The sequence below is a fragment of the Oncorhynchus mykiss genome, unplaced genomic scaffold (assembly GCF_057628025.1).
Source record: "Oncorhynchus mykiss isolate SJ-2025 unplaced genomic scaffold, ASM5762802v1 scaffold93, whole genome shotgun sequence".
NCBI classification, from domain to species: Eukaryota; Metazoa; Chordata; class Actinopteri; order Salmoniformes; family Salmonidae; genus Oncorhynchus; species Oncorhynchus mykiss.
Window position 1 is genome coordinate 489,631 of NW_028322092.1, and position 132,870 is coordinate 622,500.

The following is a 132,870-nucleotide window of genomic DNA, read 5'->3' on the forward strand; positions in this document are numbered from 1 at the left end:
TGTGACTGTAGACGGGCAGGGTGTGACTGTAGACGGGCAGGGTGTGACTGTAGACGGGCAGGGTGTGACTGTAGACGGGCAGGGTGTGACTGTAGACGGGCAGGGTGTGACTGTAGACGGGCAGGGTGTGACTGTAGACGGGCAGGGTGTGACTGTAGACGGGCAGGGTGTGACTGTAGACGGGCAGGGTGTGACTGTAGACGGGCAGGGTGTGACTGTAGACGGGCAGGGTGTGACTGTAGACGGGCAGGGTGTGACTGTAGACGGGCAGGGTGTGACTGTAGACGGGCAGGGTGTGACTGTAGACGGGCAGGGTGTGACTGTAGACGGGCAGGGTGTGACTGTAGACGGGCAGGGTGTGACTGTAGACGGGCAGGGTGTGACTGTAGACGGGCAGGGTGTGACTGTAGACGGGCAGGGTGTGACTGTAGACGGGCAGGGTGTGACTGTAGACGGGCAGGGTGTGACTGTAGACGGGCAGGGTGTGACTGTAGACGGGCAGGGTGTGACTGTAGACGGGCAGGGTGTGACTGTAGACGGGCAGGGTGTGACTGTAGACGGGCAGGGTGTGACTGTAGACGGGCAGGGTGTGACTGTAGACGGGCAGGGTGTGACTGTAGACGGGCAGGGTGTGACTGTAGACGGGCAGGGTGTGACTGTAGACGGGCAGGGTGTGACTGTAGACGGGCAGGGTGTGACTGTAGACGGGCAGGGTGTGACTGTAGACGGGCAGGGTGTGACTGTAGACGGGCAGGGTGTGACTGTAGACGGGCAGGGTGTGACTGTAGACGGGCAGGGTGTGACTGTAGACGGGCAGGGTGTGACTGTAGACGGGCAGGGTGTGACTGTAGACGGGCAGGGTGTGACTGTAGACGGGCAGGGTGTGACTGTAGACGGGCAGGGTGTGACTGTAGACGGGCAGGGTGTGACTGTAGACGGGCAGGGTGTGACTGTAGACGGGCAGGGTGTGACTGTAGACGGGCAGGGTGTGACTGTAGACGGGCAGGGTGTGACTGTAGACGGGCAGGGTGTGACTGTAGACGGGCAGGGTGTGACTGTAGACGGGCAGGGTGTGACTGTAGACGGGCAGGGTGTGACTGTAGACGGGCAGGGTGTGACTGTAGACGGGCAGGGTGTGACTGTAGACGGGCAGGGTGTGACTGTAGACGGGCAGGGTGTGACTGTAGACGGGCAGGGTGTGACTGTAGACGGGCAGGGTGTGACTGTAGACGGGCAGGGTGTGACTGTAGACGGGCAGGGTGTGACTGTAGACGGGCAGGATGTGACTGTAGACGGGCAGGATGTGACTGTAGACGGGCAGGATGTGACTGTAGACGGGCAGGATGTGACTGTAGACGGGCAGGATGTGACTGTAGACGGGCAGGATGTGACTGTAGACGGGCAGGATGTGACTGTAGACGGGCAGGATGTGACTGTAGACGGGCAGGATGTGACTGTAGACGGGCAGGATGTGACTGTAGACGGGCAGGATGTGACTGTAGACGGGCAGGATGTGACTGTAGACGGGCAGGATGTGACTGTAGACGGGCAGGATGTGACTGTAGACGGGCAGGATGTGACTGTAGACGGGCAGGATGTGACTGTAGACGGGCAGGATGTGACTGTAGACGGGCAGGATGTGACTGTAGACGGGCAGGATGTGACTGTAGACGGGCAGGATGTGACTGTAGACGGGCAGGATGTGACTGTAGACGGGCAGGATGTGACTGTAGACGGGCAGGATGTGACTGTAGACGGGCAGGATGTGACTGTAGACGGGCAGGATGTGACTGTAGACGGGCAGGATGTGACTGTAGACGGGCAGGATGTGACTGTAGACGGGCAGGATGTGACTGTAGACGGGCAGGATGTGACTGTAGACGGGCAGGATGTGACTGTAGACGGGCAGGATGTGACTGTAGACGGGCAGGATGTGACTGTAGACGGGCAGGATGTGACTGTAGACGGGCAGGATGTGACTGTAGACAGGCAGGATGTGACTGTAGACAGGCAGGATGTGACTGTAGACAGGCAGGATGTGACTGTAGACAGGCAGGATGTGACTGTAGACAGGCAGGATGTGACTGTAGACAGGCAGGATGTGACTGTAGACAGGATGTGACTGTAGACAGGATGTGACTGTAGACAGGATGTGACTGTAGACAGGATGTGACTGTAGACAGGCAGGATGTGACTGTAGACAGGATGTGACTGTAGACAGACAGGATGTGACTGAAGACAGGCAGGATGTGACTGTAGACAGGCAGGATGTGACTGTAGACAGGCAGGATGTGACTGTAGACAGGATGTGACTGTAGACAGGATGTGACTGTAGACAGGATGTGACTGTAGACAGGATGTGACTGTAGACAGGCAGGATGTGATTGTAGACAGGCAGGATGTGACTGTAGACAGGCAGGATGTGACTGTAGACAGGCAGGATGTGACTGTAGACAGGCAGGATGTGACTGTAGACAGGATGTGACTGTAGACAGGATGTGACTGTAGACAGGCAGGATGTGACTGTAGACAGGATGTGACTGTAGACAGGATGTGACTGTAGACAGGATGTGACTGTAGACAGGCAGGATGTGACTGTAGACAGGCAGGATGTGACTGTAGACAGGCAGGATGTGACTGTAGACAGGCAGGATGTGACTGTAGACAGGCAGGATGTGACTAGACAGGATGTGACTAGACAGGATGTGACTGTAGACAGGATGTGACTGTAGACAGGCAGGATGTGACTGTAGACAGGCAGGATGTGACTGTAGACAGGCAGGATGTGATTGTAGACAGGCAGGATGTGACTGTAGACAGGCAGGATGTGACTGTAGACAGGCAGGATGCGACTGTAGACGGGCAGGATGCGGCTGTAGACGGGCAGGATGCGACTGTAGACGGGCAGGATGTGACTGTAGACGGGCAGGATGTGACTGTAGACGGGCAGGATGTGACTGTAGACAGGCAGGATGTGACTGTAGACAGGCAGGATGTGATTGTAGACAGGCAGGATGTGACTGTAGACAGGCAGGATGTGACTGTAGACAGGCAGGATGTGACTGTAGACGGGCAGGATGCGACTGTAGACGGGCAGGATGCGACTGTAGACGGGCAGGATGTGACTGTAGACGGGCAGGATGTGACTGTAGACGGGCAGGATGTGACTGTAGACGGGCAGGATGTGACTGTAGACGGACAGGATGTGACTGTAGACGGGCAGGATGTGACTGTAGACGGGCAGGATGTGACTGTAGACGGACAGGATGTGACTGTAGACGGGCAGGATGTGACTGTAGACGCGCAGGATGTGACTGTAGACGGACAGGATGTGACTGTAGACGGGCAGGATGTGACTGTAGACGGGCAGGATGTGACTGTAGACAGGCAGGATGTGACTGTAGACAGGCAGGATGTGACTGTGGACAGGCAGGATGTGACTGTAGACGGGCAGGATGTGACTGTGGACAGACAGGATGTGACTGTAGACAGGCAGGATGTGACTGTAGACAGACAGGATGTGACTGTAGACAGACAGGATGTGACTGTAGACAGGCAGGATGTGACTGTAGACAGGCAGGATGTGACTGTAGACAGGCAGGATGTGACTGTAGACAGGCAGGATGTGATTGTAGACAGGCAGGATGTGATTGTAGACAGGCAGGATATGATTGTAGACAGACACACTGAATGGTTCTCAGACAGGCAGGATGTGACTGTGGACAGGCAGGATGTGATTGTAGACAGGCAGGATGTGACTGTAGACAGGCAGGATGTGACTGTAGACAGGCAGGATGTGACTGTAGACAGGCAGGATGTGACTGTAGACAGGCAGGATGTGACTGTAGACAGGCAGGATGTGACTGTGGACAGACAGGATGTGACTGTAGACAGGCAGGATGTGACTGTAGACAGACAGGATGTGACTGTAGACAGGCAGGATGTGACTGTAGACAGACAGGATGTGACTGTAGACAGACAGGATGTGACTGTAGACAGGCAGGCTGTGACTGTAGACGGGCAGGATGTGACTGTAGACGGGCAGGATGTGACTGTAGACGGGCAGGATGTGACTGTAGACGGGCAGGATGTGACTGTAGACAGGCAGGATGTGACTGTGGACAGGCAGGATGTGACTGTAGACAGGCAGGATGTGACTGTAGACAGGCAGGATGTGACTGTAGACAGGCAGGATGTGATTGTAGACAGGCAGGATGTGATTGTAGACAGGCAGGATATGATTGTAGACAGGCAGGATATGATTGTAGACAGGCAGGATATGATTGTAGACAGGCACACTGAATGGTTCTCAGACAGGCAGGATGTGACTGTGGACAGGCAGGATGTGATTGTAGACAGGCAGGATGTGACTGTAGACGGGCAGGATGTGACTGTGGACGGGCAGGATGTGACTGTGGACGGGCAGGATGTGACTGCGGACGGGCAGGATGTGACTGCGGACGGGCAGGATGCGACTGCGGACGGGCAGGATGCGACTGCGGACGGGCAGGATGCGACTGCGGACGGGCAGGATGCGACTGCGGACGGGCAGGATGCGACTGCGGACGGGCAGGATGCGACTGCGGACGGGCAGGATGCGACTGCGGACGGGCAGGATGCGACTGCGGACGGGCAGGATGCGACTGCGGACGGGCAGGATGCGACTGCGGACGGGCAGGATGCGACTGCGGACGGGCAGGATGCGACTGCAGACAGACTGCATCATTGTTCAATGTGAGGGAGACAGACCTTCCACCGGAGACTCACATTGAAGTGGAGAGTTTCACAGCCCCCGCCTCTCCTCCCACCCCACGGCTGTTTGTTCATTTCTGCCTAGCGTCTCCCATGGCGATGGTGGAGTGTGAGACTGGATGTCTGAGCTCACCTTCCAACCAATCAATGAGCAGAGCAGCAGGGTAACCGTCGTTGCCTGTCTAATACAGCTCCTGAGAGTGGGGGACACCTCACCAGCCTGAGACAGGACTCACTGCAGCTGCAGAGTGGAACAGTGTCCTGCTCCGACTCCGCATAACCAGCACAGGGCCAGCTGCAGAGTGGAACAGTGTCCTGCTCCGACTCCGCATAACCAGCACAGGGCCAGCTGCAGAGTGGAACAGTGTCCTGCTCCGACTCCACATAACCAGCACAGGGCCAGCTGCAGAGTGGAACAGTGTCCTGCTCCGACTCCGCATAACCAGCACAGGGCCAGCTGCAGAGTGGAACAGTGTCCTCCTCCGACTCTGCATAACCAGCACAGGGCCAGCTGCAGAGTGGAACAGTGTCCTGCTCCGACTCCACATAACCAGCACAGGGCCAGCTGCAGAGTGGAACAGTGTCCTGCTCCGACTCCGCCTAACCAGCACAGGGCCAGCTGCAGAGTGGAACAGTGTCCTGCTCCGACTCCGGATGTGGTCAGGGTGATGTGGTCAGGGTGATGTGACATGTGGTCAGGGTGACGTGACATGTGGTCAGGGTGACGTGACATGTGGTCAGGGTGACATGTGGTCAGGGTGACATGTGGTCGGGGTGACGTGGTCAGGGTGACGTGGTCAGGGTGATGTGACATGTGGTCAGGGTGATGTGGTCAGGGTGATGTGGCATGTGGTCAGGGTGATGTGGTCAGGGTGATGTGGCCAGGGTGATGTGGCATGTGGTCAGGGTGATGTGGTCAGGGTGATGTGGCATGTGGTCAGGGTGATGTGACATGTGGTCAGGATGATGTGGTCAGGGAGATGTGACATGTGGTCAGGGTGATGTGGCATGTGGTCAGGGTGATGTGACATGTGGTCAGGTTGATGTGGTCAGGGTGATGTGGCATGTGGTCAGGGTGATGTGGTCAGGGTGATGCGGTCAGGGTGATGCGGTCAGGGTGATGTGGTCAGGGTGATGTGGCATGTGGTCAGGTTGATGCGGTCAGGTTGATGTGGTCAGGATGATGTGGCATGTGGTCAGGTTGATGTGGTCAGGTTGATGTGGTCAGGGTGATGTGGCATGTGGTCAGGGTGATGTGGCATGTGGTCGGGGTGATGTGACATGTGGTCAGGGTGATGTGGTCGGGGTGATGTGACATGCGGTCAGGGTGATGTGGTCGGGGTGATGTGACATGTGGTCAGGTTGATGCGGTCAGGTTGATGTGGTCAGGATGATGTGGCATGTGGTCAGGGTGATGTGACATGTGGTCAGGGTGATGTGGTCAGGTTGATGTGGTCAGGTTGATGTGGTCAGGGTGATGTGGCATGTGGTCAGGGTGATGTGGCGTGGTCAGGGTGTGATGTAGTCAGGGTGATGTGGTCAGGGTGATGCGGTCAGGGTGATGCGGTCAGGGTGATGCGGTCAGGGTGATGCGGTCAGGGTGATGCGGTCAGGGTGATGTGGCATGTGGTCAGGTTGATGCGGTCAGGGTGATGTGGCATGTGGTCAGGGTGATGGGTGATGTGGTCAGGGTGATGTGACATGTGGTCAGGGTGATGTGGTCGGGGTGATGTGACATGTGGTCAGGGTGATGTGGTCGGGGTGATGTGACATGTGGTCAGGGTGATGTGGTCGGGGTGATGTGACATGTGGTCAGGTTGATGTGACATGTGGTCAGGGTGATGTGGTCAGGTTGATGTGACATGTGGCCAGGTTGATGTGGTCAGGGTGATGTGACATGTGGTCAGGGTGATGTGGTCAGGGTGATGTGTCATGTGGTCAGGGTGATGTGGTCAGGGTGATGTGGTCAGGGTGATGTGACATGTGGTCAGGTTGATGTGGTCAGGGTGATGTGGTCAGGTTGATGTGGTCAGGTTGATGTGGTCAGGTTGATGTGGTCAGGGTGATGTGACGTGGTCAGGGTGTGATGTGGTCAGGGTGTGATGTAGTCAGGGTGATGTGGCATGTGGTCAGGGTGATGTGGTCAGGGTGATGTGGTCAGGTTGATGTGGCATGTGGTCAGGGTGATGTGGTCAGGGTGATGTGGTCAGGTTGATGTGGTCAGGTTGATGTGGTCAGGGTGATGTGACATGTGGTCAGGTTGATGTGGTCAGGTTGATGTGGTCAGGGTGATGTGGCATGTGGTCAGGGTGATGTGGCATGTGGTCGGGGTGATGTGACATGTGGTCAGGGTGATGTGGTCGGGGTGATGTGACATGCGGTCAGGGTGATGTGGTCGGGGTGATGTGACATGTGGTCAGGTTGATGTGACATGTGGTCAGGGTGATGTGGTCAGGGTGATGTGACATGTGGTCAGGGTGATGTGGTCAGGGTGATGTGACATGTGGTCAGGGTGATGTGGTCAGTGTGATGTGACATGTGGTCAGGTTGATGTGGTCAGGGTGATGTGACATGTGGTCAGGGTGATGTGGTCAGGGTTATGTGGTCAGGGTTATGTGGTCAGGTTGATGTGGTCAGGTTGATGTGGTCAGGTTGATGTGACATGTGGTCAGGGTGATGTGATGCGATCGGGGTGATGCGGTCGGGGTGATGCGGTGATGCGGTCGGGGTGATGCGGTGGGGGTGATGCGGTCGGGGTGATGTGGTCGGGGTGATGTTACCGACCTTTAAACCCTCACAACGTGTTGACACCAGCTATAAAACAAGGCTTGTGATAGACAAGGAAGTCTCATGCAGATGAAGATGGCTGACTGTTGTGTTCAGTACAAGCTGAGTCCCGGTACGGGGGCCGGGGTGATGTAACAGCCCAGTCAGCCAAGCAGAGTCCTGGTACTGGGGGGGATGATGTAAAATCCAGGCAGAAGAGAGACTGTTCACACTACATTTCATCTGCCAAAGTAGAGAGAACAAAACAGCACTCAAAATGGTAATGAATGTGGAGCTGCTTACAAACAGGGGAACAAGGTAGTGTAGCAGACTGGGCTGAGGGGTAGTCTAGCAGACTGGGCTGTGGGGTAGTCTAGCAGACTGGGCTGTGGGGTAGTCTAGCAGACTGGGCTGTGGGGTAGTCTAGCAGACTGGGCTGTGGGGTAGTCTAGCAGACTGGGCTGTGGGGTAGTCTAGCAGACTGGGCTGAGGGGTAGTCTAGCAGACTGGGCTGAGGGGTAGTCTAGCAGACTGGGCTGAGGGGTAGTCTAGCAGACTGGGCTGTGGGGTAGTCTAGCAGACTGGGCTGTGGGGTAGTCTAGCAGACTGGGCTGTGGGGTAGTCTAGCAGACTGGGCTGTGGGGTAGTCTAGCAGACTGGGCTGTGGGGTAGTCTAGCAGACTGGGCTGTGGGGTAGTCTAGCAGACTGGGCTGTGGGGTAGTCTAGCAGACTGGGCTGTGGGGTAGTCTAGCAGACTGGGCTGAGGGGTAGTCTAGCAGACTGGGCTGAGGGGTAGTCTAGCAGACTGGGCTGTGGGGTAGTCTAGCAGACTGGGCTGTGGGGTAGTCTAGCAGACTGGGCTGTGGGGTAGTCTAGCAGACTGGGCTGAGGGGTAGTCTAGCAGACTGGGCTGAGGGGTAGTCTAGCAGACTGGGCTGAGGGGTAGTCTAGCAGACTGGGCTGAGGGGTAGTCTAGCAGACTGGGCTGAGGGGTAGTCTAGCAGACTGGGCTGAGGGGTATGTCTAGCAGACTGGGCTGAGGGGTAGTCTAGCAGACTGGGCTGAGGGGTAGTCTAGCAGACTGGGCTGAGGGGTAGTCTAGCAGACTGGGCTGTGGGGTGGTCTTGGCCCCAGAGCGGGGGCTGGTCTTGGCCCCAGCTAGCTACAGAGCAGGGGGCTGGCCGAGGCGTCAGCTAGCTACAGAGCAGGGGGCTGGTCGAGGCGTCAGCTAGCTACAGAGCAGGGGGCTGGTCGAGGCGTCAGCTAGCTACAGAGCAGGGGGCTGGTCGAGGCGTCAGCTAGCTACAGAGCAGGGGGCTGGTCGAGGCGTCAGCTAGCTACGGAGCGGGGCTGGTCGTGGCCCCCAGCTAGCTACGGAGCGGGGCTGGTCGTGGCCCCCAGCTAGCTACGGAGCGGGGCTGGTCGTGGCCCCCAGCTAGCTACGGAGCGGGGCTGGTCGTGGCCCCCAGCTAGCTACAGAGCAGGGGCTGGTCGTGGCCCCCAGCTAGCTACAGAGCGGGGGGCTGGTTGAGGCGTCAGCTAGCTACAGAGCGGGGGCTGGTCGTGGCCCCCAGCTAGCTACGGAGCGGGGCTGGTCGTGGCCCCCAGCTAGCTACGGAGCGGGGCTGGTCGTGGCCCCCAGCTAGCTACAGAGCGGGGTGGCTGGTCGAGGCGTCAGCTAGCTACAGAGCGGGGGGCTGGTCGAGGCATCAGCTAGCTACAGAGCGGGGCCAGGGAGAAGCAGTCTGAGGTGATCACGACAGCCAAAGGCTAGGAGCTCTGCCTGAACAGTGTTGGACTGAGTTCCCTGTCTGATATCTCATGGAAACAGCCCTATGGGCACAGGTCTAAAGTAGTGCACTATATAGGGAATAGGGTTCCATTTGGGCCTGGTCTAAACTAGTGCACTACATAGGGGATTGGGTGGGTTCTGGTCTATAGTAGTGCACTATATAGGGAATAGGGTGGGTCCTGGTCTAAAGTAGTGCACTATATAGGGAATAGGGTTCCATTGGGTCCTGGTATAAAGTAGTGCACTAAATTGGGAATAGGGTGAGTCCTGGTCTAAAGTAGTGCACTAAATTGGGAAGAGGGTTCTGGGTTCCATTTGGGACACTGCCTGTCCTCTCCCCGTAGAGAGCTCAGCGCTGGTCACGGTGCCGCCTGGCGTGGCAGTAAGTCTGGCTGTTGCATTAAATATCAGCAGCCGTCCAGCTGACTAGACTACAGGAGCAGACTGGTGATTAACTGTACTGTTCACAGCTATAGTCAGAGAGAAGACTGGCGGGATGATTGTTTGAGTCTATTGAACCAAATGTACCAATATGAATGATGTACCAATGACAGGGCTCCTGACTGTGATGGGTCCATAAAGAAAGGAACATTCCCACAACACAACCCTATTTAATAGCTGTGGGCCTCATGTGTGAAGGGAGGTGATGGACACAGCGCGACAAGTTCATGGTTGAATCAGACACGTCACGCAACATCCAGTGTAAGACGTCACATGACAGAGGTACTCAACTCACAAGGTCAATCAATAATAATAAATATTTAGGTTTCATAGAAATGGAATTTATATTTTCAAACTGACGCTACAGACATGGACAATGTGCATTATTATTATTCAATGGAGCGTTGCTATTTGCACGAGATCGCTGAGCTCGCTGGCTGTATATCATCACCCTCCATACTGGCCAATGGCCTGCTACAGTAGTTCCACACAATCCCACAGAGGCTATCCGGTGTATCTGGAACAGTTGTTCAAGTACTATGTGAATTTAACCAGGTTCATGTATTCATTTTTGTATTCGAAAATCATTTTGATGCACTGAGAGAGAAAGAGGCGACGATTCTCAGAACATATGTGGCTCTACAAATGTTTTATTTCCTTTTGGATGCAGAGTCAGTTCTGCTTGATTAAAACGACCTGATCTCCAAAGTCCACGTCTATAGTCTCTATCAACCACACACAACGCAGTTACAGCGGTGCAGTACAGCACCGGTTACAAATCAATCACATCGGGCTAGTAGCAGAATAAATTATTATAAACATATTTACAAACGTCGATTAAATCTGGCCAACCGATAGCGAGGAAGAGAAAAGGCGTCTCCTAATTGACCCTGCAGCTGATCAGATCTAGTGCGCTGATCAGATCTAGTGCATCAGATCTAGTGCACTAGTATCCTTGGAGACGCACTTTCCAACTTTCCAACAGTGGTAAGACCACCCCCATCTAGCTTGCTGGCTAGCTACAGTACATCATTATAAAGGGGCAACTGTTAAACCCTAACAGTAAAAACGGTAGCTACCCGTCCCCAAAGCAACGTAAACTACACATTTTACAGTAAAATACAGCCATCAGTCTCACCTGTAAATGCAGCCAAATAAGTACGCTCGTGCACGGCGACTGTACGCTGCTCTTCACCATCAGAGGAACACAACACACCAAGATGAGAAACTGGAGCTGTAGCGCCCCCTGCTGAGAAGTAGCGGTAGCTGCTCTGAGTACTTTTACATGCGCAGTAATAATTAGTAGTGATGGACCGGTATGACATTTTTGTCTGATACCATATCCAATATTTAGCTTGCCCCCCCAAAAAAACGATACTGAAAACCGATATTTAACATTTCTGCGGCCTTAAGCATTCTAGTACAGTTAAATAGTTAACATGGACGCAGCAGTCTAAGGCATCTCAATGCAAGAGTCGTCACTGCAGTCCCTGGTTCGAATCCAGGCTGTATCACATCTGGCCGTGATTGGGAGTCCCATAGGGCGGCGTACAATTGGCCCAGCGTCGTCCACGTTTGGCCGGGTTGCAGTCATTATAAATAATAATTTGTTCTTAACCGACTTGCCTTGTTAAATAAAGAATACACACAGACCAGAAAGTTATTTTGTTGCCATTTACGTCCCCAATACAAGTCAAAAATAATCAAAACCTATTTCTTTCAATTGCTAGACATCAGCCGATACCGATGTTGCCATTTTTAGCTAATATCGCCCGATACGTTGACCCATATATCGTACATCCCTAATAATTAGATCCTGAACTGATTATGGCAGGAGGCAGATGATGCAATAGTCATGCATATCTTAAAATCAGCCTAATGTCAAAATCTAAGTATGTTTCAAATACACTGATTAAAACACCTGGTTTTCTGAGTAAATCTGTGGAATTATAAGGACATTTAAAACTCATATGGGCATCCCAGCTGTGTATTTGACCTGCACATCTGCACCAGCCAGCCAAGTTATTTATTTACTTAACTAGGCAAGTCAGTTAAGAACAAATTCTTATTTACAATGACGGCCTAAACCTGGACGACGCTGGGTCAAATGTGTGCCGCCCTATGGGACTCCCAATCACAGTCAGTTGTGATACAGCCTCGAGTGAAGTGAGTGTATGTGGGTTTAATCACATCGTCCTCTTTAAAGTCTACTCTGGGATAAAAACAAAGTAAGCAAAATACCCGTTCTCTGTGTTCATACCGTCCTTGAATGAGGACTCAACTCTTGCCAGTTTACCTCACCTGTTGTGGTCCGAGTCCTCGTTGCGTTCACATTGCTATGTTTAGAAAGGAACCAAGATCCTTTTCCAACATTCACTCAATGCACTGTGGGTTTTCCCCCAAGTGCAGGACTAGCCATTCCATCAGACAGCTAGATATAATACCTACTTACATTTTATATACAAACTCAGCAAAAAAAGAAAACAGCCCTTTTTTCAGGACCCGGTCTTTAAAAGATAATCTGTAAAAATCCAAATAACCACAGATCTTCATTGTAAAGGGTTTAAACACTGTTTTCCATGCTTGTTCAATGAACCATAAACAATTAATGAACATGCACCTGTGGAACGGTCGTTAAGACACTAACAGCTTACAGACAGAAGGCAATTAAGGTCACAGTTACGAAAACTAAAGAGACCTTTCTACTGACTCTGAAAAACATCAAAAGAAAGATGCCCAGGGTCTCTGCTCACCTGCGTGAACGTGCCTTAGGCATGCTGCAAGGAGGCATGAGGACTGCAGATGTGGCCAGGGCAATGAATTGCAAGACGCCTAAGACAGCGCTTCAGGGAGACAGGACGGACATCTGATCGTCCTCTCAGTGGCAGACCACGTGTAACAACACCTGCACAGGATCGGTACATCCGAACATCACACCTGCGGGACAGGTGCTTCTACACCTGCATTGCTTGCTGTTTGGGGTTTCAGGCTGGGTTTCTGTACAGCACTTTGAGACATCAGCTGATGTAAAAAGGGCTTTATAAATACATTTGATATGAGGTACAGGATGGCAACAACAACTGCCCGAGTTACACCAGGAACACACAATCCCTCCATCAGTGCTCAGACTGTCTGCAATAGGCTGAGAGAGGCTGGACTAAGAGCTTGTAGGCCTGTTGTAAAGCAGGTCCTCACCAGACATCACCTGCAACAACGTTGCTCTTCACTGACGAGTCAAGGTTGTCTCAGCAGGGGTGATGGTCGGATTCGCATTTATCGTCAAAGGAATGAGCGTTACACCGAGGCCTGTACTCTGGAGCGGGATCGATTTGGAGGTGGAGGGTCCGTCATGGTCTGGGGCGGCGTGTCACAGCATCATCTGACTAGGCTTGTTGTCATTGCAGGCAATCTCAACGCTGTGCGTTACACGGAAGACATCCGCCTCCCTCATGTGGTACCCTTCCTGCAGGCTCATCCTGACATGACCCTCCATCCAGCATGACAATGCCCTCAGCCATACTGCTTGTTCTGTGTGTGATTTCCTGCAAGACAGGAATGTCAGTGTTCTGCCATGGACAGTGACGAGCCCGGATCTCAATCCCATTGAGCACGCCTGGGACCTGTTGGATCGGAGGGTGAGGGCTAGGGCCATTCCCACCAGAAATGTCTGGGAACTTGCAGGTGCCTTGGTGGAAGAGTGGGGTAACATCTCACAGCAAGACCTGGCAAATCTGGTGCAGTCCATGAGGAGGAGATGCACTGCAGTACTTAATGCAGCTGGTGGCCACACCAGATACTGACTGTTACTTTTGACCCCCCCCCCCCCCTTTGTTCAGGGACACATTATTCTATTTCTGTTAGTCACATGTCTGTGGAACTTGTTCAGTTTATGTCTCAGTTGTTGAATCCTGTTATGTTCATACTAATATTTACACATGTTAAGTTTGCTGAAAATAAACGCAGTTAACAGTTTCTTTTTTTTTGCTGAGTTTATAATACCTACTTACATTTTGGAAGCTAATAGAATGTCTCCTCTTTGAACTAAAAAAGCAATCACTAATCAGAAGATACTATTAACATGTAAATAATATTAACAGAATAAATAGCAGAATAATAAGTGTATATTTGTAAAGTGTCCACCCGATGTGGGCTACTGGCCCTTTAATAAGATCTGGGACCGATGCCGTACCTCCGTGGTGTGATTCTCACCAAATATGTCTTCTCACAATGGAGTAAACAGTGTACGAAGCTCTCTCTGCCTTTAGATCACAAATTACAAACATAATCTGAACCAAAAACTCCCCACATATTTGAATTTCTGTACATCCTTGACAACCGCTAATCAAAAAACACATTTTTATCTGCATATCTCTCTATCGCGGCCGTTGGTCTCCAGCGAGGGGTCGCGGCCGTTGGTCTCCAGCGAGGGGTCGCGGCCGTTGGTCTCCAGCGAGGGGTCGCGGCCGTTGGTCTCCAGCGAGGGGTCGCGGCCGTTGGTCTCCAGCGAGGGGTCGCGGCCGTTGGTCTCCAGCGAGGGGTCGCGGCCGTTGGTCTCCAGCGAGGGGTCGCGGCCGTTGGTCTCCAGCGAGGGGTCGCGGCCGTTGGTCTCCCGCGAGGGGTCGCGGCCGTTGGTCTCCAGCGAGGGGTCGCGGCCGTTGGTCTCCCGCGAGGGGTCGCGGCCGTTGGTCTCCCGCGAGGGGTCGCGGCCGTTGGTCTCCCGCGAGGGGTCGCGGCCGTTGGTCTCCAGCGAGGGGTCGCGGCCGTTGGTCTCCCGCGAGGGGTCGCGGCCGTTGGTCTCCCGCGAGGGGTCGCGGCCGTTGGTCTCCAGCGAGGGGTCGCGGCCGTTGGTCTCCAGCGAGGGGTCGCGGCCGTTGGTCTCCAGCGAGGGGTCGCGGCCGTTGGTCTCCAGCGAGGGGTCGCGGCCGTTGGTCTCCAGCGAGGGGTCGCGGCTGTAGTTTAATGTGCTGCAGTAGTGTGTGGTGGGGGAACCTGGGGAGCTTTGTGTTCACATTGTCCTAAAAAGGGAACCTGAACGCGGAATTCAAGCAAACCAAACTCGGACCCCCTCTTGAGATGGTCTCAGTTGGGTTCACTTTGGGCGTTCGAGGGGTCGGAGATCCTTCGGAGTGTTCAGACTGCACCAAAAAAACAAGCGAACCACAATGAGTTCACAGAAATAGTCTGAAAGGGACCAATCAGAAGCACTTGGTCCTGTAAAGGACCAATCAGAAGCACTTGGTCCTGTAAGTGGCTCTGAGTAAGAGTCTGCTAACTGCCAGACGTGTAGGGACCAATCAGAAGCACTTGGTCCTGTAAGGGACCAATCAGAAGCACTTGGTCCTGTAAGTGGCTCTGGATAAGAGTCTGCTAACTGCCAGACATGTAGGGACCAATCAGAAGCACTTGGTCCTGTAAGGGACCAATCAGAAGCACTTGGTCCTGTAAGTGGCTCTGGATAAGAGTTTGCTAACTGCCAGACATGTAGGGACCAATCAGAAGCACTTGGTCCTGTAAAGGACCAATCAGAAGCACTTGGTCCTGCAAGTGGCTCTGGATAAGAGTCTGCTAACTGACATGTAGGAGTCTCTGCATTTTGTTTGAAGTTTTAGCTAAAAGTCTCAGAATACATATAAAATAGAAATAGGCATCTCTGTCCAGAAATTTAACATTAACATTGCAAAAACATAAAAAGCGAGCAAACTGTTTGACAAATCTTTATTTTATCAAGTTCATTTAAAATCACAATAACATAAAATATAAACCATGTGCTTTTTTTTAAAGCGTGTGCAATTTCTAATAGAAAACCAAAGTAGGGAACAATGATTGAGTTGATGGTGGAAAACCTCCTCCTGGCCCAGCACTGAGGTTACTCTGAGTTCATCAGTAGGTCCACGGACCAAAACCCCATGTAAACCCTGTCACATGACATCAGCCATGCCAACTCTCTTCAAGTTGTACTGGGCATCAAATGTTTCTAGTCTGCTAGCTCTACGCAGACCCCCAGAGGATAGGATATAGAGCTGTAGTCTGCTCTATGCAGACCCCCAGAGGATAGGATAGAGAGCTGTAGTCTGCTAGCTCTATGCAGACCCCCAGAGGATAGGATATAGAGCTGTAGTCTGCTAGCTCCATGCAGACCCCCAGAGGATAGGCTATAGAGCTGTAGTCTGCTAGCTCCATGCAGACCCCCAGAGGATAGGCTATAGAGCTGTAGTCTGCTCTATGCAGACCCCCAGAGGATAGGATAGAGAGCTGTAGTCTGCTAACTCCATGCAGACCCCCAGAGGATAGGCTATAGAGCTGTAGTCTGCTAGCTCCATGCAGACCCCCAGAGGATAGGCTATAGAGCTGTAGTCTGCTAGCTCCATGCAGACCCCCAGAGGATAGGCTATAGAGCTGTAGTCTGCTAGCTCCATGCAGACCCCCAGAGAATAGGCTATAGAGCTGTAGTCTGCTCTACGCAGACCTCCAGAGGATAGGCTATAGAGCTGTAGTCTGCTAGCTCTATGCAGACCCCCAGAGGATAGGTTATAGAGCTGTAGTCTGCTAGCTCTATGCAGACCTCCAGAGGATAGGATATAGAGCTGTAGTCTGCTAGCTCTACGCAGACCCCAAGAGGATATGCTATAGAGCTGTAGTCTGCTCTACGCAGACCCCCAGAGGATAGGATATATGAATGAGACGTTGGGACGTTGCCAGGAGTGGAACCAATGAGACGTTGGGACGTTGCCAGGAGTGGAACCAATGAGACGTTGGGACGTTGCCAGGAGTGGAACCAATGAGACGTTGGGACGTTGCCAGGAGTGGAACCAATGAGACGTTGGGACGTTGCCAGGAGTGGAACCAATGAGACGTTGGGACGTTGCCAGGAGTGGAACCAATGAGACGTTGGGACGTTGCCAGGAGTGGAACCAATGAGACGTTGGGACGTTGCCAGGAGTGGAACCAATGAGACGTTGGGACGTTGCCAGGAGTGGAACCAATGAGACGTTGGGACGTTGCCAGGAGTGGAACCAATGAGACGTTGGGACGTTGCCAGGAGTGGAACCAATGAGACGTTGGGACGTTGCCAGGAGTGGAACCAATGAGACGTTGGGACGTTGCCAGGAGTGGAACCAATGAGACGTTGAGACGTTGCCAGGAGTGGAACCAATGAGACGTTGGGACGTTGCCAGGAGCGGAACCAATGAGACATTGGGACGTTGCCAGGAGTGGAACCAATGAGACGTTGGGACGTTGCCAGGAGTGGAACCAATGAGACGTTGGGACGTTGCCAGGAGTGGAACCAATGAGACGTTGGGACGTTGCCAGGAGTGGAACCAATGAGACGTTGGGACGTTGTCAGGAGTGGAACCAATGAGACGTTGGGACGTTGCCAGGAGTGGAACCAATGAGACGTTGGGACGTTGCCAGGAGTGGAACCAATGAGACGTTGGGACGTTGCCAGGAGTGGAACCAATGAGACGTTGAGACGTTGCCAGGAGTGGAACCAATGAGACGTTGGGACGTTGCCGGGCCTGAAGCTACCTGAAGCAGTGCACTATCTAGGGATTAGGGTGCCATATTGGACAAAGGCTTCATAGTTCATTCTTCCATATGACCTTCAGCAGTGCTCCAGTACGGGCCACACTACAGATGCAGTGCTCCAGTACGGGCCACACTACAGATGCAGTGCTCCAGTACGGGCCACACTACAGATGCAGTGACCCAGCAGTCCTCCCTGACCCAGACCAGCAGTCCTCCCTGACTCAGACCAGCAGTCTTCCCTGACCCAGACCAGCAGTCTTCGCTGACCCAGACCAGCAGTCCTCGCTGACCCAGACCAGCAGTCTTCGCTGACCCAGACCAGCAGTCTTCACTGACCCAGACCAGCAGTCCTCACTGACCCAGACCAGCAGTCCTCACTGACCCAGACCAGCAGTCCTCACTGACCCAGACCAGCAGTCCTCACTGACCCAGACCAGCAGTCCTCACTGACCCAGACCAGCAGTCCTCACTGACCCAGACCAGCAGTCCTCACTGACCCAGACCAGCAGTCCTCACTGACCCAGACCAGCAGTCCTCACTGACCCAGACCAGCAGTCCTCCCTGACCCAGACCAGCAGTCCTCCCTGACCCAGACCAGCAGTCCTCCCTGACCCAGACCAGCAGTCCTCACGCCAGTCAGGGCAGGGCCTCACCAGTCAGCTGGATAGCGATGTTTCCACTGGTATCCGTCTGAACCAACAGCAGGCTGGAGTGGTTGCCAGTTACAACCGGTTTGAACTGGACTGGCAGGTGGATGTAGCGTTGGGATCTGGAGGGCAGGGAGAAACGGGAAGAAATCAAAACATGGACTAAGTATGTACGAGTTCGCAGAAACACGGACAGAGAGGCAGACGACACGGACAGAGAAGCAGACGCAACGGACAGAGAAGCAGACGCAACGGACAGAGAAGCAGACGCAACGGACAGAGAAGCAGACGCAACGGACAGAGAAGCAGACGCAACGGACAGAGAAGCAGACGCAACGGACAGAGAGGCAGACGCAACGGACAGAGAGGCAGACGCAACGGACAGAGAGGCAGACGCAACGGACAGAGAGGCAGACGCAACGGACAGAGAGGCAGACGCAACGGACAGAGAGGCAGACGACACGGACAGAGAGGCAGACGACACGGACAGAGAGGCAGACGACACGGACAGAGAGGCAGACGACACGGACAGAGAGGCAGACGACACGGACAGAGAGGCAGACAACACGGACTGAGAGGCAGACAACACGGACTGAGAGGCAGACAACACGGACTGAGAGGCAGACAACACGGACTGAGAGGCAGACAACACGGACTGAGAGGCAGACAACACGGACTGAGAGGCAGACAACACGGGCTGAGAGGCAGACAACACGGGCTGAGAGGCAGACAACACGGACTGAGAGGCAGACAACACGGGCTGAGAGGCTGACAAGACGGACTGAGAGGCTGACAACACGGACTGAGAGGCAGACAACACGGGCTGAGAGGCTGACAAGACGGACTGAGAGGCTGACAACACGGACTGAGAGGCTGACAACACGGACTGAGAGGCAGACAAGACGGACTGAGAGGCAGACAAGACGGACTGAGAGGCAGACAAGACGGACTGAGAGGCAGACAAGACGGACTGAGAGGCAGACAAGACGGACTGAGAGGCAGACAAGACGGACTGAGAGGCAGACAACACGGACTGAGAGGCAGACAACACGGACTGAGAGGCAGACAACACGGACTGAGAGGCAGACAACACGAACTGAGAGGCAGACTTTGAGCTGTGATTGTTGTTAGAATAGAACAGTGTCACCTGACAGGTGCAGTACAGGAAGCACCAAATCTCACATTGAAGAAAATACTGTGATAGAAATGTAGTAACAAACGTTAATTCCACATGGCGATGACGTGTGAATGACAACGCTATGCACCATGGGAGGAGTCCGGACATGCAGCAAGGTGCCATTCGCCACACAGCACCTACCCCAGCACCACCACACCTACTTCAGTAGATAACACAATGACCTGCTGTCCAGACGCTCTCAGGCCCAGAGCCTGGCCAACACAGTGACCTGCTGTCCAGACGCTCTCAGACCCAGAGCCTGACCAACACAGTGACCTGCTGTCCAGACGCTCTCAGACCCAGAGCCTGACCAACACAGTGGCCTGCTGTCCAGACGCTCTCAGGCCCAGAGCCTGACCAACACAGTGACCTGCTGTCCAGACGCTCTCAGGCCCAGAGCCTGACCAACACAGTGACCTGCTGTCCAGACACTCTCAGGCCCAGAGCCTGACCAACACAGTGACCTGCTGTCCAGACGCTCTCAGGCCCAGAGCTTGACCAACACAGTGACCTGCTGTCCAGACGCTCTCAGACCCAGAGCCTGACCAACACAGTGGCCTGCTGTCCAGACGCTCTCAGACCCAGAGCCTGGCCAACACAGTGGCCTGCTGTCCAGACACTCACAGACCCAGAGCCTGACCAACACAGTGACCTGCTGTCCAGACGCTCTCAGAGCCTGACCAACACAGTGACCTGCTGTCCAGACGCTCTCAGGCCCATAGCCTGACCAACAGTGACCTGCTGTCCAGACGCTCTCGGGCCCAGAGCCTGACCAACACAGTGACCTGCTGTCCAGACGCTCTCAGGCCCAGAGCCTGACCAACACAGTGACCTGCTGTCCAGACGCTCTCAGGCCCATAGCCTGACCAACACAGTGACCTGCTGTCCAGACGCTCTCAGGCCCAGAGCCTGACCAACACAGTGACCTGCTGTCCAGACGCTCTCAGACCCAGAGCCTGACCAACACAGTGACCTGCTGTCCAGACGCTCTCAGGCCCAGAGCCTGACCAACACAGTGACCTGCTGTCCAGACGCTCTCAGGCCCAGAGCCTGGCCAACACAGTGACCTGCTGTCCAGACGCTCTCAGACCCAGAGCCTGACCAACACAGTGACCTGCTGTCCAGACGCTCTCAGACGAACCCCTCTGAGTTTCCACAGCATTAGGAGCAGGAAGTCACACTCAGGTTACACACACAGCATCAATCACAGCCTTTCAGTACATCATAGCCTGGTTGTGCCGTCTTGGTCAACTTCTATGGTCATGGTCTAGCTCTGTGGCCAGGCTAACCAGGACACTGATTACAGAAGAGGAATGACAGTCACCAAGCGGCGTGGACTCACCTTAGGGAATATTTGGAATGCTTGATGTGGAAGGGCTCTTTAGGGGTTAGGAACATCAGCTGCAACATCAGACAAGCTCAACATCAAATCCATGCAATGCAAAGCATTCTGGGTAGTTATCACATCCATCACAGTTCATGCAATTATTCTGTGTGTGTGTGTTGCTCACCGCATGCGTTTCCAAGGAGTTGTTTCTCATGTTGACCTTCAGTGTGCTGGTCTCCCCTACCCTGGTAGGGGGGAATGAGTAGTGGTCCTGGGGGGCGTATACCCCCCTACACAGAGCCTCCTCCTGACTGGAACACACAACATCATCCACACATTTAACATCGACCTGAACCTTCCTCCTCCCTGGGGCTCTGAGCTTCCTGACCATCTACCTGAACCTTCCTCCTCCATGGGGCTCTGAGCTTCCTGACCATCTACCTGAACCTTCCTCCTCCACGGGGCTGAGCTTCCTGAACATCTACCTCAACCTTCCTCCTCCACGGGGCTCTGAGCTTCCTGAACATCTACCTGAACATTCCTCCACCCTGGGGCTCTGAGCTTCCTGAACCTTCCTCCTCCATGGGGCTCTGAGCTTCCTGAACCTTCCTCCTCCATGGGGCTCTTAGCTTCCTGAACATCTACCTGAACCTTCCTCCTACATGGGGCTCTGAGCTTCCTGACCATCTACCTAAACCTTCCTCCTCCATGGGGCTCTGAGCTTCCTGACCATCTACCTGAACCTTCCTCCATGGGGCTCTGAGCTTCCTGAACGTCTACCTGAACCTTCCTCCTCCATGGGGCTCTGAGCTTCCTGACCATCTACCTAAACCTTCCTCCTCCATGGGGCTCTGAGCTTCCTGACCATCTACCTGAACCTTCCTCTATGGGGCTCTGAGCTTCCTGAACATCTACCTGAACCTTCCTCCTCCATGGGGCTCTGAGCTTCCTGAACATCGACCTGAACCTTCGTCCGCCATGGGGCTCTGAGCTTCCTGAACCTTCCTCCTCCATGGGGCTCTGAGCTTCCTGAACCTTCCTCCTCCATGGGGCTCTTAGCTTCCTGAACATCTACCTGAACCTTCCTCCTACATGGGGCTCTGAGCTTCCTGACCATCTACCTAAACCTTCCTCCTCCATGGGGCTCTGAGCTTCCTGACCATCTACCTGAACCTTCCTCCATGGGGCTCTGAGCTTCCTGAACATCTACCTGAACCTTCCTCCTCCATGGGGCTCTGAGCTTCCTGACCATCTACCTAAACCTTCCTCCTCCATGGGGCTCTGAGCTTCCTGACCATCTACCTGAACCTTCCTCTATGGGGCTCTGAGCTTCCTGAACATCTACCTGAACCTTCCTCCTCCATGGGGCTCTGAGCTTCCTGAACATCGACCTGAACCTTCGTCCGCCATGGGGCTCTGAGCTTCCTGACCATCTACCTGAACCTTCCTCCATGGGGCTCTGAGCTTCCTGAACATCTACCTGAACCTTCCTCCTCCATGGGGCTCTGAGCTTCCTGACCATCTACCTAAACCTTCCTCCTCCATGGGGCTCTGAGCTTCCTGACCATCTACCTGAACCTTCCTCCATGGGGCTCTGAGCTTCCTGAACATCTACCTGAACCTTCCTCCTCCATGGGGCTCTGAGCTTCCTGAACATCGACCTGAACCTTCGTCCGCCATGGGGCTCTGAGCTTCCTGAACATCTACCTGAACCTTCCTCCTCCATGGGGCTCTGAGCTTCCTGAACATCTACCTGAACCTTCCGCCATGGGGCTCGGAGCTTCGTGACCAGTTATCCTTCAGATCAAATCAAGAGCTATATCTGAACGTTAACCAGCTAGTTAGCCAGCAGACCAACTAACTAGCTGGTTAACTAGCTGACTAACTAGTGCTAGAGTCATCCTCCACTGTGCTCTGGACTGTGGAGGATCGACCTTGTTTTTCTAGTCATCACTAGTGAGAGATGACTACCAGTCCTTACCCAGTCATCACTAGTGAGACCTGACTGCCAGTCCTTACCCAGTCATCACTAGTGAGACCTGACTGCCAGTCCTTAACCCAGTCATCACTAGTGAGACCTGACTGCCAGTCCTTACCCAGTCATCACTAGTGAGACCTGACTGCCAGTCCTTACCCAGTCATCACTAGTGAGACCTGACTGCCAGTCCTTACCCAGTCATCACTAGTGAGACCTGACTGCCAGTCCTTACCCAGTCATCACTAGTGAGACCTGACTGCCAGTCCTTACCCAGTCATCACTAGTGAGACCTGACTGCCAGTCCTTACCCAGTCATCACTAGTGAGACCTGACTGCCAGTCCTTACCCAGTCATCACTAGTGAGACCTGACTGCCAGTCCTTACCCAGTCATCACTAGTGAGACCTGACTGCCAGTCCTTACCCAGTCATCACTAGTGAGACCTGACTGCCAGTCCTTACCCAGTCATCACTAGTGAGACCTGACTGCCAGTCCTTACCCAGTCATCACTAGTGAGACCTGACTGCCAGTCCTTACCCAGTCATCACTAGTGAGACCTGACTGCCAGTCCTTACCCAGTCATCACTAGTGAGACCTGACTGCCAGTCCTTACCCAGTCATCACTAGTGAGACCTGACTGCCAGTCCTTACCCAGTCATCACTAGTGAGACCTGACTGCCAGTCCTTACCCAGTCATCACTAGTGAGACCTGACTGCCAGTCCTTACCCAGTCATCACTAGTGAGACCTGACTGCCAGTCCTTACCCAGTCATCACTAGTGAGACCTGACTGCCAGTCCTTACCCAGTCATCACTAGTGAGACCTGACTGCCAGTCCTTACCCAGTCATCACTAGTGAGACCTGACTGCCAGTCCTTACCCAGTCATCACTAGTGAGACCTGACTGCCAGTCCTTACCCAGTCATCACTAGTGAGACCTGACTGCCAGTCCTTACCCAGTCATCACTAGTGAGACCTGACTGCCAGTCCTTACCCAGTCATCACTAGTGAGACCTGACTGCCAGTCCTTACCCAGTCATCACTAGTGAGACCTGACTGCCAGTCCTTACCCAGTCATCACTAGTGAGACCTGACTGCCAGTCCTTACCCAGTCATCACTAGTGAGACCTGACTGCCAGTCCTTACCCAGTCATCACTAGTGAGACCTGACTGCCAGTCCTTACCCAGTCATCACTAGTGAGACCTGACTGCCAGTCCTTACCCAGTCATCACTAGTGAGACCTGACTGCCAGTCCTTAACCCAGTCATCACTAGTGAGACCTGACTGCCAGTCCTTACCCAGTCATCACTAGTGAGACCTGACTGCCAGTCCTTACCCAGTCATCACTAGTGAGACCTGACTGCCAGTCCTTACCCAGTCATCACTAGTGAGACCTGACTGCCAGTCCTTAACCCAGTCATCACTAGTGAGACCTGACTGCCAGTCCTTACCCAGTCATCACTAGTGAGACCTGACTGCCAGTCCTTACCCAGTCATCACTAGTGAGACCTGACTGCCAGTCCTTACCCAGTCATCACTAGTGAGACCTGACTGCCAGTCCTTACCCAGTCATCACTAGTGAGACCTGACTGCCAGTCCTTACCCAGTCATCACTAGTGAGACCTGACTGCCAGTCCTTACCCAGTCATCACTAGTGAGACCTGACTGCCAGTCCTTACCCAGTCATCACTAGTGAGACCTGACTGCCAGTCCTTACCCAGTCATCACTAGTGAGACCTGACTGCCAGTCCTTACTAGTGAGACCTGACTGCCAGTCCTTACCCAGTCATGCCCCCATCAGCAACCGGGTCCGGTCTTCTCCTGGTCTTAAAGGCTTCAGTCTTCACCAGAGAACAGTCTGCTTCCTGAGGAGCCACCGCTGGACCAACCTTCACACCCTGAAACACATCATCATCATCATCATCATCATCATGGCCACCGTCACCCTCCACGCCACCGTCACCCTCCACGCCACCACAACCCTCCACGTTCCCCTCCACGCCATCGTCCCCCTCCACCGCCACCCTCCACCACCACCCTCCACCTCCACCCTCCACCTCCACCCGTAAAGCAGAAGGGTCGTATTCATTAGGGGACACCATCTCCAGAAGGGTAGTATAATGATGTCCTGTAACAGTCTCCTGGCGGTATAATGATGTCCTATAACAATCTCCTGGCAGTATAATGATGTCCTAAAACAATCTGCTGGCAGTATAATGATGTCCTATAACAGTCTCCTGGCAGTATAATGATGTCCTATAACAGTCTCCTGGCAGTATAATGGTGTCCTGTAACAGTCTCCTGGCAGTATAATGATGTCCTATAACAGTCTACCTTTACAGTCTCCTGGCAGTATAATGATGTCCTATATCAGTCTCCTGGCAGTATAATGATGTCCTGTAACAGTCTCCTGGCGGTATAATGATGTCCTATATCAGTCTCCTGGCAGTATAATGATGTCCTATAACAGTCTCCTGGCAGTATAATGATGTCCTGTAACAGTCTCCTGGCAGTATAATGGTGTCCTGTAACAGTCTCCTGGCAGTATAATGATGTCCTATAACAGTCTACCTTTACAGTCTCCTGGCAGTATAATGATGTCCTATATCAGTCTCCTGGCAGTATAATGATGTCCTATATCAGTCTCCTGGCGGTATAATGATGTCCTATAACAATCTCCTGGCAGTATAATGATGTCCTAAAACAATCTGCTGGCAGTATAATGATGTCCTATAACAGTCTCCTGGCAGTATAATGATGTCCTATAACAGTCTCCTGGCAGTATAATGATGTCCTATAACAGTCTCCTGGCAGTATAATGATGTCCTATAACAGTCTCCTGGCAGTATAATGATGTCCTATAACAGTCTCCTGGCAGTATAATGATGTCCTGTAACAGTCTCCTGGCAGTATAATGATGTCCTATATCAGTCTCCTGGCAGTATAATGATGTCCTGTAACAGTCTACCTTTATAGTCTCCTGGCAGTATAATGATGTCCTATAACAGTCTCCTGGCAGTATAATGATGTCCTATATCAGTCTCCTGGCAGTATAATGATGTCCTATATCAGTCTCCTGGCAGTATAATGATGTCCTATAACAGTCTACCCACAGTGCCACAGAGCTGGAAGCGTATCCTGGTCTTGTGCTGAGGCTCAGCCACAGGGTGACACTCCAGGTCCCAGAACTGAGCATAGTCCCCTCGGTCCCTCGGCAGGAAGGTGATGGGCACCTGGAGGAGAGGAGGAGACACCAACAGGAGGAGATCAACAACACCATCATGGTCAAAGCCCTACAGGACATCCTATTGACCAAAGACACATTGTTCTGGGACCAGGGGTGTGACTGGGTAAAGCTGGGTGGTCAGTAATCCCCCCCCTAATAAAGATATGTTCTGGGGACCAGGGGTGTGACTGGGTAAAGCTGGGTGGTCAGTAACCCCCCTAATAAAGATATGTTCTGGGGACCAGGGGTGTGACTGGGTAAAGCTGGGTGGTCAGTAACCCCCCTAATAAAGATATGTTCTGGGACCAGGGGTGTGACTGGGTAAAGCTGGGTGGTCAGTAACCCCCCCTAATAAAGATATGTTCTGGGACCAGGGGTGTGACTGGGTAAAGCTGGGTGGTCAGTAACCCCCCCCCCCCCCCCCCCCTAATAAAGATATGTTCTGGGGACCAGGGGTGTGACTGGGTAAAGCTGGGTGGTCAGTAACCCCCCTAATAAAGATATGTTCTGGGACCAGGGGTGTGACTGGGTAAAGCTGGGTGGTCAGTAACCCTAATAAAGATATGTTCTGGGACCAGGGGTGTGACTGGGTAAAGCTGGGTGGTCAGTAACCCCCCTAATAAAGATATGTTCTGGGACCAGGGGTGTGACTGGGTAAAGCTGGGTGGTCAGTAACCCCCCCTAATAAAGATATGTTCTGGGGACCAGGGGTGTGACTGGGTAAAGCTGGGTGGTCAGTAACCCCCCCTAATAAAGATATGTTCTGGGGACCAGGGGTGTGACTGGGTAAAGCTGGGTGGTCAGTAACCCTAATAAAGATATGTTCTGGGGACCAGGGGTGTGACTGGGTAAAGCTGGGTGGTCAGTAACCCCCCTAATAAAGATATGTTCTGGGACCAGGGGTGTGACTGGGTAAAGCTGGGTGGTCAGTAACCCCCCTAATAAAGATATGTTCTGGGGACCAGGGGTGTGACTGGGTAAAGCTGGGTGGTCAGTAACCCCCCTAATAAAGATATGTTCTGGGACCAGGGGTGTGACTGGGTAAAGCTGGGTGGTCAGTAACCCCCTCTAATAAAGATATGTTCTGGGGACCAGGGGTGTGACTGGGTAAAACTGGGTGGTCAGTAACCCCCCTAATAAAGATATGTTCTGGGACCAGGGGTGTGACTGGGTAAAGCTGGGTGGTCAGTAACCCCCCTAATAAAGATATGTTCTGGGACCAGGGGTGTGACTGGGTAAAGCTGGGTGGTCAGTAACCCCCCCTAATAAAGATATGTTCTGGGGACCAGGTGTGTGACTGGGTAAAGCTGGGTGGTCAGTAACCCCCCTAATAAAGATATGTTCTGGGACCAGGGGTGTGACTGGGTAAAGCTGGGTGGTCAGTAACCCCCCTAATAAAGATATGTTCTGGGGACCAGGGGTGTGACTGGGTAAAGCTGGGTGGTCAGTAACCCCCCTAATAAAGATATGTTCTGGGACCAGGGGTGTGACTGGGTAAAGCTGGGTGGTCAGTAACCCTAATAAAGATATGTTCTGGGGACCAGGGGTGTGACTGGGTAAAGCTGGGTGGTCAGTAACCCCCCTAATAAAGTTATGTTCTGGGACCAGGGGTGTGACTGGGTAAAGCTGGGTGGTCAGTAACCCTAATAAAGATATGTTCTGGGACCAGGTGTGTGACTGGGTAAAGCTGGGTGGTCAGTAACCCCCCTAATAAAGTTATGTTCTGGGACCAGGGGTGTGACTGGGTAAAGCTGGGTGGTCAGTAACCCACCCCCTAATAAAGATATGTTCTGGGACCAGGGGTGTGACTGGGTAAAGCTGGGTGGTCAGTAACCCCCCCCCCCCCCCTAATAAAGATATGTTCTGGGGACCAGGGGTGTGACTGGGTAAAGCTGGGTGGTCAGTAACCCCCCTAATAAAGTTATGTTCTGGGACCAGGGGTGTGACTGGGTAAAGCTGGGTGGTCAGTAACCCACCCCCTAATAAAGATATGTTCTGGGACCAGGGGTGTGACTGGGTAAAGCTGGGTGGTCAGTAACCCTAATAAAGATATGTTCTGGGGACCAGGGGTGTGACTGGGTAAAGCTGGGTGGTCAGTAGCCCACCCCCTAATAAAGATATGTTCTGGGGACCAGGGGTGTGACTGGGTAAAGCTGGGTGGTCAGTAACCCACCCCCTAATAAAGATATGTTCTGGGGACCAGGGGTGTGACTGGGTAAAGCTGGGTGGTCAGTAACCCCCCTAATAAAGATATGTTCTGGGGACCAGGGGTGTGACTGGGTAAAGCTGGGTGGTCAGTAACCCCCCTAATAAAGATATGTTCTGGGGACCAGGGGTGTGACTGGGTAAAGCTGGGTGGTCAGTAACCCCCCTAATAAAGATATGTTCTGGGGACCAGGGGTGTGACTGGGTAAAGCTGGGTGGTCAGTAACCCCCCTAATAAAGATATGTTCTGGGGACCAGGGGTGTGACTGGGTAAAGCTGGGTGGTCAGTAACCCCCCTAATAAAGATATGTTCTGGGGACCAGGGGTGTGACTGGGTAAAGCTGGGTGGTCAGTAACCCACCCCCTAATAAAGATATGTTCTGGGGACCAGGGGTGTGACTGGGTAAAGCTGGGTGGTCAGTAACCCCCCTAATAAAGATGTTTTGGGACCAGGGGTGTGACTGGGTAAAGCTGGGTGGTCAGTAACCCCCCTAATAAAGATATGTTCTGGGACCAGGGGTGTGACTGGGTAAAGCTGGGTGGTCAGTAACCCTAATAAAGATATGTTCTGGGACCAGGGGTGTGACTGGGTAAAGCTGGGTGGTCAGTAACCCCCCTAATAAAGATATGTTCTGGGGACCAGGGGTGTGACTGGGTAAAGCTGGGTGGTCAGTAACCCCCCTAATAAAGATATGTTCTGGGGACCAGGGGTGTGACTGGGTAAAGCTGGGTGGTCAGTAACCCCCCTAATAAAGATATGTTCTGGGGACCAGGGGTGTGACTGGGTAAAGCTGGGTGGTCAGTAACCCCCCTAATAAAGATATGTTCTGGGGACCAGGGGTGTGACTGGGTAAAGCTGGGTGGTCAGTAACCCCCCTAATAAAGATATGTTCTGGGACCAGGGGTGTGACTGGGTAAAGCTGGGTGGTCAGTAACCCCCCCCTTATAAAGAGATGTTCTGGGGACCAGGGGTGTGACTGGGTAAAGCTGGGTGGTCAGTAACCCCCCCTAATAAAGATATGTTCTAGGACCAGGGGTGTGACTGGGTAAAGCTGGGTGGTCAGTAACCCCCCTAATAAAGATATGTTCTGGGGACCAGGGGTGTGACTGGGTAAAGCTGGGTGGTCAGTAACCCTAATAAAGATATGTTCTGGGACCAGGGGTGTGACTGGGTAAAGCTGGGTGGTCAGTAACCCCCCTAATAAAGATATGTTCTGGGGACCAGGGGTGTGACTGGGTAAAGCTGGGTGGTCAGTAACCCCCCTAATAAAGATATGTTCTGGGACCAGGGGTGTGACTGGGTAAAGCTGGGTGGTCAGTAACCCTAATAAAGATATGTTCTGGGACCAGGGGTGTGACTGGGTAAAGCTGGGTGGTCAGTAACCCTAATAAAGATATGTTCTGGGACCAGGGGTGTGACTGGGTAAAGCTGGGTGGTCAGTAACCCCCCTAATAAAGATATGTTCTGGGGACCAGGGGTGTGACTGGGTAAAGCTGGGTGGTCAGTAACCCTAATAAAGATGTTTTGGGACCAGGGGTGTGACTGGGTAAAGCTGGGTGGTCAGTAACCCCCCTAATAAAGATATGTTCTGGGGACCAGGGGTGTGACTGGGTAAAGCTGGGTGGTCAGTAACCCCCCTAATAAAGATATGTTCTGGGGACCAGGGGTGTGACTGGGTAAAGCTGGGTGGTCAGTAACCCCCCTAATAAAGATATGTTCTGGGACCAGGGGTGTGACTGGGTAAAGCTGGGTGGTCAGTAACCCCCCCCTTATAAAGAGATGTTCTGGGGACCAGGGGTGTGACTGGGTAAAGCTGGGTGGTCAGTAACCCCCCCTAATAAAGATATGTTCTAGGACCAGGGGTGTGACTGGGTAAAGCTGGGTGGTCAGTAACCCCCCTAATAAAGATATGTTCTGGGGACCAGGGGTGTGACTGGGTAAAGCTGGGTGGTCAGTAACCCTAATAAAGATATGTTCTGGGACCAGGGGTGTGACTGGGTAAAGCTGGGTGGTCAGTAACCCCCCTAATAAAGATATGTTCTGGGGACCAGGGGTGTGACTGGGTAAAGCTGGGTGGTCAGTAACCCCCCTAATAAAGATATGTTCTGGGACCAGGGGTGTGACTGGGTAAAGCTGGGTGGTCAGTAACCCTAATAAAGATATGTTCTGGGACCAGGGGTGTGACTGGGTAAAGCTGGGTGGTCAGTAACCCTAATAAAGATATGTTCTGGGACCAGGGGTGTGACTGGGTAAAGCTGGGTGGTCAGTAACCCCCCTAATAAAGATATGTTCTGGGGACCAGGGGTGTGACTGGGTAAAGCTGGGTGGTCAGTAACCCTAATAAAGATGTTTTGGGACCAGGGGTGTGACTGGGTAAAGCTGGGTGGTCAGTAACCCCCCCTTATAAAGATATGTTCTGGGGACCAGGGGTGTGACTGGGTAAAGCTGGGTGGTCAGTAACCCCCCCTAATAAAGATATGTTCTAGGACCAGGGGTGTGACTGGGTAAAGCTGGGTGGTCAGTAACCCCCCTAATAAAGATATGTTCTGGGGACCAGGGGTGTGACTGGGTAAAGCTGGGTGGTCAGTAACCCCCCTAATAAAGTTATGTTCTGGGACCAGGGGTGTGACTGGGTAAAGCTGGGTGGTCAGTAACCCACCCCCTAATAAAGATATGTTCTGGGGACCAGGGGTGTGACTGGGTAAAGCTGGGTGGTCAGTAACCCTAATAAAGATATGTTCTGGGGACCAGGGGTGTGACTGGGTAAAGCTGGGTGGTCAGTAACCCTAATAAAGATATGTTCTGGGGACCAGGGGTGTGACTGGGTAAAGCTGGGTGGTCAGTAACCCCCCTAATAAAGATATGTTCTGGGACCAGGGGTGTGACTGGGTAAAGCTGGGTGGTCAGTAACCCCCCTAATAAAGATATGTTCTGGGGACCAGGGGTGTGACTGGGTAAAGCTGGGTGGTCAGTAACCCCCCTAATAAAGATATGTTCTGGGGACCAGGGGTGTGACTGGGTAAAGCTGGGTGGTCAGTAACCCCCCTAATAAAGATATGTTCTGGGGACCAGGGGTGTGACTGGGTAAAGCTGGGTGGTCAGTAACCCCCCCCCCCCCCCCCCCCCTAATAAAGATATGTTCTGGGACCAGGGGTGTGACTGGGTAAAGCTGGGTGGTCAGTAACCCTAATAAAGATATGTTCTGGGGACCAGGGGTGCGACTGGGTAAAGCTGGGTGGTCAGTAACCCTAATAAAGATATGTTCTGGGGACCAGGGGTGTGACTGGGTAAAGCTGGGTGGTCAGTAACCCTAATAAAGATATGTTCTGGGACCAGGGGTGTGACTGGGTAAAGCTGGGTGGTCAGTAACCCCCCTAATAAAGATATGTTCTGGGACCAGGGGTGTGACTGGGTAAAGCTGGGTGGTCAGTAACCCTAATAAAGATATGTTCTGGGACCAGGGGTGTGACTGGGTAAAGCTGGGTGGTCAGTAACCCCCCTAATAAAGATATGTTCTAGGACCAGGGGTGTGACTGGGTAAAGCTGGGTGGTCAGTAACCCCCCTAATAAAGATATGTTCTGGGACCAGGGGTGTGACTGGGTAAAGCTGGGTGGTCAGTAACCCCCCTAATAAAGATATGTTCTGGGGACCAGGGGTGTGACTGGGTAAAGCTGGGTGGTCAGTAACCCCCCTAATAAAGATATGTTCTGGGGACCAGGGGTGTGACTGCGTAAAGCTGGGTGGTCAGTAACCCCCCCCCCCCCCCCCTAATAAAGATATGTTCTGGGGACCAGGGGTGTGACTGGGTAAAGCTGGGTGGTCAGTAACCCCCCTAATAAAGATATGTTCTGGGGACCAGGGGTGTGACTGGGTAAAGCTGGGTGGTCAGTAACCCCCCTAATAAAGATATGTTCTAGGACCAGGGGTGTGACTGGGTAAAACTGGGTGGTCAGTAACCCCCCTAATAAAGATATGTTCTGGGGACCAGGGGTGTGACTGGGTAAAACTGGGTGGTCAGTAACCCCCCTAATAAAGATATGTTCTGGGGACCAGGGGTGTGACTGGGTAAAGCTGGGTGGTCAGTAACCCCCCTAATAAAGATATGTTCTGGGGACCAGGGGTGTGACTGGGTAAAGCTGGGTGGTCAGTAACCCCCCTAATAAAGATATGTTCTGGGGACCAGGGGTGTGACTGCGTAAAGCTGGGTGGTCAGTAACCCCCCTAATAAAGATATGTTCTGGGGACCAGGGGTGTGACTGGGTAAAGCTGGGTGGTCAGTAACCCCCCCCCCCCCTAATAAAGATATGTTCTGGGGACCAGGGGTGTGACTGGGTAAAGCTGGGTGGTCAGTAACCCCCCTAATAAAGATATGTTCTGGGGACCAGGGGTGTGACTGGGTAAAGCTGGGTGGTCAGTAACCCTAATAAAGATATGTTCTGGGACCAGGGGTGTGACTGGGTAAAGCTGGGTGGTCAGTAACCCCCCTAATAAAGATATGTTCTGGGACCAGGGGTGTGACTGGGTAAAGCTGGGTGGTCAGTAACCCCCTCTAATAAAGATATGTTCTGGGGACCAGGGGTGTGACTGGGTAAAGCTGGGTGGTCAGTAACCCCCCTAATAAAGATATGTTCTGGGGACCAGGGGTGTGACTGGGTAAAGCTGGGTGGTCAGTAACCCCCCTAATAAAGATATGTTCTGGGGACCAGGGGTGTGACTGGGTAAAGCTGGGTGGTCAGTAATCCCCCCCCCTAATAAAGATATGTTCTGGGACCAGGGGTGTGACTGGGTAAAGCTGGGTGGTCAGTAACCCCCCTAATAAAGATATGTTCTGGGGACCAGGGGTGTGACTGGGTAAAGCTGGGTGGTCAGTAACCCCCCTAATAAAGATATGTTCTGGGGACCAGGGGTGTGACTGGGTAAAGCTGGGTGGTCAGTAACCCCCCTAATAAAGATATGTTCTGGGACCAGGGGTGTGACTGGGTAAAGCTGGGTGGTCAGTAACCCCCCTAATAAAGATATGTTCTGGGACCAGGGGTGTGACTGGGTAAAGCTGGGTGGTCAGTAACCCCCCTAATAAAGATATGTTCTGGGGACCAGGTGTGTGACTGGGTAAAGCTGGGTGGTCAGTAACCCCCCTAATAAAGATATGTTCTGGGACCAGGGGTGTGACTGGGTAAAGCTGGGTGGTCAGTAACCCCCCTAATAAAGATATGTTCTGGGACCAGGGGTGTGACTGGGTAAAACTGGGTGGTCAGTAACCCCCCTAATAAAGATATGTTCTGGGACCAGGGGTGTGACTGGGTAAAGCTGGGTGGTCAGTAACCCCCCTAATAAAGATATGTTCTGGGACCAGGGGTGTGACTGGGTAAAGCTGGGTGGTCAGTAACCCCCTCTAATAAAGATATGTTCTGGGGACCAGGGGTGTGACTGGGTAAAGCTGGGTGGTCAGTAACCCCCCTAATAAAGATATGTTCTGGGGACCAGGGGTGTGACTGGGTAAAGCTGGGTGGTCAGTAACCCCCCTAATAAAGATATGTTCTGGGGACCAGGGGTGTGACTGGGTAAAGCTGGGTGGTCAGTAACCCCCCCTAATAAAGATATGTTCTGGGGACCAGGGGTGTGACTGGGTAAAGCTGGGTGGTCAGTAACCCCCCTAATAAAGATATGTTCTGGGACCAGGGGTGTGACTGGGTAAAACTGGGTGGTCAGTAACCCCCCTAATAAAGATATGTTCTGGGACCAGGGGTGTGACTGGGTAAAGCTGGGTGGTCAGTAACCCCCCTAATAAAGATATGTTCTGGGACCAGGGGTGTGACTGGGTAAAGCTGGGTGGTCAGTAACCCCCCTAATAAAGATATGTTCTGGGACCAGGGGTGTGACTGGGTAAAGCTGGGTGGTCAGTAACCCCCCTAATAAAGATATGTTCTGGGACCAGGGGTGTGACTGGGTAAAGCTGGGTGGTCAGTAACCCTAATAAAGATATGTTCTGGGGACCAGGGGTGTGACTGGGTAAAGCTGGGTGGTCAGTAACCCCCCTAATAAAGATATGTTCTGGGACCAGGGGTGTGACTGGGTAAAGCTGGGTGGTCAGTAACCCCCCTAATAAAGATATGTTCTGGGGACCAGGGGTGTGACTGGGTAAAGCTGGGTGGTCAGTAACCCTAATAAAGATATGTTCTGGGACCAGGGGTGTGACTGGGTAAAGCTGGGTGGTCAGTAACCCCCCTAATAAAGATGTTCTGGGTGCCAGGGGTGTGACTGGGTAAAGCTGGGTGGTCAGTAACCCTAATAAAGTCATAGGTAGGGGTAGAGATAGAGTAATCACCTGCATCTTGTGGTATGCTCCCAGGGTTCCAGAGACTCTGGGACATCTGAAGGCTGTGTAGGTGGCCCGGTACACGTCCCCACTGCTGTCCACCCCCTTTACATAGGGAGGGGCGAAGGAAGACAGGTACCACCTCACCTGTTCTCCTCTGTTCTCCACCTCCACAGAGGACTCTGACGAAGGAAGAGACGGCTTTAGATCAAAACACTGGAAACAGGAACATTCTTCAAGAACATACACAGCATTTCGTATTATCTAGAGGGGAAATAGGGCTATTGACTGGCAACTGCAAACTCCAGAGGTTATAGATATGTCCCAACACTGGGACTCAGATTATAGATATGTCCCAACGCTGAGTAACGCTGGGAGTCAGAGATTATAGACATGTCCCAACACTGGGTCAGAGATTATAGATATGTCCCAACGCTGAGATTATAGATGTGTCCCAACGCTGAGATTATAGATGTGTCCCAACGCTGAGTCAGAGATTATAGATGTGTCCCAATGCTGAGATTATAGATGTGTCCCAATGCTGAGATTATAGATATGTCCCAACGCTGAGTCAGAGATTATAGACGTGTCCCAATGCTGAGATTATAGATATGTCTCAACGCTGAGTAACGCTGGGAGACAGAGATTATAGATATGTCCCAATGCTGAGATTATAGATATGTCCCAATGCTGAAATTATAGATATGTCCCAATGCAGAGATTATAGATGTGTCCCAATGCTGAGATTATAGATATGTCCCAATGCAGAGATTATAGATATGTCCCAACGCTGAGTCAGAGATTATAGATGTGTCCCAATGCTGAGATTATAGATGTGTCCCAATGCTGAGATTATAGACGTGTCCCAATGCTGAGATTATAGATATGTCTCAACGCTGAGTAACGCTGGGAGACAGAGATTATAGATATGTCCCAATGCTGAGATTATAGATATGTCCCAACGCTGAGTCAGAGATTATAGACGTGTCCCAATGCTGAGATTATAGATATGTCTCAACGCTGAGTAACGCTGGGAGACAGAGATTATAGATGTAACGCTGGGAGTCAGAGATTATAGATATGTCCCAATGCTGAGATTATAGATATGTCCCAATGCTGAGATTATAGATATGTCCCAATGCTGAAATTATAGATATGTCCCAATGCAGAGATTATAGATATGTCCCAACACTGAGATTATAGATATGTCCCAACACTGAGATTATAGATATGTCCCAACGCTGAGATTATAGATATGTCCCAACGCTGAGTAAGGCTGGGAGTCAGAGTGTCTCCTACCTGAGGTTTCTCCTGAGGGCGTGGCAGGAAACACGATGGTACGGTTACTGATCTCTACCGTGGCTGGAGCTGTCCTGGTCAGGGGGGGTTGGCCTGCAGGGGGCAGCATGGCGGTGGGCATGGGGCTAGCAGTCTGAGGAGGAAGGGGGGCTAGGCTCCGGTCTGCTGGGGCCGTTGATACATCCAGAGCCAGGTCCTGACGGATCTGGACTTTGATGAACTGGACAGCAGGAGGAGAGAAAATAACATAATTAAGGGGGAGAGCCACCACATCAAGACATTGAGGGGGGGCACCACATCAAGACATTGAAGGGGGGCACCACATCAAGACATTGAGGGGGGGCACCACATCAAGGCATTGAGGGGGGGGCACCACATCAAGGCATTGGGGGGGTGCACCACATCAAGGCATTGAGGGGGGGGGCACCACATCAAGGCATTGAGGGAGGGGGGGCACCACATCAAGGCATTGGGGGGGTGCACCACATCAAGGCATTGAGGGGGGGGGGGCACATCAAGGCATTGGGGGGGTGCACCACATCAAGGCATTGGGGGGGTGCACCACATCAAGGCATTGAGGGGGGGGGGGGGCACATCAAGGCATGGGGGGGGGGACCACATCAAGGCATGGGGGGGGGGGGGGGACCACATCAAGGCATTGAGGGGGGGGGGCACATCAAGGCATGGGGGGGGGGACCACATCAAGGCATTGGGGGGGGGGACCACATCAAGGCATTGGGGGGGGGGGGACCACATCAAGGCATGGGGGGGGGGGGGACCACATCAAGGCATGGGGGGGGGGGGACCACATCAAGGCATGGGGGGGGGGGGGCCACATCAAGGCATGGGGGGGGGGGGGGGGGACCACATCAAGGCATGGGGGGGGGGGGGGGACCACATCAAGGCATTGAGGGGGGGGGGGCACATCAAGGCATGGGGGGGGGGACCACATCAAGGCATTGGGGGGGGGGGGGACCACATCAAGGCATTGGGGGGGGAAGCACCACATTAAGACATTGAGGGGGGGAGGGACCACATCAAGGCATTGAGGGGCCCCACCACATCAAGATAGAGGGGCCCCACCACATCATATCAAGATATTGAGGGGCCCACAACATCATCACTACCTTCTGTTGATCGTCACACTGGACATAGATTTGGCCACTCCATGGAAACATGGATGTCCTGGTTGCTAGGGACGGATTAGGACTGATGAGGATCTGGAGGTGGCACCTGGGAACAAAAAACTATGGTGAAACACCCCTAGTACTACAGTCACCTGGTAAATCACCCCTAGTAATACAGTCACCTGGTAAAACACCCCTAGTAATACAGTCACCTGGTAAAACACCCCTAGTAATACAGTCACCTGGTAAAACACCCCTAGTAATAGAGTCACCTGGTAAAACACCCCTAGTACTACAGTCACCTGGTAAATCACCCCTAGTAATACAGTCACCTGGTAAAACACCCCCAGTACTATAGTCACCTGGTAAAACACCCCTAGTAATACAGTCATCTGGTAAAACACCCCTAGTAATACAGTCACCTGGTAAAACACCCCTAGTAATAGAGTCACCTGGTAAAACACCCCTAGTAATAGAGTCACCTGGTAAAACACCCCTAGTACTACAGTCACCTGGTAAATCACCCCTAGTAATACAGTCACCTGGTAAAACACCCCCAGTACTATAGTCACCTGGTAAAACACCCCTAGTAGTATAGTCACCTGGTAAAACACCCCTAGTACTACAGTCACCTGGTAAAACACCCCTAGTAATACAGTCACCTGGTAAAACACCCCTAGTAATAGAGTCACCTGGTAAAACACCCCTAGTAATAGAGTCACCTGGTAAAACACCCCTAGTAATAGAGTCACCTGGTAAAACACCCCTAGTAATAGTCACCTGGTAAAACACCCCTAGTAATAGTCACCTGGTAAAACACCCCTAGTAATAGAGTCACCTGGTAAAACGCCCCTAGTAATAGAGTCACCTGGTAAAACTAACTAACTATGGTGAAAGAAGGCCATGTTGAGGTGTACTGGTTACCGTCCGAGGCTTCCTACTGCGGTTCTATCTAGAAGGCCATGTTGAGGTGTACTGGTTACCGTCCGAGGCTTCCTACTGCGGTTCTATCTAGAAGGCCATGTTGAGGTGTACTGGTTACCGTCCGAGGCTTCCTACTGCGGTTCTATCTAGAAGGCCATGTTGAGGTGTACTGGTTACCGTCCGAGGCTTCCTACTGCGGTTCTATCTAGAAGGCCATGTTGAGGTGTACTGGTTACTGTCCGAGGCTTCCTACTGCGGTTCTATCTAGAAGGCCATGTTGAGGTGTACTGGTTACTGTCCGAGGCTTCCTACTGCGGTTCTATCTAGAAGGCCATGTTGAGGTGTACTGGTTACCGTCCGAGGCTTCCTACTGCGGTTCTATCTAGAAGGCCATGTTGAGGTGTACTGGTTACCGTCCGAGGCTTCCTACTGCGGTTCTATCTAGAAGGCCATGTTGAGGTGTACTGGTTACCGTCCGAGGTCTCCTACTGTGGTTCTATCTAGAGGGCCATGTTGAGGTGTACTGGTTACCGTCCGAGGCTTCCTACTGCGGTTCTATCTAGAGGGCCATGTTGAGGTGTACTGGTTACCGTCCGAGGCTTCCTACTGCGGTTCTATCTAGAAGGCCATGTTGAGGTGTACTGGTTACCGTCCGAGGTCTCCTACTGTGGTTCTATCTATAGGGCCATGTTGAGGTGTACTGGTTACCGTCCGAGGCTTCCTACTGCGGTTCTATCTAGAAGGCCATGTTGAGGTGTACTGGTTACTGTCCGAGGATTCCTACTGCGGTTCTATCTAGAAGGCCATGTTGAGGTGTACTGGTTGGCTGGCCAGGACAACACAAAGCTGTGTGTGTGTGTGTGTGTGTGTACATACTGTGGTTCTATAACTCCATGTTGAGGGGTAACAGTGAGACAGTGGGCTGGCCAGGACAACTCAAAGCTGTGTGTGTGTGTGTGTGTGTGTGTGTGTGTGTGTGTGTGTGTACATACTGTGGTTCTATAACTCAATGTTGAGGGGTAACAGTGAGACAGTGGGCTGGCCAGGACAACTCAAAGCTGTGTGTGTGTGTGTGTGTGTGTGTGTGTGTGTGTGTGTACATACTGTGGTTCTATAACTCAATGTTGAGGGGTAACAGTGAGACAGTGGGCTGGCCAGGACAACTCAAAGCTGTGTGTGTGTGTGTGTGTGTGTGTGTGTGTGTGTGTGTGTGTGTGTGTGTGTGTACATACTGTGGTTCTATAACTCCATGTTGAGGGGTAACAGTGAGACAGTGGGCTGGCCAGGACAACTCAAAGCTGTGTGTGTGTGTGTGTGTGTGTACATACTGTGGTTCTAGAACTCCATGTTGAGGGGTAACAGTGAGACAGTGGGCTGGCCAGGACAACTCAAAGCTCAGCTCTCTGGATGATGAGTGGTTCTGGATCAGGACATGTCTGGTGTTGGAGGCTCCGTCTGGACAACACACATTATAAACCAAAGGAAAGGGTTTAATTATATTCTATTAAAAACTACAAAAAAAAAAAAAGTTTTATGAACAGAAAATCTGAGAGACCTTGCTCAGGCTTCAAAGAGCACAGAGTTAGTCTCAAAAAGTGAGATGATAATACTGACTGATAGTGGGAGAGGTGAGGACCAGCTGCTCAGGCTGGAGGCTCCAGGAGTCCCTGTGGTCCCCTGGTTCTGTCCCTGTCCCAGAGGCCTCTGTCCTGGGTAAGGCGGGGCCTTGAGGACCCTTCACAGGCAGTACATCCAGAGACACGTTGCTGATGTGACGGTCTGAGTTCCCAAAACCACTACAACATGATAAGACAACAACGTGAAAAATCCATTAACACCAAAATGTTAGTATAACACCCCTACTACAACATTACATAACCATTAACACCACTACAACTTTATATAACCATTAACACCACAACTACAACGTGATAATACAACAACGTTATATAACCATTAACACAACCACTACAACTTTCTATAACCATTAACACCACCACTACAACGTAATATAACCATTAACACCACCACTACAACGTAATATAACCATTAACACCCCTACTACAACGTTATATAACCTAACCATTAACACCACTACTACAACGTTATATAACCATTAACACCACCACTACAACGTTATATAACCATTAACACCACTACAACGTTATATAACCATTAACACCACCACTACAACGTAATATAACCATTAACACCACCACTACAACGTTATATAACCATTAACACCACTACAACGTTATATAACCATTAACACCACCACTACAACGTAATATAACCATTAACACCACCACTACAACGTTATATAACCATTAACACCACCACTACAACGTAATATAACCATTAACACCACCACTACAACGTTATATAACCATTAACACCACTACAACGTTATATAACCATTAACACCACTACATTATATAACCATTAACACCACCACTACAACGTAATATAACCATTAACACCACCACTACAACGTAATATAACCATTAACACCACTACTACAACGTTATACAACCATTAACACCACCACTACAACGTTATATAACTATTAACACCACCACCACTACAATGTTATATAACCATTAACACCACCACTACAACGTAATATAACCATTAACATCACTACAACGTTACATAACCATTAACACCACTACAACAACGTTATATAACCATTAACACCACGACTACAACGTTATATAACCATTAACACCACCACTACAACGTTACATAACCATTAACAGCATAATGTTAGTATAACACCACCACTACAACGTTATATAACCATTAACACCACCACTACAACGTTATATAACCATTAACACCACTACTACAACGTTATATAACCATTAACAGCATAATGTTAGTATAACACCACCACTACAACGTTATATAACCATTAACACCACCACTACAACGTTATATAACCATTAACACCACCACTACAACGTTATATAACCATTAACACCACCACTACAACGTTACATAACCATTAACAGCATAATGTTAGTATAACACCACTACTACAACGTTACATAACCATTAACACCACCACTACAACGTTATATAACCATTAACACCACCACTACAACGTTACATAACCATTAACAGCATAATGTTAGTATAACACCACTACTACAATGTTACATAACCATTAACACCACTACTACAACGTTATATAACCATTAACACCACCACTACAACGTTACATAACCATTAACACCACTACAACAACGTTACATAACCATTAACACCACCACTACAACGTTATATAACCATTAACAGCATAATGTTAGTATAACACCACCACTACAACGTTATATAACCATTAACACCACTACAACAACGTTACATAACCATTAACACCACCACTACAACGTTATATAACCATTAACACCACCACTACAACGTTACATAACCATTAACAGCATAATGTTAGTATAACACCACTACTACAACGTTACATAACCATTAACACCACCACTACAACGTTACATAACCATTAACACCACCACTACAACATTACATAACCATTAACACCACTACAACGTTATATAACCATTAACACCAGCACTACAACGTTATATAACCATTAACACCTCTACTACAACGTTATATAACCATTAACAGCACACCATTATATAACCATTAACACCACTACTACAACGTTATATAACCATTAACACCACCACTACAACGTTATATAACCATTAACACCACCACTACAACGTTACATAACCATTAACAGCATAATGTTAGTATAACACCACCACTACAACGTTATATAACCATTAACAGCCTGTATGTTCTAAGCAGAGAGAAACACTCTAGAAACCAAATGAGGTGTGAGATGAAAACATTCGTATGATTACGTTCTTTCCTAAAGGTATGATATTCAGTCCCAGTACCTGTCAGCCTCCGAGCCTCTCCTGGTGACAGCTAGGGGGGGCTGGACATGGGGGTCAGTCCTTCCAGAGTCCAAGGTCTCTGTGCTGCCCAGCACTGACAACACCACCTTACTCAGGTTCCCATAGAACAACTGGGCCTGGTTGGGGCTCTGGGGCAGGTCGTAGGCTGGAGACAACAGCATGGGAAATCATGAGCTAAACATAGTGGGTCAAGTCAACACATACATTAAGTGCCTTGCGAAAGTATTCGGCCCCCTTGAACTTTGCGACCTTTTGCCACATTTCAGGCTTCAAACATAAAGATATAAAACTGTATTTTTTTGTGAAGAATCAACAACAAGTGGGACACAAATCATGAAGTAGAACGACATTTATTGGATATTTCAAACTTTTTTAACAAATCAAAAACTGAAAAATTGGGAGTGCAAAATTATTCAGCCCCTTTCCTTTCAGTGCAGCATACTCTCTCCAGAAGTTCAATGAGGATCTCTGAATGATCCAATGTTGACCTAAATGACTAATGATGATAAATACAATCCACCTGTGTGTAATCAAGTCTCCGTATAAATGCACCTGCACTGTGATAGTCTCAGAGGTCCGTTAAAAGCGCAGAGAGCATCATGAAGAACAAGGAACACACCAGGCAGGTCCGAGATACTGTTGTGAAGAAGTTTAAAGCCGGATTTGGATACAAAAAGATTTCCCAAGCTTTAAACATCCCAAGGAGCACTGTGCAAGCGATAATATTGAAATGGAAGGAGTATCAGACCACTGCAAATCTACCAAGACCTGGCCGTCCCTCTAAACTTTCAGCTCATACAAGGAGAAGACTGATCAGAGATGCAGCCAAGAGGCCCATGATCACTCTGGATGAACTGCAGAGATCTACAGCTGAGGTGGGAGACTCTGTCCATAGGACAACAAACAGTCGTATATTGCACAAATCTGGCCTTTATGGAAGAGTGGCAAGAAGAAAGCCAATTCTTAAAGATATCCATAAAAAGTGTCGTTTAAAGTTTGCCACAAGCCACCTGGGAGACACACCAAACATGTGGAAGAAAGTGCTCTGGTCAGATGAAACCAAAATTGAACTTTTTGGCAACAATGCAAAACGTTATATGTTTGGCGTAAAAGCAACACAGCTCATCACCCTGAACCCACTGTCAAACATGGTGGTGGCAGCATCATGGTTTGGGCCTGCTTTTCTTCAGCAGGGACAGGGAAGATGGTTATAATTGATGGGAAGATGGATGGAGCCAAATACAGGACCATTCTGGAAGAAAACCTGATGGAGTCTGCAAAAGACCTGAGACTGGGACGGAGATTTGTCTTCCATCAAGACAATGATCCAAAACATAAAGCAAAATCTACAATGGAATGGTTCAAAAATAAACATATCCAGGTGTTAGAATGGCCAAGTCAAAGTCCAGACCTGAATCCAATCAAGAATCTGTGGAAAGAACTGAAAACTGCTGTTCACAAATGCTCTCCATCCAACCTCACAGAGCTCGAGCTGTTTTGCAAGGAGGAATGGGAAAAAATGTCAGTCTCTCGATGTGCAAAACTGATAGAGACATACCCCAAGCGACTTACAGCTGTAATCGCAGCAAAAGGTGGCGCTACAAAGTATTAACTTAAGGGGGCTGAATAATTTTGCACGCCCAATTTTTCAGTTTTTGATTTGTTAAAAAAGTTTGAAATATCCAATAAATGTCGTTCCACTTCATGATTGTGTCCCACTTGTTGATTCTTCACAAAAAAATACAGTTTTATATCTTTATGTTTGAAGCCTGAAATGTGGCAAAAGGTCGCAAAGTTCAAGGGGGCCGAATACTTTCGCAAGGCACTGTATATACACACACACATACAGTTGATGTCAGAAGTTTACATACACCTTAGCCAAATATATTTAAACTCAGTTTTTCCATAATTCCTGACATTTAATCTTAGCAAAAAAAATCCCTGTTTTAGGTCAGTTAGGATCACCACTATTTTAAGAATGTGAAATGTCAGAATAATAGTAGAGAAAATGATTTATTTCAGTTTTTATTTCTTTCATCACATTCCCAGTGGGTCAGAAGTTTACATACACTCAATTAGTATTTGGTAGCATTGCCTTAAATTGTTTAACTTGGGTCAAACGTTTCTGGTAGCCTTCCACAAGCTTCCCACAATAAGTTGGGTGATTTTTGCACATTCCTCCTGACAGAGCTGGTGTAACTGAGTCAGGTTTGTAGGCCTCCTTGCTCGCACACACTTTTTTCAGTTCTGCCAACAAATATTCTATCAGATTGAGGTCAGGGCTTTGTGATGGCCACTCCAATACCTTGACTTTGTTGTCCTTAAGCCATTTTGCCACAACTTTGGAAGTATGCTTGGGGTCATTGTCCATTTGGAAGACCCATTTGTGACCAAGCTTTAACTTCCTGACTGATGTCTTGAGCTGTTGTTTCAATAAATACACATTTTACTTCTCATGATGCCATCTATTTTGTAAAGTGCATCAGTCCCTCCTGCAGAAAAGCACCCCCACACCATGATGCTGCCACCCCCATGCTTCACGGTTGGGATGGTGTTCTTCGGCTTGCAAGCCCACCACTTTTTCCAAAAACATAGCGATGGTCATTATGGCCAAACAGTTCTATTTTTGTTTCATCAGACCAGAGGACATTTCTCCAAAAAGTATGATCTTTGTCCCCATGTGCAGTTGCAAACTGTAGTCTGGCTTTTTATGGTGGTTTTGGAGCAGTGGCTTCTTCCTTGCTGAGCGGCCTTTCAGGTTATGTCGATATAGGACTCGTTTTACTGAGGATATAGATACTTTTGTACCAATTTCCTCCAGCATCTTCACAAGGTCCTTTGCTGTTGTTCTGAGATCGATGTGCACTTTTCGCACCAAAGAACGTTCATCTCCACTATTGTTTGTACAGATGATCGTGGTACCTTCAGGCGTTTGGAAATTGCTCCCAAGGATGAACCAGACTTGTGTTGGTCCACATGTTTTTTCTGGTCTTGGCTGATTTCTTTTGATTTTCCCATTATGTCAAGCAAAGAGGCACTGCGTTTGAAGGTAGGCCTTGATATACATCCACAGGTGCACCTCCAATTGACTCAAATTATGTTAATTAGCCTATCAGAAGCTTCTAAAGCCATGACATCATTTTCTGGAATTTTCCAAGCTGTTTAAAGGCACAGTAATCTTAGTGTATGTAAACGTCTGACCCACTGGAATTGTGATAAGTGAAATATAAGTGAAATAATCTGTCTGTAAACAATTGATGGTGAAATTACGTGTGTCATACACAAATGACGCTAATCTAAGTGTATGTAAACTTCCGACTTCAACTGTGTGTGTGTGTGTGTGTGTGCGCGCGCATGTGTATGTATATAATATATATATATATATATATAAACATTTCCACAACAAACAAGTTTTTGCAGATAATTATGAATAACAAGTTGCCCAGAGTAGGACATCCTCACTGGTACAGTGTATAGAACAGGGGTCTCCAACAGGTTGATCTACCAGTAACTCACAGACCACCTCGCCAAAAAGTAGCTTGCCAAACAATTCTGACCGCAAAATGTCACTAACAAATCCTGCAAGTATCAGACACCGCAAGCTCCCATCTCATCAAAGCAACATTACCCTACCCTTGTTCTAGAAAGACCCATGACCCTTACCCTCCAGGACCTGCTCCTCCCCCAGGAACCTCTCGTTGAAGTTGAGTCCTTTCAGCAGACTGTTCTCTGACAGAATCTTCCTGCCTGCATCAGGCTTCGACAGCAGCAACCTGGGGGACAGGAGATGAGAGGGTGGTGAAATCAGTCTCCTTACAGTGTTGTAAATCAAACTAGAGGGCCTGGAGAACAGAAACAGACAGTAGTGGACCAAACGGTTCTGTCTGACAGCCCGAAACAACCTCCTCAAAGCCTCTTTAATGCTATTGCTTCACAAGATGGCTGTTTAAAAGTCAGGTTAATGACAGCCCATGTAAGAAACAGAGGGACAGGTCCTCACCTCCTGAACTGTTGTCGTGAGACCTCGTCTCCACAGAAGAGACAGACTGTGGCCAGGACGGCATTAGCTGACTGACACAGAGTCTGCTCTCTCTGGGTCACCTTCATCAGAACCGTGATCACCTGGAGAAAGAACCAGTTCAAACCAACTATTAATGATAGAAACATCTCTCCATCTCTCTAGTCAGGAAGTCCAGATAAAACCAGAACCTCCTTTCTGACCACAACAAGTCATGTGACCTACCTCCTGTGTCCTCTCCTTCAGGACGAACTGAGACGGAGAGAGGCTGATGTCCGAGGAGTCCATGACAGAGCGTGTGTGTAGGTCAGAGTAGGGAACAGCCTTAATGAAGGCAGCCCTGCACCCAGTGTTTCTCACACAGACACACAGCTTGGAGACCTGGCCTGCTGCCACCCCCATTAGCATAGCCACGTAGCCGTCTGAACGCTTCCTGTGGTCTTCCAGAATAATGTTGCTTGTCCCTCCATAGCCTGATAGGGGGATCTGGGGGGGTGAGAGAGAGACAGAGGGCTGTTTGTATATCTCTATTTATTAAGATGTGAGGCATATAGCCAGAGCTACATAACCCATACGTCGCGTCAGACTCACAACCCATACGTCGCCACAGACTCCCAACCCATACGTCGCCACAGACTCCCAACCCATACGTCGCCACAGACTCACAACCCATACGTCGCCACAGACTCACAACCCATACGTCGCCACAGACTCACAACCCATACGTCGCCACAGACTCACAACCCATACGTCGCCACAGACTCACAACCCATACGTCGCCACAGACTCACAACCCATACGTCGCCACAGACTCACAACCCATACGTCGCCACAGACTCACAACCCATACGTCGCCACAGACTCACAACCCATACGTCGCCACAGACTCACAACCCATACGTCGCCACAGACTCACAACCCATACGTCGCCACAGACTCACAACCCATACATCATCACAGACTCATTGTGAAGTCTGAAAACAGACAAACTTTAAAAAGTGTAATGTCCCTTTAAGATCAGAAACCACCACTGAAAACCAGTCACTTCAATAAGTAGCTAGATCCTCGGAACCCGTAGATTTTCACGTTTCTGTTGTTGGCCTTGCACTACACACCGGACTCAAATAACCACGTCATCATCAAGCCTTTGATTCGTGGAATCAGGAGTGTAGTGCTAGGGCAACAACTACGGCCCAGGGCAACAACTACGGCCCAGGAGGAAGAAACATAGGATGGTTAGGGTAGAGTGGGCCAGACAGTAAACCAGGATGGTTAGGGTAGGGAGGACCTCACAGTAAACCAGGATGGTTAGGGTAGAGAGGACCTCACAGTAAACCAGGATGGTTAGGGTAGAGAGGACCTCACAGTAAACCAGGATGGTTAGGGTAGAGAGGACCTCACAGTAAACCAGGATGGTTAGGGTAGAGAGGACCTCACAGTAAACCAGGATGGTTAGGGTAGAGAGGACCTCACAGTAAACCAGGATGGTTAGGGTAGAGAGGGCCAGACAGTAAACCAGGATGGTTAGGGTAGAGAGGACCTCACAGTAAACCAGGATGGTTAGGGTAGAGAGGGCCCAGGATGGTTAGGGTAGAGAGGACCTCACAGTAAACCAGGATGGTTAGGGTAGAGGACCTCACAGTAAACCAGGATGGTTAGGGTAGAGGACCTCACAGTAAACCAGGATGGTTAGGGTAGAGAGGGCCTCACAGTAAACCAGGATAGTTAGGGTAGAGAGGGCCTCACAGTGAACCAGGATGGTTAGGGTAGAGAGGGCCTCACAGTAAACCAGGATGGTTAGGGTAGAGAGGGCCTCACAGTAAACCAGGATGGTTAGGGTAGAGAGGGCCCAGGATGGTTAGGGTAGAGAGGGCCTCACAGTGAACCAGGATGGTTAGGGTAGAGAGGGCCTCACAGTAAACCAGGATGGTTAGGGTAGAGAGGACCTCACAGTAAACCAGGATAGTTAGGGTAGAGAGGACCTCACAGTAAACCAGGATGGTTAGGGTAGAGAGGGCCTCACAGTAAACCAGGATGGTTAGGGTAGAGAGGGCCTCACAGTGAACCAGGATGGTTAGGGTAGAGAGGGCCTCACAGTGAACTTGATGCCAGGCTGTGAGGGCCTCACAGTGAACTTGATGCCAGGCTGTGAGGGCCTCACAGTGAACTTGATGCCAGGCTGTGAGGGCCTCACAGTGAACTTGATGCCAGGCTGTGAGGGCCTCACAGTGAACTTGATGCCAGGCTGTGAGGGCCTCACAGTGAACTTGATGCCAGGCTGTGAGGGCCTCACAGTGAACTTGATGCCAGGCTGTGAGGGCCTCACATGAACTTGATGCCAGGCTGTGAGGGCCTCACAGTGAACTTGATGCCAGGCTGTGAGGGCCTCACAGTGAACTTGATGCCAGGCTGTGAGGGCCTCACAGTGAACTTGATGCCAGGCTGTGAGGGCCTCACAGTGAACTTGATGCCAGGCTGTGAGGGCCTCACAGTGAACTTGATGCCAGGCTGTGAGGGCCTCACAGTGAACTTGATGCCAGGCTGTGAGGGCCTCACAGTGAACTTGATGCCAGGCTGTGAGGGCCTCACAGTGAACCAGGATAGTTAGGGTAGAGAGGGCCTCACAGTGAACCAGGATAGTTAGGGTAGAGAGGGCCTCACAGTGAACTTGATGCCAGGCTGTGAGGGCCTCACATTAAACCAGGAAAGTTAGGGTAGAGAGGGCCTCACAGTGAACTTGATGCCAGGCTGTGAGGGCCGTACTCCAGACTGTTTGATCTCCAGCTTGGACAGGGTGCAGGCCACCCGGGTTGGGGCAAACAGCAGGTGGACAACAACATCCTCCCTGGGCCGGATAGACAGCTCTCTGTGTCGGGTCAACCTCTCCTCCTGTCCAAAACTACTCTGGAGCTGGGAGAGATATATTACATTAATAGATAGACAGGAGAGAGAGATATTACATTAATAGATAGACAGGAGAGAGAGATATTACATTAATAGATAGACAGGAGAGAGAGAGAGAGAGAGAGAGAGAGAGAGAGAGAGAGAGAGAGAGGAGAGAGAGATATTACATTAATAGGTAGACAGGAGCGAGAGACAGATGGAGAGAGAGAGAGAGAGAGAGAGAGGAGAGCAGTCTGACACAGAGCTGTTGTGATTGATATCTGAAGAGTAGCTGGAGAGGGTTAAGGAGCAGTCTGACACAGAGCTGTTGTGATTGATATCTGAAGAGTAGCTGAAGGCCACATGGAGCTGGACAAGTCAAGGAGGTTTGGTTCTTACCTGGAAACAGCTGTGGTCTTGTCCTCGGATCAGCAGACGCAGGTGATGTGTTGTGTTGGGGGAGTTATTACGAAGAACCAGCTTCTGTTGTCTGTACAGGTAGAAGACCACATTCAGAGCTCCAACACCACACCACACCACCTCCACCACACCACCTCCACCTCCACCACACCACCTCCAAAATATATTGAACCTTTATTTAACTAGGCAAGACAGTTAAGAACAAATTCTTATTTACAACGACGGCCAAACCCAGACAACGCTGGGCCAATTGTGCGCCGCCCTATGGGACTCCCAATCCCGGCCGGGTATGATACAGCCTGGAATCGAACCAAGGACTGTAGTGACACCTCTTGCAGTGACTTAGACCGCTGCGCCACTCGGGAGCAACTATGTATGGATGAATCATTATGACTAACATGGAAGAGTCTAGTAAAATGTTCCTTACACAGCCCTGCCCAGCGTGACCCCTCCCCAGGCCACAAACTGCTTGTTGGAGAGGATGGGGGGCACCTCACTGTGGGGCAGCATGCCCAGGGCAGAGACAGGACCAGGGGCAGCAGGGTTCACCCCCTCCTCTGGTACCACCTGTCCCTTCAGAACCACCTCATACTGAGGACCAGACGGCAGCACCAGGATGGTCAGAACACTGGAGGGACAAGCACAGAGAAACATCAGAACAGGAAGTATCATGAAAACACAAGGACACAGAACAACCACCCAGGGAGAAGTCTGAGCTGCCGGTACAATGATCCTAGAGCAACAGATCAGATCTTACACTCTGAAGTACAACTCTGAGTAATGTAGAAGACTTTCTACAAGGCTAGATGTTCACAACACTGAGTAATTTAGAAGGCTTTCTACACAGCTAGATGTTCACAACACTGAGTAATGTAGAAGGCTTTCTACAAGGCTAGATATTCAGAACTGAGTAATGTAGAAGGCTTTCTACAAGGCTAGATATTCAGAACTGAGTAATGTAGAAGGCTTTCTACAAGGCTAGATATTCAGAACTGAGTAATGTAGAAGGCCTTCTACAAGGCTAGATGTTCACAACACTGAGTAATGTAGAAGGCCTTCTACAAGGCTAGATATTCAGAACTGAGTAATGTAGAAGGCTTTCTACAAGGCTAGATGTTCACAACACTGAGTAATGTAGAAGGCTTTCCACAAGGCTAGATGTTCACAACACTGAGTAATGTAGAAGGCTTTCCACAAGGCTAGATGTTCACAACACTGAGTAATGTAGAAGGCTTTCCACAAGGCTAGATGTTCACAACACTGAGTAATGTAGAAGGCTTTCTACAAGGCTAGATGTTCACAACACTGAGTAATGTAGAAGGCTTTCTACAAGGCTAGATGTTCACAACACTGAGTAATGTAGAAGGCTTTCTACAAGGCTAGATGTTCACAACACTGAGTAATGTAGAAGGCTTTCTACAAGGTTAGATGTTCACAACACTGAGTAATGTAGAAGGCTTTCTACAAGGCTAGATGTTCACAACACTGAGTAATGTAGAAGGCTTTCTACAAGGCTAGATGTTCACAACACTGAGTAATGTAGAAGGCTTTCTACACAGCTAGATGTTCACAACACTGAGTAATGTAGAAGGCTTTCTACAAGGCTAGATGTTCACAACACTGAGTAATGTAGAAGGCTTTCTACAAGGCTAGATATTCAGAACTGAGTAATGTAGAAGGCTTTCTACAAGGCTAGATGTTCACAACACTGAGTAATGTAGAAGGCTTTCTACAAGGCTAGATATTCAGAACTGAGTAATGTAGAAGGCTTTCTACAAGGCTAGATGTTCACAACACTGAGTAATGTAGAAGGCTTTCCACAAGGCTAGATGTTCACAACACTGAGTAATGTAGAAGGCTTTCTACAAGGCTAGATGTTCACAACACTGAGTAATGTAGAAGGCTTTCTACAAGGCTAGATGTTCACAACACTGAGTAATGTAGAAGGCTTTCTACAAGGCTAGATGTTCACAACACTGAGTAATGTAGAAGGCTTTCTACAAGGCTAGATGTTCACAACACTGAGTAATGTAGAAGGCTTTCCACAAGGCTAGATGTTCACAACACTGAGTAATGTAGAAGGCTTTCTACAAGGCTAGATGTTCACAACACTGAGTAATGTAGAAGGCTTTTCACAAGGCTAGATGTTCACAACACTGAGAAATGTAGAAGGCTTTCTACAAGGCTAGATGTTCACAACACTGAGAAATGTAGAAGGCTTTCTACAAGGCTAGATGTTCACAACACTGAGAAATGTAGAAGGCTTTCTACAAGGCTAGATGTTCACAACTCTGAAGTGTGTAAAAAAAGAAAAAAAATTAAAAAAGTACCTCTCTCGGTTCTTCCTGCCGCCCTGAGAGGTGAACGAGACCACAATGCCATGCTCCTCCCCGGCACGCAGACACAGGTCAACAGGACTCACAGAGAAACAGCCATCACCACCGCTGTTCTGTAGACAAGAACCACACAGGAGGTCATACCAACAGTCAGCACCACACAGGAGGTCATACCAACAGTCAGCACCACACAGGAGGTCATACCAACAGTCAGCACCACACAGGAGGTCATACCAACAGTCAGCACCACACAGGAGGTCATACCAACAGTCAGCACCACACAGGAGGTCATACCAACAGTCAGCACCACACAGGAGGTCAAGTCAACAGTCAGCACCACACAGGAGGTCATACCAACAGTCAGCACCACACAGGAGGTCATACCAACAGTCAGCACCACACAGGAGGTCATACCAACAGTCAGCACCACACAGGAGGTCATACCAACAGTCAGCACCCCACAGGAGGTCATACCAACAGTCAGCACCACCCAGGAGGTCATACCAACAGTCAGCACCACCCAGGAGGTCATATCAACCAACAGTCAGCACCACACAGGAGGTCATACCAACAGTCAGCACCACACAGGAGGTCATACCAACAGTCAGCACCACACAGGAGGTCATACCAACAGTCAGCACCACCCAGGAGGTCATACCAACCAACAGTCAGCACCCCACAGGAGGTCATACCAACAGTCAGCACCACCCAGGAGGTCATATCAACCAACAGTCAGCACCCCACAGGAGGTCATACCAACAGTCAGCACCACCCAGGAGGTCAAGTCAACAGTCAGCACCACCCAGGAGGTCATATCAACCAACAGTCAGCACCCCACAGGAGGTCATACCAACAGTCAGCACCACCCAGGAGGTCATATCAACCAACAGTCAGCACCACCCAGGAGGTCATATCAACCAACAGTCAGCACCACCCAGGAGGTCATATCAACCAACAGTCAGCACCACCCAGGAGGTCATATCAACAGTCAGCCAAACCACAACACATCCCCCAGGCTTATCCAAACCACAACACATCCCCCAGTCTTATCCAAACCACAACACATCCCCCAGTCTTATCCAAACCACATCCCCCAGGCTTATCCAAACCACAACACATCCCCCATGCTTATCCAAACCACAACACATCCCCCAGGCTTATCCAAACCACACCACATCCCCCAGGCTTATCCAAACCACAACACATCCCCCAGTCTTATCCAAACCACAACACATCCCCCAGGCTTATCCAAACCACAACACATCCCCCAGGCTTATCCAAACCACAACACATCCCCCAGGCTTATCCAAACCACATCCCCCAGGCTTATCCAAACCACATCCCCCAGGCTTATCCAAACCACATCCCCCAGGCTTATCCAAACCACATCCCCCAGGCTTATCCAAACCACAACACATCCCCCAGGCTTATCCAAACCACAACACATCCCCCAGGCTTATCCAAACCACAACACATCCCCCAGGCTTATCCAAACCACAACACATCCCCCAGGCTTATCCAAACCACAACATCCCCCAGGCTTATCCAAACCACAACACATCCCCCAGGCTTATCCAAACCACAACACATCCCCCAGTCTTATCCAAACCACAACACATCCCCCAGTCTTATCCAAACCACAACACATCCCCCAGTCTTATCCAAACCACAACACATCCCCCAGTCTTATCCAAACCACAACACATCCCCCAGTCTTATCCAAACCACAACACATCCCCCAGTCTTATCCAAACCACAACACATCCCCCAGTCTTATCCAAACCACAACACATCCTCCAGGCTTATCCAAACCACATCCCCCAGGCTTATCCAAACCACATCCCCCAGGCTTATCCAAACCACATCCTCCAGGCTTATCCAAACCACATACCCCAGGCTTATCCAAACCACATACCCCAGGCTTATCCAAACCACATACCCCAGGCTTATCCAAACCACATCCCCCAGGCTTATCCAAACCACATCCCCCAGGCTTATCCAAACCACATCCCCCAGGCTTATCCAAACCACATCCCCCAGGCTTATCCAAACCACATCCCCCAGGCTTATCCAAACCACATCCCCCAGGCTTATCCAAACCACATCCCCCAGGCTTATCCAAACCACATACCCCAGGCTTATCCAAACCACATCCCCCAGGCTTATCCAAACCACATCCCCCAGGCTTATCCAAACCACATCCCCCAGGCTTATCCAAACCACATCCCCCAGGCTTATCCAAACCACATCCCCCAGGCTTATCCAAACCACATCCCCCAGGCTTATCCAAACCACATCCCCCAGGCTTATCCAAACCACAGATCAAACAGGGAAGTAAAAGGGACAGAATACCTTGAGTTTCAGCTGAACATCAATGTTCCCTGCGTTCTTCAGAGGCAGAGTTTGCGTGCTGGACTCACCCAACGCTGCTGAGAGGTTAACATTCTGCCCACCCCCAAAAATGATATGAGGAAAGAATTACAGAAATATCAACATCACACAAAAGGTCAACCCTAACTCTAATACGGAATGTGTTATTAAGGCAATACAACACACTGGTTTCCCAGTTAAACCCTGAATATAAAGACTAGTCTCATGTCAGCAGTGCTGCGGGTCAGTTCCTACCTGCAGGTCTTTAGGGGCGTGTACTCTGGCTGTTCCAGACCTGGCTCTGAGAGGGACGCTCCTGATCACATGACTGGGGCCTGGACAGTCCACCTCGATGTCCACCCGCGCACTGTACTCATCCGCTGGACCTAGATCACCTGTATGACATCACTGTACTCATCCACTGGACCTAGATCACCTGTATGACATCACTGTACTCATCCGCTGGACCTAGACCACCTGTATGACATCACTGTACTCATCCACTGGACCTAGATCACCTGTATGACATCACTGTACTCATCAGCTGGACCTAAATCACCTGTATGACATCACTGTACAGATCAGCTGGACCCAGACCACCTGTATGACATCACTGTACTCATCCGCTGGACCTAGACCACCTGTATGACATCACTGTACTCATCCGCTGGACCTAGACCACCTGTATGACATCACTGTACTCATCCACTGGACCTAGACCACCTGTATGACATCACTGTACTCATCCGCTGGACCTAGACCACCTGTATGACATCACTGTACTCATCCACTGGACCTAGATCACCTGTATGACATCACTGTACTCATCAGCTGGACCTAAATCACCTGTATGACATCACTGTACAGATCAGCTGGACCTAGACCACCTGTATGACATTAGACATGACAAACATCAGCTGTGATTGGTGGCTGATTGGCATCTTCGTGTATTAATATTCACGGAGCCAGGACAGGGGTCATACCTGAACAGGACTGGTACTTCTGTGGAGCGTGGAAGTGGACCCAAACCATGAAGCTCTCTGGATTCTGAAATACAACACAAAACAACATTCCAAAACATCCCTCAAACTACTCAGCTATTGAAGTCACAAGTCACTGAGACTAGGTCACTCCAGGGTTACTCACCTCTCCGTAGCTGGCGTGCATCACGTGGTTCATGACGGACGGAGCGGCCAGTGATGTCAGAGTTCCCGCCTGCAGCAAGCCCTCAGCTGTCATGGCAACGGGACTCTTGGAGAAGGTGAAGCAGCGCCAGGCCGTGGCGTTCTAGAAATATGACATCACAAAAGACAATATCTATCAAAGAGGGCGTGTACAGCCAAATATTTAAAAATATCTAAGTGTTTTTGAGTAACAGAAAGATGACATTAGGCCTGGAATTTCCGGATTTTAAGTGGTGATCGACAGCCTGGCATACTGAGCCTCAGGCGACAGCCTGGCATACTGAGCCTGGCATACTGAGCCTCAGGCGACAGCCTGGCATATTGAGCTTCCAGTCTCATGTCCTGACCGATGCTCCCAGGAGGGAGGCGCCAGACAATGTAGCAGGCTAGATGACAGTAATGCTTGACCAATAGGATCATTATTAATATCTAAAGGCTTGAATTTGTCATACTGGAGGCACTGGTCCTTTTGCCAGGAGAGAAAGGCCGGTGCCTGTCGTCCTCCTTCTGCCAGGAGTTGGCTGATGAACAGTTGATGTGTGCCTCGGGATTCCATAAGGACGGGCGCCGTTGCATCCCCGATGAGTCCGTCTTCACTTGTAGCCTACTTCGACGAGTCCGTCTTCACTTGTAGCCTACTGCGATGAGTCCGTCTTCACTTGTAGCCTATGGCGATGCTGAGATGACTGTCAGAAGGACCTGATCAGGACCTCCTGAGTGGCCAAGTGGTCTAAGGTCTAAGGCACACATTGCAGTGCTAGCTGTGCCACTAGAGATTCTGGGTTAAAGTCCAGGCCCTGTCGCAGCCGGCTGGGGCGGCACACACTCGGCACAGCGTCGTCCGGGTTAGGGGATGGGTTTGGCCGGCAGGGATGTCTTTGTCCCATCGCGCACTAGCGACTCCTGTGGCGGGACGGGCGCAGTGCAGGACCTGATCACATGACGAACATTGACTAATAAGAATTGAGATAACTGACAGAGCCATGTGAGTGAGGTGCTTTGAAGCACGGCGATTGGCAGCGGGGAGAAGGGAATTATAATTATTATACTAACCCAAAGGGCACAACGGACACTTTGGCTGCAAGGAATGTACATTTTAGGTAGCATTACGGCCGGCCACACAAGGGGACATCGAGGGCCATGGCTGTTGAAATTGAGGGCAGCAGGACAAAGTTCTGCACAACCCAGACAGAAGAGTACTGACCCACAAAACATTAGTTATTGTCCCGAAGCTGTACTGCATTCCATTGTACTGCATAGCATCGTACTGCACTGCACTGCATCGTACTGCACTGCACTGCACTGCATCGCACTGCACTGCACTGCATCGTACTGCACTGCATCGTACTGCACTGCATCGTACAGCACTGCATTGCACTGCATCGTACTGCACAGCATCGCACTGCACAGCATCGTACTGCACCGCACTGCACAGCATCGCACTGCACAGCATCGTACTGCACCGCACCGCACAGCATCGTACTGCACCGCACCGCACAGCACCGTACTGCACCGCACCGCACAGCACCGTACTGCACCGCACTGCACAGCACCGTACTGCACCGCACTGCACAGCACAGCATCGTACTGCACAGCACAGCATCGTACTGTACCGCACAGCAACGTACTGCACTGTATTGCATGGTAATGTAGCGCATAGCATTGTACTGTATTGTGTTGTAATGTAATGTACTGTAATGTACTGCATAGCATTGTATGGTAATGTGGTGCATTGTATTGTATTGTCTTACAGCACTGATAACCAGTCTAATAGGTACGGTGGCCTGAGTCCTGTTCAGCAGCTTCAGAGGGAGAGCTTTGGCACTGCCACCTGCCAGGTCTCCGAAGTCCAGACTGCCACACTTCCCTACATCCACCTGGAGAGGAGAAACCACCCAGAACACAGTGCGTTACAGTGGAGAAACCACCCAGAACACAGTGTGTTAGTGGAGAAACCACCCAGAGCACAGTGTTACAGTGGAGAAACCACCCAGAACACAGTGTGTTACAGTGGAGAAACCACCCAGAACACAGTGCGTTACAGTGGAGAAACCACCCAGAACACAGTGTGTTAGTGGAGAAACCACCCAGAGCACAGTGTGTTACAGTGGAGAAACCACCCAGAGCACAGTGTGTTACAGTGGAGAAACCACCCAGAACACAGTGTGTTACAGTGGAGAAACCACCCAGAACACAGTGTGTTACAGTGGAGAAACCACCCAGAACACAGTGTGTTACAGTGGAGAAACCACCCAGAACACAGTGTGTTAGTGGAGAAACCACCCAGAACACAGTGTGTTACAGTGGAGAAACCACCCAGAACACAGTGTGTTACAGTGGAGAAACCACCCAGAACACAGTGTGTTACAGTGGAGAAACCACCCAGAACACAGTGTGTTACAGTGGAGAAACCACCCAGAACACAGTGTGTTACAGTGGAGAAACCACCCAGAACACAGTGTGTTACAGTGGAGAAACCACCCAGAACACAGTGTGTTACAGTGGAGAAACCACCCAGAACACAGTGTGTTACAGTGGAGAAACCACCCAGAACACAGTGTGTTACAGTGGAGAAACCACCCAGAACACAGTGTGTTACAGTGGAGAAACCACCCAGAACACACTGTGTTACAGTGGAGAAACCACCCAGAACACACTGTGTTACAGTGGAGAAACAACCCAGAACAGTATGTGTGTTATCTGTTATAGTGGAGAAACAACATAACTGATATGAACCAACTAGAACAGAGACCTTGAGGTTTTACACAACTGTTATTTCAAAACACTGAAATATAAGAAGTAAAACAAACCAAACAGGAAGTATGCCCACGTAGTAGGTGCCCTTCCTGTCCTGACATGGACTCAAAGCTAACTAACGATCGACAATAGTTGATCTTGGGACTCCTCACTTGGGATTCAAGCCAACAACTGATCAGCCACACCCCCCTTACCTCCAGAGCAGGGTTCTCTGCCATGGCGACGAGGACCACCCTCTTGGCGAACACCTCGGCGCGGGCGACAGCCTGGGCCTCAGCGGAGGCAGGCCAGGAGGAGACACTGAGGACAGCTTGGTACACCCCGGCCTGAGGTGGGATGAACAACACCTTCTGCTCCTCCGTGCTCTTAGGGCCAATGATGGTCTTGTTCTTCACTATCAGCCACTGGTACGGGAATGATTCAACCTGGGTGGGACAGGAAATGGTCATTACGGTTCGACAGCAGTTCCTAGTTCTTCACTATCAGCCACTGGTACGGGAATGAATCAACCTGGGTGGGACAGGAAATGGTCATTATGGTTTGACAGCAGTTCCTAGTTCTTCAGAGTGGTTACATTTCCGGGAGTATTTATTGGCTCTCAATTTGCTTAAAATATTCTCTAGCATATTTTTTTTTTTTTACATTTACACATTTGCTGACACTATTTCAGACCATACAATTCTCTCTAAATCATTGTCCTCTTTACAAATTTATTAGAAACAAAATGACACCTTCTCTCCGTTGATGGCCAGACTGGTGACGGTGATGGAGACCTGCTGCCAGCGCTCGGAGGGATTGAAGATGCCCAGTGAGGTCTGAGAGGAGATGCCCACACAGCAGGCATGGGGGAACCTCAGCTCCTCAGGGATCACGACCTGGGCTGGAGGATTGGAGAGGGAGAGAGGGGTCCAGGGTTATCTGAAAGCTTACAAAATGACATTTATTTAAAAATCACTCAAGAGTGAGATGAACCGTTTTGAACTCTTCCTAGTGCAACACACCCTCTTATCTCGAGTGATTCAAGAGAACATTCCAGAACTGATTTAAGACTTACCTGTGGGTTCAGGAAGGCTGCCGTCAGACCACGAGGCTACACAGTGCTGGTTGTAGGGGTTCCCCTCCATCAGTCCTGGGTCCAAGGGTTTGAGGTGGGGCTTAGAGCAGTGGTACAGACCCCCGGGACCTCCTGGTCCACCTGGCCCAGAGACACCCAGACCCCCAGAGCTGTGGAGGTGTCTGACTGAGGGGTCAACGTTGGGTCCTAACCGTGAGGACATAGCATGACCATACAGGCCGTTCCCTGCTGCTGCCATGTGGTGGTAGGGAGCAGGCAGAGGGAGACCAGGGTGAAGAGCTCCATCTGAGCCCAGGTTCTGCTGTGCCAGCTGGGAACTGAAGAGGGAGCGCCCCGTCAGGAGGCTAGGGACCCCTGGAGGCAGGTCCACCATGGAGCCCTGGGGCTTGAAGCTGGAGATGGGCATGTAGCACAGGTCCTCGGAGGAAGGCAAGCCGAAGACTGTCCTGGACCCAGGATAGACCTCACTCCCCTGGGCTGAGACTCCAGACCACTGCTGGTTCCCCTGGCCCCCCATACTGCTGGGCTGCTGGATGTTCAGGTTGCTGGAGTAGCCAGAATCCAACTTGGTGAGAAGGTGTGAGTTGGGTTCGGAGTGGCGTTTCTGCTGGTTGTAGTCTCTATTGTTCCCACAGTGATAGTTACACTCACTCTGGCTGCGTGTGAAGCCCAGACCTGAACCACTCCGCAGGTCTACCGAGCCACTACGAGGACCGTTTGAGTGGTGAAGAGACTCTGGGCTCTTGGACTGTCTAGGAGGACAGAGGACGTCTGTAGAGCGGTGAGGAGGTAGCTCCTGACCTGTAGGACTCTGGGTATCAGCCCCTTCTACTGGCGGGGTGGGACTGGCCCTGATGATAGTGGTGCTCAGAGACATGGTGCCATGACTCTGGGGAAGGGAGAGAGATATCACGCAGTCAGTTGGTTATTCCTTCATGTGGTAACTCCACGACATGACATAGCTGAGTATTTCCAGGCAGATGACCGTCATTCAACTTAACATTGTGCAACAACAAGCAAGACAAGCACCCAAAACTCAAGGTTACTTCACCTCGGTTCTCTGATGAGAGATTCAGCGCCGTCAGAAAATATTCACATCCCTTTGACTTTTTCCACAAAATACTTTGGAAAATGACAAAGCGGAAGAAAAATGTGAACATTTGTAAAACATTTCTGTAAAAATGAATCACTAATATAATGTTGCCTAGACAAGTCTTCAACCCCCTGAGTCAATACATGTTGACAGTGATTACTGCTGTGAGTCTTTCTGGGTAAATCTAAGAGCGTTCCACACCTGGATTGTGCAACATTGGCCCATTCTTCTTCATGTTCTGTCAAATGGGTTGCTGATCATTGCCAGACAACCATTTTCAGGTCTTGCCATAGATTTTTAAGCAGAATTAGGTCAAAAGTGTAAACTTGGCCACTCAGAAACATTCACTGGTCTTCTTGGTAAGCAATTCCAGGGTAGATTTGGCCTTGTGTTTTAGGTTATTGTCCTGCTGAAAGGTGAATCCAAGTGTCTGGTGGAAAGCAGACTGAACCAGGGTTTCCTCTAGGATTTTGCCTGTGATTAGCTCCATTCTGTTTCTTTTTATCCTAAAAAAAAACTCCTCAACGATGACAAGCATACTCATAACATGATGCAGTCACCACAATGCTTGAAAATATGAAGAGTGGTACTCAGTGTTGTGTTGTGTTGTATTGGATTTGAACCAAACAGGACAAAAAGTGAATTGCTTTGCCACATTTGTTTTGCAGTTTAACTTTAGTGCCTTGTTGCAAACAGGATGCATGTTTTGGAATGTTTGTATTCTATACAGACCTTTTCACTATGTGAATTAGATTAGTATTGTGGACTAACTACAACGTTGATCCATCCTCAGTTCTCCTATCACAGCAATTAAAACTAACTGTTTTGAAGTCACCATTGAAATCACTGAGGGGTTTCCTTCCTCTCCGGCAACTGAGTTAGGAAGGACGCCTGTATCATTTTAGTGACTGGGTGTATTGATACATCATCCAAAGTGTAATTAATAACTTCACCATGCTCAAAGGGATATTCAATGTCTGCTTTTTTTATTTTGACCCATCTACCACCAGGTGCCCTTCTTTACGAGGCATTGAAAAACCTCACTGGTCTTTGTGGTTGAATCTGTGTTTGAAATGCACTGCTTGACTGCTTGACTGACCGCTTCGCTTCCACTGGATGTCAACAGTCTTTAGAAATTGGTTGAGGTTTTTCCTTTGTGTAATGAAGAAGTAGCCCTGTTCAGAACGAGGGTCACTTGTAGTGTACTGTTAGAGGCGCGTGACCAGAACGCTAGCTACAGTTTGTTTTCCTCCTGTATTGAACACAGATTATCCCGCCTTCAATTTTATCGATTATATATGTAAAAAAAAATACCTAAAGTTGTATTACAAAAGTAGTTGTTGAAATGTTTTGGCAAAGTTTAAAGGTAAATTAAGATATTTTGAAGTCACGTTGAGCAAGTTGGAACCGGTGTTTTTCTGCATCAAACGCACCAAATAAATGGACATTTAGGATATATATATATATATATAAAACTGTTATAATATATATATATATATATATATATATAGAGGGAATTAAATCAAACAAAAGGACAAAAGGACCATTTGTGATGTGAAATATGCTTTTCTCTCTGTTTACGGAGGTGCTATCCTCAGATAATAGCATCGTTTGCTTTCGCCGAAAAGCCTTTTTGAAATCTGACATGTTGGCTGGATTCACAAGTGTATCTTTAATTTGCCATCTAGCATGTGTGATTTCATGAATGTTTGATTTTTATATTATATTCCCTGGCTTTAGGCCAGGCGGGACGCTAGCGTCACACATATCCCAGAGAGGTTAACAGTGGAGGAAGCATAGAGCCACGGACAACAGAGCATGGGTAAGATTTCTGTTTTTGAGAAGTGGTGTGACCCAAAAACACACCACTTGTCATACAGTGAGCGTGTAGAAGGGGCCCAGGCACTCTGGATAGTCTCAATGGCGACAAGTGGCAGGCCAGTCGCATTAAGATTCAACCTCTCACGGGCCACACCCAGGGTTTCTGGGTGAGGGTGAAGAATCTCCCCGTTCACTTGGCTCAGAAGATCCTTGTGCGTGTAGATCCTTATCAGTGTAGAGAATGAGGGATGAGTCCTGCTCCCTCACTGAGGCTAGAGAGGAGAGTATCAGTGTAGAGAATGAGGGATGAGTCCTGCTCCCTCACTGAGGCTAGAGAGGAGAGTATCAGTGTAGAGAATGAGGGATGAGTCCTGTTCCTTCACTGTGGATAGAGGAGAGTACCAGTGTAGAGGATGAGTCCTGTTCCCTCACTGTGGATAGAGGAGAGTATCAGGGTAAAGGTGAGGGATGAGTCCTGTTCCCTCACTGAGGCTAGAGAGGAGAGTATCAGGGTAGAGGATGAGGGATGAGTCCTGTTCCCTCACTGAGGCTAGAGAGGAGAGTATCAGGGTAGAGGATGAGTCCTGTTCCCTCAAAGAGGCTAGAGAGGAGAGTATCAGGGTAGAGGATGAGGGATGAGTCCTGTTCCCTCACTGAGGCTAGAGAGGAGAGTATCAGGGTAGAGGATGAGTCCTGTTCCCTCACTGAGGCTAGAGAGGAGAGTATCAGGGTAGAGGATGAGGGATGAGTCCTGTTCCCTCACTGAGGCTAGAGAGGAGAGTATCAGGGTAGAGGATGAGTCCTGTTCCCTCACTGAGGCTAGAGAGGAGAGTATCGGGGTAGAGGATGAGTCCTGTTCCCTCACTGAGGCTAGAGAGGAGAGTATCAGGGTAGAGGATGAGTCCTGTTCCCTCACTGTGGCTAGAGAGGAGAGTATCAGGGTAGAGGATGAGTGCTGTACCCTCACTGTCTAGAGAGGAGAGTATCCGTGTCGAGGATGAGGGATGACTCCTGTTCCCTCACTGTGGATAGAGGAGAGTATCAGGGTAGAGGATGAGGGATGAGTCCTGTTCCCTCACTGTGGCTAGAGAGGAGAGTATCAGGGTAGAGGATGAGTCCTGTTCCCTCACTGAGGCTAGAGAGGAGAGTATCAGGGTAGAGGATGAGGGATGAGTCCTGTTCCCTCACTGTGGCTAGAGAGGAGAGTATCAGGGTAGATGAGTCCTGTTCCCTCACTGAGGCTAGAGAGGAGAGTATCAGGGTAGAGGATGAGTCCTGTACCCTCACTTTCTAGAGAGGAGAGTATCCGTGTCGAGGATGAGGGATGAGTCCTGTTCCCTCACTGTGGCTAGAGAGGAGAGTATCAGGGTAGAGGATGAGTCCTGTTCCCTCACATGTGACATGTTGTATTTTCACTGAGTCCTCCAAGACACTGGTCTGTTAGTGGAGCCAGAGCGCCGTCTGGGATCCAAGACACTTGGATGCAACAGATACTTGTTGTTATGGGCAGTGTTAACACACGGTGGTTTGGGGACAGTGCTTGGTGGCGGCTGCAAATGTGTCCTCCTGCCCCGACTACTTGAACGAGAGTCGGGGGATGAGCTGTGGTACGGAGGGCACTTCGGGGTTGAGTGAACTCCCATTTTACCTGCGCATGGAAATGAGTCGCTGCACGCCAGGCAGGGTTTTAGGAGCACAGAGGTGCCTCTCGATGTTCCCTTTGCAGGGATAACAGTCTCTGTGGTTGGAGTGGCTAGCGTTGCAGCGTGGACTTGCCTAGGCAAGTCAGTTAAGAACAATGACGGTCTAGGAACAGTGGGTTAACTGGTCTAGGAACAGTGGGTTAACTGGTCTAGGAACAGTGGGTTAACTGGTCTAGGAACAGTGGGGTTAACTGGTCTAGGAACAGTGGGGTTAACTGGTCTAGGAACAGTGGGGTTAACTGGTCTAGGAACAGTGGGTTAACTGGTCTAGGAACAGTGGGTTAACTGGTCTAGGAACAGTGGGTTAACTGGTCTAGGAACAGTGGGTTAACTGGTCTAGGAACAGTGGGTTAACTGGTCTAGGAACAGTGGGTTAACTGGTCTAGGAACAGTGGGGTTAACTGGTCTAGGAACAGTGGGTTAACTGGTCTAGGAACAGTGGGTTAACTGGTCTAGGAACAGTGGGTTAACTGGTCTAGGAACAGTGGGTTAACTGGTCTAGGAACAGTGGGTTAACTGGTCTAGGAACAGTGGGTTAACTGGTCTAGGAACAGTGGGTTAACTGGTCTAGGAACAGTGGGGTTAACTGGTCTAGGAACAGTGGGGTTAACTGGTCTAGGAACAGTGGGGTTAACTGGTCTAGGAACAGTGGGTTAACTGGTCTAGGAACAGTGGGTTAACTGGTCTAGGAACAGTGGGTTAACTGGTCTAGGAACAGTGGGTTAACTGGTCTAGGAACAGTGGGTTAACTGGTCTAGGAACAGTGAGTTAACTGGTCTAGGAACAGTGGGTTAACTGGTCTAGGAACAGTGGGTTAACTGCCTGTTCAGGGGCAGAACGACAGATTTGTCAGCTTGGGGATTTGAAATTGCAACCTTCCGGATACTAGTCCAACGCTCTAACCACTAGGCTACCCTGCCACCCTACATTACTATCCCAGTTGTAGCCATAAGCTAGCTAGCGTTAGTCTAGTTGGCTAGCACAAAGCTATTCAGAGAAAGAAAACACATTTTCCTTTCGCTAAGTACCGAACACTATGGACTCCATTGACCTCATGGTTTTAACTGAACTGTTAAGCAGGAAGACAGGAATTAAAGTCATACTGAGGTGAGCTTCAGGAGCCGTCCTGATCACTGATCAAGGACACTTCCTGATCACTTCCGGCCCTCGGTCAGACGACGTGTGATTGATCTCTTGGTCATTTGTAAACTGCCAGATGGAATCTCACTGAGACATGGAAAGGAGTATTTGAAAGAGAAGCCCGTACGAGGTCCAGTCCCTGCCTACTATACCTTGTGTCAGTCCCTGCCTACTATACCTTGTGTCAGTCCCTGCCTACTATACCTTGTGTCAGTCCCTGCCTACTATACCTTGTGTCAGTCCCTGCCTACTATACCTTGTGTCAGTCCCTGCCTACTATACCTTGTGTCAGTCCCTGCCTACTATACCTTGTGTCAGTCCCTGCCTACTATACCTTGTGTCAGTCCCTGCCTACTATACCTTGTGTCAGTCCCTGCCTACTATACCTTGTGTCAGTCCCTGCCTACTATACCTTGTGTCAGTCCCTGCCTACTATACCTTGTGTCAGTCCCTGCCTACTATACCTTGTGTCAGTCCCTGCCTACTATACCTTGTGTCAGTCCCTGCCTACTATACCTTGTGTCAGTCCCTGCCTACTATACCTTGTGTCAGTCCCTGCCTACTATACCTTGTGTCAGTCCCTGCCTACTATACCTTGTGTCAGTCCCTGCCTACTATACCTTGTGTCTGTCCCTGCCTACTATACCTTGTGTCTGTCAGGAGTTGGGACGCCGGTTGTGTTGAGAGCCGTGCTGTCATTCAGAGAGATGTATGTCAGTCTGCTGAGGCTGGGACTGGAACAGCTCCACTCAGACTGGGGAGGAGTGAGATCACTGGGACGTCTCCTGTCCCCTACACTGGGGGATGGGGGCGACACAGTCCTGTCGAGGCACCAGAAACCAGAGAGAAATGGAAGATTTAGGAAGTAGAGTTACACAGTAGAGGGCAACAACCTGACACATCGGATTGATTTAATAATTGATTGATTTGAAGCAGCCGTGTACCCTTCTTGGCTGGGGAAGGAGGTCTGTGAGGGGGAGGAGTGGGTGAGAGGAGAGGTGGAGGGTCTGAAGGTGCACTGGCTCTGCTCTGGTCCTCCGGCATGATGCACAGGAGTACCTGGAGACACATCTACAGAGAACAACGAATTACTATCATCACCTGACCAGGACATTAATACAATCTAACCAGAGAACAACACCTGATCAGGACATTAATACAATCTAACCAGAGAACATCACCTGACCAGGACATTAATACAATCTAACCAGAGAACAACACCTGACCAGGACATTAATACAATCTAACCAGAGAACAACACCTGATCAGGACATTAATACAATCTAACCAGAGAACATCACCTGACCAGGACATTAATACAATCTAACCAGAGAACAACACCTGACCAGGACATTAATACAATCTAACCAGAGAACAACACCTGACCAGGACATTAATACAATCTAACCAGAGAACATCACCTGACCAGGACATTAATACACTCCTTAGCCAATTAACTAAATCCTCCTTTATCATTATCTGCAGAACACAAGACCAGGAAATCACCTCAAATAAACTATAATCAACATTGAAAAACCAGATGTCCCAATCTGGCCGGAAGGACCAGGAAAAGAATGGGATCGAAACTAAGCTAAGCTTAACAAACATGTTAATTCCTCTCTTAAATGAGTTGAAGAGCTGAATAAGGTTGTTGACTGGACCAGAGACTGACCGTACGTCCTGTGTGCAGCAGCAGGCTGGGGGCTGTGACACGAGGAAGTAAAACCAACATGTTTGGCCACAGTGTTGGGAGGAGCTTCTCCAACACTCTTCTCCAGGCCACTGGGTTTCTCCTGCTGTGTTGTACTGCTCCCTGTAGCGTGGGTCTTCACTGTGCTCCTCCTGGTTCTCTGGGAGGGGGATGTGATGTCTCTGAGGGACAGCGGCCCTGACAGACCCTTCCTCAGACCAGGGGAGGTCTTAGGGCCTGGGGCAGGAGATGTGGAGGGGTCCTCTACCTTCTGGGCTGGGGTGTTGTTGGGTGTTGGACGGACTACTCCTAGTTCAGGCCCACCACTCTCTGTGTTGCTCCTGCTCAGTACACCAGCTGGCTGGGGCTCACTGTTATTCCCTACAGCCTTCCTGTTAGCAGCTGGTTTGGCTGGGGAGGTGGTGGTTGAGGAGAACTGACCAGAGCCCACAGACTTCCTCCCTGGTTTACCAGAGGCTGTAGGGATGGAACTGGCCCTGGGACGGGGGATGGAACTCCTCCTCGCCTCCGTCTTGTTAGCTGGGCCTACTCCACTCTGACCAGAACCTGGATGTAGCCCAGCAGAGACTGGACGGGTCATAGCAGCAGGGTAACCTTGTGTCAAACCTGCCTTAGCCTCTACGCCAGAGGAGATATCTCCCTTGGTGCTAGCCTGGTATTCGGTAGCCTGGTGTTGATAACCCGAGCTCTCGTTCTCCACAGTAACAACAAGTGATGCAGCCTGGGACTTCCTGTGGGAGGAGTTGAGGCTGTCGGCCCAGCCGAGGAAGTCAAAAGTGTAGTGGGAGGAGCCTGACTGGTCGCTGTCGCTGCTGGTGGATACCTCGGTCTGCTTCAGGTACTTTTCAATGTCGAAGGCACTCAGGTCCCTGACACACTGGCTCCTCTGTAGAGTCTCCAGCAGGTCCCCGGCACACTGGCTCCTCTGTAGAGCCTCCAGCAGGTCCCCGGCACACTGGCTCCTCTGTAGAGTCTCCAGCAGGTCCCCGGCACACTGGCTCCTCTGTAGAGTCTCCAGTAGGATTCTCTGGTCCAGTTGAACCTGGTTAGGGCTGGGCTGGTCCAGTTGAACCTGGTTAGGGCTGGGTGTTTGCTCTTCCAGGACAGAGGCTGGGAAACAGAATCAAATCTCTTTTACATTATTCATGACCTGGTGAAGTGGTGCATACATCACCTTCCAATAAACACAACAGACACACAGAAGTAAAGAGTAACATGTCAGATGTAGTATGAATATGGGGTACTCGACACACCTTTCTGGTGTTGCCTCTGTACCCTACTCCTCTTTGACAGCTCCATGATCATGGCAGCCAGCTGGGAGGGCTCGGAGGAGATGGAGGCATCTGCGATGGCCGAGGCAATGGTGCTGATAGACAACATGAGGTTAGATTGGTCTGTGCCGGGGCTGGGGCCCAGGCTGCCGGGGGAGGCTGGGGGAAGGGTCTGGCTGGGGGAGAGCAGGGCCTGAGGGAGGGGGGAAGAGGCTGATTCACAAGGCTCTGGCTCGTCATCTCCTGTAGGTGATACCCTGTCTGGATCTGCCTCCACAGTCTTGTCCAAGTCCTCTACAATAACAACACATTGGAAGTATCAGTCACCATGCGTGATACTCTGAATATGACTGATGAGTTTAAAATGAGGAATAAAGATGACAGTGATCAAGTAAGAAAAATTATGCCAAACCAAGTCAGAATGTACTGGCCTGGCCTCACAGTGAGAATCAGGAATAAGTGTCTTACTGCCTGGCCTGGACGGCCTCACAGTGGGAATCAGGAATAAGTGTCTTACTGCCTGGCCTGGCCGGCCTCACAGTGGGAATCAGGAATAAGTGTCTTACTGCCTGGCCGGCCTCACAGTGGGAATCAGGAATAAGTGTCTTACTGCCTGGCCTGGACGGCCTCACAGTGGGAATCAGGAATAAGTGTCTTACTGCCTGGACGGCCTCACAGTGGGAATCAGGAATAAGTGTCTTACCGGCTGGCCTGGCCGGCCTCACAGTGGGAATCAGGAATAAGTGTCTTACTGCCTGGCCTGGCCTCACAGTGGGAATCAGGAATAAGTGTCTTACTGCCTGGCCTGGCCTCACAGTGGGAATCAGGAATAAGTGTCTTACTGCCTGGCCTGGCCTCACAGTGGGAATCAGGAATAAGTGTCTTACTGCCTGGGCGGCCTCACAGTGAGAATCAGGAATAAGTGTCTTACTGCCTGGACGGCCTCACAGTGGGAATCAGGAATAAGTGTCTTACTGCCTGGCCGGCCTCACAGTGGGAATCAGGATTAAGTGTCTTAATGCCTGGCCGGCCTCGCAGTGGGAATGAGGAATAAGTGTCTTACTGCCTGGCCTGGCCGGCCTCACAGCGGGAATCAGGAATAAGTGTCTTACTGCCTGGCCTGGCCGGCCTCACAGTGAGAATCAGGAATAAGTGTCTTACTGCCTGGCCGGCCTCACAGTGAGAATCAGGAATAAGTGTCTTACCGGCTGGCCGGCCTCACAGTGAGAATCAGGAATAAGTGTCTTACTGCCTGGCCGGCCTCACAGTGAGAATCAGGAATAAGTGTCTTACTGCCTGGCCGGCCTCACAGTGAGAATCAGGAATAAGTGTCTTACTGGCTGGCCTGGCCGGCCTCACAGTGAGAATCAGGAATAAGTGTCTTACTGGCTGGCCTGGCCGGCCTCACAGTGGGATTCAGGAATAAGTGTCTTACCGGCTGGCCTGGCCGGCCTCACAGTGGGAATCAGGAATAAGTGTCTTACTGGCTGGCCTGGCCTCACAGTGGGAATCAGGAATAAGTGTCTTACTGCCTGGCCTGGCCGGCCTCACAGTGAGAATCAGGAATAAGTGTCTTACTGCCTAGCCGGCCTCACAGTGAGAATCAGGAATAAGTGTCTTACTGCCTGGCCTGGCCGGCCTCACAGTGAGAATCAGGAATAAGTGTCTTACTGCCTGGCCTGGACGGCCTCACAGTGGGAATCAGGAATAAGTGTCTTACTGCCTGGCCTGGATGGCCTCACAGTGAGAATCAGGAATAAGTGTCTTACTGCCTGGCCGGCCTCACAGTGAGAATCAGGAATAAGTGTCTTACTGCCTGGCCGGCCTCACAGTGGGAATCAGGAATAAGTGTCTTACTGCCTGGCCGGCCTCACAGTGAGAATCAGGAATAAGTGTCTTACTGCCTGGCCGGCCTCACAGTGAGAATCAGGAATAAGTGTCTTACTGCCTGGCCTGGCCGGCCTCACAGTGGGAATCAGGAATAAGTGTCTTACTGCCTGGCCGGCCTCACAGTGAGAATCAGGAATAAGTGTCTTACTGCCTGGCCGGCCTCACAGTGAGAATCAGGAATAAGTGTCTTACTGCCTGGCCGGCCTCACAGTGAGAATCAGGAATAAGTGTCTTACTGCCTGGCCTGGCCGGCCTCACAGTGAGAATCAGGAATAAGTGTCTTACTGCCTGGCCGGCCTCACAGTGAGAATCAGGAATAAGTGTCTTACTGGCTGGCCTGGCCGGCCTCACAGTGAGAATCAGGAATAAGTGTCTTACCGGCTGGCCTGGCCGGCCTCACAGTGGGAATCAGGAATAAGTGTCTGGGATGTCCAGACGGTACGTACCCGTGTTCATGGTGCGGTCGTGGTCAGTGTGTGTGAGGGTGTCGTTGTGGACCGAGCTGTCCTGAGAGAGGAAGTCTGATGGTTGAATCAGAGGAAACGGTTCCCTCTTCTCTGGAGAGGTGATGACGTACCCAAACGACGGCTGGAGAGAAGATACAACAACAAACTGGTCAAGTCAGAAGGGTGATGGGAAAAAAATCACAGCCTTAAACCCTCAGTGGTAGTCTCAAACATGGCTTCCCTTCTATCCCCTACGCACCGCGGGCAGGTTTCCCGGACTGAGACGAAGCCTTGTGTTCCTGAACTAAAAGGACACCAACCCTAAGAGACTACGTGAATAGTGAAAGAGTAGAGCAGCGGCCTGCAGAGCGGGGGCCTGCAGAGCGGGGGCCTGCAGAGCGGGGGCCTGCAGAGCGGCGGCCTGCAGAGCGGCGGCCTGCAGAGCGGCGGCCTGCAGAGCGGCGGCCTGCAGAGCGGCGGCCTGCAGAGCGGCGGCCTGCAGAGCGGGGGCCTGCAGAGCGGGGGCCTGCAGAGCGGGGGCCTGCAGAGCGGGGGCCTGCAGAGCGGGGGCCTGCAGAGCGGCGGCCTGCAGAGCGGGGGCCTGCAGAGCGGCGTCAACAGGACACTGAACAAGTCCCATACCCGTTTGACTGTATCGTCCTCCCGGTCCTCCCCTAGACAGCCCAGGGCCTCAGAGCGCTGCTGGAAGAAGGTCCCTAGAGACAGACGGAGGTAGCTCTGGTTCCCTCTGTCCAGCTCCTGGGACACCTGGCTGGCCCGCATCAGGATGTGGCTGCTGGCTGGGAGTCTCCAGGAAGTGTCAGATAGGAGACCTGGACTGGTGGAGGCAGGCTCCATCACCTCCTCTTGCATGAACTGGTTCTCCTTCTCAAACTCCTTCTGGTCTTCTATGATCTTCTCTATGGCGTTACCTGGAACACAATAAAACAGGACAACTCCAGCACACTGCTGATCTGTCTATGGCGTTACCTGGAACACAAAACAGGACAACTCCAGCACACTGCTGATCAGTCTATGGCGTTACCTGGAACACAATAAAACAGGACAACTCCAGCACACTGCTGATCTGTCTATGGCGTTACCTGGAACACAATAAAACAGGACAACTCCAGCACACTGCTGATCTGTCTATGGCGTTACCTGGAACACAATAAAACAGGACAACTCCAGCACACTGCTGATCTGGACTCTTCCCAACACTGATTGAAGCCATAAGTCACGCGAGGCATTGCTGTATGGTGAATACAGTCCCTGGTAAATGGGGTTCGGCCCGTCACAACAGCGTAGGGCCAGTCAACCCATTTACCTGGGGTTTGGCCCGTCACAACAGCGTAGGGCCAGTCAACCCATTTACCCGGGGTTCGGCCTGTCACAACAGCGTAGGGCCAGTCAACCCATTTACCTGGGGTTCGGCCCGTCACAACAGCGTAGGGCCAGTCAACCCATTTACCTGGGGTTCGGCCCGTCAACCCATTTACCCGGGGTTCGGCCCGTCACAACAGCGTAGGGCCAGTCAACCCATTTACCTGGGGTTCGGCCCGTCAACCCATTTACCTGGGACTGTATTTACCATGCAGCACTGCCTCGGGTGACTCCTCGCGTTTTATAAGACTGTTACCGACATATTAAACAACGATAACATCTTTTCATTTAAATGTTATTTGGATTATTTCACAGGAAGAGAAAATGTGGTTGTTAGTGATTTGGGTCACGTTGCTACAGACCCAGTCGTTAATTATTTCAGCATAGTTTCTCTGGAAATGGCCTGTTCATTCCTTCAGGCTGGATAACCTTCTGGTCGCTTGCTAGCCAGACATTTTTCAGCTGACTCAGTCACGTCAAACATTGAACCTGGAATGACAGGACAGTGGCTGCATTCGTTTGAGCGTGTTTTCTATTGACATTTACTTGGGTAAGTCCGTGATGATGACATTGATGCGTGATTTCGCCTGACTCAGAAAAAAGTTATTCTGGGCACCGTTCATGTCTGGTACTAAAGAGAGCTAAATTCCAAAGTGAAACATCAGAAAGGCAGACAGCTTGGCTGATATTAACCCCCCGGCTGTACCAAACTAAACGCTAGGCTGATATTAACCCCCCGGCTGTACCAAACTAAACGCTAGGCTGATACTAACCCCCCGGCTGTACCAAACTAAACGCTAGGCTGATATTAACCCCCCGGCTGTACCAAACCAAACGCTAGGCTGATATTAACCCCCCGGCTGTACCAAACTAAACGCTAGGCTGATATTAACCCCCCAGCTGTACCAAACTAAACGCTAGGCTGATATTAACCCCCAGCTGTACCAAACTAAACGCTAGGCTGATACTAACCCCCAGCTGTACCAAACTAAACACTAGGCTGATACTAACCCCCGGCTGTACCAAACTAAACGCTAGGCTGATATTAACCCCCCGGCTGTACCAAACCAAACGCTAGGCTGATATTAACCCCCCAGCTGTACCAAACTAAACGCTAGGCTGATACTAACCCCCGGCTGTACCAAACTAAACGCTAGGCTGATATTAACCCCCCGGCTGTACCAAACCAAACGCTAGGCTGATATTAACCCCCCAGCTGTACCAAACTAAACGCTAGGCTGATATTTACCCCCCGGCTGTACCAAACCAAACGCTAGGCTGATATTAACCCCCCAGCTGTACCAAACTAAACGCTAGGCTGATATTAACCCCCCGGCTGTACCAAACCAAACGCTAGGCTGATATTAACCCCCCGGCTGTACCAAACTAAACGCTAGGCTGATATTAACCCCCGGCTGTACCAAACTAAACGCTAGGCTGATACTAACCCCCTGGCTGTACCAAACTAAACGCTAGGCTGATATTAACCCCCCGGCTGTACCAAACTAAACGCTAGGCTGATATTAACCCCCAGCTGTACCAAACTAAACGCTAGGCTGATATTAACCCCCCGGCTGTACCAAACTAAACGCTAGGCTGATACTAACCCCCAGCTGTACCAAACTAAACGCTAGGCTGATACTAACCCCCAGCTGTACCAAACTAAACGCTAGGCTGATACTAACCCCCCGGCTGTACCAAACTAAACGCTAGGCTGATACTAACCCCCCGGCTGTACCAAACTAAACGCTAGGCTGATATTAACCCCCAGCTGTACCAAACTAAACGCTAGGCTGATACTAACCCCCCGGCTGTACCAAACTAAACGCTAGGCTGATATTAACCCCCAGCTGTACCAAACTAAACGCTAGGCTGATACTAACCCCCCGGCTGTACCAAACTAAACGCTAGGCTGATACTAACCCCCCGGCTGTACCAAACTAAACGCTAGGCTGATATTAACCCCCCGGCTGTACCAAACTAAACGCTAGGCTGATATTAACCCCCAGCTGTACCAAACTAAACGCTAGGCTGATACTAACCCCCAGCTTTACCAAACTAAACACTAGGCTGATACTAACCCCCGGCTGTACCAAACTAAACGCTAGGCTGATATTAACCCCCCGGCTGTACCAAACCAAACGCTAGGCTGATATTAACCCCCCAGCTGTACCAAACTAAACGCTAGGCTGATACTAACCCCCGGCTGTACCAAACTAAACGCTAGGCTGATATTAACCCCCCGGCTGTACCAAACCAAACGCTAGGCTGATATTAACCCCCCAGCTGTACCAAACTAAACGCTAGGCTGATATTTACCCCCCGGCTGTACCAAACCAAACGCTAGGCTGATATTAACCCCCCAGCTGTACCAAACTAAAAACGCTAGGCTGATATTAACCCCCCGGCTGTACCAAACCAAACGCTAGGCTGATATTAACCCCCCGGCTGTACCAAACTAAACGCTAGGCTGATATTAACCCCCGGCTGTACCAAACTAAACGCTAGGCTGATACTAACCCCCTGGCTGTACCAAACTAAACGCTAGGCTGATATTAACCCCCCGGCTGTACCAAACTAAACGCTAGGCTGATATTAACCCCCAGCTGTACCAAACTAAACGCTAGGCTGATATTAACCCCCCGGCTGTACCAAACTAAACGCTAGGCTGATACTAACCCCCAGCTGTACCAAACTAAACGCTAGGCTGATACTAACCCCCAGCTGTACCAAACTAAACGCTAGGCTGATACTAACCCCCCGGCTGTACCAAACTAAACGCTAGGCTGATACTAACCCCCCGGCTGTACCAAACTAAACGCTAGGCTGATATTAACCCCCAGCTGTACCAAACTAAACGCTAGGCTGATACTAACCCCCCGGCTGTACCAAACTAAACGCTAGGCTGATATTAACCCCCAGCTGTACCAAACTAAACGCTAGGCTGATACTAACCCCCCGGCTGTACCAAACTAAACGCTAGGCTGATACTAACCCCCCGGCTGTACCAAACTAAACGCTAGGCTGATATTAACCCCCAGCTGTACCAAACTAAACGCTAGGCTGATACTAACCCCCCGGCTGTACCAAACTAAACGCTAGGCTGATATTAACCCCCAGCTGTACCAAACTAAACGCTAGGCTGATACTAACCCCCGGCTGTACCAAACTAAACGCTAGGCTGATACTAACCCCCGGCTGTACCAAACTAAACGCTAGGCTGATACTAACCCCCCGGCTGTACCAAACTAAACGCTAGGCTGATATTAACCCCCCGGCTGTACCAAACTAAACGCTAGGCTGATATTAACCCCCCGGCTGTACCAAACTAAACGCTAGGCTGATATTAACCCCCCGGCTGTACCAAACTAAACGCTAGGCTGATATTAACCCCCCGGCTGTACCAAACTAAACGCTAGGCTGATAATAACCCCCGGCTGTACCAAACTAAACGCTAGGCTGATATTAACCCCCCGGCTGTACCAAACTAAACGCTAGGCTGATAGTAACCCCCAGCTGTGCCAAACTAAACGCTAGGCTGATACTAACCCCCGGCTGTACCAAACTAAACGCTAGGCTGATATTAACCCCCCAGCTGTACCAAACTAAACGCTAGGCTGATATTAACCCCCCGGCTGTACCAAACTAAACGCTAGGCTGATAGTAACCCCCCGGCTGTACCAAACTAAACGCTAGGCTGATAGTAACCCCCAGCTGTACCAAACTAAACGCTAGGCTGATATTAACCCCCCGGCTGTACCAAACTAAACGCTAGGCTGATATTAACCCCCCAGCTGTACCAAACTAAACGCTAGGCTGATATTAACCCCCCGGCTGTACCAAACTAAACGCTAGGCTGATAGTAACCCCCCGGCTGTACCAAACTAAACGCTAGGCTGATAGTAACCCCCAGCTGTACCAAACTAAACGCTAGGCTGATATTAACCCCCCGGCTGTACCAAACTAAACGCTAGGCTGATAGTAACCCCCAGCTGTACCAAACTAAACGCTAGGCTGATACTAACCCCCGGCTGTAGCAAACTAAACGCTAGGCTGATAGTAACCCCCGGCTGTAGCAAACTAACCGCTAGGCTGGAAGAGAGGAAATAATGTGGAAGTTGAGATGATTGGGACAGCAACATGATATTCTGACGAGGCACAGTGATCATTTGGGACAGCAACATGATATTCTGACGAGGCACAGCAACATGATATTCTGACGAGGCACAGCAACATGATATTCTGATGAGGCACGGTGATCATTTGGGACAGCAACATGATATTCTGACGAGGCACAGCAACATGATATTCTGACGAGGCACAGCAACATGATATTCTGACGAGGCACGGTGATCATTTGGGACAGCAACATGATATTCTGACGAGGCACAGCAACATGATATTCTGACGAGGCACGGTGATCATTTGGGACAGCAACATGATATTCTGATGAGGCACAGTGATCATTTGGGACAGCAACATGATATTCTGACGAGGCACGGTGATCATTTGGGACAGCAACATGATATTCTGACGAGGCACAGTGATCATTTTCAGATGGAACTTAAAGGCCATTAGAGCACGGTTTGGAAAGCTGTTCGTTCAATCAGCATTCAGGATCCAACGTTACGGTGCGGAACACCAACCCCTAGTTAGAACCAAAATAACAATCCACAAATCCCTATTTCCATGTACAGCTAAAAGAACAGTTTGACAATAGCCCCTCTACTTACTGCCTGGAACGAAGTCCTCAGCCTGGAACTGGTCTGCTACCTCCGGCAGCTGGTTTCCATCCACCTCCTTCTCAAAGGACGAGTAGTAAGCCAGATCAGTCACCCACTTCCCCTCCTCGTTCTGGTAGACCACACTGTGAGAGGCTGGAACACAGACACACACACAGGGAGGACAATGAACCACACAGACCTTGTTCTGGTAGACCACACTGTGAGAGGTTAGAACACAGACACACACACAGGGAGGACAATGAACCACACAGACCTGATGGAGACCCTGTTCTATAAACCAGGGTACCAGTGAGGATTTACTACAGCTGGACAACTTGGTACAGCTGTTAAGTCATTAACAATAAAATCAGACAATTGTTTTCAAGTCATTAAGATGAGGTTGGATCATAGCGATATTCAATCAAATTCACCCGTTGATTTAAAACCTGTTTCACCCTGTATCGTGGTTGGTGTGTTGACGGATCGGTCCAAAATCAAGTCACACAAAACATACATTTTCTGTCCATGAATTTATAGCAGTGTAAGTTGTTACATCATATATTAATCATGACCCCTGTAAGGATCCTGGGTCTAGTTGTTACATCAGATATTAAACATGACCCCTGTAAGGATCCTGGGTCTAGTTGTTACATCAGATATTAATCATGACCCCTGTAAGGATCCTGGGTCTAGTTGTTACATCAGATATTAAATCATGACCCCTGTAAGGATCCTGGGTCTAGTTGTTACATCATATATTAATCATGACCCCTGTAAGGATCCTGGGTCTAGTTGTTACATCATATATTAATCATGACCCCTGTAAGGATCCTGGGTCTAGTTGTCAGACGGTTGTTGAATAGAGAGCTCAGAAATGCAGTGTAGCATTTATTGTCTCCTTATGTTACGGGATGAAAACACTTCTCCTGGGCTCACAAATCCCCAAAATGTAACACACAAATCCCCAAAATGTAACACACAAATCCCCAAAATGTAAACGATTGCAAAATCAAGCGCTTCTAACCGAAAGAGTCACCTTACGTTGATCCTTAAAAACCTAAATCTATACCGCCATTAACGTGGTTCTTCAATGATTATGCATAATACTTGATGGATGCTAATCTGGTGTTATTATAGCTGTTTATTTACACATCATCATCATCATCTGATCCAGGAAGGAACTGGATGACAGTGGAGTGAGTCCCAGTGGGTCCCACCCGGGGGGGCAGCTGACGGGGTCCCACCGGGGGCACCACACAGGGAGCCGTTGGCACCGGGGACGGGGCACCACACAGGGAGCCGTTGGCACCGGGGACGGGGCACCACACAGGGAGCCGTTGGCACCGGGGACGGGGCACCACACAGGGAGCCGTTGGCACCGGGGACGGGGCACCACACAGGGAGCCGTTGGCACCGGGGACGGGGCACCACACAGGGAGCCGTTAGCACCGGGACACACCACACAGGGAGCCGTTAGCACCGGGACACACCACACAGGGAGCCGTTAGCGCCGGGACACACCACACAGGGAGCCGTTAGCGCCGGGACACACCACACAGGGAGCCGTTAGCACCGGGACACACCACACAGGGAGCCGTTAGCACCGGGACACACCACACAGGGAGCCGTTAGCACCGGGACACACCACACAGGGAGCCGTTTGTACAGGGGACACGACACAGGGAGCAGTTTGTACCGGGGACACGACACAGGGAGCAGTTTGTACCGGGGACACGACACAGGGAGCAGTTTGTACTGGGGACACTACATGGGGAACCGTTTGGGACTTACCCGGTTGGAAGTCCAGGTTATCAGGACAGTGGTTCCAGTCGCTGTCAGAGTGAGAGGAGTCCTCCTGTTGGAAGCTCTGAGAGAGGTACTTCGCTTCCAGAGAGATGTAGAGGAGATCCTTCTCACCCTGACTCATGTCTGACAGGCCAGGAGGACCAGGAGGTGCAGAGGAGTCCCCACATGGACCTCCTCTTGGCCCCAGGGCAGCAGTCCTCCCCCTCCCCTCCTCATCACTAAGCGAAGGAAGCACCTGGTACAGAAGGAGAAAACTCACTAACACTGTATAATTGTGTACCTTTACCTTAATTTAACTAGGAGATTCTTGAAATGTTTAACCCCGAGGGGCAGCATGTCCTAAATGTATTGGTTAACCCCGAGGGGCAGCATGTCCTAAATGTATTGGTTAACCCCGAGGGGCAGCATGTCCTAAATGTAATGTTTAACCCCGAGGGGCAGCATGTCCTACATGTATTGGTTAACCCCAAGGGGCAGCATGTCCTAAATGTAATGTTTAACCCCGAGGGGCAACATGTCCTAAATGTATTGGTTAACCCCGAGGGGCAACATGTCCTACATGTATTGGTTAACCCCAAGGGGCAGCATGTCCTAAATGTAATGTTTAACCCCGAGGGGCAACATGTCCTAAATGTAATGTTTAACCCCGAGGGGCAGCATGTCCTACATGTATTGGTTAACCCCAAGGGGCAGCATGTCCTAAATGTATTGGTTAACCTCGAGGGGCAGCATGTCCTAAATGTATTGGTTAACCCCGAGGGGCAGCATGTCCTTTAACCCCGAGGGGCAGCATGTCCTAAATGTATTGGTTGACCCGAGGGGCAGCATGTCCTAAATGTATTGGTTAACCCCGAGGGGCAGCATGTCCTTTAACCCCGAGGGGCAGCATGTCCTAAATGTATTGGTTAACCTCGAGGGGCAGCATGTCCTAAATGTATTGGTTAACCTCGAGGGGCAGCATGTCCTTTAACCCCGAGGGGCAGCATGTCCTAAATGTATTGGTTGACCCGAGGGGCAGCATGTCCTAAATGTATTGGTTAACCCCGAGGGGCAGCATGTCCTTTAACCCAGAGGGGCAGCATGTCCTAAATGTATTGGTTAACCTCGAGGGGCAGCATGTCCTAAATTTATTGGTTAACCCCGAGGGGCAGCATGTCCTTTAACCCCGAGGGGCAGCATGTCCTAAATGTATTGGTTGACCCGAGGGGCAGCATGTCCTAAATGTATTGGTTAACCCCGAGGGGCAGCATGTACTTTAACCCCGAGGGGCAGCATGTCCTAAATGTATTGGTTGACCCGAGGGGCAGCATGTCCTAAATGTATTGGTTGACCCGAGGGGCAGCATGTCCTAAATGTATTGGTTGACCCCGAGGGGCAGCATGTCCTAAATGTATTGGTTGACCCCGAGGGGCAGCATGTCCTAAATGTATTGGTTAACCGCGAGGGGCAGCATGTCCTAAATGTATTGGTTAACCGCGAGGGGCAGCATGTCCTAAATGTATTGGTTGACCCCGAGGGGCAGCATGTCCTAAATGTATTGGTTAACCCCGAGGGGCAGCATGTCCTAAATGTATTGGTTAACCCCAAGGGGCAGCATGTCCTAAATGTAATGTTTAACCCCGAGGGGCAGCATGTCCTTTAACCCCGAGGGGCAGCATGTCCTAAATGTATTGGTTGACCCCGAGGGGCAGCATGTCCTAAATGTATTGGTTAACCCAGAGGGGCAGCATGTCCTAAATGTATTGGTTAACCCAGAGGGGCAGCATGTCCTAAATGTATTGGTTAACCTCGAGGGGCAGCATGTCCTAAATGTAATGTTTAACCCCGAGGGGCAGCATGTCCTAAATGTATTGGTTAACCCCGAGGGGCAGCATGTCCTAAATGTATTGGTTAACCCAGAGGGGCAGCATGTCCTAAATGTATTGGTTAACCCAGAGGGGCAACATGTCCTAAATGTAATGTTTAACCCCGAGGGGCAGCATGTCCTAAATGTATTGGTTAACCCCGAGGGGCAGCATGTCCTAAATGTATTGGTTAACCCAGAGGGGCAGCATGTCCTAAATGTATTGGTTAACCCAGAGGGGCAGCATGTCCTAAATGTATTGGTTAACCTCGAGGGGCAGCATGTCCTAAATGTATTGGTTAACCTCGAGGGGCAGCATGTCCTAAATGTAATGTTTAACCCCGAGGGGCAGCATGTCCTTTAACCCCGAGGGACAGCATGTCCTAAATGTATTGGTTAACCCAGAGGGGCAGCATGTCCTAAATGTATTGGTTAACCTCGAGGGGCAGCATGTCCTAAATGTATTGGTTAACCTCGAGGGGCAGCATGTCCTAAATGTAATGTTTAACCCCGAGGGGCAGCATGTCCTTTAACCCCGAGGGACAGCATGTCCTAAATGTATTGGTTAACCCAGAGGGGCAGCATGTCCTAAATGTATTGGTTAACCCAGAGGGGCAGCATGTCCTAAATGTAATGTTTAACCCCGAGGGGCAGCATGTCCTTTAACCCCGAGGGACAGCATGTCCTAAATGTATTGGTTAACCCAGAGGGGCAGCATGTCCTAAATGTATTGGTTAACCTCGAGGGGCAGCATGTCCTAAATGTAATGTTTAACCCCGAGGGGCAGCATGTCCTTTAACCCCGAGGGACAGCATGTCCTAAATGTATTGGTTAACCCAGAGGGGCAGCATGTCCTAAATGTATTGGTTAACCCAGAGGGGCAGCATGTCCTAAATGTATTGGTTAACCCCGAGGGGCAGCATTGTCCTTTAACCCCGAGGGGCAGCATGTCCTAAATGTATTGGTTAACCGCGAGGGGCAGCATGTCCTACATGTAATGGTTTGTCAGTGTACCTGAGAGAGGTGGAAGCTGCTCTGTGTGGTCTGGAGGTGAGAGGTCATGTCCTGGGGTCTCCAGTGTCCAGCACCAGTCCTCAGATATATAGAATCCAAGACACCTTGACCCTCCCCTGCCACCGTAGACTCTGTACTGTCCATGGCATCCTGCAGAACCAAACCCCCCCACACACACACACACATACATTAATGGAGGGGACAAGATTATCCAAGTGTCTGTTGTATGTAACAATATCAGTTCAGGTGACCGTATCACTGCCGGTGACCGTATCACTGCCGGTGACCGTATCACTGCCGGTAAATAGCACAGAACACGGGGTAGTGGGCGGCCAGGAGTTTTTCCTGACAGCGTGACCTGACCTGGAGGAACTCCTGGCCTCTTAGGTACAACTCCTGCCATGTACACAGTCTAGGTCCACACTGGTGTTGTAATGGAAAAAGGCCAACAGAAGACTCACCAGCGCCTCCTGTCTGTCTAAGGCCATACTCCAGTTGACAGGGGACATCCTCTGGGGCCCGGCGCTGGTCTCTCCAGTCCCCACCGGCCCCACACGGTCCCCCATCAGGCTGCCCCGGCTCAGCCCCAGTAGAGTGTGAGGGTCCTGGGCATTCTCTCCCGGCACGCTGGCCCCCAGGATCCCCAGCCCCCGCAGCACATCGTAGGTGGTCTGGGCCGAGGAGGAGGAGGGTAGAGTGGACACGCCATCGTTCCCTCCCTCCTCACTCCCACTGCTTCCGTCTCCTCCTCCTCCTGGCGAAGGACAGATGACCGGTTACCAACATCCACTCAGAGGTCGACACGTTCATATAAGGAAATCAGTCAATTTAAATAAATTCATTAGGCCCTAATCTATCTAATCTGTTGGTCAGACACCTTAAAAATAGAAAAGGTAGGGGCGTGGACCAGGAAACCAGTCAGTATCTGGTGGGACCACCTCATGCAGCGAGACATCTCCTTCACAGAGTCGACCAGGCTGCTGACAGATCAGGCTGATCAGGCTGCTGACCGACCAGGCTGCTGACCGACCAGGCTGCTGACCGACCAGGCTGCTGACCGTGGCCTGTGGAACATTGTCCCATTCATTCTTCAACGGCTGTGCGAAGTCGGTGGATATTTTGCCGGGAACTGGAACACGCTGTCGTACACGTCGATACAGAACATCCCAAACAACAATGGGTGACATGTCTGGTGAGTATCCACACCATGGAATAACTGGGACATTTTCAGCTTCCAGGAACTACGTTCAGATCCTTGTGACATTATGCTGAAACATGAGGTGATGGAGGAGGATGAATGGCACGACAACGGACCTCAGGATCTCATCACGGTATCTCTGTTCATTCATTATGCTGAAACATGAGGTGATGGAGGAGGATGAATGGCACGACAACGGACCTCGGGATCTCATCACGGTATCTCTGTGCATTCAAATTGCCATCGATAAAATGCAATTGGTGTTTGTTGTCCGTAGTTTATGCCTGCCCATACCATAACCCCACCATGGGGCACTCTGTTCACAACGTTGACATCAGCAAACCGCTCACCCACACAACGCCATACACGCTGTCTGAGGTTATGAGGCAAGTTGGACAAACAGTCAAATTCTCTAAAATGGCATTAGATGCAGCTTATGATAGAGAAATGAACTTTCAATTATTCGGCAACAGCTCGTGAAGATTTCTGCAGTCAGCATGCCAATTGTAACCTTCCTCAAAATTTGAGAAATCTGTGGCATTGTGTTGGGTGAGAACACTGCACATTTTATAGTGGCCTTTTATTGTCCCCAGCGCAAGGTGTAATGGTCATGATGTTTAATCAGATTATTGATATGCCACACCTGTCAGGTGGATGGATTATCTTGGTAAAGGAGAGATGCTCACTAACAGAGATGTCAACAAATGTGTGCACAGAATTAGAGAGAAATAAGCTTATTGTGCGTATGGACATTTCTGGGATCTTTTATTTCAGCTCATGAAACACGGGACCAACACTTTCTATTTTTGTTCAGTGTATGTTACCTGTTACAGTGTTGATGACTTGGCCCTCTGCAGAGTATCTGTGTTCTAACCCAGGTAGAGGGTTACGACCAGAGTAAACTTCTTCGTCAGAGCTGCCTCCCTCCAGCCCAGGTCTGAAGCTGGGACGGTAGCTCTCCCCCACCTAACCCAGACAGACATAATGACCTCTGGTCTGACAGGCTAAAACAGGGCTGTGTTCAGTAGGACAATTTGGGAGAAAACATTTTGAAAACCAAACGCTACATCAACTTATCAAATACTGATTTGGTTGAAAATGATTCGTACATTCTGTTTGTAACGTTGTTCAGCTTTGTGTTTTCTACTGAAAACCACAAAGGTCAACCAGAAGCAGTGAGATAGAGAAACAGACAGACAGGGACAGAGACATTATCATACCAGCTGTCGGGAGGTGCTGGACAGCAGGAGTCTGTGTCTGGTAGAAGTGTGTCTCCTAGCTGCCTCCAGCTCATCCTCAGTGTCCTCCTCATCACTGCCGGGACACGAGTCCATCCCTGTAGCAGCCAGCCGTACGTCAGGCATCTGGAAACCCTCATGACAGGACAAACAATCCAATCTTAGTGAAACCAGGCTGAAATAGAATACTAATATACTGTTTAGTTTGTACAGGAAGATGAATAAAGAATACTAGTTGTGAACAAGATCCATAGGCTGACAGAGCTGCTCTTAGTCTCCATAGGCTGACAGAGCTGCTCTTAGTCTCCATAGGCTGACAGAGCTGCTCTTAGTCTCCATAGGCTGACAGAGCTGCTCTTAGTCTCCATAGGCTGACAGAGCTGCTCTTAGTCTCCATAGGCTGACAGAGCTGCTCTTAGTCTCCATAGGCTGACAGAGCTGCTCTTAGTCTCCATAGGCTGACAGAGCTGCTCTTAGTCTCCATAGGCTGACAGAGCTGCTCTTAGTCTCCATAGGCTGACAGAGCTGCTCTTAGTCTCCATAGGCTGACAGAGCTGCTCTTAGTCTCCATAGGCTGACAGAGCTGCTCTTAGTCTCCATAGGCTGACAGAGCTGCTCTTAGTCTCCATAGGCTGACAGAGCTGCTCTTAGTCTCCATAGGCTGACAGAGCTGCTCTTAGTCTCCATAGGCTGACAGAGCTGCTCTTAGTCTCCATAGGCTGACAGAGCTGCTCTTAGTCTCCATAGGCTGACAGAGCTGCTCTTAGTCTCCATAGGCTGACAGAGCTGCTCTTAGTCTCCATAGGCTGACAGAGCTGCTCTTAGTCTCCATAGGCTGACAGAGCTGCTCTTAGTCTCCATAGGCTGACAGAGCTGCTCTTAGTCTCCATAGGCTGACAGAGCTGCTCTTAGTCTCCATAGGCTGACAGAGCTGCTCTTAGTCTCCATAGGCTGACAGAGCTGCTCTTAGTCTCCATAGGCTGACAGAGCTGCTCTTAGTCTCCATAGGCTGACAGAGCTGCTCTTAGTCTCCATAGGCTGACAGAGCTGCTCTTAGTCTCCATAGGCTGACAGAGCTGCTCTTAGTCTCCATAGGCTGACAGAGCTGCTCTTAGTCTCCATAGGCTGACAGAGCTGCTCTTAGTCTCCATAGGCTGACAGAGCTGCTCTTAGTCTCTTAGTTGTTTTGAAAATATGAAAATATGATCAGGATTAAGAACATTAAAACTAACATTTAATCCATCTTCTTTGATATTGACCATAACCTGTTGGTGGGGGAAACTTGTGTTTTCACTTTTCAACCCCAGCTCTGAATCCACAATATGGCTTTCTTTACTGGAAGCTTCTCTAAAGTAAAACAGTGTGGAGAGCTGCCCTTCGGTACACAAGGCCCTCTACTCTTGTCTATTTTTACCAATGACCTGCCACTGGCATTAAACAAAGCAGGCTGATGATTCAACCATAAATGCAGCTAATGAAGTCACTGAAACCCTTAACAAAAAGCTACAATCTGTTTTGGAATGGGTGGCCAGTAATAAACTGGCTAAGAGTTGAGGAAAGTGACGTTCACTTCTTGTTTTTATAATAAGCATTAATGTGTTGAAAATTCCAAATTGTTAGCATAGTCAACTTACACACAGATCTGACTAACACACATACCCCCCCAGCAGACATGCCACCAGGGGTCTTTTCACAGTCCCCCCAGCAGACATGCCACCAGGGGTCTTTTCACAGTCCCCCCAGCAGACATGCCACCAGGGGTCTTTTCACAGTCCCCCCAGCAGACATGCCACCAGGGGTCTTTTCACAGTCCCCCCAGCAGACATGCCACCAGGGGTCTTTTCACAGTCCCCCCAGCAGACATGCCACCAGGGGTCTTTTCACAGTCCCCCCAGCAGACATGCCACCAGGGGTCTTTTCACAGTCCCCCCAGCAGACATGCCACCAGGGGTCTTTTCACAGTCCCCCCAGCAGACATGCCACCAGGGGTCTTTTCACAGTCCCCCCAGCAGACATGCCACCAGGGGTCTTTTCACAGTCCCCCCAGCAGACATGCCACCAGGGGTCTTTTCACAGTCCCCCCAGGGCCAGAACAAATTCAAGGAAACATACAGTATTATACAGAGCCATGAGTGCATGGAACTCCCATCTTCTATCGCAAGTGAACAGCAAACCTGGTTTCACAAAAACAAATAACTCGACGACACGCGGGACGACGCCTCTCCTCCATGTGACATACATGTTGTATGTACTGACATGTAGCTGATGGATGAGCACACGCTACATGTTAATGTTTTTACATGTATGTAAATAGTAAATTAATTTGTCTGTCGTTGTGTGTCAGACCTCTAAGACCAGCTAGTATCTGTCAGCTAACGGGGGATCCCAATAAATCAAAAATGATACGTGGGCTAATTAATACATTTTCAATACATGTAGTTAATTCAGTACTAAGGTCAACTCATTGTTGAATTCTGTTTTAATGCCTGGATTCCGTGAGGGCCCTAATGATAAGGCTCTCCATATAGGGACCAGAATAAGGCTCTCCATATAGGGACCAGAATAAGGCTCTCCACATAGGGACCAGAATAAGGCTCTCCACATAGGGACCAGAATAAGGCTCTCCACATAGGGACCAGAATAAGGCTCTCCACATAGGGACCAGAATAAGGCTCTCCACATAGGGACCAGAATAAGGCTCTCCACATAGGGACCAGAATAAGGCTCTCCACATAGGGACCAGAATAAGGCTCTCCACATAGGGACCAGAATAAGGCTCTCCACATAGGGACCAGAATAAGGCTCTCCACATAGGGACCAGAATAAGGCTCTCCACATAGGGACCAGAATAAGGCTCTCCACATAGGGACCAGAATAAGGCTCTCCACATAGGGACCAGAATAAGGCTCTCCACATAGGGACCAGAATAAGGCTCTCCACATAGGGACCAGAATAAGGCTCTCCACATAGGGACCAGAATAAGGCTCTCCACATAGGGACCAGAATAAGGCTCTCCACATAGGGACCAGAATAAGGCTCTCCACATAGGGACCAGAATAAGGCTCTCCACATAGGGACCAGAATAAGGCTCTCCACATAGGGACCAGAATAAGGCTCTCCACATAGGGACCAGAATAAGGCTCTCCACATAGGGACCAGAATAAGGCTCTCCACATAGGGACCAGAATAAGGCTCTCCACATAGGGACCAGAATAAGGCTCTCCACATAGGGACCAGAATAAGGCTCTCCACATAGGGACCAGAATAAGGCTCTCCACATAGGGACCAGAATAAGGCTCTCCACATAGGGACCAGAATAAGGCTCTCCACATAGGGACCAGAATAAGGCTCTCCACATAGGGACCAGAATAAGGCTCTCCACATAGGGACCAGAATAAGGCTCTCCACATAGGGACCAGAATAAGGCTCTCCACATAGGGACCAGAATAAGGCTCTCCACATAGGGACCAGAATAAGGCTCTCCACATAGGGACCAGAATAAGGCTCTCCACATAGGGACCAGAATAAGGCTCTCCACATAGGGACCAGAATAAGGCTCTCCACATAGGGACCAGAATAAGGCTCTCCACATAGGGACCAGAATAAGGCTCTCCACATAGGGACCAGAATAAGGCTCTCCACATAGGGACCAGAATAAGGCTCTCCACATAGGGACCAGAATAAGGCTCTCCACATAGGGACCAGAATAAGGCTCTCCACATAGGGACCAGAATAAGGCTCTCCACATAGGGACCAGAATAAGGCTCTCCACATAGGGACCAGAATAAGGCTCTCCACATAGGGACCAGAATAAGGCTCTCCACATAGGGACCAGAATAAGGCTCTCCACATAGGGACCAGAATAAGGCTCTCCACATAGGGACCAGAATAAGGCTCTCCACATAGGGACCAGAATAAGGCTCTCCACATAGGGACCAGAATAAGGCTCTCCACATAGGGACCAGAATAAGGCTCTCCACATAGGGACCAGAATAAGGCTCTCCACATAGGGACCAGAATAAGGCTCTCCACATAGGGACCAGAATAAGGCTCTCCACATAGGGACCAGAATAAGGCTCTCCACATAGGGACCAGAATAAGGCTCTCCACATAGGGACCAGAATAAGGCTCTCCACATAGGGACCAGAATAAGGCTCTCCACATAGGGACCAGAATAAGGCTCTCCACATAGGGACCAGAATAAGGCTCTCCACATAGGGACCAGAATAAGGCTCTCCACATAGGGACCAGAATAAGGCTCTCCACATAGGGACCAGAATAAGGCTCTCCACATAGGGACCAGAATAAGGCTCTCCACATAGGGACCAGAATAAGGCTCTCCACATAGGGACCAGAATAAGGCTCTCCACATAGGGACCAGAATAAGGCTCTCCACATAGGGACCAGAATAAGGCTCTCCACATAGGGACCAGTATAAGGCTCTCCATATAGGGACCAGAATAAGGCTCTCCATATAGGGACCAGAATAAGGCTCTCCATATAGGGACCAGAATAAGGCTCTCCATATACGGACCAGAATAAGGCTCTCCATATAGGGACCAGAATAAGGCTCTCCACATAGGGACCAGAATAAGGCTCTCCACATAGGGACCAGAATAAGGCTCTCCACATAGGGACCAGTATAAGGCTCTCCATATAGGGACCAGAATAAGGCTCTCCATATAGGGACCAGAATAAGGCTCTCCATATAGGGACCAGAATAAGGCTCTCCATATACGGACCAGAATAAGGCTCTCCACATAGGGACCAGAATAAGGCTCTCCACATAGGGACCAGAATAAGGCTCTCCATATAGGGACCAGAATAAGGCTCTCCATATAGGGACCAGAATAAGGCTCTCCACATAGGGACCAGAATAAGGCTCTCCACATAGGGACCAGAATAAGGCTCTCCATATAGGGACCAGAATAAGGCTCTCCATATACGGACCAGAATAAGGCTCTCCATATAGGGACCAGAATAAGGCTCTCCACATAGGGACCAGAATAAGGCTCTCCACATAGGGACCAGAATAAGGCTCTCCACATAGGGACCAGAATAAGGCTCTCCACATAGGGACCAGAATAAGGCTCTCCACATAGGGACCAGAATAAGGCTCTCCACATAGGGACCAGAATAAGGCTCTCCACATAGGGACCAGAATAAGGCTCTCCACATAGGGACCAGAATAAGGCTCTCCACATAGGGACCAGAATAAGGCTCTCCACATAGGGACCAGAATAAGGCTCTCCACATAGGGACCAGAATAAGGCTCTCCACATAGGGACCAGAATAAGGCTCTCCACATAGGGACCAGAATAAGGCTCTCCACATAGGGACCAGAATAAGGCTCTCCACATAGGGACCAGAATAAGGCTCTCCATATAGGGACCAGAATAAGGCTCTCCATATAGGGACCAGAATAAGGCTCTCCATATAGGGACCAGAATAAGGCTCTCCATATAGGGACCAGAATAAGGCTCTCCACTACCTACTGTCCTGCAGTGATGATTCACCATCTACATCAAATGTTATCATTTATCTGCAGATAATCACAAAAAAAGCCAAAATGAACAGCTCTGTCAGCAATGCGATTCGGGAAGCTAGACTGACTGACAGTGAGGATAAAGTGAGTGACTTTGGTCTCGTCTGACAAGCCCCAGTATCTCAGTTAATATGAGGTGGAAAACGTTACCGGCTGAAAATAAGTCTGTAACTGGCTGATTAGTCGATGCTAAATGGGAGACACAGTCTGCCTGCCTGTCCGACTGCCTGCCCGCCTGTGCGACTGCCTGCCCGCCCGCCCGCCCGACTGCCTGCCTGCCCGAGTGCCTGTCCGCCCGACTGCCTGTCCGTCTGTAAAGTAATAAAAGTAATAGTGTCATGGAGGAGTTGTCCGGCTGCCTGCCCGGCTGCCTGCCCGGCTGCCTGCCCGGCTGCCTGCCCGGCTGCCTGCCTGCCCGACTGTAAAGTAATAGTGTCATGGAGGAGTTGTATCCACCTGATCATAGTCATCCAGGAACTGGTATCTGTTCTTCTGTGGTTCTGTAGAACCGGGCTGAGATGAATAGTCTTGGTTGGCTGGCTGGTTCTGAAAATCAATACAATATTATCATTAATGAAGAAACAGACAAATATAAAAATAAATAGATGTATCGAGACGAGAGAGGATTAGAAAGCAGGAAGAGAGGATTAGAAAGCAGGAAGAGAGAGAGGATTAGAAAGCAGGAAGAGAGAGGATTAGAAAGCAGGAAGAGAGAGAGGATTAGAAAGCAGGAAGAGAGAGAGAGGATTAGAAAGCAGGAAGAGAGAGAGAGGATTAGAAAGCAGGAAGAGAGAGAGAGGATTAGAAAGCAGGAAGAGAGAGAGAGGATTAGAAAGCAGGAAGAGAGAGAGAGGATTAGAAAGCAGGAAGAGAGAGGATTAGAAAGCAGGAAGAGAGAGAGGATTAGAAAGCAGGAAGAGAGAGAGGATTAGAAAGCAGGAAGAGAGAGAGGATTAGAAAGCAGGAAGAGAGAGAGGATTAGAAAGCAGGAAGAGAGAGTGGATTAGAAAGCAGGAAGAGAGAGTGGATTAGAAAGCAGGAAGAGAGAGTGGATTAGAAAGCAGGAAGAGAGAGAGGATTAGAAAGCAGGAAGAGAGAGAGGATTAGAAAGCAGGAAGAGAGAGAGGATTAGAAAGCAGGAAGAGAGAGAGGATTAGAAAGCAGGAAGAGAGAGTGGATTAGAAAGCAGGAAGAGAGAGTGGATTAGAAAGCAGGAAGAGAGAGTGGATTAGAAAGCAGGAAGAGAGAGAGGATTAGAAAGCAGGAAGAGAGAGAGGATTAGAAAGCAGGAAGAGAGAGAGGATTAGAAAGCAGGAAGAGAGAGAGGATTAGAAAGCAGGAAGAGAGAGAGGATTAGAAAGCAGGAAGAGAGAGGATTAGAAAGCAGGAAGAGAGAGAGGATTAGAAAGCAGGAAGAGAGAGAGGATTAGAAAGCAGGAAGAGAGAGAGGATTAGAAAGCAGGAAGAGAGAGAGGATTAGAAAGCAGGAAGAGAGAGTGGATTAGAAAGCAGGAAGAGAGAGAGGATTAGAAAGCAGGAAGAGAGAGAGGATTAGAAAGCAGGAAGAGAGAGAGGATTAGAAAGCAGGAAGAGAGAGAGGATTAGAAAGCAGGAAGAGAGAGAGGATTAGAAAGCAGGAAGAGAGAGAGGATTAGAAAGCAGGAAGAGAGAGAGGATTAGAAAGCAGGAAGAGAGAGTGGATTAGAAAGCAGGAAGAGAGAGAGGATTAGAAAGCAGGAAGAGAGAGAGGATTAGAAAGCAGGAAGAGAGAGAGGATTAGAAAGCAGGAAGAGAGAGAGGATTAGAAAGCAGGAAGAGAGAGAGGATTAGAAAGCAGGAAGAGAGAGAGGATTAGAAAGCAGGAAGAGAGAGAGGATTAGAAAGCAGGAAGAGAGAGGATTAGAAAGCAGGAAGAGAGAGAGGATTAGAAAGCAGGAAGAGAGAGAGGATTAGAAAGCAGGAAGAGAGAGAGGATTAGAAAGCAGGAAGAGAGAGAGGATTAGAAAGCAGGAAGAGAGAGAGGTTGCCTTACAGCATCAGGTATCTCCTGTCCCTCCACCCGTCCTCTCTGCATGGCAGGGTTCACCAGCTGGTTTAAGTACAGGTCCAGATCTTCATCCTGCAGGTCGTTCACGTCGACATCGTCATCTGGGGATCAAACAGGCAAAGATCAATAATCAATAGAACGACAAACACAACACACAGCTATAATCCCCACCAGAGAGGAGAGGAGTTCAGACACAACACACAGCTATAACCTCCACCAGAGAGGAGTTCAGACACAACACACAGCTATAACCCCCACCAGAGAGGAGTTCAGACACAACACACAGCTATAACCTCCACCAGAGAGGAGAGGAGTTCAGACACAACACACAGCTATAACCCCCAACAGAGAGGAGAGGAGTTCAGACACAATACACAGCTATAACCCCCACCAGAGAGGAGTTCAGACACAACACACAGCTATAACCCCCACCAGAGAGGAGAGGAGTTCAGACACAACACACAGCTATAACCTCCACCAGAGAGGAGTTCAGACACAACACACAGCTATAACCCCCACCAGAGAGGAGTTCAGACACAACACACAGCTATAACCTCCACCAGAGAGGAGTTCAGACACAACACACAGCTATAACCCCCACCAGAGAGGAGTTCAGACACAACACACAGCTATAACCTCCACCAGAGAGGAGAGGAGTTCAGACACAACACACAGCTATAACCTCCACCAGAGAGGAGTACAGACACAACACACAGCTATAACCCCCACCAGAGAGGAGTTCAGACAACACACAGCTATAACCTCCACCAGAGAGGAGAGGAGTTCAGACACAACACACAGCTATAACCCCCACCAGAGAGGAGTTCAGACACAATACACAGCTATAACCCCCACCAGAGAGGAGAGGTGTTCAGACACAACACACAGCTATAACCCCCACCAGAGAGGAGTTCAGACAACACACAGCTATAACCTCCACCAGAGAGGAGAGGAGTTCAGACACAACACACAGCTATAACCCCCACCAGAGAGGAGTTCAGACACAACACACAGCTATAACCCCCACCAGAGAGGAGAGGAGTTCAGACACAACACACAGCTATAACCCCCAACAGAGAGGAGAGGTGTTCAGACACAATACACAGCTATAACCCCCACCAGAGAGGAGTTCAGACACAATACACAGCTATAACCCCCAACAGAGAGGAGTTCAGACACAATACACAGCTATAACCCCCAACAGAGAGGAGAGGTGTTCAGACAACACACAGCTATAACCCCCACCAGAGAGGAGTACAGACACAATACACAGCTATAACCCCCACCAGAGAGGTGTTCAGACAACACACAGCTATAACCCCCACCAGAGAGGAGAGGTGTTCAGACACAACACACAGCTATAACCCCCACCAGAGAGTAGAGGTGTTCAGACACAACACACAGCTATAACCCCCACCAGAGAGGAGAGGAGTTCAGACACAACACACAGCTATAACCCCCACCAGAGAGGAGAGGTGTTCAGACACAACACACAGCTATAACCCCCACCAGAGAGGAGAGGTGTTCAGACACAACACACAGCTATAACCCCCACCAGAGAGGAGAGGAGTTCAGACACAACACACAGCTATAACCCCCACCAGAGAGGAGTTCAGACACAACACACAGCTATAACCCCCACCAGAGAGGAGAGGTGTTCAGACACAACACACAGCTATAACCCCCACCAGAGAGGAGAGGAGTTCAGACACAACACACAGCTATAACCCCCACCAGAGAGGAGAGGTGTTCAGACAACACACAGCTATAACCCCCACCAGAGAGGAGAGGTGTTCAGACAACACACAGCTATAACCCCCACCAGAGAGTAGAGGAGTTCAGACACAACACAAAGCTATAACCCCCACCAGAGAGGAGTTCAGACAACACACAGCTATAACCCCCACCAGAGAGGTGTTCAGACACAACACACAGCTATAACCCCCACCAGAGAGGTGTTCAGACAACACACAGCTATAACCCCCACCAGAGAGGAGAGGTGTTCAGACAACACACAGCTATAACCCCCACCAGAGAGTAGAGGTGTTCAGACACAACACACAGCTATAACCCCCACCAGAGAGGAGAGGTGTTCAGACAACACACAGCTATAACCCCGACCAGAGAGGTGTTCAGACAACACACAGCTATAACCCCCACCAGAGAGTAGAGGTGTTCAGACACAACACACAGCTATAACCCCCACCAGAGAGGAGAGGTGTTCAGACACAACACACAGCTATAACCCCCACCAGAGAGATGTTCAGACACAACACACAGCAATACCCCCCACCAGAGAGTAGAGGTGTTCAGACACAACACACAGCTATAACCCCCACCAGAGAGGAGAGGTGTTCAGACACAACACACAGCTATAACCCCCACCAGAGAGGAGAGGTGTTCAGACACAACACACAGCTATAACCCCCACCAGAGAGGAGAGGTGTTCAGACACAACACACAGCTATAACCCCCACCAGAGAGGAGAGGTGTTCAGACACAACACACAGCTATAACCCCCACCAGAGAGGAGAGGTGTTCAGACACAACACACAGCTATAACCCCCACCAGAGAGGTGTTCAGACAACACACAGCTATAACCCCCACCAGAGAGGAGAGGTGTTCAGACACAACACACAGCTATAACCCCCACCAGAGAGGAGAGGTGTTCAGACACAACACACAGCTATAACCCCCACCAGAGAGGAGAGGTGTTCAGACACAACACACAGCTATAACCCCCACCAGAGAGGTGTTCAGACAACACACAGCTATAACCCCCACCAGAGAGTAGAGGTGTTCAGACACAACACACAGCTATAACCCCCACCAGAGAGGAGAGGTGTTCAGACACAACACACAGCTATAACCCCCACCAGAGAGGAGAGGTGTTCAGACACAACACACAGCTATAACCCCCACCAGAGAGGAGAGGAGTTCAGACACAACACACAGCTATAACCCCCACCAGAGAGGTGTTCAGACAACACACAGCTATAACCCCCACCAGAGAGGAGAGGTGTTCAGACACAACACACAGCTATAACCCCCACCAGAGAAGTGTTCAGACACAACACACAGCTATAACCCCCACCAGAGAGGTGTTCAGACAACACACAGCTATAACCCCCACCAGAGAGGTGTTCAGACACAACACACAGCTATAACCCCCACCAGAGAGGAGAGGAGTTCAGAAACACACAGCTATAACCCCCACCAGAGAAGTGTTCAGACACAATACACAGCTATAACCCCGACCAGAGAGGAGTTCAGACAACACACAGCTATAACCCCCACCAGAGAGGTGTTCAGACACAACACACAGCTATAACCCCCACCAGAGAGGAGAGGAGTTCAGAAACAACACACAGCTATAACCCCCACCAGAGAGGTGTTCAGACACAATACACAGCTATAACCCCCACCAGAGAGGTGTTCAGACAACACACAGCTATAACCCCCACCAGAGAGGTGTTCAGACACAACACACAGCTATAACCCCGACCAGAGAGGAGAGGTGTTCAGACACAACACACAGCTATAACCCCCACCAGAGGAGAGGTGTTCAGACACAACACACAGCTATAACCCCCAACAGAGAGGTGTTCAGACAACACACAGCTATAACCCCCACCAGAGAGTAGAGGTGTTCAGACACAACACACAGCTATAACCCCCACCAGAGAGGAGAGGAGTTCAGACACAACACACAGCTATAACCCCCACCAGAGAGGTGTTCAGACAACACACAGCTATAACCCCCACCAGAGAGGAGAGGTGTTCAGACACAACACACAGCTATAACCCCCACCAGAGAGGAGAGGTGTTCAGACACAACACACAGCTATAACCCCCACCAGAGAAGTGTTCAGACACAATACACAGCTATAACCCCGACCAGAGAGGAGTTCAGACAACACACAGCTATAACCCCCACCAGAGAGGAGAGGAGTTCAGACACAACACACAGCTATAACCCCCACCAGAGAGGAGTTCAGACAACACACAGCTATAACCCCCACCAGAGAGGAGAGGAGTTCAGACACAACACACAGCTATAACCCCCACCAGAGAGGTGTTCAGACACAACACACAGCTATAACCCCCACCAGAGAGGAGAGGTGTTCAGACACAACACACAGCTATAACCCCCACCAGAGAGGAGAGGTGTTCAGACACAACACACAGCTATAACCCCCACCAGAGAGGTGTTCAGACAACACACAGCTATAACCCCCACCAGAGAGTAGAGGAGTTCAGACACAACACACAGCTATAACCCCCACCAGAGAGGTGTTCAGACAACACACAGCTATAACCCCCACCAGAGAGGAGAGGTGTTCAGACACAACACACAGCTATAACCCCCACCAGAGAGGAGAGGTGTTCAGACACAACACACAGCTATAACCCCCACCAGAGAAGTGTTCAGACACAATACACAGCTATAACCCCGACCAGAGAGGAGTTCAGACAACACACAGCTATAACCCCCACCAGAGAGGAGAGGTGTTCAGACACAACACACAGCTATAACCCCCACCAGAGAGGAGAGGAGTTCAGACACAACACACAGCTATAACCCCCACCAGAGAGGAGAGGAGTTCAGACACAACACACAGCTATAACCCCCACCAGAGAGGAGTTCAGACAACACACAGCTATAACCCCCACCAGAGAGGAGAGGAGTTCAGACACAACACACAGCTATAACCCCCACCAGAGAGGTGTTCAGACACAACACACAGCTATAACCCCCACCAGAGAGGAGAGGAGTTCAGACACAACACACAGCTATAACCCCCACCAGAGAGGAGTTCAGACAACACACAGCTATAACCCCCACCAGAGAGGAGAGGAGTTCAGACACAACACACAGCTATAACCCCCACCAGAGAGGTGTTCAGACACAACACACAGCTATAACCCCCACCAGAGAGGAGAGGTGTTCAGACACAACACACAGCTATAACCCCCACCAGAGAGGAGAGGTGTTCAGACACAACACACAGCTATAACCCCCACCAGAGAGGTGTTCAGACAACACACAGCTATAACCCCCACCAGAGAGTAGAGGAGTTCAGACACAACACACAGCTATAACCCCCACCAGAGAGGTGTTCAGACAACACACAGCTATAACCCCCACCAGAGAGGAGAGGTGTTCAGACACAACACACAGCTATAACCCCCACCAGAGAGGAGAGGTGTTCAGACACAACACACAGCTATAACCCCCACCAGAGAAGTGTTCAGACACAATACACAGCTATAACCCCGACCAGAGAGGAGTTCAGACAACACACAGCTATAACCCCCACCAGAGAGGAGAGGTGTTCAGACACAACACACAGCTATAACCCCCACCAGAGAGGAGAGGAGTTCAGACACAACACACAGCTATAACCCCCACCAGAGAGGAGAGGAGTTCAGACACAACACACAGCTATAACCCCCACCAGAGAGGAGTTCAGACAACACACAGCTATAACCCCCACCAGAGAGGAGAGGAGTTCAGACACAACACACAGCTATAACCCCCACCAGAGAGGTGTTCAGACACAACACACAGCTATAACCCCCACCAGAGAGGAGAGGAGTTCAGACACAACACACAGCTATAACCCCCACCAGAGAGGAGAGGAGTTCAGACACAACACACAGCTATAACCCCCACCAGAGAGGAGAGGAGTTCAGACACAACACACAGCTATAACCCCCACCAGAGAGGAGAGGAGTTCAGAAACAATACACAGCTATAACCCCCACCAGAGAGTAGAGGAGTTCAGACACAACACACAGCTATAACCCCCACCAGAGAGGAGAGGAGTTCAGACACAACACACAGCTATAACCCCCACCAGAGAGGAGAGGAGTTCAGACACAACACACAGCTATAACCCCCACCAGAGAGGAGAGGAGTTCAGAAACAATACACAGCTATAACCCCCACCAGAGAGTAGAGGAGTTCAGACACAACACACAGCTATAACCCCGACCAGAGAGGAGTTCAGAAAGGTGAACGTTCACAACGTTGTAGATAGAAATAAATGCATAGAGCTGGCCCAGTTTCCTATTCCTTTTGACAACAACCCCCCCCCATGTCTGTTCTACCCTATCCAGTTCTATGTGAATGGTCAGTAACGTTGCATCTTCCTGAATAAGCCTCATGCTGTGCTATGAAAGGGGTGGGGCCTCACCTGTGACATCACTGTTCATGCTGTCCACAGACATGAGCTTCTCATTGGCCAGGAAGCTGGAGACACTCCCACTGAAGCGGTCGCTGTCGGCTCCGTCACTGGCCAGACTCTGGTCGTCCACGGTGCCTGGGAGGGATCGGACCTGGATCACAGAGACAGAATTACAACTACATTCTGGTATCATGTGAGGCTACCACCCATACTGGACCCTAAAGGGGAGGCTACCACCCATACTGGACCCTAAAGGGGAGGCTACCACCCATACTGGACCCTAAAGGTCTGGACAGGGGGAAGGAGAGGAGGCTACCACCCATACTGGACCCAAAAGGGGCGACTACCACCCGTACTGGACCCTAAAGGGGCAGCTAGCACCCATACTGGACCCTAAAGGGGCGGCTAGCGCCCATACTGGACCCTAAAGGGGCGGCTAGCACCCATACTGGACCCTAAAGGGGCGGCTAGCACCCATACTGGACCCTAAAGGGGCGGCTAGCACCCATACTGGACCCTAAAGGGGCGGCTAGCACCCATACTGGACCCTAAAGGGGCGGCTAGCACCCATACTGGACCCTAAAGGGGCGGCTAGCACCCATACTGGACCCTAAAGGGGCGGCTAGCACCCATACTGGACCCTAAAGGGGCGGCTAGCACCCATACTGGACCCTAAAGGGGCGGCTAGCACCCATACTGGACCCTAAAGGGGCGGCTAGCACCCATACTGGACCCTAAAGGGGCGGCTAGCACCCATACTGGACCCTAAAGGGGAGGCTACCACCCATACTGGACCCTAAAGGGGTGGCTACCACCCATACTGGACCCTAAAGGGGTGGCTACCACCCATACTGGACCCTAAAGGTCTGGACAGGGGGAAGGAGAGGAGGCTACCACCCATACTGTACCCTAAAGGCCTGGGTAGGAGGAGGCTACCACCCATACTGGACCCTAAAGGTCTGGACAGGGGCAAGGAGACCACTCTAAAAGCACATGAGACAACATTGAGAGAGTGTGATACCTTTAAATCCATAAAGTCCCTATTAACCAGGTTGGTGAAGGCCAGCCGCCCCGTAGAGAGATCTGATAGGGAGATGAGAAATTCAGTTAGTTGGTTTGTTAGCCAACATAGCACACCAGCCTGATGGACATAATGATCTATCAACTAGTGAAGGACGGAGACCAGCCTGATGGACATCACTGATCTATCAACTAGTGAAGGACGGAGACCAGCCTGATGGACATCACTGATCTATCAACTAATGAAGGACGGAGACCAGCCTGATGGACATCACTGATCTATCAACTAATGAAGGACGGAGACCAGCCTGATGGACATCACTGATCTATCAACTAGTGAAGGACGGAGACCAGCCTGATGGACATAATGAGCTATCAACTAGTGAAGGACGGAGACCAGCCTGATGGACATCACTGATCTATCAACTAGTGAAGGACGGAGACCAGCCTGATGGACATAATGATCTATCAACTAGTGAAGGACAGAGACCAGCCTGATGGACATAATGATCTATCAACTAGTGAAGGACGGAGACCAGCCTGATGGACATAATGAGCTATCAACTAGTGAAGGACGGAGACCAGCCTGATGGACATAATGATCTATCAACTAGTGAAGGACGGAGACCAGCCTGATGGACATAATGAGCTATCAACTAGTGAAGGACGGAGACCAGCCTGATGGACATCACTGATCTATCAACTAGTGAAGGACGGAGACCAGCCTGATGGACATAATGATCTATCAACTAGTGAAGGACGGAGACCAGCCTGATGGACATAATGATCTATCAACTAGTGAAGGACGGAGACCAGCCTGATGGACATCACTGATCTATCAACTAATGAAGGACAGAGTTAATCAAGACCACGTGGTACATCAGGTTTACCTCTCAATAATAAAACCACCACTACTAATAATACTATCACCACTACTAATAATACTACTACCACTACTAATAATACTACTACCACCACCACCACTATGGGGCGGCAGGGAAACCTAGTGGTTAGAGCATTGGGAAGGTTGCAAGTTAAAGTCCCCGAGCTGACAAGGTACAAATCTGTCGTTCTGCCCCTGAACAGGCAGTTAACCCACTGTTCCTAGGCCGTCATTGAAAATAAGAATTTGTTCTTAACTGACTTGCCCTAGTTAAATAAAGGTAAAATAAAAATAAAACTAATATGACTAATACTAATAAAACTAATAATAAAAATAATAATAATACTACCATCACTACTAATACTGCCACTAATAATAATAATAATACTACCACCAATACTGCCACTACTACCACCACTGCTAATAATAATACTACCACCAATACTGCCACTACTACCACCACTGCTAATAATAATACTACCACTACTAATACTACTAATAATAATACTACCACCACTACTAATACTACCACTAATAATAATACTACCACCACTACTAATACTACCACTAATAATAATAATAATATTACCACCACTACTAATACTACCACTAATAATAATACTACCACCAATACTAATAATACTGCCACTACTACCACCACTGCTAATAATAATACTACCACTACTAATACTACCAATAATAATAATAATAATAATACTACCACCACCACTACTAATACTACCACTAATAATAATACTACCACCACTACTAATAATAATACTACCACTAATAATAATGCCACTACTACTACTACCACCACTGCTAATAATAATACTACCACTACTAATACTACTGCTAATAATACCACCACCACTACTAATAATAATAATAATACTACCACCACTACTAATAATACTGCCACAACTAAAAATACTACTACTACTAATAATAATAATAATACTACTAATAAATGTTATTTATCAGACGCTTTTATCCAAAACCACTTAGTGCCGTGTGGATACCATTTGACTTATGGGTGGCCCCTGGAATCGAACCCACAACCCTGGCATTGCATGCACCATGCTCTACCAACTGAGCCACACAGAACCGCAAACCAAGGTAAATGGTACAGTGTTACCGTCTCCATGGTCAGAGTGTCTTCCAGGGAGAGGTCCAGCCTGGGTGTTGGGGCCGAGGGAGGAGGCTCTAGTCCTGGGCTCTGTCTCGTCCAGATTCACCTTCACCAGCATGTCTGAGAACCGGTGGGCTGCTATGAAGTCATCTGCATCATCTCTGAGAGGTGGAGAGAGGGAGAGACAGAGACAGAGAGACAGAGAGAGACAGAGAGAGAGAGACAGACAGAGGGAGTGAGAGAGACAGAGAGAGAGAGACAGACAGAGGGAGTGAGAGAGACAGAGACAGAGAGACAGGGAGAGAGACAGAGAGACAGAGACAGAGAGACAGGGAGAGAGACAGAGAGACAGGGAGAGAGACAGAGACAGAGAGACAGAGACAGAGAGACAGAGAGACAGAGAGACAGAGAGACAGAGAGACAGAGAGACAGAGAGACAGAGAGACAGAGAGACAGAGAGACAGAGAGACAGAGAGACAGAGAGACAGAGAGACAGAGAGACAGAGAGACAGAGAGACAGAGAGACAGAGAGACAGAGAGACGGAGAGACGGAGACGGAGACGGAGACGGAGACGGAGACGGAGAGAGAGACGGAGAGGGAGAGAGACAGAGAGACAGAGACAGAGAGGGAGAGAGACAGAGAGACAGAGACAGAGAGGGAGAGAGACAGAGAGACAGAGACAGAGAGGGAGAGAGACAGAGAGGTGGAGAGACAGAGAGGGAGAGAGACAGAGAGGTGGAGAGACAGAGAGGGAGAGAGACAGAGAGGTGGAGAGACAGAGAGGGAGAGAGACAGAGAGGTGGAGAGACAGAGAGGTGGAGAGACAGAGAGGTGGAGAGACAGAGAGGTGGAGAGACAGAGAGGTGGAGAGACAGAGAGGTGGAGAGAGAGAGGTGGAGAGACAGAGAGGTGGAGAGACAGAGAGGTGGAGAGACAGAGAGGTGGAGAGACAGAGAGGTGGAGAGACAGAGAGGTGGAGAGACAGAGAGGTGGAGAGACAGAGAGGTGGAGAGACAGAGAGGTGGAGAGACAGAGAGGTGGAGAGAGGGAGAGACAGAGAGACAGAGAGGGAGAGACAGAGAGACAGAGAGGGAGAGACAGAGAGACAGAGAGGGAGGGACAGAGAGGGAGGGAGAGAGACAGAGAGGGGATCCATGTGAGCAACATCATTCACTGAAGCAAACATGGGGGATATTCACATCCCAAACCGCATGCTAAAGCACTGGGCAACGGCAGTACGCCGTGAGGTAAAGCACTGGGGGACGGCAGTACGCCGTGAGGTAAAGCACTGGGGGACGGCAGGACGCCGTGAGGTAAAGCACTGGGGGACGGCAGGACGCCGTGAGGTAAAGCACTGGGGGACGGCAGTACGCCGTGAGGTAAAGCACTGGGGGACGGCAGGACGCCGTGAGGTAAAGCACTGGGGGACGGCAGGACGCCGTGAGGTAAAGCACTGGGGGACGGCAGGACGCCGTGAGGTAAAGCACTGGGGGACGGCAGGACGCCGTGAGGTAAAGCACTGGGGGACGGCAGGACGCCGTGAGGTAAAGCACTGGGGGACGGCAGGACGCCGTGAGGTAAAGCACTGGGGGACGGCAGGACGCCGTGAGGTAGAGCACTGGGGGACGGCAGGACGCCGTGAGGTAAAGCAGGACGCCGTGCGGTAAAGCAGGACGCCGTGCGGTAAAGCACTGGGGAACGGCAGGACGCCTTAACCCTGCATTTCTCTGGTGCTCCTACATTTTTCAACTACGGAGAACAATGTTCTCCTTGGAAAACAAGTCAGCATAGAGCCCTGCATGACATGACTTCCACGGCTGCTAAACCAAACTCCTGATACTCACAGCTCATCTTTGAAGCTGAGGGCGAATTGTCCCTGTTCCTTGTTGTTGGACTGAGAGTTAGCCAGAGAGAGCCGTCCGTCCTCCAGATATGACGCCTGGACAGCATTTACTCTGGAGAGAAAGAAGTGAGATTCATTTTTAGTAGTCAGATTGTTATGAACACTGATCAGAGCTACAGTGCCTTGCGAAAGTATTCGGCCCCCTTGAACTTTGCGACCTTTTGCCACATTTCAGGCTTCAAACATAAAGATATAAAACTGTATTTTTTTGTGAAGAATCAACAACAAGTGGGACACAATCATGAAGTGGAACGACATTTATTGGATATTTCAAACTTTTTTAACAAATCAAAAACTCAAATTGGGCGAGCAAAATTATTCAGCCCCCTTAAGTTAATACTTTGTAGCGCCACCTTTTGCTGCGATTACAGCTATAAGTCGCTTGGGGTATGTCTCTATCAGTTTTGCACATCGAGAAACTGACATTTTTTCCCATTCCTCCTTGCAAAACAGCTCGAGCTCAGTGAGGTTGGATGGAGAGCATTTGTGAACAGCAGTTTTCAGTTCTTTCCACAGATTCAGGTCTGGACTTTGACTTGGCCATTCTAACACCTGGATATGTTTATTTTTGAACCATTCCATTGTAGATTTTGCTTTATGTTTGGGATCATTGTCTTGTTGGAAGACAAATCTCCGTCCCAGTCTCAGGTCTTTTGCAGACTCCATCAGGTTTTCTTCCAGAATGGTCCTGTATTTGGCTCCATCCATCTTCCCATCAATTTTAACCATCTTCCCTGTCCCTGCTGAAGAAAAGCAGGCCCAAACCATGATGCTGCCACCACCATGTTTGACAGTGGGGATGGTGTGTTCAGGGTGATGAGCTGTGTTGCTTTTACGCCAAACATAACGTTTTGCATTGTTGCCAAAAAGTTCAATTTTGGTTTCATCTGACCAGAGCACCTTCTTCCACATGTTTGGTGTGTCTCCCAGGTGGCTTGTGGCAAACTTTAAACAACACTTTTTATGGATATCTTTAAGAAATGGCTTTCTTGCCACTCTTCCATAAAGGCCAGATTTGTGCAATATACGACTGATTGTTGTCCTATGGACAGAGTCTCCCACCTCAGCTGTAGATCTCTGCAGTTCATCCAGAGTGATCATGGGCCTCTTGGCTGCATCTCTGATCAGTCTTCTCCTTGTATGAGCTGAACGTTTAGAGGGACGGCCAGGTCTTGGTAGATTTGCAGTGGTCTGATACTCCTTCCATTTCAATATTATCGCTTGCACAGTGCTCCTTGGGATGTTTAAAGCTTGGGAATTTTTTTTGTATCCAAATCCGGCTTTAAACTTCTTCACAACAGTATCTCGGACCTGCCTGGTGTGTTCCTTGTTCTTCATGATGCTCTCTGCGCTTTTAACGGACCTCTGAGACTATCACAGTGCAGGTGCATTTATACGGAGACTTGATTACACACAGGTGGATTGTATTTATCATCATTAGTCATTTAGGTCAACATTGGATCATTCAGAGATCCTCACTGAACTTCTGGAGAGAGTTTGCTGCACTGAAAGTAAAGGGGCTGAATAATTTTGCACGCCCAATTTTTCAGTTTTTGATTTGTTAAAAAGGTTTGAAATATCCAATAAATGTCGTTCCACTTCATGATTGTGTCCCACTTGTTGTTGATTCTTCACAAAAAAATACAGTTTTATATCTTTATGTTTGAAGCCTGAAATGTGGCAAAAGGTCGCAAAGTTCAAGGGGGCCGAATACTTTCGCAAGGCACTGTACATAACAGTAACGCTGCTTTAGAAGGTACTGAGCCAGAACCCCTATAGTTCTGCAGGGCCTTGTGTTCCAGTGACATTGCTGTTGATGTTAAGCGGTGCCGCTGACCCACCTGTTGTCGGCCCCAGCTCTAATTTTAGCCACGGTGGAGGCAGCTACGGGCAGCCCCAGGGTGGAGGCCAGGGTGATGTTCCCCAGGGTGGCACGGCTGCTGCCCACAGAGCTAGACAGGAAACTGGGGAATGCCTCATCCTCGATGTTGCTGAAACTCTCGGTCATGATGATGGGCAACGGTTAGGCCCGCTACCTCAGGTTCTACTGCAGACCATCAACTGAGTGGAGAGAAAAAACATTCATCACAATTGCTGATAAACATGTCAGTCAGACGAGCAACACCTCAGTTCATTGTGGAAAGTGTGTCGTAGTTAAAACAAACACTGACATGCAGATTCCTCCTTGTGATGTTCAAAGACTCGGAAATACCCAGTCAATTCACTCCGGTCCAAACTCAAGCAACAAGTTAACCAACAACACAAAGTAAAACAAGATACTGTCACATTGTTCCATCTAGATGAATATTAGATGGCCAGAGATACATGTAGTCAATGTAGATAAATGTTGTCAATGTCAATGTAGCCAGTCATTTTTGTCGTTGTGGCCTGACAAAACTTACCTTGACAAACTTTCCTCTGTGTCAACACAAGTGAAGTTATAGTTAACTACAAACACTTTAACCAAAGTGGATGTACACACAAATAAACCTTTTATCTAACTTACTGAATAGTTTAAGGTCAGTACTTAACCCCAAAATACCGAAAGTAAACAGCGTTACAATGTTCACAACAAATGAAGAAGCTTCTTCTCTCCCGGAGAGAAAACCGACGAGAAGGAGCCGCAAGACACCGTAACCTTACTGTTTCTAAAATAACAACACGTTTAAGTGATTATTTCGCTACACAATTAACTAAAAGTTAAGAGAATTATCTATTTTCATAGCCAGTTGAAAGTGTAACGTATTTTGTCGGTAACAAACCGTAGCAGGAGCCTCGGAGAAACACTGTATTCGGTTGGACCAATCACAGGAAGCCCGCGCTCAGCGACCATCACTATGGGCGGGACAGAGACAGGAAAGAGACGTTTTGATTGGACTAACCTCTATGACCGTGTGAAAGGATGTATCACCATTGGATTGTTATCCTGTCATTTAACTATAATTAGTTCCATTGTAGAGTCCTATTCATATATATATATATATATATATATATATATATATATATATATATATATATATATATATATATATATATATATATATATATATATATATATATATATATATATAGATAGATATTCACATCAGATCAATGGTCCGTACATTCTGAAAGTATAGCGTTGGATTTAAGTGCTTCTCATCAACTAATTGTTGTCATTTCTAGTTAAATTGTATGTTATTTTTGCTCATGAAATGTATATGATATATATTCAAAATATGTAGCACTTGTTGCAGATTCAATAGGATCCATACCATATCATCCATCCTAAGTCTAAGGAGTGGTCAGGAACTTGCGGGAGTATCATATGTTCCCCACAGCAGCTGCAACCATCACTTGGCTAGTTGACAGCTGCACAGTAAATACAACACACCATACCAATTCTGACCGACTCCCATCTTTCTATAGACTTCAGAGATACTTGCTGTGATTTGTGTACAGTATGAGAAGGACAAGACAGTTTCATGAGAGAAACCCAGTGTGAGAATGTAAAGTGCCCAGGGCCTTCAGTCTGATAGTTTCTCTCATGAAACCCAGTGTTAGAATGTAAAGTGCCCAGGGCCTTCAGTCTGATAGTTTCTCTCATGAAACCCAGTGTGAGAATGTAAAGTGCCCAGGGCCCTCAGTCTGATAGTTTCTCTCATGAAACCCAGTGTGAGAATGTAAAGTGCCCAGGGCCCTCAGTCTGATAGTTTCTCTCATGAAACCCAGTGTGAGAATGTAAAGTGCCCAGGGCCTTCAGTCTGATAGTTTCTCTCATGAAACCCAGTGTGAGAATGTAAAGTGCCCAGGGCCCTCAGTCTGATAGTTTCTCTCATGAAACCCAGTGTGAGAATGTAAAGTGCCCAGGGCCCTCAGTCTGATAGTTTCTCTCATGAAACCCAGTGTGAGAATGTAAAGTGCCCAGGGCCCTCAGTCTGATAGTTTCATGAGAGAAACCCAGTGTTAGAATGTAAAGTGCCCAGGGCCCTCAGTCTGATAGTTTCATGAGAGAAACCCAGTGTTAGAATGTAAAGTGCCCAGGGCTTTCAGATCAGAATCCAGGCTCAGACCATGTGATGCCTCTGGATCACTATGTATTATTGTAAAGGCAGATTCACATGGTAGTCAGTCATAGATGACACATTGTGAGTGTAAAGGATGATTCACATGGCAGTCAGTCATGGATGACACATTGTGAGTGTATAGGCTGATTCACATGGTAGTCAGTCATGGATGACACATTGTGAGTGTATAGGATGATTCACATGGTAGTCAGTCATGGATGACACATTGTGAGTGTATAGGCTGATTCACATGGTAGTCAGTCATGGATGACACATTGTGAGTGTAAAGGATGATTCACATGGTAGTCAGTCATGGATGACACATTGTGAGTGCACACGTGCATGGGATACACAGCTACATTGTATAACAGCGTTGGGTTTTAATGTTAGTGTGGTGATGGTATAGGCAGTTATGACATTTCAATGAGCATTTATTCTTTCAAATCTCTCATATGCATCGACTAGCCCCCATTTCATTAATGCAACAACATTAGGCTTGAAATTAAACACACACACACACACAGGAATAACACACGCAGGAATTACACCCATATGAATAACACACACAGGAATTACACCCACATGAATAACACACAGGAATTACACCCACACAGGAATTACACCCACACAGGAATTACACCCGCTGGAATTGCACCCACATAAATTTCACCCGCAGGATTTACACCCGCACGTGAATTACACCCACAGGAATAACGCCCACGGGAATTACACCCACATGAATTACACCCACATGAATTACACCCACGGTCTTGTAAAGACACATTCCAACACAGTGATGTGAGTTTGAACCACAGGCACCGTAGTAAACCAGCATGCTGGTTTTTAATTAAATAAAAACCAAGATCAAATATATCTAGAGAATCATCACTCACAACTCTGGGAGACTACATCTGGGCCGACTGCCAGGGAGGCAGACTGTCAGACTGTCAGTCAGCACTAGGGCTGTTTACATATGGAGGGACTATCGTAAACAAAATGTCTAAGAAATCATTTTACATTTTTGCTCATCAAGATTCACTGGTTTTATGCACCAACCAAACTGTTCTGGGAGAGGGGAAGGTCTTCTTCTGATTAGTCACTAAGAAGAAGAGTACCCTCCCAGTCAGCCGTATTCAGGCAGGGTGTTGAGGGGTCTGGAGGGTCAGTGGTGTTCAGGCAGGTTGTTGAGGGGTCTGGAGGGTCAGCCAGGGTGTTGACGGCTCTAGAGGGTCAGCCGTGTTCAGGCAGGATGTTGAGGGGTCTGGAGGGTCAGTGTTGAGGGGTCTGGAGGGTCAGTCGTGTTCAGGCAGGGTGTTGATAGCTCTAGAGGGTCAGTGTTGAGGGGTCTGGAGGGTCAGTCGTGTTCAGGCAGGGTGTTGAGGGGTCTAGAGGGTCAGTGTTGAGGGGTCTGGAGGGTCAGCCGTGTTCAGGCAGGGTCAGTGTTGAGGGCTCTAGAGGGTCAGCTGTGTTCAGGCAGGGTGTTGAGGGGTCTAGAGGGTCAGTAGTGTTCAGGCAGGGTGTTGAGGGCTCTAGAGGGTCAGTGGTGTTCAGGCAGGGTGTTGAGGGCTCTAGAGGGTCAGTGGTGTTCAGACAGGGTGTTGAGGGCTCTAGAGGGTCAGTGGTGTTCAGGCAGGGTGTTGAGGGCTCTAGAGGGTCAGTGGTGTTCAGGCAGGGTGTTGAGGGCTCTAGAGGGTCAGTCGTGTTCAGGCAGGGTGTTGAGGGCTCTAGAGGGTCAGTGGTGTTCAGGCAGGGTGTTGAGGGCTCTAGAGGGTCAGTCGTGTTCAGGCAGGGTGTTGAGGGCTCTAGAGGGTCAGTAGTGTTCAGGCAGGGTGTTGAGGGCTCTAGAGGGTCAGCCGTGTTCAGGCAGGATGTTGAGGGCTCTAGAGGGTCAGTCGTGTTCAGGCAGGGTGTTGAGGGCTCTAGAGTGTGAGTACAGTCTGTGCAGGGACAGAGGGGATTGGGGGGGCTGGCCATGGATGGCCATTGGGGACTGGGGGAGCTGGCTGTGGGGGCTGAACTGGGCATCAGAGTGCTCTATCAGAGAGGGGGGGGGCAGCAGGTGGCCGTACCTGGACCCTGCCCTGGGGGCATCCAGAGGGGGGAAGAAATACCTGAAACAACAGACAGGAACAGGGAACAGACAGGAAACAAGACAACAATGGGATACAAAGAAATAAACAAAAACAGAGAAATGAGAGGTGAATTAAAATAGGAAAAGGGGGGACGTGAACAGGCTACGGCAGCTGTACAGAACTGGCTACGGCAGCTGTACTGAACAGGCTACGGCAGCTGTACTGAACAGGCTACGGCAGCTGTACTGAACAGGCTACGGCAGCTGTACTGAACAGGCTACGGCAGCTGTACAGAACAGGCTACGGCAGCTGTACAGAACAGGCTACGGCAGCTGTACAGAACAGGCTACGGCAGCTGTACAGAACAGAAAAGGGGGAGGGTAAGGAGGTGCAGAAGACAGCAGAACTAACAGGAGATACTGTATTCAGCAGAACTAACAGGAGATACTGTATTCAGCAGAACTAACAGGAGATACTGTATTCAGCAGAACTAACAGGAGATACTGTATTCAGCAGAACTAACAGGAGATACTGTATTCAGCAGAACTAACAGGAGATACTGTTTTCAGCAGAACTAACAGGAGATACTGTATTCAGCAGAACTAACAGGAGATACTGTATTCAGCAGAACTAACAGGAGATACTGTATTCAGCAGAACTAACAGGATATACTGTATTCAGCAGAACTAACAGGAGATACTGTATTCAGCAGAACTAACAGGAGATACTGTATTCAGCAGAACTACCAGGAGATACTGTATTCAGCAAAACACAGACACATTAACACAACAGAAGACACAGTATTCAGCAGAACTAAGAGAATATACTGTATTCAGCAGAACACAGACACATGAACACATCAGGAGACTATGTGGTCAGGTATTCAGCAGAACTAACAGGAGACGATGTGGTAAGGTATTCAGCAGAACTAACAGGAGACGATGTGGTCAGGTATTCAGCAGAACTAACAGGAGACGATGTGGTCAGGTATTCAGCAGAACTAACAGGAGACGATGTGGTCAGGTATTCAGCAGAACTAACAGGAGACTATGTGGTAAGGTATTCAGCAGAACTAACAGGAGACGATGTGGTCAGGTATTCAGCAGAACTAACAGGAGACGATGTGGTAAGGTATTCAGCAGAACTAACAGGAGACGATGTGGTCAGGTATTCAGCAGAACTAACAGGAGACGATGTGGTCAGGTATTCAGAAGAACTAACAGGAGACGATGTGGTAAGGTATTCAGCAGAACTAACAGGAGACGATGTGGTCAGGTATTCAGCAGAACTAACAGGAGACGATGTGGTCAGGTATTCAGCAGAACTAACAGGAGACGATGTGGTCAGGTATTCAGCAGAACTAACAGGAGATACTGTATTCAGCAGAACTAACAGGAGATACTGTATTCAGCAGAACTACCAGGAGATACTGTATTCAGCAAAACACAGACACATTAACACAACAGAAGACACAGTATTCAGCAGAACTAAGAGAATATACTGTATTCAGCAGAACACAGACACATGAACACATCAGGAGACTATGTGGTCAGGTATTCAGCAGAACTAACAGGAGACGATGTGGTAAGGTATTCAGCAGAACTAACAGGAGACGATGTGGTCAGGTATTCAGCAGAACTAACAGGAGACGATGTGGTCAGGTATTCAGCAGAACTAACAGGAGACGATGTGGTCAGGTATTCAGCAGAACTAACAGGAGACTATGTGGTAAGGTATTCAGCAGAACTAACAGGAGACGATGTGGTCAGGTATTCAGCAGAACTAACAGGAGACGATGTGGTAAGGTATTCAGCAGAACTAACAGGAGACGATGTGGTCAGGTATTCAGCAGAACTAACAGGAGACGATGTGGTCAGGTATTCAGAAGAACTAACAGGAGACGATGTGGTAAGGTATTCAGCAGAACTAACAGGAGACGATGTGGTCAGGTATTCAGCAGAACTAACAGGAGACGATGTGGTCAGGTATTCAGCAGAACTAACAGGAGACGATGTGGTCAGGTATTCAGCAGAACTAACAGGAGACTATGTGGTAAGGTATTCAGCAGAACTAACAGGAGACGATGTGGTAAGGTATTCAGCAGAACTAACAGGAGACTATGTGGTCAGGTATTCAGCAGAACTAACAGGAGACGATGTGGTCAGGTATTCAGCAGAACTAACAGGAGACGATGTGGTAAGGTATTCAGCAGAACTAACAGGAGACGATGTGGTAAGGTATTCAGCAGAACTAACAGGAGACGATGTGGTCAGGTATTCAGCAGAACTAACAGGAGACTATGTGGTCAGGTATTCAGCAGAACTAACAGGAGACGATGTGGTCAGGTATTCAGCAGAACTAACAGGAGACGATGTGGTCAGGTATTCAGCAGAACTAACAGGAGACGATGTGGTCAGGTATTCAGCAGAACTAACAGGAGACGATGTGGTAAGGTATTCAGCAGAACTAACAGGAGACGATGTGGTAAGGTATTCAGCAGAACTAACAGGAGACTATGTGGTCAGGTATTCAGCAGAACTAACAGGAGACGATGTGGTAAGGTATTCAGCAGAACTAACAGGAGACGATGTGGTCAGGTATTCAGCAGAACTAACAGGAGACGATGTGGTAAGGTATTCAGCAGAACTAACAGGAGACGATGTGGTAAGGTATTCAGCAGAACTAACAGGAGACGATGTGGTCAGGTATTCAGCAGAACTAACAGGAGACTATGTGGTCAGGTATTCAGCAGAACTAACAGGAGACGATGTGGTCAGGTATTCAGCAGAACTAACAGGAGACGATGTGGTCAGGTATTCAGCAGAACTAACAGGAGACGATGTGGTCAGGTATTCAGCAGAACTAACAGGAGACGATGTGGTAAGGTATTCAGCAGAACTAACAGGAGACGATGTGGTAAGGTATTCAGCAGAACTAACAGGAGACTATGTGGTCAGGTATTCAGCAGAACTAACAGGAGACGATGTGGTAAGGTATTCAGCAGAACTAACAGGAGACGATGTGGTCAGGTATTCAGCAGAACTAACAGGAGACGATGTGGTCAGGTATTCAGCAGAACTAACAGGAGACGATGTGGTAAGGTATTCAGCAGAACTAACAGGAGACGATGTGGTCAGGTATTCAGCAGAACTAACAGGAGACGATGTGGTCAGGTATTCAGCAGAACTAACAGGAGACGATGTGGTCAGGTATTCAGCAGAACTAACAGGAGACGATGTGGTCAGGTATTCAGCAGAACTAACAGGAGACGATGTGGTCAGGTATTCAGCAGAACTAACAGGAGACGATGTGGTCAGGTATTCAGCAGAACTAACAGGAGACGATGTGGTAAGGTATTCAGCAGAACTAACAGGAGACTATGTGGTCAGGTATTCAGCAGAACTAACAGGAGACGATGTGGTAAGGTATTCAGCAGAACTAACAGGAGACGATGTGGTCAGGTATTCAGCAGAACTAACAGGAGACGATGTGGTCAGGTATTCAGCAGAACTACAGATCTGTATTGTTATTTACTGCTGCTCTTTGTTTTTCTAACCGCATACTTAAAAAAAAATTAGGTATTTTCTTAAAACTGCTTTGTTGGTTCAGGGCTTTTAAAAATCAGCATTTACCTGCTGTATTCGGGCACATGTGACAAACACAACTTGATCTAAAATAAAGCAACACCTATTAGGAGTAAGTATTGCCGAAGCAGTGGCATCCTGGTCCATGCATGGTCACCAGGGTGCTCGCTGGTCAGCGGGCTTTAGGTCAACAGTACGCAGGCTGGTGGAGTGTCTTCAGGGCAGTCAGGCTCCGCAGGCGAGGGCTAAAGGGGATCCTCTGGCCGTTCCTGTGTGCATGCAACAAGCAGCATCCATCACGTCCAATAGACCACACAGGGATGAGTCCTTATTGAAAACGGGACAATAATACGCAAGCAAACTATTTCATTTTTTTTAAATTAGATGAAATTGTACAAAACACACAGTCGTCAACAAATCACAATACGATGCATTTTTTTTTTATCAAAGATTGGACAGGAGTACAGAAAAAGGTTGTCATTAAAAACAGAGAAACGTAACACCATACAATGTAACAGGTTAGCAGAGGCCTTTCAGAACGGAGAGGATTTTAAGGCAGAATAGTCACCTCAAGTGAGGGATAATTAGGCTTTTCTTATGAACCATTATACAGTACTAGGAGTATAATGTCTGGAAACTGAATGTTGATGTACTGTACAGGAGTATAATGTCTGGAAACTGAATGTTGATGTACTGTACAGGAGTATAATGTCTGGAAACTGAATGTTGATGTACTGTACTAGGAGTATAATGTCTGGAAACTGAATGTTGATGTACTGTACTAGGAGTATAATGTCTGGAAACTGAATGTTGATGTACTGTACCAGGAGAGAGAGTATAATGTCTGGAAACTGAATGTTGATGTACTGTACTAGGAGTATAATGTCTGGAAACTGAATGTTGATGTACTGTACTAGGAGAGAGAGTATAATGTCTGGAAACTGAATGTTGATGTACTGTACCAGGAGAGAGAGTATAATGTCTGGAAACTGAATGTTGATGTACTGTACTAGGAGAGAGAGTATAATGTCTGGAAACTGAATGTTGATGTACTGTACCAGGAGAGAGAGTATAATGTCTGGAAACTGAATGTTGATGTACTGTACCAGGAGAGAGAGTATAATGTCTGGAAACTGAATGTTGATGTACTGTACTAGGAGTATAATGTCTGGAAACTGAATGTTGATGTACTGTACTAGGAGTATAATGTCTGGAAACTGAATGTTGATGTACTGTACCAGGAGAGAGAGTATAATGTCTGGAAACTGAATGTTGATGTACTGTACTAGGAGAGAGAGTATAATGTCTGGAAACTGAATGTTGATGTACTGTACTAGGGTGGAATATTGAATATAAACTCAGCCTTGTGTGTGTTATTAAAGCACTAGCATGTTCACCAGCCTTCAGTCATTATTTCATTCAGATTAATTGCAGATTACCAGCAGGTTAATAGGGATTATTACCAGATTATATCCCAGATGCTCCTACAACATGTTCACCAGCCTTCAGTCATTATTTCATTCAGATGAATTGCAGATTACCAGCAGGTTAATAGGGATTATTACCAGATTATATCCCAGATGCTCCTACAACATGTTCACCAGCCTTCAGTCATTATTTCATTCAGATGAATTGCAGATTACCAGCAGGTTAATAGGGATTATTACCAGATTATATCCCAGATGCTCCTACAACATGTTCACCAGCCTTCAGTCATTATTTCATTCAGATGAATTGCAGATTACCAGCAGGTTAATAGGGATTATTACCAGATTATATCCCAGATGCTCCTACAACATGTTCACCAGCCTTCAGTCATTATTTCATTCAGATGAATTGCAGATTACCAGCAGGTTAATAGGGATTATTACCAGATTATATCCCAGACGCTCCTACAACATGTTCACCAGCCTTCAGTCATTATTTCATTCAGATGAATTGCAGATTACCAGCAGGTTAATAGGGATTATTACCAGATTATATCCCAGATGCTCCTACAACATGTTCACCAGCCTTCAGTCATTATTTCATTCAGATGAATTGCAGATTACCAGCAGGTTAATAGGGATTATTACCAGATTATATCCCAGATGCTCCTACAACATGTTCACCAGCCTTCAGTCATTATTTCATTCAGATGAATTGCAGATTACCAGCAGGTTAATAGGGATTATTACCAGATTATATCCCAGATGCTCCTACAACATGTTCACCAGCCTTCAGTCATTATTTCATTCAGATGAATTGCAGATTACCAGCAGGTTAATAGGGATTATTACCAGATTATATCCCAGATGCTCCTACAACATGTTCACCAGCCTTCAGTCATTATTTCATTCAGATGAATTGCAGATTACCAGCAGGTTAATAGGGATTATTACCAGATTATATCCCAGATGCTCCTACAACATGCAAAGATTATGGAAACGTTTTGGTAATTATTTTATATATTGAAAATATGAACGTTTATTATTTATCAATATGCCCTCCAAACATTCTACACATGCTATTTATTATAAGATTACATCAAAAGAGTAAATTATTCAAATTAGCAAACCTGTATGTTTGGCCCTGGTATGCAAATGTATTGAAAGTATGACAATTTCCAGGGCATTATGTGAGGACGACAGACATCTGTAATAACTCATCTCAAATGTTTAAAAAATATATCAAAATAACATTCATGTTCCAATCAACATAAAACTGTGTCAATAAACAATTACCAAAAAATGATTGTACAATCCAAACGTCAGTCTGCTGTTGTACGAACATTAAAAAACTGTTGCAAATAGCCCTCCCAAACACGCCTTTTATGACGAGCAGACAGACCTGCCACGGGGAGCGGGCCTACGTGCTGGGTCTGGCCTGCTGGGCCTTGCCACAAGCCAAGCTCTTTGCATGAGCGCAACACACAGTGTCAGTCAGGCCCAGGGAGGGAGGGGGGGGGGGGGGGGGGTGTCAGCGCTGCAGTGTCAGTCAGGCCCAGGGAGGGGGGGGGGGGGGGGGGGGGTGTCAGCGCTGCAGTGTCAGTCAGGCCCAGGGAGGGAGGGAGGGGGGGGTGTCAGCGCTGCAGTGTCAGTCAGGCCCAGAGAGGGTAAAGCAGTGAGGCAGTCAGTCGCCAGCTCTGGCCGGCCGACAGAAGGCAAGGCCTCCTACCTTCCTGCAGCAGAGCCGTTCAGTGCATTCTGGGAGGTCTGGACAGCGGACCCCACCATGGTATTCATGGCACCGGGTTGTCCTGACGACCCGTTGACTGGACTTCCGTCTCCCTTCAGGATGCCTGTACACTTCCAGTTGTCCATATAGTTGGCTGGGGACCAGAAGATGGGAACCAATGAAACAGTGTAAATGTGTGGGGGACTTTACACGGTTCACGAGTAGACAGCCACTTCTATTTCCCTTCAGCTAAACCATTGGCTTTGAAATGACTGAATAGACTTTTAGCCCGGTCCCAAACCTGTTGGTGCTGCCGGGCCAACTAGTGGTCATTGTCAAGCTGCAGCGTAGAATGACATAATAAACTAGTGAAGTCAGTTAAAAGATGCTCTCAAACGTTTAACATTTTAGCCTGAAGGTTTGAAAGGCTGAAACAGATCCCTGCACTACGTCATCCATTCTGTTTTGTGCACTACGTCATCCATTCTGTTTTGTGCACTACGTCATCCATTCTGTTTTGTGCACTACGTCATCCATTCTGTGCACTACGTCATCCATTCTGTGCACTACGTCATCCATTCTGTGCACTACGTCATCCATTCTGTTTTTTGTGCACTATGTCATCCATTCTGTTTTTTTGTGCAGACCTGACCAAATACACATAGAAATATAAGTTATAGATCTGTTATTTTCTATGCTACCCGGTCTTGAATGTGGTGTTTTCGTGTCTTTTACTTTTGTACACCAGCTTATGGTTATGGACAATATTTCACCGTGATTTAGATGGTACCATTATTACATTATAGTCGCTTTGGTCACAAACAGAAAGTAATCAAACTATTAGAATTTCAGCAACCAGGAAATGGAGCGATTTCTCCATAGTACATCTTCTATGATCCCAGAGTGGATCGTTAATAGGATCTCTGTGTTTCAGTCTATACTAGATAGATCACCTTTTCAGTCTATACTAGATAGATCACCTTTTCAGTCTATACTAGATAGATCACCTTTTCAGTCTATACTAGATAGATCACCTTTTCAGTCTATACTAGATAGATCACCTTTTCAGTCTATACTAGATAGATCACCTTTTCAGTCTATACTAGATAGATCACCTTTTCAGTCTATACTAGATAGATCACCTTTTCAGTCTATACTAGATAGATCACCTTTTCAGTCTATACTAGATAGATCACCTTTTCAGTCTATACTAGATAGATCACCTTTCCAGAGTCGGACACAGCCGTCGTCTCCTGAGGAGGCCAGCAAGGTGCTAGTGATGTTCCAGGAGACTCTCCACACCTGGGAGTTGTGGTTGTCGAACTGGGCCACGATCTGAACCTCAAATTTAGTAGGGCCTGTTGAGCTGCTCTCCTTACTGTCAGACGAGAGAGAGAGGCAGAACAGGTCAGTATAGCATATGGACACGGTACAGGCTCTGAACGGCTGTGATCTGCTACTTAGACAATACAGCAAGTCTAAAAATATATATACAGCTAATATCTATTAGACAACTCAATATGTACTCCTAGAAGTCAGAAAACGTTAGTAAAAAGTGTAAAAATATATATATATAAATATATATAAATAAAAATCGCCATTTATACACTCACCGCAAAGGTACCAACTTAAAGATCCGAACATCTTTGGTTGCTATGGCGAGCACGTGGAAGGACCGCCCCAGGTTCGGGGAGAAGGCTATGTCGTGCACTGCATCAGTCACCGTCATCAATGTCTCGGCTTTCGCATATTTCCTGATCAAAGACAGAGAATTCCCCTCTTAAAGTAGAGGAGTCTCTGACAACATGATAACGTGAACTAAAAGACCAGACTTGAATAATACTAGAACATACAACGACTACAACATAAAACAATAGAGAAGCTTTATTTCTCCCAAGGGAACTGGGGGTTCATGTAACCATCTGCTCCACCTGTATAATGTCATAGGACTGACCTAGTGTTGTCATTATACTAATAATGTAATAGCCTGGTAATAGGACTGACCTAGTGTTTTCATTATACTAATAATGTAATAGGACAGACCTAGTGTTTTCATTATACTAATAATGTAATAGCCTGGTAATAGGACTGACCTAGTGTTTTCATTATACTAATAATGTAATAGCCTGGTAATAGGACTGACCTAGTGTTTTCATTATACTAATAATGTAATAGGACAGACCTAGTGTTTTCATTATACTAATAATGTAATAGGACTGACCTAGTGTTTTCATTATACTAATAATGTAATAGGACTGACCTAGTGTTTTCATTATACTAATAATGTAATAGGACTGACCTAGTGTTGTCATTATACTAATAATGTAATAGCCTGGTAATAGGACTGACCTAGTGTTTTCATTATACTAATAATGTAATAGCCTGGTAATAGGACTGACCTAGTGTTTTCATTATACTAATAATGTAATAGGACTGACCTAGTGTTTTCATTATACTAATAATGTAATAGGACTGACCTAGTGTTTTCATTATACTAATAATGTAATAGCCAGGTAATAGGACTGACCTAGTGTTTTCATTGTACTCGTAGATCTGAACCTTCCCACCGTACATCACGTTGCTGTCATCACTTCCCACTGCTATCATGGGAGGGTGGGCGCGAGAACTAAGGAGACAATGACAGTTATTAAACTAGGTAACATGTTAATAGGCATCAATACAATAGCCCATCAGTATCTACAGCTGCTGATAAATAGACAGTTATTAAACTAGGTAACATGTTAATAGGCATCAATACAATAGCCCATCAGTATCTACAGCTGCTGGAGAGCTCCAACTGCATTTTCACAGCAGTGGAACACTCAAGTAACAGTAACATCTTGAGAAACTCTACAGCCTTCAAACTCAACTCTGGACCTCGAAGCCAGTGTCACTGCATTTTATCATTGTTCTAATTTAGACCGGGGACACCAGCAATTCATTATCAGGTAGAACAGAAAACCAGCAGGCTCTGGACCTCGTAGGGTCAGAGTTGAATACCCAATGCTATAGAGAATGTAACACAGGGGTGTAACAGCGTGTGCTGTGTACAATCAGCTACATCAATGAACACTTTAGTTCATTGGACACTGTGTACAATCAGCAACACCAATGAACACATTAGTTCATTGGACACTGTGAACAATTGACAAATAAAGTGATATTAATCTTAAAAATGACTGACTGGTTTCACCTGGAGTGAATTGGGCCTAAATCTATGGACTCCGTGAAGCTGACCTGGAGGGGTTCCAGGAGATACAGGAGCAGCTGAGTTTACAGGAGATCTCGTGCTGCAGAGACCACTGGCTGAGGTTCATCACGTCTGGAGCCTCGTAGACCCTCACCACCCCGTCTGCTGAGCACGTGGTCAGCATCAGACCCATGTGTTTAGGAGCAAACTTCACGTCCGTCACCGACGTCCTGCTGTCCACCAGAGTCGTCCTCTTTATCTAAGCAGAATGAGAGTTTGTTGCTGATACTGCACACCAAGGCACATGTCTCTTTGACCCAATAACTTGGGTCAAAGAATCACCTCACAGCAGTGGCTGGATAATAGCCTGGTACAAGATGGGCAGGAGAATACAAATATATGTGGGACCAGGCTCGTAGCTGAATGTCCAGGAGTCTTACCCAGTGGCTCTGCCCCCTCTGTTTGTCATTAGACTCCCCAACTATCTCCTCCCACACAGCGGCTGTCCGGTCAAAGGAGCAGGAGGCCAGCACCTGTCCAAACTCAGGGTGGGCCCATGTCACCCTCCATACTGACCCGCTGTGTGTCTGCAAAGACGAGTCAATAACAAACCTTCATTCTACAGACCATTTCATGTTTGAATAAGCAAAGAAAGTAATTTCAAAAGAGAGGGAGAGAGAGGAGCTACAATTCAAAGCAAATACTTTAAAACACACTTTTAAATCTTGGAGTGTAAGAAATAAAACCGACTTGCCTTCCAGCTGGCAGTGCAGTGCCACTCCCCACTTTCACTCTTGTCCCAAACCTGAAGGATGCAGAACATTGACAATGGTTCACTAAAGCAAGCTCTGGTTACAGTCTGGGCATTTTGTTTACATCCTAGCTAGCATAGCAAGCTAGCTGCATGGCTTGCAAACTAGCTAGTTAGCTTAGTTAACGTTAGCTAGCTAACTGTTTTAAAACTGCAAATATTATCAGTGAATTATTTTTCTCTAAAAGTGGGTAATATTAATCAAGTAAACTAGATAGCTGCAGTTAATTTGGTTACTGAATTAGCTGTTTAGTTCCATTTCAATAAGGTAAAGAGTTAGCTAGCAAGCTAGCCTGCTACTAGCTAGTTAGCTTAGCTCACTCGTTTTTTTTTTACCTTGACACTTTGGTCACTTGAACACGTTGCCATTCTCCGGCCGTGAAAATCGTAGGAAACATCGTGGATTAGATCTTTGTGATCTGCTGCAATGCTACGAGCCACAAACATGTTTATTTTAGTAGTTAAGTTATTTCCCCCACTGAGCCTCTCCTTCTCAGAACGGATGCTGCTGTCATGTGGCCTCGGCTCCCAGTGTTCACACTTCACATGGTGACCACAAAGAGGCGTAAAAACCCTTGTATTTGCTAGATTCAATCAAGAGAGTGTAGCTACGCTAAAGAAACTTCACTGGTTATGGGTGCCGGTCTTTAGTACTAATTTAAAGCCATAAAAACCTTATCATCAATAAAAAAAAATTAACGTCCTCTCACTGTCAACTGCGTTTATTTTCAGCAAACTAAACATGTGTAAATATTTGTATGAACATAACAAGATTCAACAACTGAGACAAACTGAACAAGTTCTACAGACATGTGACTAACAGAAATGGAATAATGTGTCCCTGTCAAAATCAAAAGTAACAGTCAGTATCTGGTGTGGCCACCAGCTGCATTAAGTACTGCAGTGCATCTCCTCCTCAGGGACCGCACCGGATTTGCCAGTTCTTGCTACTCTTCCACCAAGGCACCTGCAAGTTCCCAGACATTTCTGGGGGGAATGGCCCTAGTTCTCACCCTCCGATCCAACAGGTTCCAAACGTGCTCAATGGGATTGAGATCCGGGCTCTTCGCTTGCCATGGCAGAACACTGACATTCCTGTCTTGCAGGAAATCACACACAGAACGAGCAGGTGGCATTGTCATGCTGGAGGGTCATGTCAGGATGAGCCTGCAGGAAGGGAGGAGGATGTCTTGCCTGTAACGCATAGCGTTGAGATTGCTTGTGTAACAGTATAACTTTAGACGGTCCCCTCGCCCATACTCGGGCGCGAACCAGGGACCCTCTGCACACATCAACAACAACAGTCACCCACGAAGCATCGTTACCCATCGCTCCACAAAAGCCGCGGCCCTTGCAAAGCAAGGGGAACTACTACTTCAAGGTCTCAGAGCAAGTGACGTCACCGATTAAAACGCTTTTTAGCGCGCACCGCTAACTAAGCTAGCCGTTTCACATCGGTTACACTTGCAGTGACAACAAGCTCAGTCCAATGATGCTGTGACACACCGCCCCAGACAATGACGGACCCTCCACATCGATCCCGCTCCAGAATACAGGCCTCGGTGTAACGCTCATTCCTTTGACGATAAACGTGAATCCGACCATCACTCCTGGTGAGACAGGGGGTTTGTGCCCATAGGCGACGTTGTTGCAGGCGATGTCTGGTGACGACCTGCCTTACAACAGGCCTACAAGTTCTTAGTCCAGCCTCTCTCAGCCTATTGCAGACAGTCTGAGCACTGATGGAGGGATTGTATGTTCCTGGTGTAACTCAGGCAGTTGTTGTTGCCATTCTGTACCTGTCCCACAGGTGTGATGTTCGGATGTATCGATCCGTTCACGCAGATGAGCAGGGACCCTGGGCATCTCTCTTTGGGTGTTTTTCAGAGTCAGTAGAAATGTCTCTTTAGTGTCCTAAGTTTTCATAACTGTGACCTTAATTGCCTACCATCTGTAAGCTGTTAGTGTCTTAACGTCTGTAAGCTGTTAGTGTCTTAAACCCTCCTTCCACATCATACGCCTTCTCCACGTAAAAAAAAATACAGCTACAACAGTCTTCTTGTTCACCTGAGCCTTCCTGACCTCTGCTTCTAAGCAGAGCACTGGGTCCATAGTTCCCCTCCCCTTCCTGAATCCACTCTGATGTAGCGATACTAACCCACTGCTCTCCAGGAAGTAAGCACTGGGTCCATAGTTCCCCCCCCCTTCCTGAATCCACTCTGATGTAGCGATACTAACCCCCTGCTCTCCAGGAAGTAAGCACTGGGTCCATAGTTCCCCTCCCCTTCCTGAATCCACTCTGATGTAGCGATACTAACCCACTGCTCTCCAGGAAGTAAGCACTGGGTCCATAGTTCCCCTCCCCTTCCTGAATCCACTCTGCTGTAGCGATACTAACCCCCTGCTCTCCAGGAAGTAAGCACTGGGTCCATAGTTCTCCTCCCCTTCCTGAATCCACTCTGATGTAGCAATACTAACCCCCTGCTCTCCAGGAAGTAAGCACTGGGTCCATAGTTCTCCTCCCCTTCCTGAATCCACTCTGATGTAGCGATACTAACCCCCTGCTCTCCAGGAAGTAAGCACTGGGTCCATAGTTCCCCTCCCCTTCCTGAATCCACTCTGATGTAGCGATACTAACCCACTGCTCTCCAGGAAGTAAGCACTGGGTCCATAGTTCCCCTCCCCTTCCTGAATCCACTCTGATGTAGCGATACTAACCCACTGCTCTCCAGGAAGTAAGCACTGGGTCCATAGTTCCCCTCCCCTTCCTGAATCCACTCTGATGTAGCGATACTAACCCACTGCTCTCCAGGAAGTAAGCACTGGGTCCATAGTTCCCCTCCCCTTCCTGAATCCACTCTGATGTAGCAATACTAGCCCACTGCTCTCCAGGAAGTAAGCACTGGGTCCATAGTTCCCCTCCCCTTCTTGAATCCACTCTGATGTAGCGATACTAACCCCCTGCTCTCCAGGAAGTAAGCACTGGGTCCACAGTTCCCCTCCCCTTCCTGAATCCACTCTGATGTAGCGATACTAGCCCACTGCTCTCCAGGAAGTAAGCACTGGGTCCATAGTTCCCCTCCCCTTCCTGAATCCACTCTGATGTAGCGATACTAACCCACTGCTCTCCAGGAAGTAAGTTAGCCTCTCCGTTATCATACGCTCCATAATCTTACATACATGTGATGTTAAAGCTATTGACCGATAGCTTGTTGGCCTTGTTGGGTCCTTCCCTGGTACCACTAAATCAATATCAAATCAAATCAAATGTATTTATATAGCCCTTCGTACATCAGCTGATATCTCAAAGTGCTGTACAGAAACCCTGCCTAAAACCCCAAACAGCAAGCAATGCAGGTGTAGAAGCACGGTGGCTAGGAAAAACTCCCTAGAAAGGCCAAAACCTAGGAAGAAACCTAGAGAGGAACCAGGCTATGTGGGGTGGCCAGTCCTCTTCTGGCTGTGCTGGGTGGAGATTATAACAAAACATGGTCAAGATGTCAAGACTACTGCCTCCTTCCAACTGCCTGGTAGTCCCCCCCCCCCCCCCTCCTACACTCTGTTGTACAACACCAATACCTTATCCAGAGCCTCATCACTAACATGGGCCAACATAATATAGAACACCTATCTTTCCCAGGTGATCTTAACCCAGCCTTACCTATTGCCCTTTTCACCTGTCATGGCGCATTCAACACATCATCTACATCCTCCCTCCTATCCAGCACTCCACGATGCTCCGCCTCCTCTGACAAATGTACAGAGCTATGCACTGAGACGAACACTTTGGCCATCATCTCTGCTTTCTCCTCAGCTGTTACTGCCACATCCTTCCCACTCGTCAACACTGTATAATCCCACTCCCTTCTGACCCCACTCATCCTTTTAATAATCTCCCACACTCCTCCCACAGGTGCCACCCTTCCAATGGTGTCACAGAACCGACGCCAACATGACGGATAGTTCTCCTCTTCAGGGTTCTGAGGGTTTCCCAAACTCTGTCCTGTGTGTCCGTTTTGGGCTGATTAAAATAACCAACCCATAATTAAGCTTAGATTATTTGAATCAGCTGTGTTGCGTTAAAGAGCAAAAACCAAAACGTGCACCCAGGACCAGAGTTTGGGCAACCCCCAGACCCCTGACGAGGTGAACCATCCGTCATGCAAAGAGGTCTGGTGGAGATGACGTAGATCCCCCACACAGTCGGCTGACTATCCGCGGTAGATGGCTGTCAGTTGGGGCTAGCCAGCTAACACACCGTTGACAACGATAACATTCAGACTATATTCACAAGACAGAAATATCAATACCAAAATGGATCAACAGTTTGAGGAAATAGATTCGTCTGGGCAGTGGCAAAACCTTTATAATGTAAGTTGGGCATTCAATGTGTTATTTTCGGTTGCTAACCTAGCTAACGTTAGTTATGTTGCTAACTAAATTGGCTAGCTATCTGCCCGGTTACTAGCTAGCAATTATGCACATTATCCATCATACTAGCTAGCACCAAACTATGTAATTTTAACGGTATATTGAATGAATAATACTAGTTAAACTGGTGTTCATCCTGAAAGATAAACTAAGCTTCACAGGAGAAGAGTCAGACTTCCGGAAAACGTGCATCAACATTAGCTGGCTCGCCTGTTTCTGAGAAGTCGCAAACACTTCCTGAAATAATATGTGCGCATGTGTTGCCATGTCTAGGAAACTGGGCAGATTTACAGCGAAGTGGATGTCTGGAGCTCGAGTTAATAACAGCCTATATAACTACCTACTCGGCCACAAGGAACACACAGTCCTGTTTTCTAGTTGTAGTTATTATGAGCGTGTTGTAGTTCATGTTTGAGTTTTATATCCCTAGAGTTGAAAAATGTGTGATAGTTGTGCAGCAACAGTAGCCTTCTGTGTGTTATTACAGTTTGTTTTATTTTACTATGACCAATAATGTCAGTATACAACAAGGTATTGCTCTCTTATACCCTTTAATCATATATAATTGGAAAGCTTATTGGAAAGACACATTTTCAGAATGTTCATGTCAACAGACCTCTAGTGTTCATATCAGAATGACTTGTATAAATGGCTTTAAAAAAAGGAAACCCTATTTTACAAGTGGTTCTGAAAGGTCATGAAAATACCTTTCCAATTATATATATATATATATATATATATATATATATATATATATATATATGTGTATATATATATATATATATATATGTAACCAACTTTGAAAGCACCAACACCAAACTGTTGTTTAAAAATCGCCCATAAAGGTGCCATTGTAATGGGGCAGCTATGTTTTTGAAATGTGACTTTGGTTATAGAATCACCAAGTTACACACACACACAGCTAGAACAGGGTTTTAAAGGGATTTGTATTTACAGGGCCATCACAGAATTCACACATTAACCCCACATTAGCCTTTTCCCAATATGGCCGCCCAACAACTCTATGGGGTCTTATTGGGCAATGTGAATGCCCAAAAATGTTCATAGTGATGTAGAATTAACAACCACATGAGCCAGACGAACCAGATATATAAAGATGTTGAATTATTCAAATAATTGTAAGAATGTAGCCAAAAACCTTTCTGAATCGCTGATTTCTGGGGCGGCAGGGTAGCCTAGTGGTTAGAGCATTGGGCTAGTAACCGGAAGGTTGCAAGTTCAAAATCTGTCGTTCTGCCCCTGAATAGGCAGTTAACCCACTGTTCCTAGACCAGTTAACCCACTGTTCCTAGACCAGTTAACCCACTGTTCCTAGACCAGTTAATCCACTGTTCCTAGACCAGTTAACCCACTGTTCCTAGACCAGTTAACCCACTGTTCCTAGACCAGTTAACCCACTGTTCCTAGACCAGTTAACCCACTGTTCCTAGACCAGTTAACCCACTGTTCCTAGACCAGTTAACCCACTGTTCCTAGGCCGTCATTGAAAATAAGAATTTGTTCTTAACTGACTTGCCTAGTTAAAAAAAGGTTAAATAAAAAAATTAAAATTCTGATGTTAATCTTCAAACATGTGAAATGTATATGTGAAGAGTTGATTACAATGTTTGTGGCTGTTTTCATTATGAGGAAACAATCCTTCTGCCTACATTCCATTACAATGTAGTAAAATCCAGTGTTGAGGCCAATTACAGGTAATTAGTTAGGTAGTGTATACCCAGTAGCCAGTAGTAAGCCCTTCTCAGAAGTTCGTTCGTGCTCTTACTGCAGATGTCTGCTGGTAGTTGCTGTAGATCAGACCTGTACACATTTCAATGAAAATCGTATTCACAGTCGCTGGCTGGTATTTGTTCTCATTCTTTCTCAGGAAATCCGAAACCAAGCCAGCGACTATTCATATAAGGTGGCAAAACTTCCAGAGAATCAGAATCGAAACCGATATAGAGATGTCAGCCCCTGTAAGTATCTTCGTCTGTGCAACTATCATTCATGAAGTACGCTTCATTGAGTCATAACTGTGATGAATGTTTACACCTTGACGAGTCGCAAATAGTTTTAATTTACACATTTAAATATATCTGGTTTCAGATGATCACAGTCGCGTTAAACTTCAAAACTCTGAAAATGACTACATCAATGCAAGTCTAGTCATGGTGGAGGAAGCCCAAAGAACCTATATTCTGTCTCAGGTCAGTACATACAAGTAGTTTAGTCATATTGGACGAAGCCCAAAGAACCTATATTCTGTCTCAGGTCAGTACATACAAGTAGTCTAGTCATATTGGACGAAGCCCAAAGAACCTATATTCTGTCTCAGGTCAGTACATACAAGAAGTTTAGTCATATTGGACGAAGCCCAAAGAACCTATATTCTGTCTCAGGTCAGTACATACAAGTAGTCTAGTCATATTGGAGGAAGCCCAAAGAACCTATATTCTGTCTCAGGTCAGTACATACAAGTAGTTTAGTCATATTGGACGAAGCCCAAAGAACCTATATTCTGTCTCAGGTCAGTACATACAAGTAGTCTAGTCATGGTGGAGGAAGCCCAAAGAACCTATATTCTGTCTCAGGTCAGTACATACAAGTAGTCTAGTCATATTGGACGAAGCCCAAAGAACCTATATTCTGTCTCAGGTCAGTACATACAAGTAGTCTAGTCATGGTGGAGGAAGCCCAAAGAACCTATATTCTGTCTCAGGTCAGTACATACAAGTAGTCTAGTCATGGTGGAGGAAGCCCAAAGAACCTATATTCTGTCTCAGGTCAGTACATACAAGTAGTCTAGTCATGGTGGAGGAAGCCCAAAGAACCTATATTCTGTCTCAGGTCAGTACATACAAGTAGTTTAGTCATGGTGGAGGAAGCCCAAAGAACCTATATTCTGTCTCAGGTCAGTACATACAAGTAGTTTAGTCATATTGGACGAAGCCCAAAGAACCTATATTCTGTCTCAGGTCAGTACATACAAGTAGTCTAGTCATATTGGACGAAGCCCAAAGAACCTATATTCTGTCTCAGGTCAGTACATACAAGAAGTTTAGTCATATTGGACGAAGCCCAAAGAACCTATATTCTGTCTCCGGTCAGTACATACAAGAAGTTTAGTCATATTGGACGAAGCCCAAAGAACCTATATTCTGTCTCAGGTCAGTATATACAAGAAGTTTAGTCATATTGGACGAAGCCCAAAGAACCTATATTCTGTCTCAGGTCAGTACATACAAGAAGTTTAGTCATATTGGACGAAGCCCAAAGAACCTATATTCTGTCTCAGGTCAGTACATACAAGTAGTCTAGTCATGGTGGAGGAAGCCCAAAGAACCTATATTCTGTCTCAGGTCAGTACATACAAGTAGTTTAGTCATATTGGACAAAGCCCAAAGAACCTATATGCTGTCTCAGGTCAGTACATACAAGTAGTTTAGTCAAATTGGACAAAGCCCAAAGAACCTATATGCTGTCTCAGGTCAGTACATACAAGTAGTTTAGTCAAATTGGACAAAGCCCAAAGAACCTATATTCTGTCTCAGGTCAGTACATACAAGAAGTTTAGTCAAATTGGACGAAGCCAATTATCTACATTTTAATTGTTGGTCTGTGTTTCAGTTGGTGATGAAGCAGTGTGTTGTGTTTTCTCCCGAAGGGCCCCTTGAAGAACACCTGCGGTCACTTCTGGTTGATGGTCTGGGAGCAGAACTCCAAAGCTGTTATCATGCTGAACAGAATCATAGAGAAGGGGTCTGTAAGTAGCCTACATACATGTTATAATGCTGAACAGAATCATAGAGAAGGGGAACAGACTGACTGATGTATTGCCCCCCCCCCAACAGGAGAAGTGTGCTCAGTACTGGCCTACAGCTGAGGAACGGCAGCTGTCCTACACGGACACAGGGTTTGTCGTGACGCTAGTGAAGGAAGAGGACAAGTCCAACTACATCATACGAGTGTTGGAGCTGAGGAACACAGAGGTGAGCTCTTCGTCTCCGCGGACTCTGTGTCATGAGGACGTTGCTGTTAGCAACAGTCATCGTAATAAAACGACATGTCTTCTATCCAGACAGGAGGAACCACAGAGATATACCACTTTCACTACACCACCTGGCCTGACTTTGGCGTCCCAGAATCCCCGGCCTCTTTCCTCAACTTCCTGGTCAAGGTGCGGGAGTCTGGCTCATTGGGGCCGGAGCACGGGCCCTCCGTGGTCCACTGCAGCGCTGGGATTGGACGCTCGGGGACCTTCTCGTTGGTCGACACGTGTCTCATCCTGGTAACATCAATACTTCCTGTTTTTACATTGTAATTGAATCACCGAGGTTGGTATGAAAGTAGACTAGCTTCCTGTTCAGGGGTTGTCCTTGGACATAGAGCCTGTTACAGCTACAGATACAGGAGATTCTGTCTCGGACAAGGCTCTACTACGTTTCACATCAGCTCCTGGTCAAACTGTATTTTTGTTTTTATTTCACCTTTATTTAACCAGGTATTTATATATATAACCCTAACCCTTTATTTAACCAGGTATCTATATATATATATATATATATAACCCTTTATTTAACCAGGTATTTATATATATATATATATATAACCCTAACCCTTTATTTAACCAGGTATTTATATATATAACCCTAACCCTTTATTTAACCAGGTATTTATATATATATATATATAACCCTAACCCTTTATTTAACCAGGTATCTATATATATATATATAACCCTAACCCTTTATTTAACCAGGTATTTATATATATATATATAACCCTAACCCTTTATTTAACCAGGTATTTATATATATATAACCCTAACCCTTTATTTAACCAGGTATTTATATATATATATATATATAACCCTTTATTTAACCAGGTATTTATATATATATATATATAACCCTAACCCTTTATTTAACCAGGTAGGCCAGTTGAGAACAAGTTCTCATTTACAACTGCGACCTGGCCAAGATAAAGCAAAGCAGTGCGACACAAACAACACAGTTACACATAAACAAACGTACAGTCAATAACACAATAGAAAGATCTATGTACAGTGTGTGCAAATGTAGAAGAGTAGGGAGGTAAGGCAATAAACAGGCCATAGAGGTGAAAATAATTACAATTTAGCATCAATACTGGAGTGATAGATGTGCAGATGATGATGTGCCAGTAGAGATACTGGGGTGCAAAAGGAGCAAAAATAAATAACAATATGGGGATGAGGTAGTTGGGTGGGATATTTACAGATGGGCTGTGTCTCCAGACTAAATGTACTGTTCAGCATTATGTAGACCAGCCGGTCTTGTCCCTGGTGTTGTGGGTGAAGTCATTCTCTCTCTCCCGTCCAGATGGACAAGAGGAAGGACTCGTCGTCAGTGGACATTCTGAGAGTTCTGCTGGACATGAGGGAGTACCGGATGGGTCTGATCCAGACTCCTGACCAGCTACGCTTCTCCTACAGGGCTGTCCTGGAGGGAGCCAAGAGCATCATGGGAGACTGCTCTGCACAGGTAAACACCGCTAACCCTAACCACACACCTAGTTAGCTGGAGGGAGCCAAGAGCATCATGGGAGACTGCTCTGTATAGGTAACACCGCTAACCCTAACCACACACCTAGTTAGCTGGAGGGAGCCAAGAGCATCATGGGAGACTGCTCTGCACAGGTACACACTGTAACTAGTGTAAGGGATGAGTCCTGTGTCACCGTGAAACGATTTGGGGGGTTGTGACACTGTAGGGTCATTCTGGGGCGGCAGGTAGCCTAGTAGTTAGAGCGTTGGACTAGTAACCGAAAGGTTGCAAGATTGAATCCCAGAGCTGACAACGTAAAAATCTGCTGTTTTGCCCCTGAACAGGCAGTTAACCCACTGTTCCCCTGAACAAGGCAGTTAACCCACTGTTCCTAGGCCGTCATTGAAAATAAGAATTTGTTCTTAACTGACTTGCCTAGTTAAATAAAGGTAAAATTAAAAATATTGCCGTATGGGAGAGTAGAGGACTGTCAATGTGAAACTAGACATGAGTAGAACTGTGTCTTCATTAACTACTGTCCTGTCTGTCTGTATGAGTGGCTGTTGGTCATTAACTACTGTCCTGTCTGTCTGGGGAGCTGTTGGTCATTAACGACTGTCCTGTCTGTCTGTCTGTCTGGAGAGCTGTTGGTCATTAACGACTGTCCTGTCTGTCTGTCTGTCTGGGGAGCTGTTGGTCATTAACGACTGTCCTGTCTGTCTGTATGAGTGGCTGTTGATCATTAACTACTGTCCTGTCTGTCTGTCCTGTCTGTCTGGGGAGCTGTTGGTCATTAACTACTGTCCTGTCTGTCTGTACAGAGCCAGAAGAGAGAGCTGTCCAGAGAGGACAGAGCGACAGTATGTGATTCACCGCCTGCCCCCCCTCCCAGGTGGCTCTCTGACACCCCCGCCCCCCCTCTACCCCCACCACGACCTTTAGACACCCCCGCCCCCCCTCTACCCCCACCACGACCTTTAGACACCCCCGCCCCCCCTCTACCCCCACCACGGCCTTTAGACACCCCCGCCCCCCCTCTACCCCCACCACGACCATTAGACACCCCTGCCCCCCCGTCCCCCAGTCGGCCCTCAGAAAAGCCCAACGGCCAGCCACTGCCCTGTGTGGAGCCTGCGCCTGTGGCGTTCTCCAGAGAGGACCGGACATCAGGAGACGGGACAGATCCAGACAGCTCAGAGAAGGACCTGGCGGAGGTGCCAAGGTCAGTACACCTCGAGGTGTATTCCCCTCTACTGCTTCTTTCTATTGTCTGCTTAACTCCTCCCACTGAAGCTGGCTGTGGGCCTTCAGTGCTGGGCAGACTGTTTAGAATGCATTCAATTAGGACCCTTCCAGACTCACATGTTTAGAATGCATTCAATTAGGACCCTTCCAGACTCACATGTTTAGAATGCATTCAATTAGGACCCTTCCAGACTCACATGTTTAGAATGCATTCAATTAGGACCCTTCCAGACTCACATGTTTAGAATGCATTCAATTAGGACCCTTCCAGACTCACATGTTTAGAATGCATTCAATTAGGACCCTTCCAGACTCACATGTTTAGATGGCATTCAATTAGGACCCTTCCAGACTCACATGTTTAGAATGCATTCAATTAGGACCCTTCCAGACTCACATGTTTAGAATGCATTCAATTAGGACCCTTCCAGACTCACATGTTTAGAATGCATTCAATTAGGACCCTTCCAGACTCACATGTTTAGAATGCATTCAATTAGGACCCTTCCAGACTCACATGTTTAGAATGCATTCAATTAGGACCCTTCCAGACTCACATGTTTAGATGGCATTCAATTAGGACCCTTCCAGACTCACATGTTTAGAATGCATTCAATTAGGACCCTTCCAGACTCACATGTTTAGAATGCATTCAATTAGGACCCTTCCAGACTCACATGTTTAGAATGCATTCAATTAGGACCCTTCCAGACTCACATGTTTAGAATGCATTCAATTAGGACCCTTCCAGACTCACATGTTTAGATGGCATTCAATTAGGACCCTTCCAGAATCACATGTTTAGATGGCAATCAATTAGGACCCTTCCAGACTCACATGTTTAGAATGCATTCAATTAGGACCCTTCCAGACTCACATGTTTAGAATGCATTCCATTAGGACCCTTCCAGACTTCTCTAACCATGTAATGAAACCCTCATCTTATTATCTTATTCCAGTCTGAGGAAGAGACACAGGGAGGAGCGTATCGCCTGCACGGCCCAGAAGCTTCACCTGATGAAACAGAGACTGACGAACACAGAGAGGCAGAGAGAACGCTGGCTGTACTGGAGGCCTGTCCTGCTCAACATGGGGGCTGGAGCTGCCGTGGCCCTGGGGCTAGTGGTGGTTTGGCTCTTCTCCCAGTGATTTCCCTCCCTCTGTCTGAGCTGCCGTGGCCCTGGGGCTAGTGGTGGTTTGGCTCTTCTCCCAGTGATACCACTGGGATACCCCTCCCTCTGTCTTTTTTGCACCAGTACCTGGGACACGGTGCCCTCTCTCTCTCTCTCTCTCTCTCTCTGTAAGATACATTCTCATGGTCTGTTTGTGCATAACAGGGGGTATTTATTTCTACAGGTCAAAACCAAGATTGGGATCAATTCCATTTTTGATTCCTGTCAATTCAGGAAGTACACTGAAATTCCAAATTTCAATTCTCTTCAAGCTTTTTTTTTTTTTAATGATTTAACATTTAGAATTTAGTTTTACTTTCTGAACTGAAACGGTGTTGAACTGAACCCTGGTGGAAAGGTCAGAGCACTAGATCAAACCGCCCCGGTGTATATTCTGGTTCCTGTTTAAACATCTTGGTGGTAACATCTTCTCTCAGGCTGTTGGTGCTCCAGTTGGCAGCACCTGATGAATGTACTGTCTGAAACCCCTCCCTATGCAGCAGCAACAGACATCATGTGCAAAAGGCTCAGTACAAAACAACAACATCATCTTGACCTTCTTACTTTCCTTCCATTCATTCGTTTTATTTCATTTTAAAAGGTCAGATTGTTTCATTGATATGATTGGTGTACGTATTTGACAGGAAGTAATTCAAAGGCTGGGTTTCACCTTTTTTGGGGGGATCCTCTCATAGAGCACACAGTGCAACAGAAACATAGAGGTCAGGGGTCAACAGTAGAACTGTTCTCTAACCAACAACATACTTTGTTCTTCATAATGCTGATGGTGCTTTGACATGTGTTCCTGACCAGACACGGTTCTTCCGTTGTGTCAGCAGGGCCCGGACCAGGCAGAGTTTGGTCTGACCGGTCAGCAGGGCCCGGACCAGGCAGAGTTTGGTCTGAACGGTCAGCAGGGCCCGGACCAGGCAGAGTTTGGTCTGAACGGTTCTTCCGTTGTGTCAGCAGGGCCCGGACCAGGCAGAGTTTGGTCTGACCGGTCAGCAGGGCCCGGACCAGGCAGAGTTTGGTCTGACCGGTCAGCAGGGCCCGGACCAGGCAGAGTTTGGTCTGTCCTATTTGACTATCAGCGGGTTCTATATGGTCCGTTAGTCTGGTCCATACAGCGTGTTCTACGTGGTCCGTTAGTCTGGTCCATACAGCAGGTTCTACGTGGTCCGTTAGTCTGGTCCATACAGCGTGTTCTACGTGGTCCGTTAGTCTGGTCCATACAGCGTGTTCTACGTGGTCCGTTAGTCTGGTCCATACAGCGTGTTCTACGTGGTCCGTTAGTCTGGTCTCTACCTACCAACCCACGCTGTTGTGTACCGGGTCCATACAGCGGGTTCCCCCTGGTCCGTTAGTCTGGTCTCTACCTACCAACCCACGTTGTTGTGTACCGGGTCCATACAGCGGGTTCTACGTGGTCCGTTAGTCTGGTCTCTACCTACCAACCCACGTTGTTGTGTACCGGGTCCATACAGCGGGTTCTACGTGGTCCGTTAGTCTGGTCTCTACCTACCAACCCACGTTGTTGTGTACCGGGTCCATACAGCGGGTTCCCCCTGGTCCGTTAGTCTGGTCTCTACCTACCAACCCACTGGGTTACGTTCTACTGGCAGCTGATCCAGGATGTCTCTCCTGGTGGACTTCTCAGCTAGCTAGCTTGTGCAAAGTCTGCTTATGAGGTTATATCTGATATGACAAGCTTGGTAACCTGAGTCTTATGAGGTTATATCTGATATGACAAGCTTGGTAACCTGAGTCTTATGAGGTTATATCTGATATGACAAGCTTGGTAACCTGAGTCTTATGAGGTTATATCTGATATGACAAGCTTGGTAACCTGAGTCTTATGAGGTTATATCTGATATGACAAGCTTGGTAACCTGAGTCTTATGAGGTTATATCTGATATGACAAGCTTGGTAACCTGAGTCTTATGAGGTTATATCTGATATGACAAGCTCGGTAACCTGAGTCTTATGAGGTTATATCTGATATGACAAGCTTGGTAACCTGAGTCTTATGAGGTTATATCTGATATGACAAGCTTGGTAACCTGAGTCTTATGAGGTTATATCTGATATGACAAGCTCGGTAACCTGAGTCTTATGAGGTTATATCTGATATGACAAG

General features: G+C 48.8%; 4 protein-coding genes across 14 annotated transcripts in view; 2 read left to right on the forward strand and 2 right to left on the reverse strand.

Moving 5' to 3' along the window:
- Positions 1 to 15,453: 15,453 nt before the first annotated feature.
- On the reverse strand, positions 15,454 to 104,349 carry LOC149970091 (centrosomal protein of 192 kDa-like). 10 transcript variants are annotated; one of them, XM_090228604.1, is made up of 46 exons: positions 104,260 to 104,349; positions 103,339 to 103,558; positions 101,439 to 101,549; positions 99,600 to 99,754; positions 97,580 to 97,641; positions 96,568 to 96,709; positions 90,352 to 90,467; positions 88,776 to 88,865; positions 82,757 to 82,900; positions 82,361 to 82,502; positions 80,800 to 81,092; positions 80,339 to 80,488; positions 77,467 to 77,716; positions 75,685 to 75,828; positions 70,211 to 70,500; positions 69,569 to 69,710; positions 67,215 to 67,526; positions 65,923 to 67,071; positions 65,195 to 65,321; positions 64,897 to 65,071; positions 58,473 to 59,382; positions 58,150 to 58,298; positions 57,613 to 57,843; positions 56,413 to 56,538; positions 54,624 to 54,764; positions 54,461 to 54,524; positions 53,733 to 53,872; positions 53,460 to 53,552; positions 51,102 to 51,220; positions 49,199 to 49,399; positions 48,751 to 48,841; positions 48,199 to 48,378; positions 45,694 to 45,954; positions 45,451 to 45,572; positions 45,114 to 45,223; positions 41,430 to 41,595; positions 39,121 to 39,302; positions 38,835 to 38,961; positions 36,583 to 36,688; positions 35,456 to 35,675; positions 34,166 to 34,338; positions 25,521 to 25,640; positions 24,190 to 24,305; positions 20,615 to 20,741; positions 20,446 to 20,504; positions 15,454 to 18,048 (listed from the first exon to the last, which is right to left on the reverse strand). In XM_090228604.1, exons 2-46 carry the CDS (start codon positions 103,503 to 103,505, stop codon positions 17,916 to 17,918), a joined length of 8,628 nt encoding a protein of 2,875 aa, XP_090084730.1. In that variant the 5' UTR covers positions 103,506 to 103,558; positions 104,260 to 104,349; the 3' UTR covers positions 15,454 to 17,915. The 10 variants fall into 10 exon arrangements, with proteins under 10 accessions (XP_090084730.1, XP_090084724.1, XP_090084728.1 ...); XM_090228598.1 differs by having other exon boundaries at positions 82,757 to 82,909; XM_090228602.1 differs by having other exon boundaries at positions 104,030 to 104,300.
- Positions 104,350 to 105,899: 1,550 nt separating this feature from the next.
- Positions 105,900 to 120,734, reverse strand: LOC149970092 (nucleoporin SEH1-like). Its single transcript, XM_090228609.1, is given in 10 exon segments — positions 105,900 to 107,549; positions 107,552 to 107,654; positions 114,356 to 114,509; positions 115,579 to 115,733; positions 115,969 to 116,109; positions 116,883 to 116,981; positions 117,593 to 117,804; positions 117,986 to 118,132; positions 118,300 to 118,350; positions 118,693 to 120,734. Coding segments are annotated over 10 exon segments (1,260 nt in total). The 5' UTR covers positions 118,804 to 120,734; the 3' UTR covers positions 105,900 to 107,462.
- Positions 109,339 to 112,622, forward strand: LOC149970093 (uncharacterized). Its single transcript, XM_090228638.1, has 6 exons — positions 109,339 to 109,343; positions 109,493 to 109,636; positions 109,709 to 109,852; positions 109,889 to 110,032; positions 110,141 to 110,248; positions 110,321 to 112,622. Exons 1-6 carry the CDS (start codon positions 109,339 to 109,341, stop codon positions 111,168 to 111,170), a joined length of 1,395 nt encoding a protein of 464 aa, XP_090084764.1. The 3' UTR covers positions 111,171 to 112,622.
- A 1,767-nt stretch (positions 120,735 to 122,501) lies between the features above and the next one.
- The window catches only part of LOC110514311 (tyrosine-protein phosphatase non-receptor type 2), a 13,069-nt gene continuing 2,700 nt past the window's right edge, over positions 122,502 to 132,870 (forward strand). The window contains exons 1-9 of one of the 2 annotated variants that reach the window (XM_090228607.1): positions 122,502 to 122,727; positions 124,676 to 124,766; positions 124,897 to 124,997; positions 126,455 to 126,553; positions 126,642 to 126,779; positions 126,869 to 127,078; positions 128,151 to 128,312; positions 129,137 to 129,537; positions 130,520 to 132,870. The exon at positions 130,520 to 132,870 is cut by the window's right edge and continues 2,700 nt beyond it. In XM_090228607.1, coding sequence (XP_090084733.1) covers positions 122,671 to 122,727; positions 124,676 to 124,766; positions 124,897 to 124,997; positions 126,455 to 126,553; positions 126,642 to 126,779; positions 126,869 to 127,078; positions 128,151 to 128,312; positions 129,137 to 129,537; positions 130,520 to 130,709 — 1,449 coding nt within the window. In that variant the 5' untranslated portion in view covers positions 122,502 to 122,670 and the 3' untranslated portion in view covers positions 130,710 to 132,870. Of the gene's footprint in view, positions 122,728 to 124,675; positions 124,767 to 124,896; positions 124,998 to 125,985; positions 126,150 to 126,454; positions 126,554 to 126,641; positions 126,780 to 126,868; positions 127,079 to 128,150; positions 128,313 to 129,136; positions 129,538 to 130,519 lie in introns of those variants that run through there. The other variant, XM_090228608.1, reaches the window with a different exon arrangement.

Bases quoted from the DNA above. Each gene is read 5' to 3' on its own strand.
- LOC149970091 (XM_090228598.1), bottom strand. From the start codon at position 103,505: ATGACCGAGAGTTTCAGCAACATCGAGGATGAGGCATTCCCCAGTTTC. The intron at 96,710-97,579 runs GTATCACACTCT...TCTGTGATCCAG, and splicing joins GGGACTTTATGGATTTAAAG to GTCCGATCCCTCCCAGGCAC. The intron at 39,303-41,429 runs GTACTGGGACTG...ATCATGTTGTAG, and splicing joins AGAGGCTCGGAGGCTGACAG to TGGTTTTGGGAACTCAGACC.
- LOC149970093 (XM_090228638.1), top strand. The intron at 110,033-110,140 runs GTATTCAGCAGA...CTATGTGGTCAG, and splicing joins ACAGGAGACGATGTGGTCAG to GTATTCAGCAGAACTAACAG. The intron at 110,249-110,320 runs GTATTCAGCAGA...CGATGTGGTCAG, and splicing joins ACAGGAGACGATGTGGTAAG to GTATTCAGCAGAACTAACAG.